The sequence below is a fragment of the Cupressus sempervirens genome, chromosome 6 (genome assembly GCF_028749045.1).
Source record: "Cupressus sempervirens isolate cs-2001-9-10 chromosome 6, ASM2874904v1, whole genome shotgun sequence".
Lineage (NCBI taxonomy): Eukaryota > Viridiplantae > Streptophyta > Pinopsida > Cupressales > Cupressaceae > Cupressus > Cupressus sempervirens.
The window spans coordinates 174,248,624-174,392,802 of NC_143123.1; the positions used below are offsets into that span (position 1 = coordinate 174,248,624).

Below are 144,179 nucleotides of genomic sequence, written 5' to 3' on the forward strand. Positions count from 1 at the left end.
CAGCATAATTTCCAAAGTAGCATCCCGATTGTCACAAGCTACCTTCATTGATTTGATTTGGATGGCCAACTCAGCAACAAGGTGTACCAAGCCTTCACGAGTAGAAAGATGTGGATCTTTCTTCATGAGTGTTTCAACAAAGGCTAGTTCCTTGTGTAATATCTCCATATGTGGAGTTAGGATAGACTAGATGCTAATCAATTTAGCCTTAATGTTTACTTCATCTGCATGTAGCACTTGTAATTGACTTTGGGAATTTAGGAGATTCCTGAAATGTTTTTCACTTTGGGCTAGAGAACTTGGTAGAGTTATACTATTTGACTGCATATGACTCTCCAAACTCATTATGTGGCTCTTTATTTCTTATGTGAAGAGTGTTGGATTGCAAAATTTGGTGTATAAAGAGAAAATTTTCTCTAGTACCTTCTTCACATTGTCAATTTTGGTTGCTGTACCTTCTTCACATTGTCAATTTTGGTTGCTAACTCAACTTGTGATAGTGTAATAACACTTGATATCTTTTCATTAACCTTATTTTGAAACTTTCTTTCAAACCATTCAAGTAATTTCACATTTGAATCTAGGTATGTGTCATTAACCTTCTCAACTAAGCTGGTTAGCTACTCTATGATAGGCTTGGTTTCTTCTGGTGCTAGTAGCTCAAATGCATCAAGAAAATTTTCTTTGATATCTAGAAAAGCTTGCTTCTACCTATGCTCCCTTTTGAGTAGTTCTTGTTCCTTTATCCTTGCAAGAGCATCTTACAATATGCCCATTTGTTCAATAGTGATGGTTCAAGATTAAAATTTGGTAAATCAATCACTTTATCCAAATTCACATCATCAAATGATGTAACTTCAGCTACCTTGGATGTGCCTAGATTTGGCCTAGATGATTGTAAAGGTATAGCTTCTATACTCCACCTATGAAGAGCTTGACTTGGAGGAGTAGCAAATTCTAGCAAAGTCACAAGTGTTTGTATTGCAAGTTGCTCCTTAGGTTTTGTAGTCAAATGTAGCTCTTCAATCCTATCCTGTGCTTTCTCTACATTCTTAGTTGCACCTTGATTTTGTGTTGTAGGTGCAGGAGTAGCATCTTATTTTGTTTGTGCTTCTGTTCCTTTATTCTCTTTTGTTTTATCATTTTTCTCTCCAATTGTCTCACCCTTGTTATTTTCTTTTTCCTTTTCATGTCTTGAGATTGGAGTACTTTTCACCAATGTATTGATAGTAGAAGTTGTTGTCTCCTTCCTTTGATATACCACAATAGGTAATGTAGTTTGTACCATAGTAAATTGAGGAGGGGTTGTAGATGTCTCTTTTTTTTGAATTTTCTCCCTTATAGATGTCTTGTCTACCTTCTCAATCTCATCAATACTTACTAGTATAGGATTTTTACAAAGTTTGCCCTGGGTAGTGGATTCTATCTTCTTCAAGTTTTCCTCTATAATGGGTTTGATGTTCTGAGTGATAGTATCATAAACATCCTTAATCTTTATAGTATCAATGTTTGTATTCAACTCATGTTGAGGACTAACACTCAGCACTAGTGTATCTAATACACTCTATTCTATCTGTTGCTCATCCTTAGCTAGTGCCTGTGTATCTTCATGTGTCTCAGTTCCTTCCTCATGTGCAACTATCTTAGTGTCAACTATGGTAACCTTAGTTACTTGTTGTTCATCTTTGTCCTCACTTGCCTAAATAGGTGTCTATATTATTGCCTTGGGTGTTGTCAAACCATATAATGGCTTCCATAATTGGGTGCTCTTTTGTACAACATCCTCAATATTATTTTGTAATATGCTAAATGCCTTGTATTTAAGTGCAAATTTCCCAATGTGCTTCTTTATTTCCTTTGCCATTGTTTCCTAATCTAATTTTAGCATCACTTGTGCAAGTGTAGTCTCTTTGATTTGTCTTTCTATATTGAGACTATAATGCGACTTTTGCTCAACTCTTTCATATAGATCTTTTGGTAATGAGTTGGCAATCTCAATTGGAGTTTGTTTGAATTTTGCCATCATGGCATATATTTACTCCTCTACTTGGTTCATCTCAATTTTTCCAAGTTTGTCAAACTTAATATGTGTAAGACCAGATAAATCAACATTATTCTTTATGTTCTCACATATACTATCTTAATCTAAGGAAGAATGGTGACTTACCACTTTGAATTGGCTATTGTCATTAGATTTTGTCCTCTCTTCATCAGATTCAACTGGAGCTATATACTTTCTCTTTGGTCTTTTCTTAGGCTCCTCTTCTTTACTAGTTGATCTAGCCCTCTTCTCTTTTGGCTTATCTGCATCTTGAACCTTTTTCGTAGTAGCTCTTATGCTGGTTCAAGTTGCTTGGACTGCAGGCTTAGGTTTTACAACCTTTCTTGGTTTGTTAACTCTGGGGGATTTAGCTTTCCACTTTTTTTTCCTCAGGTGCTTCATTAGCTTCTTCTCCCTCAACACCTTATTCAATTTCTACCTCTTCTACTTGATCTTCCCCTTGACCTTGAGTTCAGACTAGTGGTGCTTAAGCATGAATATCTTCTTCTTCTTCATTTTTCACTGCTCCACCAAATTTCTCCTTAAGCTTCTTAAATTTTTTTTTTTCTTTCTTATGACTGAGGCCATCTTTAAATCCATTATCATCTTAGATTTAACCACATCATAATTCCCAAAGGCAGTAGCCTTAGCATCTACATCTTCTACAAGTTATGTTGTAATTGCTGCAAAGGCTTCATCCACATTGATCTCATAGTCTAGTGGCCTTAGCCACCTTACCCTTGGAACAAAAAATTGAACATATGTAAAATCAGTGTCAACTAGAAAGAAAATATCATTGAAATGTTTCTCAACTAGTCAAACTGGTATCCCCAATATTTTCTTCATTGATTGCTTGAAATATTCAAAGTAGTTGGTCATTACAGATTCAAAATTTTTTTCAAGTTGCTCAATAAATTCACCTATTTGCACTGTAATAGATTTGTTTGTTTTCCATGCAACTTTACCAAATGTAGGGAATGTATTCTGTACATAAAAGAATATACATACAAGAATTGAACCAAATTTACACTGTGCACTCTTGGTCTTCCTTATTGCTCCCAAATTTTCTGACAACTATTGCATGTGCAACTTGGCAAGGTCATAGGTATGATTCTTCTTAACTATTTTGTAGCCCATGCCAACAACAATAAAAGGTACACTGTTGATCCTACTAGATTAATAGAATTTATGTGCTATAATCCTCATTTCAAAAGCAATTAGGGGATCTAAGATAGTGTCAATTGTCATTCCTCATTTATTCCTACCCATGTATTCTTCTCAATAACTTCTTTTTCTTCACTCCTCATGGTCTTAGGTCAGTCAAGAGTTGGATACCTTGTTACTCTATGTCCAATCTTCTTTCTAATTTTTACTAGTCCATTGTCCAACCATATAGAATTAGCATGAACTCTGCTCAAAACTATCTTTATCCATTTAGTTTTGAAGATGTCAGGGAAATCTAGGGCATGAGTTAACCCTTTTCTCTCTACAATTTTGAATTCATCTTTCAATGCTCCATTTTCACATGGTTTCCCATAGGTTTCTCTAATTTCCATGTCACCTATGCTACCCATCTTTTATGTGTAGCAACATCTCATGTCTTGAATCATTAAAACTTGTGGTAGTATCATCGATAATGCACCAGATAGATCTTTCTTGTAAGCAATATTAGGAATAAATCTAAAGTTTGGTTGTCTGATCTCATTAATTATCAATTGTACATTCAAAATTTCTTTACCCTCTTTAATATTAGGAGTTGAAGAATTAGACACCATTATGAAAAATTAGGGTTTGCAAAAATTCAAACTGCGTAGCTTGGCACATGATAAATACCTTTGTAAATCCTCTAAGATGATGTTGAGTAATTGTTAAATCCCATTTACAAATGCTTGGAATGATCTCTTCAATTTTCATTTTTCTCTTTGTGCTCCACTTCAAATTAGAATGATGTCAAATGAGTAGAAATTGAACATATAGACCTTTAAACCTCACATTTAATGCTTAATGCGTACACAACTGTAAGCTTGGCTTCAATAGAAATTTCAACTGAATTAGCTTCCATGAAGTTTCCTTTATGCTTAGCAACCACTATGTGCTTAGTTAACACTGTCACCTTTGATAGCTTGACATCAACTAACATTTCACTTGGCAACCAGAGTGAAACTTTTCATGCTCGGTAGTAACTTAAAAACTGACAAAACTTAAAGATTTGTTCTAGGTTATAATCAATACCTTGCATCTTTCTTCATGCATATGTAATATTTTTAGAACTAAATCCTTGGAACTGATGTATAGTATGTCTTTTAAATATCAGTCCCATACATACCTTTTGGTTGCTTAATTGGGGGTGGTGTGATCACCTAAACCATTGGGTGAAGTGATCACATTTGAACTTGATGTGCTACAATCTTCCTTCATGCATATGTAATATTCCTTGATGTGCTACAATCTTTCTTCATGCATATATAATATTTTTAGAACTAAATCCTTGGAACTGATGTATAGTATGTCTTTTAAATATCAGTCCCATACATACCTTTTGGTTGCTTAATTGGGGGTGGTGTGATCACCTAAACCATTGGGTGAAGTGATCACATTTGAACTTGATGTGCTACAATCTTCCTTTCTCTTCCATGTCTTGTTCATCTCATCTCTGACATTTTCAACATCTGCTTTTCCTTTGCCTTTGTTGAACTCACTACCTGGTGCCTTTGACCTTGTTGGACAATCCCTGATTATGTAATCAATCTTTAAACAACTAAAATATGTAGTTTGACTCAACCATCTTTTTTCGTCACTTCTAAAGTGAGTTCTTATGTAATTTTCAGCAACATGTCCATACTCTTGGCAATAGTGACAACTATACCTAGTATTATAATCCCAATTAAGAGTTGCCATTGTGCTTTACCTTTGTCTACTTGTTTCATGACCATTTAGGCTTGGATCTACACTCATATGCTCTATGTCCATACTTTTGACAATTATAGCAATATCCTTCAAATATTTGTGTGCTTATGGTTTTGGTTTAGCATTCATGTGCCTAATGTCCTTGTTTGTTGCATTTGTGGCAATGACCCATGAACTTCTACTTAGGATTCTGATTTTCAGTCTTGCTCCTATAAAAGTTGGCATTATGACCCATCTTACCACAATTATGACAATTAGGTTTGGAGTTCTTACCATTGTTACTTCTTTCTTCACCACTTTTGGATGATTCTCCTTCTTTAGTACTAGTGTAATCCAATCTAAAATTAACACTGTTGGATCTAGGAGATCTCATTAATTGCTCATAATACTTTATGGCTTCACTAGGTTTGTTGAAACTTTTAGTAAACTCTTTTTCTCTTTTCAGATCATTTCTTAGTTGTTCATTCTACAAATTCAGTGTGGTGATCTCAATATCCTTTGCATTTAGTTCATGATTTGTAATCATCATTTGACTCAATGTTTCCAATTTCATGTTAACAATATTATTTACCTCTAATATTTTCTCTTCCAGTCTATTCGTCAAAATCCTTTTGTCATCTTTAATCATGACTTTTTCCTCTTCAGCTTTATTTTTTTGCTTGTTCACCTCACATAGAAATACTGATTAGACTTCTTGTTCTCTCTTAATAATTCTAACCTCTTCAGTTAGGGTTCCATTCTTTTGCATTAGATCTGCAACTGTTGCATCGAATTCATTGGTGTTTCCATCTATAAACAATTTAGTAGCGTCAATCTCTTGGTAATGTGTGTCATTATCTTCAATAGCTAGTTCATTCCTTCTTTCCAATGATCACTTTAAATTATTCTTGCTTCATTTAGTTGATGTAGGGAAAGTTGTATTTCAATATTCTAGTTCTCAATAGTCTTTCCCAACTTGTAGACTTCCATCTCCAAGATCTTTCCTCAAAGCTGCAAAGCTTTAAAATTCTAGAGAACTTGACTTTGATACCAATTGTTGGAAATAAAATAGGGAAGTAAACTCTGGGGAGGGGGGGGGTGAATAAACATTTAAAACTTTCAACCTCAAAATCATTCACCACACATCCATCTCACACTCTATGCATATAAACTTAAATACCAAATTAAGCATATACATCCATAACATGAAAGTAAACCATTCAACACATTTATAACACAAGATATTTTGGTTACACAAAAATCCTCCAAGGAGAAGGTAAAACTGGGGTGGGGATGACACCCATAAATCTTCACTACTGCAATAATAAAGTGTATCTAATGAAGGTTGCAAGGTTTTGATCATGAAATATGATCTTCTTTGTGAAAGGTCTACCCTGTTAAAGGCTTACAAGAATATTAGATCTTACCCTTTTAAAATAAGTCAAAACCCTATTAGAAGTGTGTCTGGTAAAAGAACTTTAACTTACAATAAAGTAAGCATCCTGTTAAAGGATTTACAACAACCTATCAAGACTACTCTATTAAGAGATTTAACTAATTCACTTGTTAGAATATCTTAGCAATGATCTTTTGGTCAACACTTTGTTGCTTGATGATAGATCACCTCTTTCCTGATGTATACTTGATCCTTTCTAATCAGATGTATCTTTGATGTCTTCTAATTCCTTTCCTCTATTCTCCTCAAACTGATTCTACAATGTAACTCAAGTTATAACTCCTTAGTCACCATGAATGCTTTGTTAACACATGAAAAATTCTCTCCTTTCTCCTTACAAAATTCATAAAAAGTTTAGGGTTTTTCCTCCTTAAGAAGACCTAGGTGAATTAGGGTTAGGTATGAATCAACAATAGTGATTCACCCATATTGCCACTTAATCCTTCCCTTTTTTTGATTGGATCCATGCAATGCATAGGGATTCATAATTAAGGTTCATCCTTATCATTTGTGATTGTAAAACAATGCTTAAGTTGGCCCAAAAATGGTTTACATACAAGTTTTTGCCATTACAAACAACTATGTCAAAATTGTATTACTCAGTACTTGAAGTTCTCGATGTTCGACATCAACTACAAATTTAATGTTATAACTTGACCTTTGAATGACTTGACATCCATTGATCACTCGACATTTAAATAAATTGGTACATACTTATGAATCCCTAGCCCTATGCCTTTTTATACAAGTTGTTTACCACTTATAAAATTAGGGCTAGAATAAGTCATCTAATAGAAAAATAACAACTGATGCCTTTTACAATATAAGGTCATTTTTGGCTTTTGGGCCACTACCCTTGAAAACCCCCTTATGGGGGAATTACCCCTTGACCCCTCCTTGTATTGCAAGGAGAGAACTTAGGGTGTTGCCCCTTGACCCCATCTTGGGGGCATTACCTCCAAACTCCCATATAAATAATCTAGGGGGAAATCACATGGAATAAACCTCCAAGTCTGATTAGGCTCCACATCACAACAATCTCCAACTTGGAGATTGACCAAACTCCACAATAATAATGGACTTAACATAAATTAATAAACTTGACTTAATTTTTTTAATCATTTGTACTATAAATGGCCTTAAAAATTATTTATTTTGTCACACTTATTCTAAAGATTGACCTAAAAGTTTATGATTAAACATTGTTTCTATATATCTTAAAATGAAACCACCAAACCACCACACATTATAAAAGATCATATTATATTAAGGATGGTGAAATTTTATATTATTTAAAATTACAAATTGTATACTTTTGACTATATATTTTTCCTTATTAAATATAAATAGACTAATTAATAATTGCAAGAGTCTATAACACAATGGTAAATTATGAGCCTCTCATTTGAGAGGTCAATAATATCAACAAATAATAATATAATAAAAAATAATCTAGGCTTTAAGGGTGAGTGGATAGTTGAGTTGGTGTGGAGGCGAGTCATGAGGCGTAGTGTTAGCCTAATGATCCCAGTGCTACGTATCAACTCCAATTTGAGTCACACTGGTTACCACAAACCCTTTTAGGGGTTAGTGAATAGCTGAGTTGGTGTGAAGGCAATTTTTGAGGTGTAGTGTTAGGCTAATGATACTGGTGCTATGCATCAACTTTGAATTGAGTCGTATTGGTTACCACAAACCCTTTAGGGGATGATCCCACAACATGATGGTAAAGTCATGAGCCTTGTTTTTATGAGCTCTAGTGTTCAATTCTTGGTGGGGTGGCTATGTGTTGTGATTTGTAAGTGGGGCTATTAAGGCTAAGATTTTCCCTCCACCCTTGTGTGGTCGTTAGTGGCTTGGTGGTGATGCTTGTCCATGCATTGTATCTTTTAGGCATTAATGTGGAATCCAAAGGTTTACTACCACATGATGATGTGTTCCTTGTGCCTTGGTGTGGATGATAGTCCATAGTTTGGTCTACCCATGAATGAAGCCATAAGTAAAAATGGGGTTGGAGTGATAAGGAGACTTTTCATGTGTTTTTCGAGGGTCATTGTCAACTATTCGGGAGTTATAAGATATATAGTGATAGTCATTTTAGGAGTCATAAGGAGTGATTTGAATATTTTGGAGTGATGAGGTAACGGAGAAATAAAAGTAAAGTTGTATGGAGAGATAAGGAGGATAGAGTGATTTGGAGCCGGAGTGATAAGGGTTTAGGTGATATGAGGTTTATGGCATGGAGGGTAGAGGATGAGATGAATAGATTTTTGACAAAAATAAGGATGAGGTCCCTCAAGAATGTGGCCTCATTGGTTCAAAGCTCCAGTCAAAAGCGATTATATACCAAAAAATTAAAAATAAATAAATAAATAATCTAGGCTTTGGCCCATTACCTATAAAAAATAATTAATTAATAAAGTCGATCATATTAGTTTAGATTTGTTTCATAAAAAAATTCAATTTTTGAAACCTTTTCTAACATCAAAAACATTCTTTTAATTTAAAATCTAATACACCAAAAAAAAATCCTTTAATAATTATCCTTAACAAAATGTTTGACTTAATTTTTTAGAAAATATAATAACCATGAAAGGTGATGTTGTAATAAGTTGAAATCATATAACAACTTATCTAATTTAAAATATTTTTATAGGAATCCTTCAATCATAACCCAAAATAACCATAAACTTCCAAAATTACAAGTAATTGCATACACTCGCAAGTTGCAAAGTTAATTACAAAGTTAGAAATATCATATGTTTTTTCCAACAAAATTGCACTCTTATTTCCTTCTATTAACAAGGGTATTAAATTTGGTTTTGTTTTTGCAAAATAACAATTTGTGGCAAAGCTTGGAGAAAAAATTATTTCTTCCACATTTCCAGGATATACCGGGTATTGATGAGAAAAATAGACCAAAGTTTCATTTTCCAACATTCATATCATATGATATTATGTTAAGTGAAGTGGGGGCTGCACCTGTTGAGGAAATGGCTATGGTTTGCCTCATTAGCTACCTAAAAAGAATTGAAAAAATGTGTGAAGATAGATGGCCTAAAATGATCTTTAATAATACATTGTGCAAATGTAAAAAGACATGAATGCAACAAAACATCAAGTGGATGTGCAAATGGAATATTCATTTCAATATGTGTCCTGCTAATAATAAAGAAATAAAACTCTTTGTTATGGAGAAATTCTATAAGAAAATTTGGGGTAATGGAATTGGAAGGAAAAAAACTTATTATATCAGCGAGTTCAACCCCACATGTGATCAACTCCAAAAGGAATACATAGGGGCCAACATTTCTTGGAGTGCTAAAAGTCTCATTGTACATCCAGAACTAACTCTCATCAACTTTTATGTGAGACTGGTCAATGGAAGAGGCCAAAAGAGTCTTGGGAAGAGAGAATTTGCACGTTTTCAACTCTAGGAAGGTGGAAATGAAAAAAAAAAACTTTATGTTAGAATGTGATGTGTATAAGGACATCAAGCTCATATTTTTGGATATTATATTTGGAAGCTCTTGGCACAACTTATTCAATGAGGAGTGCAACGAGAGTTAGGGGGCTCATCCTTAGCTTGCAAAAAAATGATCTAAGTTACTAAAGTTGGTTTAGTTGGAAGGTTGTCCCATAGGCTATTCTTAGCCTTGTTGACATTAAAAATCTATCTATCTATCCATCCAGCCATATCGGGAAATTTAAAACATTCTGATGTCAATACTGTAAATATTATATAGATCAAATTGGTTGAGATTGAACTGAATTTTTTGACAAATAATTTACTAATTATAGAATAAATCTGATCTGATTTGTGTTCTTCTTTTTCAAGAATTGCTATTAAACTAACTAACTAACTAACTAACTAACTAACTATATATATAGATAATCCTATAATAGTGAATTGTGAAAGGAGATTTAATATAAATCTAATTTTGCAAACTGAGAATATTTATTTCCTTGATATTGATGATATCTCAGTCTTAGAATGATATATAAATATTAGAATGAAAAAGGCATTCCCATGTAGGGGCATGACCCCACATGGCTCATGCCACATAGAGTCATGACCCTACATGGTCATGTCTCTTAATCAAAAAATTGATCATACTAATCAGGTGAAAAATACAAATTAACTGCTGATACATAATATGATTGTCGATATATAATATTATTCAATGTTTTGCTTTGACCGATATACTACTTGATTTGTAAGAAACTAATATATAATGATGATCGGTGATTTTTTCATTTGATTTAATAAGATGTAAGTTGTTTAAATATATATGTATGTATATATATATATATGTGTATATATATATATATGTATATATGTGTATATATATATATATGTATATATGTGTATATATACATATACATATATACACACACATATATACATAGATACATATACATGTATGTATATATACATATATACATATGTGTGTGTGTGTGTGTGTGTGTGTGAGAGAGAGAGAGAGAGAGAGAGAGAGAGAGAGAGAGAGAGAGAGAGAGAGAGAGAGAGAGAGATCCTAAAGGTAAGAAATATTTTTCTTATTGGACTTGCAAAGAGTTTGGTCATTTTTCATATCAATGTCCTAGGAGAGAAAGAAAGACAAAACCCAAGAAGCCTTATAAGTCAAACATTACAAATATTGCTTCTTTTTTGATGAAGATGATGAATTTAATTTTAAAGATATGAATTTCCTAGAAAGTGATGATGAAGATGATGAATTTAACTTTAAAGATATGAATTTCCTAGAAAGTGATGATGAAGATGATAAAATTGGATTGTTTCTATTAAATAAGAAAGTCTTGAAAAAGATGTAAAAGAAGAGAAAAATCTAGTATCACATGTAGAAAAGAAAAATTTAGATTCGATTATAGGAAGTGGATGCTCTCATCATATGAATGGTGACATGAATAAATTTATTGAGTTTAATAGTTGTGATGGAGAAGTAGTTAGAGTTGGAAATAGTGCACCATGTCCTCTTAATGGGAAATGATCTATTACTCTTAATGGGAAAACTAACATTGACGATGTCTATTTTGTTTATGGATTGAAACAAGGGAGAAACTGAACTCCTCTTTAGCTTCAGTTGGTCTTCTTGATTGAATAGAATAAAAGAAAAACATAGTATAGGGCGGTTTGATATTCTAGTGGGAGCTACAAGTTTAGTAGTGCTATGATCAATCTCCAAGTGGGAGGTTATTGTTGTGGAGTCTGATTAGTTTCCAAGTGGGAGATTGTTGTGATGTGGAGCTAATCAGACTCAGAGGTTTATTCAACATAGTTTTATCCCCATATTTTTTATATAGGGGTTTGGGGGTAGTGCCCCTAGGATAGGGTCCTAGGGTTAGTGCCCTTGCGGGGTCTTGGGGCAGCATCCATGTCGGTTGCTATTTTTCCCATCAGACAACTTATTCTATCCCTAATTGTGTAACTAAAAAAAGCTTGTATAAAATGGCTTAGGGTTAGGGATTTCATTAGGTAATGGTGATATTGTAGCTTCTTGTAGTGGTATTAAGCTATAAGGGATTGTGGATTGTAATCACTGGATAATAATAATATTGGACTTGTTGTTGGTGGACATAGCCCAAGGATTGGGTGAACCATGTTAAGTCTTGGTGTCTTGTGTTCTCTTATGTGCGATCAATTATTTTCTAATATTAGTTATATTTGCATGTAACTATTATTTATGTTTGAGGTTAATCCCAACAAGTGGTATAAGAGCCAAATGGTCATCATTTTTTTATCTAGACCATTGTTTTTTTTTTTGAGCAATCCTCTATAGGAAGTCTCACGATTGAGTGGGAGAAATGGCATACAAAGGTAAGTTAAAGGTGGAGAAGTTTAATGGGTAGAACTTTTAGTTATGGAAGCTGCAAATGGAGGACTATCTTTATCAGAAGGACTTATGGAAGCTATTAGAAGGAAAAACTAAAAACCAAGGAACTATGACAAATGAAGAAGGAACGATTTTAGACAGAAAGGTACTTGGAAGAATTTAGTTATGCCTGGCACCATCGATGGAATTTAACATTATGAAAGAAAAGATGATAGAAGAGTTGATGGAAACCATAGAAAATTGTATGAAAATCGCTCTGCTTCAAACAAGGTATTTCTCATGAAGCATATATTTAATATGAAAATGATAGAAATTCGATCTATTACAAATAATTTAAATTAGTTTAATAATATTACTAGTTGAAGTTGATGAAATCCAACTCCACAGCTCACCAAGATCACTTGCATGCAAAATAACCTATCGAAGGGAAACCAAGAAGGAAGAGGTGGAGCTTGGAAAAACCCTAAACGGACATGAGAGAGAACATATTGCAAAACAATGAAAATGTATTTACAATGAAAATGAGTTGTGTTGAGAAAATACAATGAGAGAGCCCAAATATAAAGGCCTCATGGAAGCTTGTAGAACAAGCTGGAAAGAGGTAGAAGATAAGGTTGACAACTAAGCACACTTCCACAAAAAGGTGGAACATGCTAGAAGGGAACAAACTCCCGTGTTGTCAACAACTCATCACTATATGCATTAAATACTAAATATTAAATAAATGCATTAACCTAAGTAAGCTTAAGTAAATATAATAAATAATAAATAAATAAATAATTATTTACTCTAACACCCCCCCTTAAGTGCAACTTAGGGGAATGCCTTAAGCTCACAAAAAACTAAGATGAAATGCAAGACGGGTCTCGATAACGAGGCCATGTTAGGTACCCATGTACAATGCAAAGAGATGCAACCTCTAAAAATGAGGAAAGAGAGAAAACCTGATGGGAAAAACCCTCCCCCAAAAAGAGGTAAGAACCTAGTGAAGAATTGAAGAAGCCTCCAACTAGGGGAAAGTCCCCATAAAATAGGAACAAGGAGTGATCATGAAGAGCATCACTGAAGCATAAAGAAGCCGTAAAGTCTGCCATAAGAAGGAACTGCTAATCTGAAGAACCTCCATGGAAAAAGAAGGCATGAACTAAGCGTGTCTATATGGTAGATGACCGATCTCACCGAAATGCATAGGTAGCTAGCCACTACAATCACCTTGTATATACGATCAACCACTGAATACATAGCTCACACTATTGAGCCATCAAACCATGGATGCATTAGAAAAACAACATAACCCCCCTTAATGCAGATAGGGTGGGATGATAGGCAACTGAGAAGGTAGGCCAAAATCCTCTGTAGATAGAATCAAGAATGGCAAGAGAGGAAGAGGTACAGACAGCTATAAAGACATGGTCACACAGACATTGCATGGGGCTAATGTCATGAAAGGGACACTCACTTGACAAAGGGAGAAGGCCTAAAACAAAAAATAACTATCCCCCTATGGTGCTTTATAAAAAATAGTGCAAGTACAATTGTCTCAAAAAACAACGTTCATGAACCTGAAATGCAAGAGTGACACTTTATCTTAGTGCATACATAAAAATGCTTACAAATGATGTCTACAATGATCAAAATGGGAAAAAAGTTGACACAAAAGATAGGACAACCAAAAACAAAAGAAACCATGCCAGAAAAATGATCCTTAGACCAAAAACACCCAAGATATCTACCATATAGAAAAAATGCCAAAAACATGATATAAGGAGCATGGGCCAGAATTAAAGGAAAAAGACCACATTTTTGAAAATATGACGAAACCAACTTTCCAAAAGTATAACATTTTCAAAAAACTAACATGGGACGCAAAAGATATGCATGCTGGAGTCAAAAAAAAAACTTTAGACTTCAACTAAAAAAAAGGGCAACAAAACTGTATCAAAACCTGAAAATACCTACACAAAAGTCTCCATCTTGGAACCAGCTTTTCGACACTTCTTTAAGATTGGAAAAATACCTCCGTATGCTCAAGATATGGTCAAAAAATTGAAAGTAGGTCCAAAATGACCTTGGAGAGATGTGCAAGAGGTGGATGATGTAGTGTTGACATCATGCTAATGTCAGCATTCCACGACATAAAAATTGATGGCTTTGTAGCCATTGTAGCAAAAAAAAGGTGCCACGTAGTAGTCAATGTTACAGCCACATGGCACATGTTGACTGGGTAGGGTCCACATGGCACCTATGCTACGTGTCACCCACTATGTGGTGTTGACTGTTAAAAAACTACCAAGGTGGCTAAACAATTGGCGGGTGTAGTAGTGAGCGGCGAATAGGAGCTACCCGTTGGTGGCTATGGCTGGAACTGGAGGCACCATAGTAGAGAACAGAGGGGGCACCGCCAGGAGAGAGGTGCACTGGCCGCGGTCAGGGCTAAGCTACATTTGGGTGGCACTGCTATCCTGGCAGAGCATGGGAGGTGCGTTGGCGATGCAGGGGTGATTGCATGGTGGCTACTGGGCAGCGTGACATTTTTTATATTTTAAATTTTTTTTTGCTGAAAATGTTTGTATGACTGTATAGAAAGCCCTGCAACCAATTTTTTTTTGCCTCCCAGAGCTCTGTCTCCAAAGTCAATTTTTTTTATATGAATCCTAACTGCAATGGCCTTCTGGATCCAATGGCAACATCCATTTAGGCCCAAAGTGCTCCAAAAAATGCTTTTCCCCTGGATTGAAGAAAAATGCATAAACAAACTAGGGTTTGTGTCTTCAAATCGTGGCTTCAAAAAACCTTCAATGAATTAGCATCAAGGTGGCTTTGATACCATGTAAGAGTTGATGAAATCTAACTCTACAGCTCACCAAGATCATCTGCATGCAAAATAACCTGTCGAAGGGAAACCAAGAAGGAAGAGGTGGATCTTGAAAAAATTCTAAATGGACATGAGAGAGAACATATTGCAAAACAATGAAAATGTATTTACAATGAAAATGAGTTGTGTTGAGAAAATACAATGAGAGATCCTGAATATAAAGGCCTCATGGAAGCTTGTAGAACAAGCTGAAAAGAGGTAGAAGACAAGGTTGACAATTTAGCACACTTCCACAAAAAGGTGGAACATGCTAGAAGGGAACAAACTCCCATTTTGTCAACAACTCATCACTACATGCATTAAATACTAAATATTAAATAAATGCATTAACCTAAGTAAGCTTAAGTAAATAGAATAAATAATTAATAAATAATTAATTATTTACTCTAACACTAGTCAGTTATTTTCTGTGGGTATTAATTTTGATGAATAAATTAGGGCTCTCTTGATTTTGTGTTCTTTGCCTAAAACCTAGAATGACTTGGTAATGGCTGTGAGTAATTTTGTTTCTGGATCTAATACCCTAAAATTTGATGATGTGATCTAAGTGAGGAAACTTGTAGGAAAACCTCAAGTGGATCTACATTAGGAAGTGCTTTGAACGCACAAAGCAGAGGCAAAATGATTGAGAGAGGAAATAATTCTTGAAATCATGAATGACTGAGAGAGGAAATAATTCCAAAAATTATGGGAAATCAAGAGGAAAGTAGAAGGGATAGAGGTCTCAATCCAGAGGACTGGGAGATTTTTGGTACTATGGGAAACCAGGGCATAAGAAGAAATATTGTTGGACTCAAAAAAAAAAAAAAGGATATAAAACAGAAGGGAACAAGAAGACAAATGTGGTAAGTAACAAATTTGAAGAGGATGCTTTGCTTCTTTCAAGAATAATGAAGGAGATAAACCAGAAAGGAACAAGGAGGCAAGAGGATCCTTTGCTTCTTTCTTTAGAAAGTGTTGATGATTCATGGGTTTTAGATTCTGGTGCTTCATTTCATGCTACACCTCATAGAGATTATTTTATTGATTATGTCCAAGGGGATTTTGGGCTTGTTTATTTGGGGGATAATGAACCCTATCAGATTACATTGGAAAAGAAAAAGTTAATATTAAGTTGTAGAATGGAAATCATTATCTACTACATGAGGTAAGCCATGTTCCAAGGCTGAGTAGGAATTTAATTTCAGTAGGTAAACTTGGTGATGAGGGTTGTGTAGTTACTTTTAATGATAAAAATTGGAAGGTTTCAAAAGGTTCCCTTATAGTAGAAAAAGGTGTGAAAGTAGACACCTTGCATCTTTGTTTAGGTCATACTGTTCCTTCTACTTTGATTTTTTCAAAGAAAAATGAATGTTCAGGAACAATTGCTATAGTTAAGCAAGGAGAACAAACAATTGTTGTAGATTTTGATACAACACTATGGCACCAAAGACTTGGGCACATGAGTGAGAAAGGTATGAAAATACTTCATTCAAAGAAACTTTTACTAGGTCTAAAATGTGTTAATATGGATTTTTGTGAAAGTTGTGTGTATGAAAAACAAAAGAGAATGAGCTTTGTGAAGACTGGGAAGGAAATGAAAAGTGAGAGGTTGGAGCTTGTGCATACAGATGTATGGGGACCGACTTAGGTATTTTCCTTTGGTGTCTCTAATTATTACCTTATATTTATTGATGATGTAAGTAGAAAAGGATGGGTTTATTTCCTTGGACAAAAATATGATATATTTCAAAGTTTTAAGAAATGGAAATGCTTGGTTGAAAATGAGACTGGTAAGAAATTAAAATATCTCAAATCTAATAATGGTAGTGAGTACTGCAGTCATCAATTTGAAGATTATTACTCCACTAATGGAATTTGTAGATAGAAAATAGTTCCAAGGATTCCATCTAAACACATGAACAAGAAAATAATGGAGCGTGCAAGGAACATGAGCTTACATGCTGGGTTACCCCTAAACATGTCGGTAGAGGCCACCAATACTATTGTATATTTGATTAATAGAGGTCCCTCTACTCCTTTGGCCTATGGTATTCTAGAGGAAGCATGGAATGATAAGAAGGCGAGTTATTCTTTTCTCAAGACCTTCAATTGTGAAGCATTTGCTCATATAGATTTTGAAAAATAGAACCAAGCTAGAAGCTAAGTAAAAGAAATGTGTATTTGTTGGATATGACATTGGTGAATTTTTTTATAGGCTTTGGGATTTTGAAAATCATAAAATTGTAAGAAGCAGGGATGTATTATTCAATGAGAAAGTGTTGTACAAATATCTATTACAACAACATGAAAAGAAAGAAGATGATTATGTAGTGCTGAATGATACTCCAGAAGATGATATTCTATCAATTCCTCATGATGTGCAACAACTGCAACAACAAATACCACACACACCAATGAATGTTAGATGGTTAACAAGGCTAAGTAGACCTCCAAAAATATTTTCTCCTTCTTTGTATTCTATTTTACTTACTGATGCTGGTGAACCTAAATATTATGATGAAGTTGTGTAGGTGGATACTAAGATTCCATGGGAGTCTACAATGAAAGATGAAATGGATTCTTTGCTGAAAAATAAGACATGAGATTTATGCAAGTTACCTGCAGGTAAAAGGGCTCTACAAAATAAATGGGTTTATAGGTTTAAGGAAGAGGATGGAGGTGAGAAACAATTTAAAGCCAGGTTAGTGGTAAAAGGATTTGCACAGAAAAAAAAAAAGTATTAATTTTGATGAGATATTCTCTCCTATTGTAAAAATGACTTCTATTCGCACTATTTTAAGTATTGTGGCTACTGAAGGTCTGCATTTAGAGAAGCTTGATGTTAAAATAATCTTCCTTCATGGTGATTTGGATGAAGAGATATATATGGCATAATTATAGGGATTTAAGGTCAAAGGTAAGGAGAACTTAGTGTGTAGATTGAAGAAAAGTTTATATGGCTTGAAGCAAGCACCTCGACAATGGTATCTAAAATTTGACAGTTTTATGCATGAGCAGGGATATAGTGGGTGTCATTCAAATCAATGTGTTTATTTTAAGAGTTGATGATATGCTTGTACCTAGGTCTAACACAGATCACATTAAGGGTCTAAAATTCTAGTTAGCACATGCATTTGCTATGAAGGATTTGAGGGTAGCAAAACAAATCCTTGGTATGAAGATTTTCATAGATAGGAAGAATAGGAAATTGACATTATGTCAAGCTGATTATATTGTGAAGATGTTACAACATTTCTCTATAGAGAATGCTAAAGCTGTCAGCACACCTTTACCTAGTCATTTGAAGTTGACTAAGGAGATGTGTCCAAAGGCACAAGAAGAGGAGGAAAATATGTCTAAGGTACCTTATGCTTCATCTATAGGAAGCTTGATGTATGCTATGGTATGTACTAGGCCCAATATTGCACATGCAATAGGAGTTGTTAGTAGGTATATGAGTCATCCAAGAATTGAGCATTGGAATGCATTTAAATGGATTCTCAAATATTTGAGAGGAACATCCAATAACTGTTTACACTTTGGAGGCTCTACTACTAATTTATAGGGATATGTTGACTCAGATTTTGCAAGGTATATTGATACTAAGAGAAGTACTATAGGTTATGTATTTATTGTTGGTGGGGCAGTAGTGAGCTGGGTTTCTAGGTTATAGAAGGTTAATGCTTTATCTACTATAGAGGTAGAGTATATTTATGTTATAGAGGCATACAAGGAGATGATATGGCTTTAGTTCATCTTGGAAGAATTGGGACACCCTTAGAAGGATAATTATTTTTTTATAGATAGTCAAAGTTCCATTCATCTTGCGAAGAATTTAGCTCTGGAATCAAAGGAGAAACACATATAGTTACAGTACCATTTCATTCGATTAGTTATGGATGGGGAATAGTTAAAGCTAGAAAAGATACATACAAATACTAATTTAACAAATATGTTTACCAAGGTAGTAACAAGGGAGAAGTTGAACTCTTCTTCTGCTTCATTTAGTCTTCTCGACTAAACAAAATAAAGAATAACAGGGTCTAGGGTGGTTTGATATTCCATTGGGAGTTACAGGTTTAGTGGTGCTATGATCAGTCTCCAAGTGGGAGGTGATTGTTGTGGAGTCTGATTAATCTCCAAGTGGGAGATTGTTGTGATATGGAGCCTAATTAGACTCAGAGGTTTATTCAATGTGGTTTTCTCCCCATATTATTTCTACAGGTTTTTGGGGACAATGCCACCAAGATAGGTCAAGGGGTAGCACCCCTACGGGGTCTTGGGGTAGTGCCCACGTTGACTGTTATTTTTCCCATTGGACGACTTATTCTAGCCTTAATTGTGTAAGTGGAAAAATCTTGTAGAAAAAGACTTAGGATTAGGGATTTCATAAGGTAATGATGATATTGTAGCTTCTTGTGGTGATATTGAGCTATAAGGGATTGTGGATTGTAATCACTAGATAATAATAATATTGGACTTGCTATTGGTGGACGTAGCCCAAGAATTAGGTGAACCACATTAAATCTTGGTGTCTTGTGTTCTCTTCTGTGAGATCTATTATTTTTTGATATTGGTTATATTTGCATGTAATTGTTATTTCTATTTGAGGTTAATCCTAATGGAATAATGATAATCTTATTCTCAAGTAATCAATCATCCAAGAATTCAAGCTCTCAAGTGTTCAAGTTTTTAAGCCTCCAAGTCTTCAAGCATTCCCCAATTGAAGATCAAGGATTCAATCTTTCAATATATTGAAGGAGTTATCTTCAAGATCTTCTTTAATTTATTTAAGATCCTTTGTTACATCTTTCTCATCCATTCATCTTCATCTTCTTGGTCCAAATTAATTGGTGAAGTTAGCACTCAATTTGAGACATCTAACTATTGTAAGGTGAATTCATGCATTTACTTTACATTCATGTTATTTGAATTAAAGGTTAATTCCTAAACTAGGGGTTGACCAAGGAAAACCCCCCATCAACAATAAAACCCTTTGTTATTATAGGTTGTTGATAATGAATCAACGAATATGTTTTAGATCTGAGTATACTTTTTATCTTTCCTCAGAACTTCAAATTTAGAATTAGCATCACATAGTCAATCAGCAATGCATTGCTCATTTGATGCTCCATTTTCCCCCTTAGCATCCAATTTACCCATGATAGATCACCAAAATATTTTATGGTTATGTCTATTGCATAGTCTTAGACTTAGATCCAACAATTCCCATTCATTCTAATCATAATATCAAGCCTAAAATAGATTCAAAGGTGTGTTCTTCTACCTTCTTTATCTTTTTAGCACATTTATTTATATCTAGCTCTAGATTCTTACATTCATATAGGGTTTTAGGACTTAGATATCTTTTTCCCTATTCTTCCTAGATGTAGTTTGCATTAGTGATCCTTGCTTATTTGGTTAGCACTAATCTTTCTATACCTAGTTCTTTAGAATTGGGATTGAAAGAACTTATCTCCTCCTGATGAATTTAGGTCTCTTATCCTTGATTTACATGTCTTACACCACATTAATTGATGAACCCAACTTACAACATTTCCAGTTTTGATTTGGCATTATATTTCTTATTCAAAGTTAGATCTTTGCATTCTCTTCTATCTTTGAATGCTTTATATCTTTATTTACATTGAATTGGATTTCAATTAATATCATAAGGTTAGATTTCTTTATGTCTTCTTGCCTTTTTGGTGTATGAGATTTACTACTTTTAGTCCCACTTACATAATTCCTATTAGGAGAAGTCATAGACTCATGGATCTCTTTGATCCAAATTCCTCTTCTCCTTGTTTTAGAAACCTTAGTGACCCTATGGTTTCTCATGATTTAATTCTTCTGTAGAGCATGGATCTTCCTACTCATCTCATGACAAGGAAAAGGCTTTAAGATTTTCTCCTGAAAATTTTGACAAACTTGCTACTAAGATTGATAAAATGCATTATTGGCTTTTACAAGAAAATCACAATACTGAGACTATTACTTATTTTGATTCTCTTAACAAAGTGATCCATAATGATGAACATGGTTTTAATCTTTTGTGGCATCTTAGTCACCTTGTTCATACCCATGTTAAGCTTTTGACTCAAGTTTCTTCTGAAGTAGGGATGTATGCACCCTTTTCTACTCTTAAGCATATTTTACCTCTCTTTGTATCCATTGCTAGCATTTATACATATGTTTCTTATATTGTGACTACTTCTGTTGAGACATCTAATCCTCTTAATAGCCTTTTTATTCCTTCCTTTGATAGAGCATCTTACAAAAAAAACAATCATCTAAGATCTTGATGATCTAATATGCATTGAAATAATTGAAAAGAGGCAAATACTACTTGTTTGCTTCCTTTAACAAACAACTTCAATACTGTCCCAAGTTTTGTAATTTCTAAGAATTGAGTTATTTGACCCACTAAAACTCAAAACCAAAATTTTTGGAAACAATTAAATTTGTAGATAACTATAGTAATTATCACCTCACCAAATATTGAGGTCTGAGGACCCCATTTGATTCTTCAAACAATTATTATTTCATACTACAAATTCTAGTCCATATCCCTATCATAATTCAGAATTAAAACACCAAACCCTGCCTAGGGCATCCCATATCTTTATCAAAACAAACTAAAATGATATCAAACCAATTCAATGTGAAAAAAATATGAATCTAGTTTAAGAATATGTAAGCCATTTATTTTTTCCAATCATAAATAAATTTTCAAGCACAAATCACTGCCTGCAACTCCAACATAGATCTTTAAAAACCTATTTCCACTAAAATATGCATAACCTTCAAAAATCTGCATAAAAACAGCTCAAAAAAAAAGGAAATGAAAGATAATTCACATTTATTTCCAATGAATATTATTAGAGGTCTTGAGTCTCCAAAATATGTCTGTACTACATGCTGCAACATGACTATATTCAGGGAATCTCAAATCTGCAAATACCCACTTTCACCAAAATGCTCATAACTTATTCATTTCTTTATAGAATTGAACCAATAAAAAATAATTAGAAGGAGGATTCATCATTATATATATCCATTACTATATTACATGGTTTCCAGTCCATACACGGCTGTAAAAGGCCTATAAACAACACTAAAACTAAAAAACCAATCAAAACAATAAAAATAGAATGCACCAAAAATGTATCAAAATATTCCCTCTTCTCAAATATGATTTGATTCAACCATAAAATGGTATTTATATCAATTTTATAGTTAGAAACATTCCTAAATACTCCCAAGAGCAACCATATACCTTTTTACATTATTTTTGTAATGGTAGCAACTTTCTCAATGTTGCATTTTACAACTTTTTATGCAACTTTTACATTTTTGACAAAATGACTTCCAAACTTTGTCAAAAATCTCTATACATATCCAAATGGAATATTTAAGACCTTTTATAATTATTTTACCCTTACATGGGTCTTTTACACAAATTTTACCATGTAAACCTAAACATGACCTATACTTGAGCAATATTGTGCACATGCTTACATTTCTTGTCAACACCTTTATAAATAGATTCAAAATGAATCAAGACATCATATAATTGACTCTAAATGAGTAAAAAAAATTATGTATCTCATAGTGACATCTAGGATTAGGTTCTCTTACACCATTCTACTGGCCTTCAAAATTTTTCAAGTCTCTTGGAAAGGTGTGCCATAACCTGCAAAAAAATTATAACAAAATCTTCATCTTTACCTTCCTTTGACTTTTCCTCTTCATGAATTTATCACCATCATATTTTCCCTTAAGGACAAAAGACTATCCTCAAAATCCTCAAAATCATCTTCTCAAATACTCCTCTCAGTGGAGCATTAATGACTGCAACTCCACAGTGCCTTATCAATCAGAGATCCACATTTACCATGCCGCTTTAAACTCACCACAACAACTTACCCTTGTGCCTCACCTAGGAGTCCTCCTCTTTGCCTCTCTCCCTAGTACCTTGGTAATAAAATGGAACACTCCTTGGCCTTGGACCTTCTCTTAGCCCTTGACAAACTTTCAGTTTCTGTACACACAACCCAACCTTCACATGAAACAATATGGATGAGCACCTGCAACCAAAACTCATCAACAAAATAAATGCCAAATCTCCAAGGTCCTAGTGTGGATTGTCTCCTTTGGCACTCTACACACACACTCAAGATATTCAAGTTTTGATATCACTTTGATGCATAGCATTTTACAAACCAAATAATTTTCTAAGATCTTGATGATCTAATCTTCATTAAAATAGTTGAAAAGAGGCAAATGCTACTTTTTTGCTTCCTTTAACAAACAACTTCAACACTATCCCAAGTTTTGCAATTCCAAGAATTGAGTTATTTGACCCACCAAAACTCAAAACCAAAATTTTTGGAAATAATAAATTTTGTAGATAACTACAATAACTATCACCTCATCAAATATTGAGGTCTAAGGACCCCATTTTATTCCTCTAACAATTATTTTTCCAGAGTACAAATTTTGGTCCATATCCCTATCATAATTCAGAATCAAAACACCAAACCCTACCTAGGGCATCCCATATCTTTATCAAAATAAACCCAAATGATACCAAACCAATTCCACATGAAAAAATTATGAATCTAGTTTAATAATATTTAAGCAATTTATTTTTACCAATCATAAATAATGTTTCAAGCACAAATCACTACCTATAACTCCAACAGAGATCTTTAAAAACTAGTTTCCACTAAAATATGCATAACCTTCACAAATCTACATAAAACTAGTTCAAACCAAAAGGAAATGAAAGATAATTCATGTATATTTCCAATTAATATTATTAGATGTCCTGAGTCTCCAAAATGTGTTTTTACTACATGCTACAACATGGCTATATTCAAGGAATCTCAAATCTACAAATACCCACTTTCACCAAAATGCTCATAACTTATTAAGTTATTTATAAAATTGAACCAAAATAAAAGAATTAGAAGGAGAATTCATAATTATATCTATAAATTACAACATTACATGTTTTACAGGCTGTAGACGGCCATAAAAGGCCTAAAAATAACACTAAAACTAAAAAAACCAATCAAAACAACAACAATATAGTGCACCAAAAATGTATCAAAATATTCCCCCTTCTCAAATTTGATTTGGTTCAACCATACAATGGAATTTATATCAATTTTAAATTTATAACCCTTCCTAACTACCCCCAAGACCAACCATCTACCTTTTTACATCATTTTTGTAATGTTAGCAACTTTCTCAATGTTGCATTTTACAACTTCTTATGCAACTTTTACGTTTTTAAAAAAATGACTTCAAAATTTTGTCAAAAATATATATAAATATCCAAATGGAATATTTAAGACCTTTTATAATTCTTTTACCCTTCCATGAGTCTTTTACACAAATTTGACCATGTAAACCTAAACATGACCTATTTAACAACTTGAGCAATATTGTGCACATGCTTACATTTCTTGTCAACACCTTTACAAATGGATTAAAAATGATTCAATACATCATATAATTTAATTTAAATGAGTCAAAAACCTTATATATCTTATAGTGACCTCTAGGATTAGGTGCTCCTACACCATCTTTTCTTGTGAGTGTTCTACCTATTTTCTTGTCAACTTTACATCCTTTATATAATAGTGTTCCTTTCACTTATCCTACTCTTCCTAATGTGATTCCTAGTTTTTCACCCATAGTATCTTCTATTCCAACTAACTTTTACACCATTCCTAGAGTGTTGAATGTGGCTATGCCACCTATTTCTTTTAATGATTCTACTATCCTTAGTCTTACCTAGACTATGTCTTCTTTGCAACAACAATTTGTTTCCTTCACTCAATCTAAGTTTAAGGTTCCTACATGTGATATGAGTAGTCCTTTGTATTTGGAATTATCCATACTATTTCTCCTCAAAAAGATGATATGCCTTTCCTCAACATTGATAATGATAAAGGTGATCCTTTGACACATCTTAAGAGTTTTCAACTTCTATGTAAAGACTACACTCACAACCATAGGATTTAAGCTAAGTTATTTTCTCAGACCTGCCATGACAAAATTTTCAATGGTATTTCTCTTTTCCACCTTATTCTATTAATTCTTTTGATAAACTTGCTAATGCTTATATATAATAGTTTTAGACTAATATTGGTCCTTCTATTTCTTTGATTGTTTTGATGCATTGCAAACAAGGCCCTAAGGAGAAAGTGGCTAAGTTTATTGGTAGATTCATTTGAATGCTCAAATTTCTTGTCATGTGCCTAATCTTGATATTTAGCATATGCTTATTATGAATTTTAAAAAAAGACATTAGAGATAAGATTTTATTTACTAAGTTCACTTATTTTTCATAATATTGTGTTGCACTTCATCATTATCAATTACAAGTGAGTAAATTTGAGAGAAACACTCCAATGGATCTTGTACATGTTGATAGGAGTAATGCCACACCTAATCCTAACAAATTTCACAAATCTAACAACTACATCAAGATTAACAAAACTACAAATACAATAGATGATCAAGTAGGTAATGCATCTTGAGGTACCACTACTTCTTCCTCTATTTAATGGGATGAATTATAAGTTCACTCATATTTTTGATAATTTATATTATATTATGAGTAGGTTGGTTAGTTCTAATATTATAAAACCTCCTCTTGTTAAATTGCTTCTTCCTTCTTCCTAAATCTTTTTGTTAATTTCATTGTCAACCTAGACATGATACTGAGGCTTGCTATTCTTTGAAACATGATATTCAGGATTTGACTAATTCTAATGCATTATTTTTTGATGCAACAAGAATCTAATTGTACCCTTGTTGGACGTAATCTATATCCCTGCAAATAACCACACAATAGAAACAAAACAATAAAGCAAGATTTGATAGCAAATCATAGCTCTTTATTCATAGATATAACTTTTTACATGCAATATTCTCGATTGTAAGGCCATTCAGGTTAGGGCCAAATACAACAAAAATTACAAAACAATTCTGCAAGACCTCACAAGATCCAACTCACAATCCTAATCTCAGCTAGTCTAGATCCACACTCTAGAAGAAAGCCTTAAGGAAATCTCAACTTGTGCCTGCAAATCCACCAAGAAATCTCCTTTCTTTTCAAGCCATAACTACTGGTCCTTCAAAGTTCACTCCTACACTTCACCCTCTTCTCCAAGCTAGATGAATAATGACTAAAGACTCCACAAGTCCTCCCTATTTATACCCAACTAAGCCATAGGTTGGCCCAGTTCATTACAAAATAAAATTAAAACCCTTACATTAAATATATGTTGAGCCTTAAGTTGGTTATAGCACAAATTAAATACCCATACAAAAATTAAATTCCAAAAGTTAGCTCATAGAAAAATTGACACCTATAGGAACCAAGACTAGACTAAGTATCAGGGAAACTAAGCCAAGCATTAGCCAAACTACAAGTATTTCTGAGCTCCTAGTGCATGTCAAGAAACCAACACATGCCAAGCACTATAATGAATGCCAAGCAATCTGTATCTTTCAAGTTCCTTCAGCAACCGAGCCCCTTCAATGAGAAAGTTTCTTAGCCAAAACTATACCCATCAGTGACTGAGCACCACTATTTGGTGATCAAGTCAACAACTTCTAGCTAAAATACTTACAAATGCAAGATTACTAAAAACCCTAGGATGCTCCTACATCAAACACCCCAATTTTAAAAACATGTTCTCAATAGCTAGAGGAACATCTTTTGGGATTCAACACATAAATTCCAATTTGGTTCTTAACATACATATCCTCCAAGTCTTCAACTTGCATACTCTTTCCCTTGTTCATCTTTTGCTTCTTCACATCCATCCTTGATGTTCTATAGGTCTATTTTTCATGATGATCTCCAACCCTTTTAGAATCCTTTAACTCAACTCAACTACCAATACTTAGGTTCCTCCTACCAAGCTCTTTATTCTACAAAGGAATTAGGGACTGCTTCTTGCCACCTTTCACAATTGTAAACACATTCTTGACACAATCATACACAACCCTGCAATCATACTACCAAGGTCTACCAAGGAACACATGACAACTATTCATGTCCACAATATCACACAACACTTGATCCTTATACTACACAATCTAGAAATCAATAAGGCATTTCTTCCTCACCTCCAAGGCATGCTCACCTTGCAACCAACCAATCCTATAAGGATAAGGATGTCTCATTCTCTTCAAACCAAGTTTCTGAACCATCTCCTCAGTAACAAGGTTATTGTAGACACCCAAAAATTGGCAAAGACATAAATCACACAATTCTTATCAATCAACTCAAATTAAACAAAAAATCATCTATCAAATTAATAAGACCTAAATCAACTTCAAAAGAGGAGAGATGCAATTCAAAATCATAAAATGAAATTCAAAAAAAGAGAGGGAAAAGACAAATTTGTGAGAATAAATGAAACTTTTATTAAATCAATAAATTCATTTATTCTCACAAAATAAAAATCCTCCTTTTATATAAAGAATTAAAAGAAATCCAAATTTAGCCACAAATCATGACTTTTGGGCTCCTTCTCTTCTCTCTCATGAGACATTTTTGTTGAAAATAAAAGTCATATTTAGCCACAAATCATGACTTTTGGGCTCCTCCTTTTGTCTCTCATGAGACATTTTTGTTGAAAATAAAAGTCATATTTAGCCACAAATCATGACTTTTGGGCTCCTTCTCTTGTCTCTCATGAGACATTTTTGTTGAAAATAAAAGTCATATACTTTGTTGAAAATAAAAGTCATATTTAGCCACAACCCATGACTTTTGGGCTCCTTCTCTTGTCTCTCATGAGACATTTTTGTTGAAATAAAGCCTTATCTAGCCACAAATCATGACTTTTGAGATCCTTGTCTTGTCTCTCATGACAAATCATGACTTTTGGGCTCCTTCTCTTGTCTCTCATGAGACATTTTTGTTGAAATAAAGCCTTATCTAGTCACAAATCATTACTTTTGAGATCCTTCTCTTATCTCTCATGAGACATGTTTGTTGACATGAAAATCACATGGAGCCTCCAATCAAGACTTTTGAGCTCCTTTTCAATTTCACTTCCACCCACCAAGTGAAAAGGTAAAACTCAAATTCTTACCCCAACCCCTTCTAAAATCCTATAAATAGAAGGATAATTCAAGAGCAAAGGGACCCAAGTCTTAGGCATTTGCAGTATAGGCACATTTTGATTCATCATTTAGCATTCTTATTGTAGCATTTTCATAGCATTTTAGCATTATTTTGTGTTATTTAACATCATTTATCACTTGTTAGTTCATTGCATATTTATTTTTCAACATCCTTCCATTCTAGAACTATCACTAAGATGCTGGTCTAATTAGCAGTTGTAGTTAGGAAAACATAAGACACTCATAGAGATTACATTCTAATGATGATATCTTGGGTTTAGTTTAGTTTTTCGTCAGTCCATTTGCAGTCTACACTAAGGTTTCATTAATACACATTTACACCATGTACAAATTGGCACCCACCGTGGGGCTTTGTATTAAAGCCTCTTTATTCTTCAAGTTTTCTTGCTGATCTATTATTCTTCTTTTAGATCCATTATTATGTTGTTGTTATGTTGCAGGTTTGGAGAGTAATTTTTGAAGGAGTTTAAATACTAAAGCTTTTTGTGGAGAACTTCTATCTTCTTGTCTTCTTCTCTTATACATCAGTGGCTTCCATTATGGGTTTTCATCCTTGCATTTGCATATTAGCTTAGATCCATATTTGTTGTCATAGATTAGTATTGCATTGTTATTACATTTCCTTTCTTGCATTTTTTTGCATTGTTATCATTCAAATTAGTTTTCATCTCCATTTGCATGCATATTGGATCCTTGAATCTCTTGTTTTGTGGTGTACTTGAATCTGGTCTTTTGCAGGTTCTATAGCATGTGAGAAGCTTCATATTGAGATCAAAAAACTTTCAAAGGCATTTCCAAGCTCACAAATATTAGATCTATCAAAATCACAACCACAAGGCTACTAGAAATGTGTGACAAGAATGAAGACTCTCAAAAATGTGCCTAGCCCTTGCTAGCTTCGAATCAAGTAGGTGGACCACGACTCTTGTCAATTAAAAGTGTGGCATTTCTCAAATTTTCAAACATAGTTTAATAAGAATGTTTAATCTCACTGATTTGATAAAGGAGTAGGCCTATGCTCTCAACTCTTTGGAGTTGATCAGAATGCCCAACCATCTGTAAAGATCGGTTATAGTTGAACAAGGAAAATAACCCACACATAGTCTAATTAGGAGCCCCCCTGTCTTCAGTAGTATAAGGGCTAGTAATTAATCCTTTGTGTCTATTGTTTTTGGGGAACTAAAACAATAGGGATATGCTCTCACTCTTCTTGAGTGATCAGATTCTCAAACCTATTTGTGACTTCCATTTCTTGCTTTTCACAAGGTAGGATTATCTAGCCATAAAAGGGCTACCTCCTGAGTTGCCTTAGTACTGCCAATGAGAGGGATTGACCCCAATATTTTATTCCTAATTGAATGCAAGCCACCTATGTTTGAAAAATAGCCTTCCTCTAGTAGTCCCACAAAGGATTGCACCAAACCTCCCTGAAATTAGTGGGAAGCTCTCTATCATAGGAGAGGTAAATCTGAACATAGTTGGAACACTAAGACCCACTAGTCACTAGCCATTAGATAACCTTATCAGGAAGCCATTTTCTTCCATTTTCTAGGTGTGTGCAATTTTTATATCTTGCATTGGTTCTATTTCTATTGTGCTTGGAAGTGTTTTAAAACTTAATAACAAACACCAGTATGGATCATAAACCTTTTAGAAGGAAAAATCTCAAACCAGTATCAAGAAACCAAGTTCAAAACCAAGACATTGCTAAACTTACACTGCATAAAACAATTCTTTTGAACATTCCTGTAATGCTTTTGATCTCTATCATGATGCATATTCCCATAGAACAACACATTTGAGCCTTGAAACAACGCATTTGACCATCCCTGCGATGCATCTAAGTAATGAAATAGCACATTTGATCACTAAAATAGTGCATCTGACCATTCTTGTGATGCATTTGAACAAAAACATGAAACAAAGGCTATTTGAAAACATGACACTTGTGAACAAACAATAAATTTGGATACCCCTTTCCCGTGCTGGTATTTTACAAGGTTTGAAATTTTTTGTGTCTGATCGAAAACATCTTTTGAAAACAAGTGAAGCTACATCATCATCAACCCAACAATTACCATTACCTCACTTTGCACATCAAGCTAGGAACATTTGGAAACACACATCCATACCTGAATTCATAAAAGTGAACCTTATTCTATCAACATTGGCAAACGCCTTGTCCAATTTAGCTTGTTGCTACAAACAAATCATGGTCAACAAAAAATTTCATCTTTTGAAGAATTCCTAGATACTAAAACAATCCAATTTACCTTTGATGCCACCACACAAAACAAGTGTCCCAACAAAACCAAAAAAATCACCCATATGAGTGAGTGCTAGGATAGCAAGTAGAACCATCAAATGCACAGAACCTCTAAACCTCCTCAAATCTACTACAACAATAGATTTCTCGCCAAACACAGTTACTTATGAGTCACCCTTGTTTGATCAAAATTTGGAAACCTTAGTCGCAATGGGTTCATCTGATGCATGAGATGGCAGAAGTATCGAAACTAAAATTGAAGATTTTCAGCAAAATCCTGAACTTGTTGATATGATGGACAAGATTCTGGAAAAACACAAAGAATAATACATACTCACATTAGCACAAAAAGGTGCAAAATTCCCATCCGATTTTCATGTGACTAATCTAAAATGAGATGAAGAAGAGTCACCTTTAGATGTAGTCACACAAAAATTGCAAGAATTACAACTACAAATGGAAAAGATGAAAAGAAGAAAAACACAACCTGTAGAGTTTAGCCTCGAAAAGGTGTGTCCCCTGCCATTCGATAAAAACATTACCTTCACACCTTTTCCTCCAAATGTGCAAATACCAAAGTATGACAATTATTTTGGCATGATGGATCCACAAGATCACCTGAGGCAATTCTATATGCTAAGCATGGAGTTTTTCCATGACACAACATACTTAATGCATCTATTTCCTAGGAGCCTCGAAGGACAAGCCATGGAGTGGTTCTCCAAACTACCCTCCAATATCAAAAGATTCAATCAATTGGCCTCCATTTTTATCACCCAATATTCTTGCAACATTGAAAGAGAGGTTACAATGATTGATCTATGTAACACAAAATAACTCCCAGGTGAATCATTCAAGACCTTCTTACAATGGTGGAGGCACATGTTTTCTAAATATCGTAGAGACATACCAAATAAGGAGAAGATAGATATCTTCATCAATAGTCTCTCAAAATCGATGAATTATTGGCTCCAACTCCAAGGGCCTAAAGATTTTAAAACCACTTTAGAAAATGCGGCTAAAGTGGAAGAAACCTTGGTAAACAATGACATAATTAAATTATCTAAAGATGGTAAAGGTTTCTCCAAAAATTCCACACAAATGCATAATTCTTCTAATCGATCCACTGATAAACAAAAAGTGTGGTGGAGAAACAATAATAAAAACATCACAAATGATGGGGTAGTTGAAGCCAATCATGTCAAAATTCAAACTCAACCCCCTTTAAATCGACCAAGTCCTAATGTCACACCTCAACTAAATAATGTTTGCCTATTTTACCAATGTAACACAAAGACTCCTCCTATGTCTAACCAACAAGTGGCTTGTAATCAAGCTCCTCCACCATGAAGATATTAGTCTTCTAATATACCTAAGGAGTATACACCCATAGGGATGTCCTATGAGAGTGCTTTACAGAGACTCTTGGCCAATGACCTCATCGTGTTACTAGAGGCTAAACCATATGAACCCCAAGTCAAGCCGAAATGGTCTAATGACAAACACATTTGTGCCTATCATCACAATCGGGGGCATTTGACAAACAATTGTTTCACCTTGAAGGGGGTCATCCAAAAATTGATAAACAATGGAACCATTAAAGTAAACAATCTTAGTAATAATGAAGACCATACGACCTTCAAGAACCCCTTCATGAGTCATGAGAAGGGAGAGTTCTCCAAGGCCAATCAAAATGCACCTCTGCAAACCAAGGTTAATTAAATGCACCACTACGATAATACCATTGGCATGATTTTTGGATTTGATGACACTGTAAATGTCATCATAATTAAAGATAAAAATAAAAAATAGTCCTCAAATGCCATCACCTGGGGCCAAGCCTCCAAAATTATCCTACCAGGACCAGTGACAAATCTTGAACAAGAAACTCCAAGGTCCTCCATGCCCAAGTATAACCTAGTTAACTAATTACTTAAGACTCTAGCACACATCTCCATTTTTGAACTATTGAAAATCTCCTTGGAGCATAAAGAGATACTCACCAAAGCTTTAGTGCCAAATGATTTAGATGTGAATAGATTCCAAAACATGATCATCAATTTAGTTGCTCCTCATTGGATGTATTTTTTTGCCCAAGATGACATGTCTATCATACAGCTACAAAATTCTCCTTTACACATATAAGTATTCATCCATAGGAACCGAGTTAAGAGAGCATTGATCGATGGCAGGGCTGGTCTTAATATTTGCACTCTCAATTTAGTGAAATCCCTCAGGTACACAGAGGATGCTGTTGACCCAAGAATAAAGATTGTCATCAAAGCTTATGATGATGAAGAAAGATCCTCCAAAGGCATGGTCATATTACCAATCAGAGTAGGGCTGGTCATGAAAGAAACTGTCTGTCAGGTCTTAGACCTATAATTAACTTACAATATTCTATTGGGAAGACCATGGATTCATGACATGCAAGCCATTCCCTCCACCTACCACTAGTGCCTCAAATTTCCATACATGGGTCAAGAGATAACCATACCTAGAGATAAACACTTTGCCCAGTATTGTAACTTACTTGTTCCTCATAATAAAGAAGCTGATACACCAAAAAATGCTAGCAGACAATCCATAGTTGTAGGCACTTCACACTCCACTAACCAAATGAGTATCCACATATCAACATCAGCTAAGGGTAAAGAGAAAGTGGTTTGTTTGGGTCCTTCCGCTCCTCCACCGCCATCATCATCAAAAGATCATAAACAACTACACTATGAAGAAATGGATAAACTAATGAAAGAATTTGATAGCAAGTGTAAGTTGCACCATAAAGGGGTAGGTGAGTACTCAGTCTCCCTATTTGATCCCCCACTTTCTTCGAGGTCTCATGGAAAATCAACATCCACCAAACCATATCATGTGCATTTTATCAAAGCAAGTGGCACACCTCCAAACCCAGTGGAAGACATCAGTCACTAGAACATTGACATCTCCTCCCACCTACATGGGAAAGGATTTGACTTAATGAAAAAGATGGGATACATGGGAGATGGTCCCTTAGGAAAAAGGAAAGGAATCATCGAACCTTTGATGGCACAATTCAGGTCAAATAAATCTAAACTAGGGGTAGGGTATGATGGACAAGACAAGGTGCAAACCTCTTTTGAAGCTCGCCCAAAGCATAATGATTCTTCCTCATCTACCTTGGTATGGGTACCCAAGAAAAAGGGTAGTTATACCCCAGAAACAACTGATCTCCTAAATGCAAATTCATCCCTCTCAAGTTCACATTCCATGGAAGAACAACCCATAAATGCCTCCAATAATGAAGACGACGATGATTCTATTAAATGGGAATTTGAGTCTCTATCTGAAGAATCTCTCCATGATAAAGAATGTGATGTTGCCCACATACCCACCCCTGATAGTTTGGCTGTACAAAGAAAAAATCATAGTCCTAGATCGACTTCACCAAGAAATAGTGTACATTAGGATGGCTTAGAAGATGAATACATTGAAGCGTTTCAATTCCAAACCTTATTCCCTAGCTTCTTCCCAGTAGAAGTTGAAGATGATTACTACAAGCCCCTCACAAGCTCTAATTTCCCAGACACTCTAGAAGAAGTCCATGTCATAGATCTAATGGATACAACATATGAGCCATCTAATGAAGTTATGTCTTTGAGCCCCATTGAACCTTTCCCATATTATGAATCGCTTTCCCTAGTCCATCTTGAACTCATTAACTGGGATATAATCGAGCCTCATCACCTCCCTCATTTTGACACTGACTGTGAAGTTTTCATCTACCTTAACATAGTTGAACCATCTCGTCAATAAAGGATGAAAGAAGAGAATATAGTTGGGTTAGGTATCAATCACTTTAGTCACACTAGAGCAAGGCAAGCATCCCATAAGCTTATTAACCACTACCAAGTTGTGGCTAATCTTGATAAACAAATGGAAACAAAAAAAAAAGACATATCCCAAGGTGAAAACCCAATTATGGCACCCACGGATGAGGTAATTGATACCTTACCTGAACATTTCAAGGAGCGATCTTCTATTTTGATTGAGCCAAAAGAACTAGTCAACCTCGACACAGTACAAGAACCAAAGGTCATTTATTTGACATAGTCCTTGAGCCCAAAAGAAAGGAAGGCATTTATTGAGTTCTTCAAAGAAAGACAAATAAACTTTGCATGGTCTTATGTGGACATGCTTGGCTTAGACCCGATCTTAATCCTCCACCATCTTAAAATCTCTCAAGAGGTCAAGCCAGTGAAATAAAAACTCAGAAAGATGCATCCTCATATAGCCCTGTTAGTGAAAGTAGAATTGGAAAAATTAATCAATACCAATTTCATTCAGCCTCTAGTGTATGCATCATGGATCTCCAACATTGTCTCCATATCAAAGAAGAATGGAAACATACACATCTGCATCGACTTTCAAGATTTAAACAAAGCATGCCCTAAAGATGACTTTCCCCTCCCTAACATTGACACCATTGTTGATCTTACCATAGGTCATTCCATGTTTTCACTCATGGATGGGTTTTTTGGTTACAATCAAATCAGAATAGCACCAGAAGATCAAGAGAAAATAACTTTTACTTGTGCATGGGGCACATTTTGTTGGAATGTAATGCCTTTTGGGTTAAAGAACACTGGGGCTACCTATCAACGAGCCATGAACACTATCTTTCATGATATGATGCATAGCTTCATGGAAGATTATGTGGATGGAATTCTTACCAAATCCCATAGTCGAGAAGAACATCTTCCCATATTGGCAAAAATATTCACCCACTTAGAAGCATTTAAGGTCAGGCTTAATCGTAAGAAATGTGCTTTTGGTGTCAAATCAGGCAAGCTCCTAAGATACATTATCTTAGCCAAAGGGATAGAATTTGACCCCAAGAAGGTACAAGCCATAATTAGTATGCAACCTCCAAAGAACCTAAATTATTTATGTTCTCTTCAAGGTAGGCTTCAATTAGTTTGCCGGTTCATTTCTTAGTTGGCAGAAAAGTGTATACCTTTCACACACTTGCTAAATAAAGACATACATTTTAAGTGGGATGATCAATGTCAGAAGGCTTTTGACATACTTAAAACCTATTTGATGAATCCACCTGTGTTGGTAGCTCTGGTATCACACAAACCATTACTATTGTATATTTCTGTAATTAATAAGTCAATTGGAGCCCTCCTAGCACAAGAAAATGACCAAAGAAAAGAACAAGCCATTTACTACATCAGTCACACCTTGGTCAACTATGAACTTAATTACTCTTTCATTGAAAAGGCTTGCCTAGCCATAGTTTTTGCTTCCCAAAAAAGATGTCATTATCTTTTAACACACAAAGTCAAGCTCATCGCCAACATTGATCCTCTCAAATACCTTCTCAGCAAGACAACATTAATGGGTAGACTAGCCAAATGGGTGATGATCCTAAGTGAATTTGATATTGAGTATGTAGATAGGAAGGCAATAAAAGGATAGGCCATTGCTGATTAATTGGTAGATGTGCCTATAGAAAGTTCCAATCCTATCTTAGTTGACTTCCTTGATATGCACATCCTTTAAACAGAGCTAGTAACATGGAAATTTTATTTTGATGGTTCCTACACACACCATGGGTTGGGCGCTAGCATTTTGTTCATCACAACACTTGGTGTTACCATCCCTAAATCTTACAAACTACTCTTCCCTTGCACCAACAACATGGCCGAATATGAAGCTTTGGTCTTGGGTCTCAAGTTGGCTTTGGAATGGAAACTAACAGCCCTAGAAATTTATGGAGACTCCCAGTTAATCATCAATCAAGTTACTGATACTTATCAGACAAAAGATGAAAAATTGTTGCCTTATAAACATATAGTCGATACACTCAAGGCATGTTTGTTTCACATTACTTTTGAACAAATTCCTAGAGAAAGGAATAGAGCAGCAGATGCTATGGCCACCTTGGCCTCCTTACTTTAGCTCTTAAAACAACACGAGCGGTATGAGTTCCTAGTGGAAGAGGTGCTTCAACTTGCGTTTACTCAACCTAATTCCCTTATTGTTTGCCATCTAAACACCCCTAATTCCCTTTGGTACAGTCCTGTTATCACTTACCTCTGTGATAACATCATTCCATCTGACCTCTCATGTAACCAAAAGAAAAATTTCATTCGCCAAGCCTCCCATTATAGCTTGGTGGCTGATATGCTGTATAGGAAAGTTCTTGAAAATACTTTATTTAGGTGTCTTGAAAAGGATGAGTCTAGAGTCACTCTACAAGAATTCCATGTAGGGATTTGCGGGTCACACTCTAGTGGTTTCACATTAGCAAAGAAGATTCTTAGAATGGGCTATTTTTGGCCAACCATAGAAAGGGATTCTATTGATTTTGTCAAGACCTGCAAAAAATGTCAAATCCATGGTAACCTTGTTTGCGCACTAGCCCAAGAGCTAAATCCTTTGGCCACACCATGACCCTTTTATCAATGGGATTTTGATTTGATTGGAGCCATCCATCCACCCTCCTTCGGTGGGCATAAATGGATTATTAACACCACCAAATACTTCACTAAGTGGGTCGAAGAGGTGCCACTTGCTGACTCTACAAGAAAACAGATCTCCTCTTTCATTCTCAACCATATCATTTGTCAGTTTGGCATACCTCATGCAATCCTCACGGATAATGCCTTGTATTTTAAAAACCTATTAATTGATGAATTATGTGAAAAATTTCACATTATACACCATTCTCCGTCAATTTATTATCCCCAAGGCAATGGCCAAGCAGAGGCTACCAAAAAAACCATCATCAAAATCCTCAAAAGAACTGTCAATGATATTGGTAGGGATTGGCATTTATAGTTGAACCCAACCCTTTGGGCCTATAGGATGAGTGTTACGATGCCTACAAGCACAACACCCTTCTCTTTGGTTTATGGCTGTGAAGCCATTCTCCCTTTGGAGGTTGAGATCCCATCCTTGAGAGTTACTCTTCAAGACATCCTATCAAATGAGGATTACAGAGTGGCCCATCTAGAATAGCTAGAGTTGTTGGAAGAACATCAACGTATAGCACATAAACATCTCAAAGTGTATTAGAATAGATTATCAAGGCATTATAACAAAAAGGTCAAACCTCATGTCTTTCAGACTGGTGACCTAGAGCTTAGAGAAAATCCTAAGAACCAAGTAGCAAAAGAAAAGAAAGGAAAATGGGAGGCCAACTAGATCAGTCCTTACTTTATCATAGAATCCTTTGGGACTAGTACTTACTGAATTTCAGATTGTGATGGTACAGAATTAGCAGAACCTATCAATAGCATCCATCTCAAACAGTTTTATGTCTAAAAGCTTTTAGAAAAACATCAAAAATACCACAAAAAAATAAAAAAACATCAAAAATACACAATAAAATAAAATAAAATAAAATTTAAAAAAAAGGTACAAAAGAAGTGAGAACGCCACTTTTAGTTTGAAAAGGGGCGAGAGATAGCACTTTTGGACTTCCCTAAACAACACAAGGCCTTCAATGCTGAAAAGTTTCTATAGTTGAATGGTTGATTTTCCATCTCTGAGACAAATTTTGGTTCTTTGTGGCTTTCTATTATAATTAGTTGGAGATAGGAATATGAGAAAGAGATGGCATTTACAGTTGAATTATGTGGAGGTATTTGGAAGTACATTATTTGTTTGTTTGGGGTTGAGAAGCTTATAGCCTAGGCTAGAGTAGTCTGTCAGGCTACTATTTGATCTAGAATTAATTTCACACATACCCAATTGAGAAACATTTGTGGATTATAGTTCTAGAGTCTTTTGGCATCAGATGTGGATTCATAGCAACAAAAATAACCAGTATGGCAGCAACAGTAAATCAAGGGTAACAAAGCTTGTAATGGCAATAATAATAACAATAACAATAGCAAATCAAAGCCCTTTTCCTTGATGGAATGTACACAGCAGTGGAAACAACTAGCATGATAGCAAAACTAGGGAGCACAACAAATTCAACAACACATGGAGTCTGATTATGCATTGAGATACCATAAACATGAATTGCAAGAAAATCAATGCACATCTGCGCCATTCACCTTGCCCAATAATCTCCAATATTTATTTTAGCCCTCAGTTAACCCATTTGGCATCATAAACTCCTTCATTTCCTCTTTAGGTACCTTACATGGTCTTAGTTACCCCCGTATTCCACCAAATCTAGCTCATATCCTTCGTTTCACCCCCCAAACCCAAAACTCATCCAAAAAATATCAAAAAAATTCAAAAATTGTCCAAAAATATCAAAAAAATCCAAAAATTGTCCAAAAATATCAAAAAAAAAAAAAAAAATCCAACAATGCCAAAAAATTAAAAAATAGCTCAAAACTATCAAAAAAAATTCAAAAATCATCCAAAAGTATCCAAAAAATAAATTCAAAAATCATCTAAAAATAGCAAAAAAGAAAAAAAGAAAAAAAGAAAAAAAAAATTCACAAGCCAAAGGCATTCAAAACGGGGGCAATTCCTGTCAACAACACCCCAAAATTCCTGTCAATTTCTCAATTTGGCTATCCAACAAGACATTAGCTCCCCACCCACCTAGTTAATATTAAGAAGCATGGTAATGTCCTGAAACATGTCGTAGGACTTTGGGAAAATTCGACACAATGTGGATAGCGCAAGAGGTGCTTTGTTTCCCTCCTCTTGTCAAGAGCAACAATTCCCCACGAATCATTAGTCTTATTTAAGTTGTAGTGGCCACGATTAGTCTATACCCCCCTTCAACAAATATGTCAATGCTCTCTTGAAAGCCCAGATATCCGTCAGACTCTTTCATCCTCATACAACTGGGGGCATAGAATAAGTAGGCATAAGCGTGAGAGCTTGGCTCTCCTTTTTAGCACCTTTTTAGGCCTTAAATAGTTTTAAAAGGCCCCATTGTCCTTTTTAGACCCCTCAAGTGCCTTTTTAGGCCAAAGCACCTTTTTAGGCCCCTCAAATACCTTTTTCAAGGTACAAGCGCCTTTTTAGGCCCCTATAGCGCCTTTTTCAAGGCTCAAATTGTCCTTTTGGACACCAAAGTGCCTTTTTAGGCCAAAGCACCTTTTTAGGCCCCTCAAATACCTTTTTTAAGGTACAAGCGCCTTTTTAGGCCCCTATATTGCCTTTTTCAAGGCCCAAATTGTCCTTTTGGACCCCAAAGTGCCTTTTTAGGCCAAAACGCCTTTTTAGGCACCTCAAATACCTTTTTCTAGGTACAAGCACCTTTTAGGTCCCTATAGCACCTTTTTCAAGACCCAAATTGTTCTTTTGGACACCAAAGTGCCTTTTTAGGCCCCTATAGTGCCTTTTTCAAGGCCCAAAGTATCCTTTTGAACCCCACAGTGCCTTTTTTGGCCAAAGTGCTTTTTAGGACCCTCTAGTGCCTTTTTCAAGGCCCATGCATCCTTTTTGAACCCCTCTGACGCCTTTTTAGGTCCAAAGCACCTTTTTTAGGCCCCTCTAGCATTTTTTTCAAGGCCCACACGTCCTTTTTGGACCCCTCTAGTGCCTTTTTAGGCCCATAGTTCCTTTTTAGACCCTTTCAAATGACTTTTTCGGCCCAAACACCTTTTTCATAAGCCTTGAGAATGTCCATTTCATCACACACCTAGAAAAACATCCCCACATTGGCTTTATTCTTATCTATAATGGTTCTAGATATGCACATAGGCATTCTCGCCTACCAATCACGGTTATCCTCACTCTACGTATTGTATTGTTCCCACCTTTACAAGAGCCAAGCCATTCCAACATTTATCGCTAAAACACAAAAACATTCAAATATTTGCCAAAAATCCCAAAAATATTTAAATATTTGATAAAACCACAAAAACATTCAAATATGTGCCAAAAATCCCAAAAACATTTAAATATTCGATAAAAACACAAAAACATCCAAAATATATTTCACAAATACCAAAAAGACACATGACAATGCTTTCCAATCAACATCAGTTGCTCCCTAGCAGAACTAAACAAAACTCGATACTATTTCACACAACTAGAAATACGACTGGTCTACAAATAATGATTTCCTATGCTATCATGTGCTTTTAGTGCCTCGATGATGTACTTGACTAGAGGTACTAGGATAAAGTCATGATCTTTTATTGGTTTTTCACTATTTTATTTCAGTGATCTTGTGGTTTTACACATTATTGGTGTCCACTTATAAATGCCTTCTCTCATATGGAATGCCATGTGTACCTTGACCAATTTTGTGCGATATCTTAAGTGAGATCTTTTAACTAACATGTGACTATTTGCATGCCTATTTTTATCATTCTGCAACTATAGCTTCTGGTTCTTAATGGTTGCCATGTTTTCTTGTATATTGTTCATCTTTGCTAGTACTTCTTGGTGTGACATAGTATTCATATCACTATAGTTGAGCTTCACAATATCCACACTAGCATTACACTTCATGCATTCACCTTCTCATTTCACTCATTGCATTATATGGATTTCGCCTCTCAAACAATTCTAGTTGTTATCAAATTGCCCAACATCATCCATTGCCTTGTGTGGCTTTCACATCTCAAATAATCTTGTTTCACCACATTCCATCTCCTTTGATTTGCTGCATCATCTTTTCCCATTCTCCATCTCCTTTCCTTTTCACATTCTATCTTACCACATTTCATGTCATGTCATATTACCAACTCACATTTTCATTACATCAGTAGTAACATACCATCTATTCTACCTCATTATTCATCTACATTAATCATCCACATATATATACACATCTACATCCACTGCTACCATAACCATCATGTCAGACCATCACATGCATACATAAGTCCATGATATCTCAAGTGCACAAGTCTGAACATCAAAAAAGCTCAAATGTCTCATATATCAAAAAAATTGAATCATCAACATCAACAGGTCTCACCAAAAAAGGGTCCTCATCATAAATGACATACATGATAGCCAATAAAATGAAGCTCCACAAATCAACCATGTGTCACACCACCTACCTCATCTGTTTGTGTCTGATCTGAAGATCCCTTGTCACTAGGGGCACTCACGTCATCTTGAACAATCGAACACCAAACAATGACATCAATTTTTCATCACAAGTGATCATCCTACATCAATCAAATCTCAACATCTAGCTATTCAGCTAATGGTTCTATCTTGAACCAGTTATTTGTCCTACTCTATATCCTGAGATGGACATGTTGGTTTTCCCTACTCTGTATCCTGAGGGGGGCACTTTTTCTATGTATCAACATTACTTGATTGATTCTACCCATCACTTTGTGACTAAACATTCCCTACCAATTGTTCTCATCAACATTTTCAAAAATAAAATTGGAACATCCCTATTTCGCACATTCATTTTTTCAATTTTATTTCTAAGGGGGCAGTATATCCACATTCAAACTAGGGCATCAAAAAAAAAAAAAATCAAACTGGGGCATCAATTTTTTTTGAAATGTCAAAAACATCCTACCCCAGCCAAAATTTTTCAAACATCAAGCCTACCAAAACTAGGGCATCCAAACAAAACTATGGCAACACCAAATCAACATTGCAATCAAATCATCAAATCAACGATAATCCAATCACCAAATCAATGGCAATCAAAACATCAAGTCAACAACAATCAAATCATCAAATCGTCAACAATCAGACATCAAAGAATAGACATCCAATCATCAAAATTTGACCTAAAATCAAAAAATCAAGATAGTCTTTGAACTAATATGCTTCACATATTAGCTCAAAGAGGGGCATTTGTAGACACCCAAAAGTTGGCAAAGACATAAATCATGCAATTATGATCAATCAGTGCAAATTAAACAAAAAATCACTTATCAAATTAACAATACTTAAATCGACTTCAAAAGAGGAGAGAAGCAATTGAAAATCATAAAATGAAATTCAAAAAAAGAGAGGGAAAAGACAAATTTTTGAGAATAAATGAAACTTTTATTAAATCAATAAATATATTTATTCTCACAAAATAAAAATCCTCCTTTTATATAAAGAATTAAAAGAAATCCAAATTTAGCCACAAATCATGACTTTTGGGCTCCTTCTCTTGTCTCTCATGAGACATTTTTGTTGAAAATAAAAGTCATATTTAGCCACAAATCATGACTTTTGGGCTCCTCCTTTTGTCTCTCATGAGACATTTTTGTTGAAAATAAAAGTCATATTTAGCCACAAATCATGACTTTTGGGCTCCTTCTCTTGTCTCTCACGAGACATTTTTGTTGAAAATAAAAGTCATATACTTTGTTGAAAATAAAAGTCATATTTAGCCACAAATCATAACTTTTGGGCTCCTTCTCTTGTCTCTCATGAGACATTTTTGTTGAAATAAAGCCTTATCTAGCCACAACTCATGACTTTTGAGATCCTTCTCTTGTCTCTCATGAAAAATCATGACTTTTGGGCTCCTTCTCTTATCTCTCATGAGACATTTTTGTTGAAATAAAGCCTTATCTAGCCACAAATCATGACTTTTGAGATCCTTCTCTTGTCTCTCATGAGACATTTTTGTTGACATGAAAATCACATGGAGCCTCCAATCAAGACTTTTGAGCTCCTTTTCAATTTCACTTCCACCCACCAAGTGAAAAGGTAAAACTCAAATTCTTACCCCAACCCCTTCTAAAATCCTATAAATAGAAAGAGAATTCAAGAGAAAAGGGACCCAATTCTTAGGCATTTGCACTATAGGCACATTTTGATTCATCATCTAGCATTCTTATTTTAGCATTTTCATAGCATTTTAGCATTATTTTGTGTTATTTAGCATCATTTATCACTTGTTAGTTCATTGCATATTTATTTTTTAGCATTCTCCCATTCTAGAATTGTCACTAAGATGCTGGTCTATGAGCTATTTTAGTAGTTGTAGTTAGGGAAACATGAGACGCTTGTAGAGATTACATTCTAATGATGATATCTTGGGTTTAGTTTAGTTTTTCGTCAATCCATTTGCATTCTACACTAAGGTTTCATGAATACACATTTATACTGTGTACAGTTATTAGTACTACCACCATCCATAATCATATTGTAAACTTTACCACCACACTTACAACAAGTCCTAAACAAACTAGTCCATTGTTAAGAATCTAGTGTCCTCTGACTAATCAATACTCACCAAGCTAGTAAACTTTCTCCTTACTCTAGTTGATTATCTTGGATTTCAACCTCATTCACAATAATATAAGCTCTCCTACCACGAGGACATTCAAAAGAACTATTCCCTTCTTCACCACATCTAAAGAAATTACCTTTGAACTCACTTCCACTTGTCCTTCTCTTATGATCAATAGGTTTTGGTTCACCTTCTACACTTAGTTTAGATTTTTTTGAGCTAGCCTACTTCTCCTTTCCTCTAGCTTTACCTTGAATTTTCCTCTTCAACTTATCTTGTTCCTTCAAAGTATAGTGATAAGCATCCTCAACCAAATCAACCTTCAACATGCCAACCTCATTTTGGATATTAAATCTCAAACCATTAATATACCAAGCTACCTTTTCCTTTGACAATTCTCTATGTCTAGACCGAATAGTCAACTTGTAGAACTCCTTAGTATAATCTTTCATAGTCATACCCTTCTACTTCAGATTCTATAATCTCTTAAAAAACTCAAATTCATGATAAGTAGGAATGGACTTAGCCTTCAGTTTATTCACCGTCAATCTCCATCTAGTGATCTTCATTTCACCTTCCTCTTCTCTGTATCTTTGCAATTCTTTCCACCAAAGAGTAGCATGTCCTTTCACCTTAGTTTGTGCCAACCTTACTCTGAGTGGATTCCCAATATCCTCTAGCTCAAAGTAGTCTTCTAATTCAAAAATCCAATCAATCAAGTCTTTAGGAGTCAATGTACTTGAGAAATTGGAAACATCCATCTTATACTTTAGCTTCAACTAAGATCCAGGTCTAGCAAACTGACCAACCCTAGTTCCAATATATCTCTCCACATGATCAATTCTATCCTCACCACTTGATCCAAAAATTTCAAAGTCTTCAACAAACTCCTTATAACCATCTTCAATGCCCACATGCCTAGGTACATCACCTAAAGCTCTCAAAATTTCAACAATCATGTCACTCTCCATCAACACTATCTCAGATCTGAAAGTGGCTTTAACCTCCTCCATTTCATATCTAAAATCTTCTTTAACCTTCTTTAAGATCCCTTCTTCTAAAGCATCACTAAGATCACAATTGCCTTAGGGTCCAATCTTCTTGGAGGCATCTTCCAAGATTTTTGTAAATCCAAAGTGATAGATCCACAAATCTAGAAGATCAATCAACTCCACTAGATCAACCTTCTCTTGCAGCCATCACCCAAGTCATAGTGCAAATTGCCTCAACTTCAGTGATCTTTCTACACACTCAGGAACACCTTAACTTTGATACCACCTAATGTAGTGAGAATCTAAGGGTACCCCTATTGGAGGTAATATGGATCCTTGCAAATAACCACATAGTGGAAACACAACAACAAAGCAAGATTTGATACCAAATCACAACTCTTTATTCATAGATATAACTCTTTACATTCAATATGCCTGACTATTGGCCTTCTAGGTGAGGGCCAAATACAACAACAATTACAAAATGGTTCTACAAGATCCCACAAGATTCAACTCACAATCTTAATCTTAGCTAATCCAAATACACACTCTAGAAGAAAATCCCAAGGAAATCTCAACCTGTGCTTGTAAACCCACCAAGAAATCTCCATTATTTTCAAGCCATAGCTACTAGCCCTTCAAAGTTTTCTCCTAAATTTCATCCTCTTCTCCAAGATGGATGAATAATGACTAAAGACTCCACAAAACCCCCCTATTTATACCAAACTAAGCCACAGGCCAGTCTACTTCATTACAAAATGAAATTAAAACCCTTACATTAAATATATGGTGAGCCAAAAGTTGGCTACAACATGAATAAAATACCCATAAAAAAATCAAATGCCAAAATTTAGTTCACAGACAACTTGTCACTTATAAGAACTAAGACTAGATCGAGTGTCAGGGAAACCAAGCTAAGCATCAGCCAAACCACAAGCATTTCTGAGTTCCCAGTGCATGCCAAGCAACCAACACATGCCAAGAATTATAGTGAATGCCAAGAAATTTGCATATATCAAGCTTCTTTAGTGACCAAGCCCCTTCAATGATCGAGCTCCTTGGCCAAAACTATACCCATCAATGACTGAGCACCACTGTGTGGTGACTGAGTCCACAACTCCTAGCTAAAATACCTCCAACATGCAAGATTGGTAAAAAAAAATAGGATGCTTCTACATCATTTATTGATAGTCATAATAATGGGAATAATTTTTTTGCACCTCCTAATCAAAATATTTAAATCTACACTAATCTTTACCTCAACATACTACTACTAATATTATTCAACATCATTCTTCTTCTTCTCCTTCTGAAGTGAATGTTGCATATGATACCTTATGATGAGAGAATAATAATATTGTTAATGTTATAGAATATGTAATTCAACTTCTACCTCCACCTAAGGATGATATTCCCTCTACATATAATGATCTACCTAAACCTAAAATAAATCAAAAGTGTTCTAGAGACCTTAGTATCTTAGTTCAAAGACATAATTTGTGATGGGGCACCACCAACATTACCTCCTAAGAGAGACATAAGCCATCAAATTGACTTCATAGTAGGAGCATCACTGCCAAATAAAGTTACATACAATATGACTCTAGAGCAGAACAAGAAGATTGCAAGGCAAGTTCAAGAGTTGCTTGATCAAGGGCTGATTACAAAGAGCATCAACCCATGTGCCATACTAGTTTTTCTAGAACCTAAAAAGGGAGGTAACTGGAGAATGTGATATGATTCTAGAGCAACTAATATAATAATAATTAGGTACAAATTTCCTATTCCTAGGATAGAGGATTTAATGGACTGTCTAGGTGGAGCTAGTTACTTTTCTAAAATTGATCTTAAAAGTGGATATTATTAAATTAGGATGAAAGAAGGGGATGAATGGAAGTTTTAAATTAAGACTACTAAGGGTCTCTATGAGTGGTTGGTAATGCCATTTGGCCTTCCAATGCACCCAGTACCTTCATGAGAGTCATGAATGAAGTCTTGAAAGACTACATAGGACTATTTGTTTTTGTATAATTAGATGACATCCCCATCTTTAGTAAGACAAAGGAGGAACATATGAAGCACCTAGAGTTGGTGTTGAGGAAACTCCAAGAGGAAAAGTTGATAGTAAATCTAGAGAAGAGTGAGTTCATGAAAGAGGAGCTAGTGTATTTGGCATGTGTAGTATCCCAAGGGAATATGAAGATGGACAAGGACAAGGTGGAGGAAATATTGAGTTGGCCTACTCTGAGATTTGCTACTAAGGTCAGAATTTTCCATGGCCTAGAATAGTTCTATAGGAAGTTTGTGAGGAGATTCAGTGAAATTTGTGTACCAATGAATGACACCATAAAGGGGGGAATGAAGACCAAGTTTACATGGACTAAGGCAATCAATGAAATTTTTGAGAGATTGAATAAAGAAGTGGCAACACAACCAATTTTGGTTTTTCCTAGTTTTGAGAAGCCATTTGTGGTAGAACGTGATGCTAATGACATAACAGTTGGGGTAGTTTCAAGTCAAGATGACAAACCAATAGCATTTTTTAGTGAAAGGATTAATGAAAATAAGACAAGGTATTGAACATATGACCTAGAGCTCCATGCCCTTGTCCCAGCCCTCAAGAAGTAGAAGTATTACTTGTTGCCTAAGGATTTTGTGGTCTTCAAAGATAACCAAGCCCTAAGCTTTAACAACTCATAAGAGAAGCTAAGTATGATGAACATCAAGTGGATGGAGTGTTTACAGTCCTACACTTTCACTATCAAGCATAAAAAGGGTACAAATAATAAGGTGGTAGATGCTTTGACTAGGAGGTTGCTAACAATATAGGAGGTCAAGTTGCAGAGCATAGGCTTGGAAGGATTCAAAGACCTATATGAGAAAGACACTAATTTTGCAGAGGCCTACAAGTTATGTACTAATTTTGCTAATCATTTTCATAGTAACTTTGTTGAATACACATTGCAGAATGGGTTATTGTTCAAGGGACAATAGTTGTGCATACCAAGGGGATCTATGAGAGAAAATCTCATACAAGAGAAGAACAATGGGAGCAGGAGTGGGAGCTTTGGTCTTAATAAGGCTTTAGACCTGGTGGATAGGTTCTATTACTAGCCTAAGATGAAAAGAGATGTCAAGAGGTATGTGGAGAAATGTGGCATATGTCAGAAGGAAAAGGGAACTTCGTCCAATGCAGAGCTCTACCAACCTCCACCCATTCCAAATAGGCATTGGGAATGCATCAACATGGGCTTCATAGTGGGCTTTCTAAGGAATAGAACAAGGATAGATAATGTCTTTGTGGTAGTAGATAGGTTCAACAAGATGAGCCATTTCATACCATGCAAGAAAATCCATGATGCAAGTAATATTGCCAATCTATTCTTCAGGGAGGTGGTTAGGATACATGGCTTACCAAGGAGCATAGTTGCTGATAGAGATATCCATTTTATGGGGAACTTTTGTAAGACCCTATGGAAGATACGTGGAAAAAACCTAGCACATAGTTCTACCTACTATCCTCAAATAGATGGGAAAATGGAGGTCATCAACAAGGTCTTAGGAAACCTATTAAGGTGTATTACCAAAGAGTATGGGAAAGTTGGGAGCAAGTCATTCCCCAAGTTGATTTTTCATACAATGATAGCAAGAATAGGGAAAAAGTGTTAAATAATTTTCAAGTAATGTATGCCACTCACCCAAGAGGCATAATGGAGATAAGGGACTTACCTTCACTTGAAAAATCAGTGGGGCTGATGACTTTGTTTAGTCAATGAAGGAGGTGCATGATCAAGCAAAACAAACCTTGATGGAGGCAAATTAGAAATTGAAGGAGAAGTAAGATGAGGGAAGAAGAAGTTGTAGTTTCAAATGGGATAATTGGTGATGGTGTATTTTAACAAGGCTAGCTTACAAAAGGGAATCCCTAGCAAGTTATAGATGAAGAGGATTAAGCAATGCAAAGTACTTGAGAAGTATGAATGCAATGCCTACAAGGTGGACTTACCCAAGGATATGGATATCTCTCCCATATTTAATGTTAAAGACCTAGTACCTTATAAAGGTACTAATATGGATGAAATAGAGTATAAAGTAGAGCTCAACAAGGATTTCTTAGACCGCCCAATACCTGAAAAGAAACAACCACAAGTAGAGCATATTTTGGATTCTAGGGTGAAGAAGAGTAAAAGAAACAAAGCTTACAAAGAGAATTTGGTGAAATGGGTGGATTTACATGAGGATGAGGTAACTTTTATTGTTGAGAGTGATTTAAAGAAACATGGCATCAACAAGAAGCTCTTATCTCCAGCAGTACCTTAGTTCTCTTCTTGTAGGGGGAGAATGGTGCAGGAGCAACAAGGGGTAAAGATGAAACATAATGCATTTTTGGTTTGTGAATGGTCTAACCAACCATTGAGGAAATAAGGACTAAGAATAAAGTCCCAAGATTTGGATATGAGGTTTTATAAGGTAGGATTTGGAATGTAAGTCAAGTTTTGTCAATTAGGCCCTGTTAGGCAAAATTGCTTGGAAATTGCTTAAAGAGGAAGAATGTGGAAAAATTCATTAAAAATGGGTAAATATGCATGTAAGAGTGGTCCTTAGGTTTACTAATTTCATTTTATAAGGTTTGGAAACAAATTGGCCAAGTTTGGAGGTCCAATGTGCAAAATTGCAAAAGTTGTCAAAAAGTTACATTGATAACTTTGCAATTTTTACAAACTTGTTTAGCAAATTTTGTGCAATTTTGGAAGAAAAAAATACTTGGGTAGTTATGGTTTGAACTAAAGGTTATAATTGAGGAGGGAGTCTATTTAAACCTTCTTGAACTCATTTCTTGGGGTTGGATAGTTACTTGTATGGACAATACCTGTAGTGGAGCAATTTTGTGAACAAAAATGTGGTTTTGAGTAATTAAATAGAGAAAGTGGATTGAATAACCTAATATTATGGATGAAATAGAGTCTTGGAATCATTTTTTGAATCTTTGCATACTTATTTTGGTTTCAAGCTTTCATTTTATAGGGTTTAGAAAATTCATTAGTTTTGGTGTTCCTCTTGTCTAGTTTTGTATTGCCAACATTAAAATGGCTATGGCTTGAGTTTCCTTGGTAAAACACCATGGATATTGGAAATAAAGAAGTAGCCTCTATAAATAGTGTATATATTTATTTTTTGGATTTTTACAAGACAAGAAGCTAATTTTCCAAGCGAGCCCTAGGCAAGCAATGTAAGCTTGGCAAGGTGCAATGAAAGCTTGAATTGAAGTTTTGAGAAGAACAATGGATTGGAACATGCCACTTTTGATTAAGAAATGAAGGAGTATATTATTAAGGGTTCATAACTTAGAGGAGGAGGTTGGAAGTGGATTTTGATACCATTGGTGAAGGATTCATGATCATTTCATTTGAAACCCTTAAAATGAGGGTTTTCTAAAACTATATTGTACGGTTATCCTAGGGGCCTAATACCTAAAAAATATTCAAGTTTAGGTCATAGGGAATAAGAGTTATAAATACAACAAGTGACCTTGTTAAGGGTTTTTTGGAGTTTTAGCTTGTTCCTTGTTTTTAGGAGGGCTAATAGGGGCTTATAGGGCTACAAGGCCAAACTGAGTAATTTGGAGTTGTGGGAGTGTAAAACTCACAAGAATGAATCAAAATGGTAGGAAATGGGTCAAGAACCTCATAATTATGGTTATTTTGGCCTTTTATGTGCACTTGGTGAAGTTTTGAAATTCTAGGTCAAAAAGTGTATAGTTGGTGAACTAGAGGAATAAGATTGAAACTTGAATTGCTGGGAGAGTTTCTTAGGGAAAGGGGATTGAGAAAAGGTCCTCTAGTTTAGGGTTAGGAGTAGTAACCATAAGTGACTAGGAGTATCCTAGGAAGAGCAAGAAAGCTCTAAAGTGAAGAAGCTCCCCATCATCTACTATATTGGATATAGCTCCTCTTGTAAGTTCTCTAAGTTCTCTTATTACTATTGGATGAGATAGGGAGGAGGGAAACATGTTTGAAGTGAGTGCTCTAGAATAGTATATTTTTGTGTGTTTTCTTGTTGTTATGTGCTTCCCCTATCTCATATTTACTTAATGCTTATTTAAATGACCCTTATTTCTATGTTGGTACAAGGTGATAAAGGAATCACAACATTGTATCATTCTTCTATTTGTATCTTACTTCTTTGATCTATCATTATATGTTATGTTGTAAATGTGCTATTGTTTGTACTTGTATCCTTGTGTTGTCTTCTTGGATTTCTGACATGGTAGAACCATTTCTTTTTGACAATTCTACTGCCTTTGGGGGATGATATTTCATACTTGATATAATATTTAAATATTATTACATGATCATACCGACCCCATAGTTAGTAGATCCTTTTGCTCTCTTGCATGCTATTTTCTCATTTTGCTTGATTTCTCTTCTACTAAGGGGTATCTCATAGTGGAAATTTCTTTCAATGATTGTATGTATACTTTTTAAAACTCATTTCTCCCAGTAAAGTGTTAACAATGACTTTAATATGGGGGCATATACTCTACTCATTTTGCATTAGAGTCATGGGGCAATGAATATGGATTCTGAGAATAACATGGAGCACTTTAGCCTTAGATGCTTAATATGCTTCCTAAGTTATCCTCAAATATATGTATTACTACTTCATCCTCTTTTTCAATGCACAATCCTAAAGAATGGAATCCCTATGGAGACATTCAATACATGAATTGAGCATCCTTGACATTGGGTCTCTCTTTCCTTCACATGCATATATGATAAATCTCATCTATGGGTAACACATAACAATCTTCTAAACCATATACATGGATAATACAGTTTTATTGGACCTTACCATGGTGATACAAAGAAAATTGATCTATGGGTGGGCCTTCTAATGGGTTGAGTAGTAGGTTGCTACCCCATTAGACTATTTCATGCCATATTTTGTAATATATTTTTTAGTGATTCATAGTAGGGTGGGCACTCTACTACATGAGATAATTACTCCTTTCTTCTTTCTTTCCAATTAGCGATTTCTCTCTTATTATGATTTAGGAGTTAGGAAAGTCTCAATCCCTTGGGAGCTTCATGAATTCTTTGTCTCCATGATTTTAATGAGAGTGTCTTATGCTATGTGCTCTACTTTACCAAGAGTTTGGATTGATTCCATACTCTTGCTAAAGTGGAGGCTAAATTTACCATATTAAATTGGATGCACTCCAATTCAATGAAGGTTTAGAACATATTTAATGTGAGATCATCAATATCCTTGCACCTTTCATTCATTCTTCCCTTTTCTATCCTTCCTCTTGTCTAGAATTAGGGTAAAACCTGATATATCCTCTTTAAAGCTCCTATTTTCATGGCATTAAGCTTGAGGTAGGATCTATTCTCCTAGGTCCTCCTTTTTCTTCACCTATCCACTTGGAATCTTCTCCTTGTGCATTGTAATGACTATATCTAATATTCTACACCTAATTATGGAGATCCATGTCCTATTTTGGGATCCCAAAGCGACCCTAGAGGTTTTAGGACCTGGTTGTTAGGGGTGTAGTGCACCCTTTGATTGGGACCTATTTTGGGTCTCCTTTTTGGGTCCCATGTCTAGGAATGTTTGGGGTATTAATTCCTATGTAGGTAAGCCTATAGGAGTTAGTCAATTTTGAGTTCTATAAAAACCCTTCCATTTTCTCTATTTCTCATCCACAAGAATACAAGCATAACAATCATCTTATTCTCAAGTATTCAAGCATCCAAAAATTCAAGCTCTCAACTGTTCAAGTTTTTAAGGCCCCAAGTCTTCAAGCATTCATTCAAGAATACCTCCATTGAAGATCAAGGATTCAATCATTCAAGAAATTGAAGTCCAATTTATCTCCAAGGTCTTCTTCAATCTATTTAAGATCCTTAGTTGCATCTTTCACATCCATTCATCTTCATCTTCTTGGTCCAAATCAATTAGCAAAGTTACATATTGCATTTGATTTGATAGATTTGACTATTGTAAGGTGAATTCATGCATTTAATTTACACTCATTATATTTCAATTTTTTCAATACAAAGTTAATTCCTAAATTAAGGTTTGACTGAGAGAAACCCCCAATCAACAACAAAAACCCCTTTTTATTGTAGGTTGCAGATATTGAATTCACAAAGAGGCTATAGATTTGAATACCCTTTTTGGCTTTCTTCGGAACCAAAAAATAAAATTAAGTGTAACACACAATCAATCAAGGGTGCATTGAACCCTAATGCTCCATTTTGTTGCTGAAGGTCCAATTTGCCCCTAACAGTCTGGCAAAAGATTTTTGGGTTTTTCTCATTGTGCAATGTTTGGCTCAAACTCGATAATTTCCATTCATTATGATCAAAACAACAAGCTTCAAATAGATTCAAAGGTTCTTTCTTCTACCTTCTTTTTCTTTTGAGTATATTTAGTTATATCTACCTTCTTACATTCATCTAGGGTTTTCAAGAATGTGGATATTTTTAAGTAACATGAACCTTTTCTCCAAATGTAATAATAGGACCTTTGCGATTGATATGTTCCAAATGCAAATTTGGATCTCATATAAATGTGAGAGGAGGAGACATGTCTCATGACATGTCTCCAAGGTTCAATCACCATTATATATATATATATATATATATATATATATATATATATATATATATATATATATATATATATATATATATATATATATATATATATATATATATATATATATATCTCATAATAATAATTAGTATAATATATATGTATATCTATGTATGTATGTATATACATATATATATACAAATATATAAGCATATGTATATGTCTAATATATAATTATAATTATAATTATATATATATATATATATGTTGGTGTAAATAGGTATTCACTATTTACACTTACTTAAGTTTACTTAGGTTAATGCATTATTTTAATATTTATTTACTAGTCACCTAGGAGTATGTGCACTCTTGTGAGTTTCCATGTTGACAATATAGGAATTCACACCTCTTTTATGCACATGGTGTCTAAAACATAGGAGTTAGCACACTAATTAAGCACATGGTGTCTACAACATCTTCACTTGAGATACACCTCATCATTCTTATCCTATCATCTAGAATGATGGATAAGACGTGTGCTTAGTTGTCATGCTTATCTTATCTTCTGGCTCTTTCTAGAGACATTCCAGGTGCTTCCTAAGAGGCCTTTATATACAAGCACTCCTAGTGTGTTTGTACATACAATACAAAGCAATGTATGAGGATATACTCTGATATATTGATCATACTCCTTTTTGGTCTATAGTTGTGTTTGTGTTCGAGTTCTATGATCTTGGGTGAATATTGCCCTAAGGCAAATTCTTACATGGTATTAGAGCTCTTCGAGAATCTCTCTTCACATAGCCATTCGAGACCATCTTCTTGCTTTGTCACCTCAACTCGAATCTAGAGTATCACTGTCATTGGGACCATCTAGAGCTAGATCTGACCTCACCATTGTGTTTGAATTATCAATTTAGTGAAAATTGTCTATAAAGTTTCCTACCCTAGGACAAAGCCAATTGTGAGGTAATTTTTTTGCAAATTGGCACCCAGAGGCCCTGATTTGCAAGTTCGGGTATGATCTTTTAGATTTGCAATCTAATTTTTAGATCTGGTATTTTGTTTTTCTCTATTATTTTTGGATAGCTTTTTCAAATTTTTTTCCCGTCAGTTGCCCCTACAGAGAAATTTTTTTTTGTAGGAATCAGCCAGTTACACCCCAACTCCCATAGGGAATATTCATAGTTATCAAAATATTCCTAATTAATTGGTGGGCTCATCTATCTCTAGAAAATCTAGCATTGGACCTTGTAAATTTTGGCAAGCATACTGGAACACAACTTTATCGACAGACCATGACAAGCCCAACAAATCGGTGGACTGAGTTCACATTGATTGGAGCAAAAAGCCGGATGTCTCTTTTTTATTATCCTTTCCGACAGATTTCTATTTCAAAGCCTTTATGTGCAATCCCTCCACAAATGTGGGATTAAAGTGTTGAAAAACCTGGCCTACCTTTCCAATTTTTGGCCACAAAAAAGGTCCTTCCAAAACTCATAAAGTTGATTCAGCCCTGGCGGCATTGCAAACCATTTTTTGGTGATTGTGTTAAGTTCTAGCCTGCAAGAACCTTTCTCTGACACATGAACCTTTCTCCATGATTGCTACTTATTTTTTGGAAAATACATACGTCACTAACCCTCCATGTCTCTATACACGTAGCAATATAGACCACTACTAGTTTTCCACGTGACACTTGTCAACCAGGCCACATGGACCTTCAATTTGCCAATTGTTATCAACATCAACCGCAGGAACCTCAAACTCGTTGACATGTGTATAGACTGTGCCTCAACATGTGTCATCCCACCTATCATCTATACTTGTCTATACACCACCACATGGACTACCGTAAAATAGCCATACCTTGCCACATGTACTGACCGTACTACCATGTCACTAGGAGGGCTTTTTTGCTGATGTCATCATTTCATGGGAAAAATTTGACGACCGTTTGACCATCATTTCTAGGTTTTTTCTAACTACTATGATGGCTGTTTGACCATCAAATTTAAGTACACAATTTTATTTCCAGACCCCTCTTCATATTGCTTTTTGATTTGGTAGCCTGACTTTACGAGCCCATTACTTGATCATACAAACTCCAAATTAGGTGCAATTTTTTTTTTGATTTTGGGTAAAATTTCTTGAATTCTTCATTGGTGCTACTTTACTCTAGTTTTGGTGCAAGGAATTGTTAGAATTTGTATCTTTTGGCGACTGTCCTTGTCCAATCCTACATTTTGCAAATTGAAACGTTTTGTATGGGCTCATCTGGACTCCTTTTGAGGTTCCATTTTTTTGAAAGTGCATTATTTTTTTCTACTTTCTAGATTTGCATTTAGATAATAGGGTTGTGTGGACATAAATATCACTTTCAACATTAGGGCCATTTTTGCATTGTATTGGTTTCATTTCTTTTCAAAATTGTTGAATATCTGAGCTACAATGCTTAGTTCTAGATTTAGGCTTCAAAAGGTAGTTGTAATAGTCAAAATTAGAATTCCATCTTGTGTATTTTGACAAGTGGCCTATTGTACACACACCACCTATAAAGCATTAAATCTCACATTGGGGGGGTTCTTTGATTCTTTGGGGGTTCATTGATTGATCTCATGGAGTTTTGTCAGATATGTTAGTTTGGTATTAGCCTATAGTTGATAACAAGGAACTATAAAAAATGGAGTGCTTTGATACTTGATCATCTAAGAGACCATCAAGAATTGCTTCCTTATCTCTATTCATTTCCACCACATTTTAATTGGACATATCTTGTGCACCTTCGTCACTTTTTGTATAATAGTACGAGTAAAGAATCTTTTGCTTCACTTAGAATGGCAAGCTTTCCTCATGATATTTGGATGTCTATTTGGGATGCATATGGAGTTCCATGTGTTCCTCCATCTCCAAAGGACATTCTACATCCAGTCATTCTAGCTATGATTTCTTCAACTCCAAATGAGATCACTCCTCTAGATGCTCTTGTTGCTCCTACTGATCCTGTTCCAACAATAGATGCTTCAGATTCAATGCAGCAGGACCCTCTATGTCTTCTTACTTTACCTTCATACGATGACTTGCTTCTCGCCATTATAGGTCTATTTATGGAGTCTCATATTGAAGATGTGGGAGACATCCTAGATGATATTCATCTTCTCTTTGAGATGAATTCTTCATCCATTGCTACAATGATATATTCATGTACTTCAGCATAGCAGGGTACACTTTGTCTTCTAGGTGATGACTTCTTGCCAGATATTTTAGCTCTGTTCATGGAGTCACATACAATAAATTTGGAGGACTTGTTTGATGATCTATCACTTCTCTTTGCTGAGGATGATCCTTCTACAATTGTTCAAAGGGCCCACTTTGACCCTCATGTCCATTCTCTACATGATCAGTCTTTACAGGCTGATGTGATTATGGATACTTATATACAACAATTATCAGAGGTCTCCTTGTTATTTGAGAAGACTATTGGTTTCTTTAAATAGGTTCTACAAAAATCCTTGCTAGATTTGCACTTATTCTTAGCAATTTTGGAAGGAGCCACCATCAGTATCGACATAGGGATAGTTGAGTAGGTTTCAGAGACATCGTTCATCATTGAGATTCTTTCCATGCATAGTGGAACCGTCTCAGTAGTACCTTTGCCACTATTTCTTCCAAAGGGGAAGAACATCATTCAATGGTCATGGATCAACTTCTACATTGGAGCATTTCTCATTGGTCGACGCACCACTTTTAGCATTGGGGGGGGGGGGGGGGGAGTTTTGTCCTTCTCATTCTCTCTTGTATATACTAGATGTATGTCATAATGGGGGGGTCTTGATTACTCCATCCATCCATGCATCCTATTTTCATCTCTCTTTTTGGGGGAGGGTTTTTCCCATGAGGTTCTCTCTCTTTCTTTTCTTTATGAGAGACTACATTTCATTATGTACATGGGTACCTAACATGTTCTAGTAGCTAGGACCCATTATGTATTTCATCCTAGTTTTTGTGAGCTTAAGTGCATTCCCCTAAGTTGCACTTAAGGGGGGGTGTTGGTGTAAATAGGTATTCACTATTTACACTTACTTAAGTTTACTTAGGTTAATGCATTATTTTAATATTTATTTACTAGTCACCTAGGAGTATGTGCACTCTTGTGAGTTTTTATGTTGACAACATAGGAGTTCACACCTCTTTTATGCACATGGTATCTACAACACAGGAGTTAGCACACTAATTAAGCACATGGTGTCTACAACATCTCCACTTGAGATACACCTCATCATTCTTATCCTATCATCTAGAATGATGGATAAGACATGTGCTTAATTGTCACGCTTATCTCCTGGCTCTTTCTAGAGACATTCTAGGTGCTTCTTGAGAGGCCTTTATATACTTTCACTCCTAATGTGTTTTTACATACAGTATAGAGAAATGTATGAAGACATACTCTGATATATTGATCATACTCCTTTTTGGTCTATAGTTGTGCTTGTGTTTGAGTTCTATGATCTTGGGTGAATATTGCCCTAAGGAAAATTCTTACAATATATAATATACTATAATCTACATACTAATATATATTATTGTTACATAAATAAATATATATAGAAAATGATGATTTATCAATAACAACAATGAATCTCAGATTGAATTAATCCATCTAAAGCTAGAACTTTTACACTTCTCTTAGTTAGGGAGGATTTGTAGAACACCTTGTGCTTTCAAGTATATGAAGAGATATTGACTTAGTATGATATTCTTGGAATGCCACATATAAGAATATTAACATAAATTGATCAACATGCATGCATATATTAACATATATTACATATAGAATTTGCTTCAATTCACCATGAGGCTAAATTTCTCAACACTCCCTCTTTAGCAAGGAGAGAATTTCATCAATTATAATATAAGATTTCAATAAAACCTTAAGTGTGGTCTATGATAGATTTAAGTCATGGTGTCCAACAAGATCCAACCTGAAGAACCATAAAAAATTATTTTTCATGGTGTTCATAGAAATTCGGCCCAAAGAACCATGATGAGTTGATTATCATGGTGTTGGACAAAAACTAGCCTAAAGAACCATGATAAGTTGGTTAGCAAGGTGTTTACCAAAATCTAGGCTAAAGAACCATGATAATACTTGTTCCAATACATTTTGGTGTTAGGAGATAGGTCAACTATTGATAGGGTTGTCACCTTACAATGGTTACCTTATGGTTGATACGTTCATTATCATGACTTCCGACACTCTAGGAAAAGAACTTAATGAAGTCTATCATGATAAGAAATTTATCATTTATACAATCATCACCTTACAATGGTCACCTTCTATTTATATATGTCAATGAAAGATCATCACCTCTCATTACATATCATATGTGAAATAGTAACCACCACGAACCCAGTCAGAGGGTGATACAAGGGCTTTCATCTCAATTCTCCGTCACTAAGAAGAATGTATTAGAAAGAATTTAACTTAGAACTTTCACCTCATAGAGAATATATCATTTATAAAGGGTCGCACCTCAAAATTGTCCCTTTGAACATTGATCTTAGGAAGTTAGATCCTTTGGTTACTTCCTTAGAAGCTCTCTTTGCCCAAGGATGCCTTTCAAACTCCCTTTGAATCTGATATCAATCTTCCAAATTTTTGGTGATAAATCATTACTTCCACATTATATACATAGAAGTAGGCCCATCAAAATCATGGAGTTACACCATGTATTTTTAGACTCCCCCTAAGTATCAATCTTCTAAGCTCCTTCATTTCTTTAGAAGAAGTGTCATACTCTCTCTTAATGTAGAAGAATCTTATAATCTCAATCATCAAAGATGTTTTCTTTAAGAGCCTCATTTAATCCATCTTGATCATCATGGTCTTTAGAGATACTATCATTAGATTGAGCCTGCACAATATTAGGTGGCATATGTAAAGTACCAACCTTCTTTTCCTATAAGAATATCCTCAAACATAAAGGAAAATATCAAGGCAAATAACCCTTATAGTATGTATATAATTAAAAATAAGAGAGAGCCTACAAAGAGTAGATAAATGTAAATGATAAGAATACTTATCTGCACATGAAGATTCAAAAATTGTCTTTTTAGTTATTTGAGAATGGAACATCAAGTGGGAATGGAACATTGACTATTATTCCCCCCACAATGTAATATTTACTCTTATTCTTATATTGTTGAACAATTTTGTATCAATTATGACAACTTTCTAAGTTTGAACTTTCTCTTTTCACCCATTGAAGGTCCAAACATTCATTTACCTTAACAGTAGAAGCAAACATGTCCTTCCATTTTCTCAAACCTGTCCACAATACGCCAATATCTTGATTGCGTATGATTGTGCCACATGTATGAATCTAAAACTTATACGTCGAGTTTGATTCATTAAATTGAGACTCTTAGATGGTTCAAATGAATTCTTAAAAAAATCATTAACGTCTCACAATATCTCAAATTTCCTTTTTTTATGCAAAGGTATTTGTTTGATCTTTTTTTTTACACACATCTTGCAATCTTTGAGGAAGTGGCATACTCTCTCCATATCTGATAGTAATCCTCATTTTCTTGCAATCACATTCTCAAAGGAAAAGATCAAGGCACATAGCTCTTATGCTACATATAGACATACAAATAAGAAAGATAATAACCCAAGAATAACAATACTATTATGTATAATCAATTATTCGTAATGAAATCATAATAGTACAACATTTTTCCTTTCCTTAGGATAACATAATTACTCTACTAAAAATGACATTCTTATCCATTTCTAATTTTATTCAATATTTATAATTTTGTTTCATATTTAAATCTATTCCATGGTCTTTAATAAATTAGAGACTCACTCATTTTATCATATTTATATGTACATTACTATGAGGCCCACCTCATTGATGACATATGAGATCTTGAATTAGTTGGTGTCACTTCTATACAACCATTCACCTCAATTTGAAATAGTTACCTTTATTTGTTACATTTCATGGCCCCTCACTAATACACATTTCTTCCCATATTGAACATTATTCATTTATTTTATTTGTAATACTATATCCTTTCCTATCCATCAAATCACACATAGCAGGGGTTCACATTTTTTTAATATATATTTTTCTCTTATCTTTGAATTTGATCTCTAACATCTTGTGCTTCATCCCTAATTACGTGGCACTTGGTGATACCTAATTGGGATAGGTTCTTATGGTACATTGGTTTGTGTCTTTATTTGACTAGGTCTCCTTACCCTATTGTCTCCATAATTCCTTGCATGAGATGGCTCAAAGATGTCACTCATTAAGGACCTTCCCACCAACTCTATCATCCTTATCCTAAAAGTCCAATTATTCCTCCATTGTAATTTTTTTTGGTTTGTGTTCTATTCCCATTCTTCATGAAAGTTGTATGTTTTTTTTGTCCAAAATGAAACACATCCTGCATACATGGCACATGAATGAACTAATAAATTTTTTGTGTAGGATATCAGGTGCATGAAATGATATTATAGTATCCTTCATAATATATTTAGATCACCTTCTTTATTCATTCAATACTAATCATGAGTATGATAATTTATGAGTGGTCATCTACATATATATATATATATATATATATATATATATATATATATATATATATATATATATATATATATATATATATATATATATATATATATATATATATATATAATAAATGCTATGTGAATGTTGAGTTATGAATTGGTAGTTTGATTAAACAAATCTCTGTATTCCATTCTCTAATTATGACGTGTTCCCTACAAACTATATTTTTCATCTCCTTTCATAGTCTTGTTTGGAACAACCATTATTAAGGTTGTAAGAGATTGTTTTCCAGCAGGTCAGAGGATAAATGACACCACTTAGTTAGGTTTTGGTTCTTGATTTCAATATTTTAATAGAGGCTTCCATTCCATTGAGAATATCAAAAGTGCCATTTCTCTTCTAAATGGGAGCTTCTACACACTTTCTCTCCATAGAGCAGATATGACTCTTCACTTATTATAATCAATTTTATGGGCTCTCATAAAACTCTCCACCTAACTTTCTAGATTACTACTCTAGATAGAGGGGCATAGGTCAAGACTCATGTACCATCTTTGAATATAGACATATCTTATTCCTCTTTATGTTTTGTTTATATATATATATCAGTTTTCTAAAGATTATAATTTTTTTTTGCCCTTTCCTTGGCAACAAGGTTTTTAGTTGATTCATATGGTTAATACCATGCAAAGTGGAGAGCACATGAAGGGATTTTAAATGCTTAAATTTTCATTTCTTATATCCTTTATCCTTGGCCATTACAAATGTAGAAAAGTAAATAATTTGGCTTTGATACCATGTTAAGTAACATGGATATTTTCTGCAAATGTAGTAATATGACCATTCTAATTGATACGTTCCAAATGTAGATTTGGATCTCATATAAATATGAGAGGAGACATGTCTCATGAAGAGACATGTCTCCAAGGTTTAATCATCATTTAATTAATATATATTTCATAATAATAATTAGTATAATATATATTAATATATTAATATATGTATACGTATAAAATATATGTATTATATACTATTATATACTATATGATATATAATCAATATATTATATACTATAATATATATTATTATTACATGAATACAGATATATAAATAAAATGACGATTTATGAATAACAACAATGAATCTCAGATTGAACTTGTCCAACTGAAGCAACAAATTTAACATTCCCTCTTAGCTAGGGAGGATTTGTAGAACACCTTGTGCTTTCAAGTATATGAAGAGATATAGACTCAATATGATATTCCTGGAATGACATATATAAGTATATTAACATAAATCCATCAACACACATACATATATTAACATATATTACATATGGAATTTTCTTCAATTTTCTATGAGGCTAAATTTCTCAACATATATCTTTTCCCCTATTCTTCTTAGACATATTTTGCATTAGTGCTCCTTTTTTATTTGGTTAGCACTAATCTCTCTTCACCTAGATCTTTAGAATTGAGATTTAAAGGACTCATCTACTCAACTTTTCTCCTTCTATTATTCATATGTATATGTATGTGTAAGTTAGGTGATGAACTTAGGTCTCTTATTGTTGATTCACAATTACTACACCACAATAACATATTATTAGAAGTACAAATAAAGGAGATTTGACAAGAAATTAGGTAAGAGATGAAATTTGTTTGATATCACAATTTGAACCTAAGATTGTAGATGAACTGTGTAAATATAAATTTTGGATAAAGGCTATGAAATATTGAAAAGAGAAAGACATGGGAATTGGTACCTAAACCTAAAGATAAGAACATTATTGGCACTAAGTGGGTATTTAGAAACAAGATGAATGAACAAGGAGAATGTTGGAAGTCTAATTAGGAAGCAAGATACTAAGAGGGGGGGTATGTGTTGGATACAATCATTCGATTGTATGTTGTCTTTGATGTTACAAAAATGTCTCAATGTTAAGCAAGTGCAAAGTTAGTATATATTGAGATCACTTGATCTCCTAAGGAAAGTCTATGTGGAACCATGTTAACTGAGCTCACTTAGTTACCAAAGAAAAGTTGGCATGAAACGAGTGTTAATTGAGCTCACTTAGTTACCAAAGGAAGTCTGAAGGAAAGTCATTTCTAAGTTAGTGTTAACTGAGTTGGGTCAAATAATGAAAGATTTTCCTATATAAATATATTTGATGTAACATTTTTGTTGGTTAGCTCTAGCCAACACATGGGATGAATTTCATTTGTTTGAAGTGTCATTTCTAGATTGAAGTGTCTAAAGACCTTTAACAAGGTGGCATTTATAGATCAAAGTGTCTAAAGACCTCTAACAAGGCAACTCCTAATAGGGTAAACTAAATCATTGAGTAGGGTCATACCTAACAATGTGTTTTGTAACCTTTAACAGGGTTGGTTCCTAATGGGGCTCACTTTAGAAGAGTGAAAAATAGTAACTAGTTGCAATTGGTGGTTTTTCCCAAATTGGGTTTCCATTTTAAATCTTGGTGTCTCTTGTATTCATGTTATTTATTTATGAATATGAAACTAGGTTAATTAAGGTTAATAAAACTAAACATCTTAAGAAGAAATTATTTTAATGTTTGCTGAGTGACAGTAATTCTTAGTGTTAATCGAGTGTTCTTGTGTTAATCGAGTTACAACAACATTTCAATTTCAACAGAGTATTAGTTTTGAATTGTATTAACATCTTAGGGGATCTCAGATTTGTTTTTGTAGTAACTAATTCAACCCTCCCCTCTTAGTTACTTCTCTTATATTTCCAACAATTGGTATTAGAGCTTTTGGTGCTTGTAGAGAAGGTTTCAAGGACCTAAGCTAAAGATCTAGATGTCTTACAGAAGGGAGATTCCTAAGATGAATACAAAAGGCAAAGAAGAAAAGAAGCATGACAAATAAAAAGGAAAAAAGGCTTTAAAAAGATACAAAAACTACAAGGACAAAGGTAAGAAATCTTGTTACATGGCTAAAGATTCTGATAGTAGTGAAGAAGATGAAATGGTTTACATTGATGTTAAGGATGAATCAGATGATGAGAATGATAAGATGGCTCTCATTTATCATGTTAGTAAGAATGGTACATGGATTATTGATAGTGGTTGTTCTCACCACATGATTGGTGATAAATCTAAATTTGAGCACTTAAAACACTATGATAGTTGGGAGTGTCAGATTGGAAATGATGAACCTTGTTATGTGAAGGGAAAAGGTTGTATTGCACTAACCAATGACCTTAGATGTGACAATGCTTATTGGGTTGAAATAATGAAGCATAATCTTCTTAGTGTGGCACAATTGAATAACATTGGATTCAAGATAGAATTCATGGATAGGAAAGCAAGCTGCTGGATGGAAATGGAAATCTAGTTGGGATTGGCAATTAAACAAGAGTTAATCAATTCTACCTAGATCTAGCTGTAAATTCATGTTTCTTAGCTCAAGTAGAAGAAATCTAGTTATGGAATAAAAGGTTATGTCATGTGAATTTTGATAACTTGGTCAACATAAGCAAGAATAAAAGGGTTAGAGGCATTCCAAGCGTAAAGAAACCTGATATGGACAAGTGCAAGAATTGTCAAATTGGAAATATGGAAAAGACAAATTTTAAGAGAAAGAACTATCATTATGAAGAAGTCTTGGAGCTGGTTCATATAGAACTTTGTGGACCTATTGGCATACAAAGCTACTCTAAAGATAAGTACTTTATTTTGTTTGTTGATGATTATTCTAGGATGATGACAATGTTGGATACAATCATTCAATTATATGTTGTGTTTGATGTTACACAAATACCAAGTATATAATAAGAAATTAATGTATGTTGAGCTCACTCAAGAGTCAAAGCAAGTTGTAGTGTATGATGAGCATTTCAATGTTAACCAAGTTCAGTGCCAGTGTTAACCAAGCTCAGTCGGCTACCAAAGGGAGTTTGTAGGAAGATAGTGTCTACTGAGCTCACTTGGTTATCAAAGAAAAGTTGGCATGGAACAAGTGTTAACTAAGATCACTTGGCTAGCAAAGGAAGTTTGAATGAAAATCATTTCTGAGTTAGTGTTAACCGAGTTGGGTCAGTTAGCGAAGGATTTTCTGTATTAGTTTTGTTGGTTAGTCCTAGCCAACTCATGGGATGAATTTCATTTGTTTGAAATTGTATCCAAGCCAACTTGGCAAGGTAAAAAATATAAGTATTGTTGGAAATATGTCCAATCAATCAAATAAGGTCAGTAACATGGTTGTCATTTATGGAAACATATTTTTTTTGTAGATTAGTCATGTTCATTTATGAAGGAAAATTGTCTAAGTATCAGACAACATCACAACAACATGATAGATTTGATGATAGTAGAATATTCCCTTGGAATATTCTCTTGTGTAGTTGACCAAGGATGCATGACATCATACTGATGACATATACCAATTTACATGTCCATATGATCAACCAAGTCCAAGTTATGAAGGAATTAGTAATGCAGTAATGACACAACGCAAACTAGAGCATATCAATAGAATGTGTTAAATGACTTGATTTATTGTTTTGAATTACCATTACTTGATGAGCTAACTCTAAGGATGTTATGTGAGATGACTATGGAAGAATTTACCAATATGTTTGGTATAAGTAAGAAACTTCATTTGCGAAGTTAGACACAAGTGAAGAAAAAGTGTAATTAGTGATTGCGAACTTGATATGATCTTGTGAAATGAGAGTAACAAGTGAATGTGATATTATGAAATATGATGCAAAGAATTTTTATGCAAGATATGATATAGATGGATATGTGTGCAGTCACTCTTGTATGAATAATTTTTAGTTAGAAGATTTGTGAAGCACAACAAGTATCTCAGTATTGTATTTATACTTATTTCTTGAAGATCTTAATCTATAGTTGCATGTTAGGGTAGTGGGCTCTTCTTGCACACATTTGTATATGATCTACCAAATCATAATAGGGTTGAGGCTTCTAACAAGGATTAGTCTCCTAACAGGGACTCAAGAAAGTATACGTGTTTCATAGAATCCTAATAGGGTCAATATCCTTAACTGGATCCTTTATATAGTGAATCATCTTGTGGGTTTCATACCCACTAAGGTTTTCCCTTAGCCAGGGTTTCCCTAGTTAATTAAACATGGTGTTATGAGTTCTCTTCTTGTATGTTGATTATTTTTTTCAGGACTATTGGTATTCTCTTTCATGTATGTGGTAAAGTAATTAACAAAATTCAGTTGTGGATAAAAGGATTGAAAATACTGATTCACCCCACCTTAGTATTATTTGTTTCTAACAATTGGTATTAGAACTTGATTATTTAGAATAGGCTTAACAACTTGAATAAGATCCTTATGGATATGGAACAATTGAAAATGAATCTTGAAGAAGCACTTGAATAGATTGATCTCCTTACCAATGAAAGAGATGGTCTTAAAGATCGATATAAGGATGCAAAAGCCTACATTGGTGAATTAAAGGACAAAATAGATGACCTAAAGAAAAAAGAATCTAGTAAGAAAACTAGTGATGATGATATTGAAGATCTAAATAAAGAAAATGAGATCCTAAAACATGAGTTAAAGGTAGTTGAACTTAAGTTGAGTCTTAAGAAAAATGGAGGAAAGAATGACTCTAAAATTAAAAGTTGAAAATGCAGATTTGAGATCCTAGTTAAGCAAGGTAACATCTGAATTGGAATCTATTAAGTTAGAGCATGTAGAATTAGAGAAATAAAAAAATACTGTGAAAGGTGAGTTGGTACAAACCAAACAACAACTTGGGAAATTATATACCAACAGTGATAAGATTGAAGAATAAATATGTGCACAAAGACCCAGTTATGATAAAACTAGAATTGGATTCTTTCTTGGTCAATCTACTAAGAAATCTATTGAGAGAAAAGAATCTGATACTCTTGAAGTCAATAAGGATCTAAGCAAGACATATGATACATCTAAGGACAAAGAGAATGTTACTCATTTTGAGAAAGATAAAAAATCTAATCATGGTATGGACAACAAAAGAAAGGAATCTTATGCCTGGTGTGATGAACCTGAAAACATTGAAGTCAATTGCAAAGATAAGTCCTTCAAACCTATTTCAAAGTTTTACTTCATAATTGTCATGGATATGGTCATTATGCAGTAGATTGTAAGAAACCTAAATTTGATAGTAATAATGCAAATGGTAGGATATATAGGAACACTAACCATGCTAGAAATATAAGAAGATCTCATAGTAATGAAAGTGGAGAAAGAAGACAAATTGTTTGCTACAGATGCAAAAATCTTGGACACATTGCAAGGAATTATAGAGCACTTGAAGACTAGTAGAATGAACAGAAAAGAAATGTACCTGTATGTCAATTAGGCAATAACTTTGGGCACATAAAAAAGTTTTGAAAAATGGATAGAAGAGACCTAAATAGGAATCAAAATTAAAAAAGGAACAATAGAACAAATGATATGAAGGAGCAGAAAAATGAATTAAAGGAATCATTTATAAAGGAAAAGGAACTAGGAAGCTCTCATATAGTTATAGAAGATGTACCTGACAAGACAATGAAGTCACTTATTGTTTGTGACTCCTCTTACCAAATTTAAGCATTCTTAGTGAAATAGAGTATCAGATATTGATAACTGATGTTATAGAAAGTATCAAAGGTTGCACAATTAATAGTTTGTAGTAGACATTGAGAGAAGTTTACAGTGAAGTGAACATTGCCTAATAAGATCAACATAAGGATATGAAAGAAGAATAACCTCTCTATTGTATAGAGAGAGTACATTGAACTAGTGGCAGACATGAATTTAATGCAAAGTATAGATTGCAAATGATTTAAAGGATGCAAATTGATTTGCATACATAATTTTTTTGTGCAAAGTCTGAGTGTGAGATCGAAGCAAGATTTGAAGAATTAAAGAGGCCTACAGTTACATGAAGTCATTGAAAACCCTAATACATAAAGTTTAGGTATTTTCTGAATTGTTGAACATAATCTTTCAAAAATGGAAAGACAAGAAGTTTTTAATGTGAGCAATAGACCTAGATACAATTTCAAGAAACACCCATTTGTTTCTTTGATTGATGACCCTATTGGAGCATTTTCATAAGTTTCAAAAAATGTCCTTCATGTCAAGGATATAAGAAGTTATATCCATTGCAAGATTGAAAGCATGGGTGACATAAAAATGCATAAGGAATTAGAGAAGCTGTGCAAAAATGATTTGTCATTGAAACCTATATATGGTTATCTAGAAAAACTTAACCTAATTAAGCATTTGTTCTACATAGACTTCGACAATTATGAAAGGAAACATATAATTCCAAGCAGAATACATGATGATCTTTTATGGTTGGGAGACTATATCATATGTATTGATAATGACCTAATTCACAAGGTCATAGGTCTAATAAATGAAGGAAGTAATCTAGTAAATATCAAGAATGTGTGCAAGATAGTTGAGACAAATCTCAACACATGTTTTGATGACAAAAACATGAAGGTAAATAGCATTCAAGATGAAGGTGTAAGATTGATTTGCAAAATCTTGGGATACAAATTTAATCATGTATCTAGGATAGATTCAATCCCTGCAAGATTTCTTCATGCAACATTCCTGGCAGTAAGAGGTGAAGATGTTAATTCATATGACATTATCCAAACACAATTATTGGATAATATATCAAGAATCAATAAATCCAAGTTTGCAGTCTTTAGGTTTGAATCTCTATTGAATCACATATTCTTCTATGCATCTAAGAAGTTTCCTAGAATCATGAATTAAGATGGAAGTGAGTGCACACTGTAGTTAATCACTTACGTATATAGATCAAGACCTGAAGCAGTCAGAGACAATGAAATTGATAGAAAAATGAAGTCTTTCCAAGTAGAAATGAAGCAAAGATATAGGATACCTCCTGTACTAGTAGAAAAATACACAGATGAATTATGTTTTATGGTTGAAATAGATTTCACTTGTATGGAAGTTGTAGTTCCTCAATTCAAGTTCATTGAACCTATGGGTTATGAGATGAGTGAGGAATTTATTGAAGGGTATGCACAAATAATCCTTCACTCAAAAGTTCATTCAAAACTAGTCAAATAATAAAGGACTATAAGAAAAAGGTGATTGATTCTATATTGAAAGAATTAGGAATGACAAGAAAAGAATTTGATGAGGTGAAAGGGATAGCTATGGAAATGAAGGCTAATGGTCAAAATGAACTATTGAACCCTACACACATTGTAGTGGTAGGACCTACTAAAGAAGTCCCAATTTCCAAAACAAGTGCACAAGCACCCACTATGCCATATGCAGTAGTTGTGCAACAACAACCACAAAGAAATCTAGTAAAAACTGAGGAAACACCTGCATCCAACAAATCTACAAGACTTGAAAGGACTGGAACCCCTCCTAAGAAGAAAGTCAAGTAGACTACAAGTGGTCCAAGCAAGAAGAGAAGAACCTTGTAGATTAGTTCTTCTGAATCTAAGGAAGAAACTAGTGATAAACTAGTAGAGCTAGTTGATCAAGAAGCAAAGACATCAACAAGGCACAAAGCATGGAAACCTAAGGTAGAGAATCTAAACATGCAAATTATTAGTGATAAAATTTTTATGCAACTAAATAAATATTATGATTTGTACAATAATATGGATAGAAGACAACTAGAGAATGTTGTAGTTAGAAATATGATTCTTAAGGTTAAGAGATTTGATAATATAAGAGGTCAGATACCTGAAGATTTGTATAATAGATTAAGAAATAGAAAAAGTAGAGTATTAGAGGAAGACAAGGAAATAAGAATTAATATGTTGAGAAAGCTATACATTGTAAGTAATGAGGAAGAAATATCAAAAATTCTGAAAGGCATAACATCATTGTTGAGACACAAAAAGAGATCCATTCTCCTCATGGGAGGAAATTATGAAGAAGTGAACATGGAAACTGAAAAGGCTATAGTCTCATACATATCCACTATGCCTAAGAAGAGTGCATAGCTAGAAAAGGCAAGCCCAATGATAGGAAAAGAGTGCATAGCCAGAGAAGGAAAGCACTATGACAAAGAAAAGTATGTAGATAGAAAAATGGCAAACCCTGTGCCTAAAGAATTTGAGGAATATGTGTAGACATAGGAAGCTAGTCCTATGACATGTAGTCCTCCTCAAAGCTTTGAACAACCATTAGCAATTCCAAGTTCAAGTGATTCACCACATATAACCATTGGTAGTGAATCTATGCAAGTAAATAACACCAATGTGATAGTTGACAGAACTGAGGACCCATTCAAAGAGTTTGGTGCTAGCATTGTTGGCAATATTGTGGACTATAGTAGCTCTAATGAAGAAATAGATTAGGAGCCTAAGAAAGAAGATGCACATTCTGAGAAGAAAATTGAGCCTAGCATTGAAGTAGCTACCTCAAGTTTACCCTTGACAGTAGTAGTAGTAACACCTTCCACACTAGCTACCCAAGAAAAAATAGTAGTAGTTCAATTAGATGAAGAAGATGAAGCAAAGAATCTCATATCTTCTTTAAATAAAATTCTTGAGAAAAAGAAATTAGTCAAGTCCTTTGAGAAGACTTTGACTTCAATTTTGGATAGAATGAAGAAGGTAGTAAGCCCTGTTGACACCCTTGAAGATATTCAACAATGCGTAACAATTTTGTGCAAAGATTTTGGTAATGAATTCACAACACTTTCTAATGTGGCTTCAATTCAAGCACAAATAGAGCATGATGGTAAACTTCCTAATACCATGTGCACTAATATGAGGAATGCCATAGAAAATTTGAATATATGTATTAAGGCATTGAGACAGTGTTTAGAGGAAGGAAAATAGGCATATGCTAAGTGCAACCTGGCATACATTCATCTCCAATAATTTGATGATCAAATCAAAGAAAATGTAACTGAGCTTCAGACGCTCACTGACAACTTTCTAAAGTAGAATTAGAAGACAAATAACATGGAGCACATAATGTAGAAACTTCATGATAATATATGGAATATGCAAGCAAAAAAAGAGAAAGCTCTAAAGAGATTCACTCTCCTAAGAGAACACTTGTTCCCATAAGTAACATTGCTAGAGAATTAGCTGGAGGAATGCTTGTCAGAAAAATCTTCATATGAAAAGTTTGTGGCTATAGACTTGAACACAATAGAGTTAGCCGCATATGCTTTATGTGCGCTAATCAGTGTATCTGATGCACTAAAAAAAAGTTGGAAGAAACAATTTGTGTAGTTAAAAACCAACTTCAGTGATTGCTTTTCCAATTTTTGATGCAACTATCAAATTTTGACAGTCTTTTATTTTTGTGATACCTTTGTCATTGATGTCAAAGGGGGAGATATATGGAAAATTGTAATTAATTGTAAAGGGAAAAATAAGGAAAATGTATATATATAGTATTAAGCTTTTATTGTAATTTGTAAGGGGGAGAAATAAGTTGTAATCAGAGTTATAAGGGATACAATCCTCTTAAAAAATGAATACAATGTTTTTAATATGTTATGATTATTTGTTTTGTTTGGTGTGACAACATGTTTGGGACTTAGCCAATTTTCCCAAAATGTTGCCATCAATGCCAAAGGGGGAGATTGTTGGAAATATGTCCAATCAATCAAATAAGGTAAGTAACATGGTTGTCATTTATGGAAACATATTTGTTTTGCATATTATTCATGTTCATTTGTGAAGGAAAATTGTCTAAGTATCATACAACATCACAACATCATGAAAAATTTGATGATAGCAGAATATTCCCTTGGAATATTATCTTGTGTAGTTAACTAGGGATGCATGATATCATACTGATGACATATACGAGTCTGCATGTCTGTACAATCAACCAAGTCCAAGTTATGAAGGAATTAGTAATGTAGTAATGACACAATGCAAAATAGAGCATATCAATAGAATGTGTTAAATGACTTGATTTATTGTTTTGAATTACCATTACTTAATGAGCCAACTCTAAGGATGTTATGTGAGCTGACTAAGGAAGAATTTACCAATATGTTTGGTATAAGTAAAAAAATTCATTTGTGAAGTTAGACACAAGTGAAGAAAAAGTGTAATCAGTGATTGCAAACTTGATATGATCTTGTGAAATGAGAGTAACAAGTGAATGTGATATTATGACATATGATGCAAAGCATTGTCATGAAAGATATGATGTAGATTGATATGTGCACAATCACTCTTGTATGAAGAATTATTAGTAAAAATATTTGCAAAGCATAAGAAGTATCTCAATATTGTATGTATACTTATTCTTGAAGATCTTATTGTATAGTTGCATGTTAGGGAAGTAGGCTCCCCTTGCACACATTTATATATGATATTCCAACTCCTAACATGGTTGAGGCTTCTAACAAGGCCTAGTCTCCTAAAAGGGACTTGAGACACTATACATGCTTCATATACTCCTAGTAGGGTCAATATCCTTAACCAGATCCTTTATATAGTGAATCATCTTGCGGGTTTCATCCCCATTGGGGTTTTCCCTTAGCCAAGGTTTCCCTAGTTAACAAAACATGGTGTTATGAGTTCTCTTCTTGTATGGTTGATTATTTTTTTTAGCACTATTGGTATTCTCTTTCATGTATGTGGTAAAGTAATTAAAAAAATCCATTTATGGATAAAAGGATTGAAAATACTGATCACCCCCCCTCAATATTATCTATTTATAACAAGTATAAGGTCAAGTTGAGGATTGAAGAAGAAGAACCATGGGATTAAAAAGATAAATCAAGGAATCAAATTAGGAGTTGACCAAGCTACAAAGAACATTGTGTTCAAGAAGGATCAAGCATTCAAGCCAAAACAAAGATTTGCAATCAGAAAATATAGTTGCATAAGCAATCAAGTCATATTATTGTTAGTCTCTAATAATTGTAGCACTAAATCAAATCTCCTAATAGAGTTATTTTAACAACTATTTTTCAAATCCTCTAACAAGGTGGCATTTCTAGATTGAAATGTCTAAAGACCTCTAACAAGGCCACTCCTAATAGGGTGAACTAAATCCTTTAACAAAGTCACACCTAATAGAACATTTTGTAACTTTTAATAGGGTTGGCTCCTAATAGGGCTCACTTCAGAAGAGCAAAGAATAGTAACTAGTTGTAATTGGTAGTTTTTCCCAAATTACATTTCCACATTAAATCTTGGTGTCTCTTGTGTTCATATTATTTTCTTTATGATTCTACAACTAAGTTAATTAAGATTAATCACACTTAATATCATAAGATCTGCATGTTCAATATTAACAAAGTAACAATGCATATATTCAATATTAACCAAGTGTTTACCGAGTGACAATCACTCTTAGTGTAAATTGAGTTACTATGTTAATCGAGTGTTTCATTACTAATTGAGTTAAAATAGTATTTTAGTTTCAATAGAGTTTGGTTTTGTTTTTCATTGACATCTTAAGGGTTCTAGGATTTTTTTTCATGGTAACTAATTTACCCTTCCCCTCTCAGTTGCTCCTCTTACATTTCCAAAAATTGGTATTTGAGCTTTTGGCGCTTGTAGAGAAGGTTTCAAGAATGTAAGCTAAAGATCAAGATGTCTTACAGAAGAAAGATCCCTAAGCTAAACATAGATAACTTCCAAGCATGAAAAGAACTCATGAAGTTGCATTTGGAAATAATTGCAGACTTAGGCCTAAAATATATGAACACCAAGTATGTGGGCACCTACTGGAACTATTACTATGGAAGAAATTATAGAAAAGAAGAATCATAAAATTATGATGATTGACATTGCTTCCACTCTCAACTATGCTGAATTTGATGAGGTAAAAGATTTTGGTACTACTTATGAGATGTGGATCATGCTAAAAGCTATCTATGGAGGTGATGATAATGTAAGGAGAGATAAGGTAGAAATTCTTAGAGGTCAATTTGATTAGATGAAGATGAGAATATTACATAATACAATGAAATAATCAAAGCAAGTGTTTATACAATCAGAGCTTAAGGTGGGAAAATTGATGATGTAACAGTGGTAAGCAAGGTACTAATAACCCTTCTTCCTATTTATGCAATCAAATTATTAGCTATTTAAGAAATGGGATGTGATCCTAAGAATGATATTACCTTGGATGCGCTAGTGGAAAGGTTGACTGCATTTGAGTTAGATATTCCTAACTTCAGTAACCTTGAGTCTACATTCCAAGCCAATATATAACTCAAGAAGAAAGATGCAAAGTCTAAAAGCAAGAAGTTTGACAGTGATGATGAAGATGGTTTTGATGATGATCTTGAAGTCATTGATGCATTTCTTGCAAGAAGATTTCCCAAAGACAAAGGAAAGTACAAATGTAAAATTCCTTTGATTTGCTTTTCTTGTGAAGAAGTTTGCCACATTGCTGCAAGGTGTCCAAATAGAGAAGGTAGAGAAGAAAAGAAGCATGAAAAATAAAAAGGCAAGAAGGATTTCAAAAGCTACAAGGACAAAGGTAAGAAATATTTTTACATGGCCAAAGATTCTAATAATAGTGAAGAAGACTAAATGGCTTATATTGCTATTAAGGATGACTCAGATGATGAGAATGATAAGATGGACCTCATTTTTCATGTTAGTAAGAACGATACATGGATTATTGATAGTGGTTTTTATCACCATATGATTGGTGATAAATCTAAATTTGAGAACTTGGAACACTATGATAGTGGGAGTGTCAGACTTGGAAATGATGGACCTTGTTATGTGAAAGGAAAAGGTTGTATTGCACTAACCAATTATATTAGATGTGACAATGCTTATTGGGTTGAAGGATTGAAGCATAATCTACTTAGTGTGGCACAATTAAATAACATTAGGTTTAAGGTAGAATTCATGAATAGGAAAGTGAATCTATTGGATGGAAATGGAAATCTAATTGGGATTGGTAATCAAATAAGAGGTAATCTATTCTACCCAGATCTAACTATAAATTTATGTTTCATAGCTCAAGTAGAAGAAAGTTGGTTATGGCATAAAATGTTATCTTATGTGAATTTTGAAAACCTCGTCAACATAAACAAGAACAAAAGGGTTAGAGGAATTCCAAGCCTAAAGAAACTTGATATGGGCATGTGCGAGAATTGCTAAACTGGAAAAATGGGAAAGACATGTTTTAAAAGAAAAAAACTATCATTTTGAAAAAGTCTTGGAGCTGGTTCATATAGACATTTTTGGACCTATTGGAATACAAAGCTACACTAAAGATAGGTATATTATTTTGTTTGTTGATGATTATTATAGGATGATGAAAATAATTTATTTAAAGGATAAATTAAAAGCTTTTCAAAAGTTCAAATGGTATCTGGCTAGAGTTGAGAAGGAAATAGAAAAGAAACTGAAATGTTTAAAGATCAGATAGAGGAGATGAGTTCATGTCAAATGAATTCAATGAATTTTGCAATGAAAGAGGAATCAAAAGACAGGTATTTGCACCTTGCACCTAGTACACCTCAATAGAATGACATTACTGAGAGAATGAGCAGATAAATGATGGATTGTGCAAGGACACTAATGATAGAGAAGAATGTTGCTATCAAATACTGGAAGGAAGTAATCAACATTGATGTTCATACCTTGAACCAAGTTTAGTTCAAGAAGGATTTAAATCAAACACCTTTTGAATTATGGTATGGCTATAAACCTATTGTGTGTTATTTCAAAGTATTTGGAAACAAATGTTATATTTTGAAGGAGTCAAGAAAAGGAAAATTTGATGTCAAACGTGATGAAGGCATATTCTTGGGATACTCCAATAAGAGTAAAGCATACAAATGTTTGAATCTATCTACTCACAAAGTTATGGAAAGTGCACATGCAAAGATTGATGAATTTGCAAAAGATTCCAAAGAAAAAAGTAGGAAAGAACCTAAAGACTACAAAAAATTTGTTTACTATGAGCTTGATACCTTACTTGAATTTCAAGCAAATGGCAGTCGACAGTCTTCACCACTTGAGTCCCTGAAATCCCTAGTTGAATCAGAGTTGCACTTAGTGCAACCTAAGTCACAATCAAAAGGACCTGCGTTGTAGTCAGAAGGACTTGAGTTGTAACAAGTGGAAACTGAGTCATTTGATGGACCCGAGTCATAGACAGTGGAACCTAAACATGATTCAGAAAATCATGGTGAACCTAGTGAATTCAAAAGGAGCCCATACTTTCTAGATATTTTAGAAGGCATTATGCACCTGAGAAAATCATTGGAGATTTGTTAAATGGTACAATAATAAGGAATAAATTAAAAGGTACATGTTTTTGTACTGAGTTTTGACCTAGAATTGTCAAAGATGCATTAGAAAATGGAAGTTGGATAGAAGCAATGAATGAAGAGATTGATCAAATTGAAAGGAATAAAACTTGGACTCTTGTTCCTAGACCCAAGGAAAAGAATGTAATTGGCACAAAATGGGTGTTCAGAAATAAGCTGAGTGAGAATGGAGAAGTTTCAAGAAATAAGGAAAGATTAGTTTTCAAGGGTTATTCTCAAGAAGAAGGTATTGACTATGGAGAAACATTTTCTCATGTTACTGGACTAGAAGGTGTTAGAAAACTCCTTATAGATGCATCACACAAAGAATTCAAAGTATATTAGATGGATGTGAAATCCACATTCTTGAATGAAATTTTAGAAGAAGAAGTCTACATTGAGCAACCCAAAAGTTTCATTGATCCTAGAAAAAGGGACATGGTTTGCAAATTACACAAAGCTTTGTATGGTCTCAAACAAGCCCCTATAGTTTGGTATGAAAGGTTACATAATTATCTCATAAAGATTTTATTTAAAAGAACTAATGATAACAATAGCCTATACACCAAAGAAGAAATAGATAAGAAGATTGTCTTGGTAGAAATCTTTGTGGATGATACATTATTTACTGGAAATGATGATTTGTGCAATTTTTTTTTTGTGTGGAAATGAGTAAGGAATTTGAAATGTCAATGTTTGGAGAGATCAAATTCTTTTTTGGCTTAAAAATTCAATAGATGAAGGATGGTATTTATATTACTCATCAAAGTACATAAGGGAGATACTGAAGAAATTTGGAATGGAGGATATTAGACCAGTTGGAACACCTATGTCTACTAGATATAAGCTTTCCAAAGATAATGATTCCAAATAGGTAGATTAGACTACATATAGATCAATGATTGGAAAATTTCAGTATGGAGTATACACAAGACATGATATAGCAATAAAAGAAAGCATTGAATGAGGCACTTCTTAGTTGGGTGGGTGGCCCCTATTATTCTATTATTGTAGAATTCCTTGACTACCCAGTCCCTCACCCCTACCCTACCCCACTATTTTAAGTGGAAGGGGAGGGGACCCTACTATTCGACTTCAAAGGTTAGCCCAACCTTTTCAGTGGGTGAACATAGTGAGAGGAAGGTAATAATAGGGACGTGAAAGTTACGGTGCATGTAGGGGGCCCCTATTATTCTATTGGCATGTAGGCCCTATTCTTCTATTCTTCATGTTACCCCACCCTATAATTTAGTGGATATAGGGAATCACACCCTACTATTCTAAATGCATATAGGAGGCCTAGCGACACATGCCCCATATCTATAAAATTTTAGGCTAGGGGGCTAGCCCATACAATAATCTATTTAAGGGGCCCATAAAATGATAGGCTAGGCTAGGGAAATAATCTCCCAAACCATACCTAAAAGTTTGTATTGTGGCTAGATTCTCTACTAATCCTAAAGAAAATCATATGATGGCAATCAAAAGAATCATGAGGTATGTGAAAGGTATTAAAGATTATGGTTTATGGTATAAGAAAGGAGGAAACTTTGATTTGAAGGCATTCACTAATGCATATTGGGATGGAAGTGTTGATGACAAAAAGAGCACTAGTGATGGAGCACTTTTTCTTGGAAACAAGCTAGTATCTTGGGTAAGCAAGAAGTAGAACTATATCTCTCAGTCTACAACAGAAGAAAAATATGTTGTTATAGTATTCAATTCTTCCAACATTGTGTGGTTCAAGCAACTATTGTTAGGTATGAAGGAGGAGATCAAGGACCTAGTTATTATCTTTTGTGATATCACTAGTGCAATCAACATATCCAAGAATCTAGTGATTCATACCAAGACCAAACACATTGCAATAACATATCATTTCTTGAGAGAATTGGTGCAAGACAAAGAGGTGAAATTAGAATATGTGAATACAAAAGAATAGATTGTAGACATATTCACCAAGTCATTGCCTAAGGATGCATTTTTGCATCTAAGAGGTAAGTTAGGGGTCATTCCCTTATCTAAAGCTCACTAATAAGATTTTAGTGATGCATCAACCAAGCATGTTGAACATTAGACAAGTTGATGGAATATTGTTAGAGTAGATTTCATATGAATCTATACAGCAAGGTATATAAAAAATACATTGATTTTTGTCTTTGGCATAAGATGTCAAAGAGGGAGAATGAAATTGAGTTGATATCAAAGAGGGAGAGTTTGATATTCCAGTCATTACAATAATAGATTGATGATAGAGGGAGTTCACATTGATAGAGGGAGTTCTCATGGATGATAATTAGAATGAAACTAAGGATATTATCCTTATTTCTATTTTGTTCTAAAATTTCTTTATATTATGACATGTTGTGTTTCCATCAATGCTAAAGAGGGAGATTGTTGGATACAATCATTCAATTTTATGTTTTCTTTGATGTTACAAAGATGTTGAGTATATACTGAGAAATCAATGTATGCCAAGCTCACTTAGGAGTCAAAGGAAGTTGCAGTGTATGATAAACATTTCAATGTTAACCAAGTTTAGTGCCAATGTTAACCGAACCCACTCAACTACCAAAGGGATTTTATAGGAAGATAGTGTCTACTAAGCTCACTCGGTTACCAAAGCAAACTTGGCATGGAACAAATGTTAACCAAGCTCACTTGGTTACCAAAGGAAGTGTGAATGAAAATCATTTCTAAGTTATTATTGATTGAGTTGGGTTAGCTATCAAAGGATTTTTCTATATTAGTTCTGTTGGTTAGTTCTAGCCAACTTGTGGAATTAAAAAGATAAATCAAGGAAGCAAATTAAGAGTTGAGCAAGCTGCAAAGAACATTATGATCAAGAAGGATCAAGTATTCAAGCTAGATCAGAGATCTAAAATTAGAAAATGTAGTTGCATCAAAAATCATGTCATATCATTATTACTATCTAATAATTGTAGTAGTGAATCAAATCTCCTAATAAAATTAGCTTAACAACTATTTGCCAAATCCTCTAACAAGGTTTCATTTCTGGATTGAAGTGTCTAAAGACCTCTAACAAGGCCACTCCTAAGAGGGTGAACTAAATCCTTTAACAGGGTCACACTTATAGTGTGTTTTGTAACCTTTAATAGGGTTGGCTCTTAATAGGGCTCACTTCAGAAGAGTAAAAAATAGTAACTAGTTATAATTGATGTTTTTTCCCAAATTGGGTTTCCACGTTAAATCATGGTGTCTCTTGTGTTCATGTTATCTTCTTTATGATTCTATAACTAAGTTAATTTAAGATTAATCACACTTAATATCATAAGATCTACATGTTTAGTGTTAACAAAGTAACAATGCATATATTCAGTAGTAGCTAGGTGTTTACCAAGTGATAGTCACTCTTAGTGTAAATTGAGTTATTGTGTTAATTTTAGTACTAATCAAGTTACAACATTATTTCAATTTCAGTAGAATTTGGTTTTTTTATATATTGACATCTTAAGGGATCTGGGATTTGTTTTTATTGTAACTGATTCACCCCTCTCGTCTTAGTTACTCCGATTACATTTCCAATATATAGCTATGTATTTAAAGGATAAACCATAAGCTTTTCAAATGCTCAAATGGTATCTAGCAAGAGTTGAGAAAGAAACAAGAAAAAAACTAAAGTGTCTAACATCAAACAGAGGAGGTGAATTCATCTCAAATGATTTCAATGAATTCTACAATGAAAGAGGAATCAAAAGGCATGTATTTGCACCTAGTAAACCTCAGTAGAATGGAGTAGCCAAGAGAAGAAATAGATCAATCATGGATTGTGAAAGGACAATGATGATAGAGAAGAATGTTACTATCAAATACTGGAAGGAAGCAATCAACGCTATAGTTCATACCTTGAATTGAGTTTAGTTGAAGAAGGACTCAAATCAAACACCTTTTGAATTATGGTATGGCTATAAACCTAATGTTTTTTTATTTCATAGTATTTGGAAGCAAATGTTATATTTTGAAGGAGTCAAGAAAAAGGAAAATTTGATGTAAAATGTGATGAAGGCATATTCTTGGGATACTCCAATAATAGAAAGCATACAAATATTTGAATCTATCTACCCACAAAGTTATAGAAACTGCACATGTCAAGATTGATGAATTTGTAGAAGAGTCTAAAGAACAAAGCAGAAAAGAACCTAAAAACTACAAAATTTTTGTTTACTATGTGCTTGATATTTTACCCGGAGTTCAAGAAAATGGCAGTTAATAATCTTCACCACTCAAGTCCCCAAAATCTCAAGTTCAACTTGAGTTGCATCTATTGAAACCTGAGTCATAGTCTAAAGGACCTGAGTTACAGTTAGAAGGACCTGAGTTTTAGCTAGTGCAAACCAAGTCATAGATAGTGGGACCCAAGCATGATTCAGAAGATCACAGTGAACCTAGTGAATTTAGAAAGGAGCCCAGATTGGATATGTTAGAAGGAATCATGCACTTGAGAAAATCATTAGAGATTAGTTAGAAGGCACAATGACAAGAAATAAATTAAAAGCTACATGTTTACTTACTGAGTTTGAAACTAGAACTGTCAAAGATGTATTAGAGAATGAAAGTTGGATTGAGGTAATGAATGAAGAGATTTATCAGATTGAAAGGAACAAAACTTGAACTCTTTTTCCTAGACTCAAGGACAAGAATGCAATTGGTACAAAAATGGGTATTAGGAAATAAGTTGAATTAGAATGGAGAAGTTTCAAAATAAGGAAAGGTTAGTTTGCAAGGGTTATGCTCAAGACAAAGACATTGATTATGGAGAGACTTTTTCTCTTGTTGCTAGACTAGAAGGTGTTAGAACACTCCTTGCATATGAAGCACAAAAAAGATTCAAAGTATATTAGATGGATGTGAAATCAAAATTCTTGAATGGGATCCTAAAAGAGGATGTCTACATTGAGCAATCCAAAGGTTTCATTGATCCTACAAAAAGGGACATGGTTTGCAAACTACACAAAGCTTTGTATGATCTCAAACAAGCCCCTAGCGATTGGTATGAAAGGTTACATAATCATCTCATAATGATTGGTTTTCAAAGACCTAATGATAACAACAACCTATAAGAAGGACCAACTAAGAAGATTGTGTTGGTAGAAATATTTGTGGATGATACATTATTTATTGGAAATGATGATTTGTGCAAATATTTTCTGTGGAAATGAGTAAGGAATTTTAAATCCCAATGTTTGGAGAGATTAAATTCTTTTTTGTCTTACAAATTCAATAGTTAAGGATGGTATCTACATTACTCAATCAAAATACATCAAGGAGATACTAAAGAATTTTAGAATGGAGGATTCTAGACCAGTTGGAACACCTATGTCTATTTGACATAATCTTTCCATAAATGATGATTCCACGAAGGTAGACCAGACTACATATAGATCAATGATTGGAAAAATTCATTATGTGGTACACACAAGACCTGATATAGGATTAGAAGTTTGCATGGTGGTGTAATCACCTAAAAATGGTCATCTAGACTATTAGCCCCCTTCTCAACATTTTGGCTAAATTAATTTAATCATTTACTTAGATCGAATTGCTAATAATCAATTTATTTGATTATAACCTATAGTTTGACTATGCTATCCTAAGTTCATTATTTGATTAAAAGAACATGTCCCCTTTTAATTAAATAAAACATCTCATTCTTCTAACCCACTTAAAGTGCACACATAAAGTCCTTTTTCTATTTTGCAATTAAAAGAAAAGGCTTTGTGACTTTTGTCTTATATGACAAGTCAACTTATATTCTATTGGTTGACTTGTGTGTGCACGTGGATCACTCCTCTTTTTGAATTCCACCGTTGATCATCCACCATCTTCATCTTGATCTCTACCGTCCATACATCTTTAAAAGGGAGAGAACTTTCCCCCTCAATCCGATCCTCATTTTGAATATTGTTATGCTGTAGGTTTTCTAACAGGTTTCTTTGGAGCTTTGTGGAGAACTTCTATTTCTTGTCTACATTCTCTCATACCATGGCATTTTATCTTAGATTCATGTTGCATGTTAGTTTAGCTTCTATTTTGCAATAATCTATCTCACATAGCTTAATATTTGGATTGTAACACTCTCATCCATTCTTAGAATAGCTGCACTTTTCATATTCATTCTAGCTTAATCTTTAGTTGCATTGCATTCTTGAGGAACTCCTTGAGACATTTGCATTCTTGCATCTTGTCTTTGGAACGTCCCATTGCATGGTTTACTAGCAAGAAGAGTATCTCTAAGGCTCATCTGAGAGCTTTCTTATTGTTGAAATATACTCTCTTGCACTCCATGGATAGGGAGCTCTAAGCCGGCATCCGAACATTCCAACTCATGGAATCGTTTGAATAGAATGGTTTAGAGTGTGACACTTTTGAGTGTACATTTTTGGCGCCCACCGTGGATAGAAGTTCTCCACAAAGCTCCAAAGAAATCTGTTAGAAAACCTACAACATAACAATATTCAAAATGAGGATCGGATTGAGGGGGAAAGCTCTCTCCCTTTTAAAGATGTATGGATGGTAGAGATCAAGATGAAGATGGTGGATGATCAACGATGGAATTCAAAAAGAGGAGTGATCCATGTGCACACACAAGTCAACCAATAGAATATAAGTTGACTTGTCATATAAGACAAAAGTCACAAAGCCTTTTCTTTTAATTGCAAAATAGAAAAAGGACTTTACGTGTGCACTTTAAGTGGGTTAGAAGAATGGGGTGTTTTATTTAATTAAAAGGGGACATGTTCTTTTAATCAAATAATGAACTTAGGATAGCATAGTCAAACTATAGGTTATAATCAAATAAATTGATTATTAGCAATTCGGTCTAAGTAAATGATTAAATTAATTTAGCCAAAATGTTGAGAAGGGGGCTAATAGTCTAGATGACCATTTTTAGGTGATTACATTTGCCCCTCTTTGACTAATGCATGATTGATCTAGGAACACATTATGTCAAAGAAAATAGAAAGCCAAGTAGGCGGTGATAGATATAGATATCTAATTTCAAAGAATGGAATGTAGAAATAGAATGCAAGTCTTGAATGCACAGCCTAATAGTGGTAGTACTGAACACTAGGAAGATGATGTTAGGATCCAAAAATAATTCTAACACCTAGCAAAGTGAATAGATCGAGAGCAAGTGATAAGGTCAAACAAATGCTCCTAAGAAATAAATAGCTGTAACAATCAGCAATAGAGTATTTCTGCCCCCTCGGGATCGAAATCAAAATGAGGTAAGAGGAAGCAGAAACTAGCTAGATATGAGAAAATTGGGATATAGAAATGTCTGATATGACAAATAAATGATTAGAACCCAAGAATGACTATAAGAAATTGATAAAATGCCCTAGTTTGACTAGAGTTGACCTTGAAGGATATAGCATAAAGATTAGGTCAAATCTAGTAGAGAGATGATTTAGATGTGAAAAGGTGACTAGAAGTAGATATGAAGTATGGAAATGATGAAGACATGAAGAAATGAAGATGCCCTAGTGATGATTCAGAGATTAGACCTCAAAAGGTCAGCTAACTGCTCAAAAGAAAGTAGAATTTTAAAAGACAATTTTGACCATCAAGATGAACTCGAATTTGGATTTCAATCTCGAAAATGAATCTAGGATGTTGAAATTATTTAAGAGGTCAAAACTTTATATAATGTGATGATAAGATAGAAAAGAGATGAAGTGAAAGATTAAGAAGGAGAAAAGACATGAACAAGAAGAAAGTAAAGAAATATATGAAAGGAGTTAGCTGATATGTCCACAAAAAAGATGAAGAGAGAGCTCTCCCCATATGCAAGAATGCAAGACTAATCTAGAAAATGAACCTAAAATGCAAGCTAATATGCAAAGTGGTTTACTAGCAAGAAGTGCATAACATTTAGACTCTTAATTTCATCATTGAGCATTTATTAGGGACATCATAAGTTCATACAACCATCACTAGTATAACTATGAGGATATGAATATGATCGATATTAGATAGGTATGTGGAAATCCAATCTAAGCATCAGAGACATGTAAGTCAAGATAACTACATGATTAGATTCTCTAAGTTTAATTTAGCAAGATTACACCTATATCAAGGCATAAGCACCAGGATAAACCCTGAGTGCGGTCTTGCAAAACAGTCAAGGATGATACATTTGTAAGTCAACGTGTTGAATAGGACCAGCATAAATGCTTACAACACTATAGAAAAAAAAAGTATACCCACAAGCAGAAATCAAGAGAATATGTCCCATGCCCCCAGTCTTCTAGTCAATGACATCCTTGAAAGACTATTAGGGAGGGAACACCTGGCAAAGAAATCATCATAGAAAGCACACAAAGTAGATAAAGATCAACATAGCTCTGTCGTTTAAGTGTTAAAGTGTGTGTGTGCAAGTCACTTGGCCATTTCTTCAAGACTTGATCCTGATAGTGAGAAATATCGTGACATCGGAGACCGTAGGTAAACTATTTGTAAAGTGTTGAAAAACACTTGATGTCAAAGTGGGTAGGGGTAGTGTTGAGAAACACTATTTTGTGAGTTGTCAAAGAAACCCTAATTCACAAGAATACCTCAATAGGCTAAGTGGCTATGCCCATGAGATGAGGACAAGAAACAATTCCAAGCCAGGAAGTGTGTAGCGAAGTAGGTGATTGAGACTGATAGACAGAGGTGCGAGGGTTTCAAGTAGCACCTATTTCCAGGTTTTCACCACTTGACAGATTTTTGCAGGACTTTTTTCATTTTTTTTTTGTATTTTTTGTATTTTTGGTGATACATCAAAGTGCCTATTGCTAGGTTTTCACTAAGAAGATCTTTTTTTCAGGACATTTTCTAATTTTTAGGATTTTTTTCAGGATCATACATCATTTTCTCCCAATGTCTAGCAAGGTATAGGATATGATGGAGCAAAGAGCCAGTGGATAAGCAAAGATGGATGAAAAAAGAGTATGAAGCAAGTAAAAGTGATCCTCAAGAGTACCCAAGCTAGGGAAAGAGGTGAAATAGTCATATGAAGCATGTTTTGGATAAGCAATGGAAGTAATGAGAAAGATAGCATGTAGGATAAGCAATGAAGCCAGCAAGTGAGATAGCATGAAGTGTGTAGTCCAAAAGAGTAGCCATGTCAAGAGACCTATGAGAACCATGTTTCGTTTATTATGATCAAGACCAAGGGGTTAACTAGATAGTATAGCAATGGGATAGAGCAATAAGAATAAAGCTCAAGATAGAGGCTATGAGTGAATGGGAGAGTACAATAGAAAATCTGGTGGATAAGATAGCCAATATGCAAAGATAGCTCAACATTGTCAAGATCAAAGAGAGAAGAAGGGATAGATGGATGATGGAAGAATTACGCATGATGCCTGTTTGCCAGGTTTTCATCATGGTACTTATCCAAGGTGCCACAAGAAGTAGTTTTCACCATAGGATAAATTTATTTCTCTTTAATTTTGCTACCAAAGTGCCACAAGAAGTGGTTTTCACCAAGGCACATTTTCATTTTTTCATTTTTTTTTTGAATTTTTTTTAAATTTTAAATTTTATTTTTTTTGAATTTTTAGAAAGAGCTCAAGATGTTTGAATGTAGATAGCGCTCCTATAGAAAAGATAAGTCATGATAAGCCAAGACCATAGAAAGTTATGCTCAAAGATGTTGATAGGGTGATGAAAGAGAAATGGTAGTAGGAAGAGTATATGGAGGATAATAGTTCAGGTATAGAAAGTAAGTGTAAGCTTTAGAGGATTTCATGAGGGTAGCTAAAATATTGGACAAGATCAACGTTGACACACACCTTGAAGGGTATTGGAATGATGGAGGAATCATGGATGAAGTAGCTTGAGGTTTAGATGTATGAGGTGGTAGAAGAGATTTGGAAAAAAGTGGAGTGGAAGGCTTTGGAATATTTTTAGAAAGATTTTTGGAAGAAGATGGAATGGAAGCCTTTGGAAGCTTGAATGTCAACTTTGAAGTATTTTGAATATTCAAGTCTTTTAAAAGAGACTTGGGAATCCATATAGCTTTAGATTTTCCTTTGGATAGTTCAAAGCACATTTCTTCAAATGGGTTTAGGAACCCATATTTTCTTTGATTTAGCTTTTTTAATAGTAGACCTTTGTAGTCTCTTTTGTGCATTTTCCTTCTTAGAATTCACATGTCGATTAGATGGGACATAGTGATCTTCATTTTTCAATGGATTCTTATGTTTATTCTCACTTCCAAAGGAATTGAGATTTATGGATGAATAAGGATGATATGACAGGTTTAGATGTATAGATGGGTGAAAAGTCATCAAGGATGAGTGTCTTTGTTGATCTTGAGGTATTATAGGAGAGCTAGGGAATGAGCTAGGAGTGAATGTAGGAGATGGAGGAACATAAGACCCCAATATGGATGGAAGGTTTGAATGCTTTAGCTTAGATGGATATGGACCAATGATAGATTTAGAAGATGTAGAGGGATAGTGGAAAGGGATATCAACATCTTTAGAGTGAGCAACATGGTCAAAGCCATCAATAGACTCATGAGTACCTTTGATAGGAACAACATTTTTAATAGAAGCACTTGAAGCTCGAGCACAATTTTGAAGTGGATGTGGAGAAGTAGAACATGAGGGGATGCTTTGATCTTGACAAGTAGCTTTGGATAGCATATGAAGAGAACTTTTCTCGTAATTTTCAGTAAGCTCAAGGGAGATAATGGAAGTGGTATCTTCATCATACTTGGGGGGTGGACAAGATATAGGATATGGAGGGGAAAAATCTTGAAAGAGATGAAAGGGTGCTTGATCTTGATCTTTCTTGAAATTTATAGCTTTTTCTTTTTGAGAGTCCTCTTGACATGGAGCCACTTCTAAGGACAAAGGATAATGAAGAGTGAATGGAGTAGTGCTTGGATTAGGTATAGTAGTGCATGAAGGTTGAGGATGTTTAAGTTTAGTACCATGGAAAAGGTTTGCAGCCAAGTGAAGGTTAGCTTGAGTTTCTTTTAGAGATAGCCCTTGAGGATACACATAGTCAATGTGGAAAGCATTAGGTTCTTTATTTTTTGGAGGCAAGTTGGAAAGATTTGAAGTGTTGGGAGATGCATGAGTGTTGGACGAAGTGGAAGATGTAATAGAGCTGCTACTAGACATAGGTTCATTAATGTAATCTTGCTCAAGAAAAGTATCCTCATCGCATGAATCATTGGAGGTATCAATAATTCCATTATCAATAAGATCTTGGATTTTATGTTTTAGCTCAATGCAATCTGAAGTACTATGCTCATTATGTTGATGAAAAGCACAATAGATATCCAAGAATGGGTTTCCATATGAGCTAGACTTAGGTAACATGATGATCTTATTGCCAAGAAGTTTTTGCAAAGTGTCATCATAAGAATCTTCCAAGGGAGCAAAAGTTCTATCAAAAGTATGTCTAGGATCTTCTTGTTGTTTCTCAAGTGAATAGAATGCATTCATTTCTTCATCATTATCTTGGTCAAAGATAGGTCCATCATGAAATTTTGGCATAGGCTCAAAGAAGGTATCACTTGCTTGTTCTCTAAAGAGGTCTTTAGATCTAGAAGATGAAGATATTTGATGTCTTGAAGTACATCATGTAGACCTAGAAGAAGAGGATGACCTCAAAGAAGGTGACTCACATGCATGTAAAGACCTTAAGGAAGATTCATGTAATGATGCAATCTTCTCCTCTAACCTTTTCTCAAGTTTAGACTTCATTTCTATCATGCACTTAGAGAGATGAAGGTAAGAAAGATCATTTGTCTCTTCTAGTTCTTTGTATTGCGCATATAGATCTTGAAACTCTTTAGTGACATGGAGGATATCATGATCATCTAGATTTGGTTGAAGTTTTGTAGCACAAGGTTTAGATCCCATAATTTTAGATGCAAAGCCAAGCATAAAAGAGCCTAGAAGATAACTTAATGTTGAAACTATAGGAGGTAGAGTGTTCACTTGCCAAGATAGTAGAGAGAGATTAAAGCAACTTGTCAAACAATATGTCCAAGAAACTTACGACATGAATGACTCAAGTCAATAGCTAGGAAAGATGCCCAAATAGCCAAATAGATAGAGCAAGCAGGGTGACAAGTGAACAACTCTCCAACCCAAGAGTGTAGTCAAGAAATCAAGGCAACCATTTCAGCAAAAAGATAACTAGCAAGTGGACATTGACCATGAATATAGAAAGACCAAGAGCACCAAGACCAAAGAGTTACTTTAAGCACGTTCAAGAACTAGAGACATAAAAAATAAAAATCAAATTATGAGACTCCCCTTAGCAAGCAACACAAGAAAATGTTTGCATTTGATGTTTTGACTTGGTTGACAAAGTTTGACAATAGTTGATAGCATAGCAAGTTTGATGTTCAAAAACAATTTCTTTCCAAGCAAGATAGTGACACATGGAGTATTCTTCAAAAAATCAAGCAAGGGACAAAGCAATCTTGCATGATACAAGCATATGTGACGTCTCAAAAGAATTCTTTAGAATTATCATCATGTGTATGTTCAAAAGATTTTCACAGGTATACCACATTCGAGAACACATCAAGCAATATCTACCTAAAGGACATGGTTCATTACTCAACAACTTGGCCCACTCTTGATGCTCCTTTGCCTCATACCAAGTGGTTTCCCACAAGAGATATTGGCTTTGTCATGGAAGTGCCATAAGCACAACCAAGGGAACACATATGGTAAGTGTAAAATCTTGGGGTGATCCGGGTAGTCCACTAGGATCGATCCTTGCACCAAGAAGTTGAGCGGCTAAAAAAGGGTAGTTACTAACTTAGGGTGTTTAGATAGGGCTTCCGTTCATAGTGTTCCTCTTGCTCCCAATTACGGGACACCTCACCTTGCGATGAGTAACCAATCTCACGACCACAAGAGTACCTTAAGCATTCTTGCCTAGTGATCTCCCTATGGTCAAAATCCCATAAGCGATCACACTAGGCGAAGATAAACACTACGTCTACCAAAGTTTTGTGTCCTTGATAATTTTGAGTTTATAGTAGGTTGGAAGAGCCAGGTAATCTGTTTGTCCCCACTTGGGTCGTTCCTCTCAGGTTGTCCGAGAGCAGGCCCTCTAAAGGATTCTAACTAGACAAAGTGGATCAACTTTTGGAAGTCAAGATTTCTGGTTCACCACAAGGGTGAAGAGCATACTCTCCTATTCCAATCATTTTCTCCCAAACACGCCAAGAAGATTTAGTTACCCCTTGCTTTTGAAACCAAATGGCAAGTCAAGATTTTTGATTCACCACAAGGGTGAAGAGCATACTCTCCTATTACCAAAAGACCCCAATCACAAGTTTTATGTGCCTATGAAAAATGAAAAATTAGTCAATTCCACACATGAAAACAAAAAAGCAAGAAATTTTGAGTTTTTATGCTTTGGGCAGCCCTGCAAACAATGTTAGTAGCCCTTGCGCATTTGAAGCTTTGATATGCGTTCTTTTTATGCAATGTTTTAATTTTTTTCATAAGGATGGCAACCTGTAATCACAACTTGTTAGCACCAAAATTTAGTGTGAAATAAAATAAAAATATGCAATAAAAATTGGTGAGTTGCCTCAAAAATCCAATTTATCTTCCAACCAAGTGCATGCAAGTTAATCACAAATGCTCTCATTTTTACTCTTTGATTTTGACCTAGTCAACAAGATTGGACTTGTTTGCCATGATTTCGTATTCAAAAATAAAAATGAAAAGAAGGGACCCCAATTAAAAATCAGAGAGCTTTCCAAAAATGCAAGAAATTTAAAAAAATCTCTTCATATGCGCTCTAGAGATCGATTTTGTCAAAATAGGCCAAATTTATCAAATTGAGTTTTTGATCCTTAATATGACCTCAAAATTCAAAACACAAAGAAAGAACCCCCATTAGAATTGAAAACACTTTCTGAAAATATAAGTTTTTTTAAAAAAAATTGCTGATTTGCGATCAAAAATGGATTTTTATGAAAAACAAAGAAAAACTCATAACTCTCGAAAATCACGTCAAAATGCTCTAAAATCGGACTGAGACATTTTGAGCCAACTTGTAACAAAAATTTCAGAACCAAACTCCAAGCGGTTTAAAAGATATGATCTAATCTTTAAACCAACTAAGTTTTTGGCCTTCAAACCAATCTACTTATGGGTTGGTCTTAAAACCAAAATGATAATTCTACAAAAGAATTTGATTAGATCCAATATGCTGCTGTAAAAAAATAGAGATGAAAAATAAAAGCAAATGGAGCTAGAAACTTGATTCAAGCCCCACGGTGGGTGCTAAAAATGTACACTCGAAAGTGTCACACTCTAAACCATTCTATCCAAACGATTCCATGAGTTGGAATGTTCGAATGCTGGCTTAGAGCTCCCTATCCATGGAGTGCAAGAGAGTATATTTCAAGAATAAGAAAGCTCTTAGATGAGCCTTAGAGATACTCTTCTTGCTAGTAAACCATGCAATGAGAGGTTCCAAAGACAAGATGCAAGAATGCAAATGTCTCAAGGAGTTCGTCAAGAATGCAATGCAACTAAAGATTAAGCTAGAATGAATATGAAAAGTGTAGCTATTCTAAGAATGGATGAGAGTGTTACAATTCAAATATTAAGCTATGTGAGATAGATTATTGCAAAATAGAAGCTAAACTAACATGCAACATGAATCTAAGCTAAAATGCCATGGTATGAGAGAATGTAGACAAGAAATAGAAGTTCTCCACAAAGCTCCAAAGAAACCTGTTAGAAAACCTACAGCATAACAATATTCAAAATGAGGATCGGATTGAGGGGGAAAGCTCTCTCCCTTTTAAAGATGTATGGATGGTAGAGATCAAGATGAAGATGGTGGATGATCAACGGTGGAATTCAAAAAGAGGAGTGATCCATGTGCACACACAAGTCAACCAATAGAATATAAGTTGACTTGTCATATAAGACAAAAGTCACAAAGCCTTTTCTTTTAATTGCAAAATAGAAAAAGGACTTTATGTGTGCACTTTAAGTGGGTTAGAAGAATGGGGTGTTTTATTTAATTAAAAGGGGACATGTTCTTTTAATCAAATAATGAACTTAGGATAGCATAGTCAAACTATAGGTTATAATCAAATAAATTGATTATTAGCAATTCGGTCTAAGTAAATGATTAAATTAATTTAGCCAGAATGTTGAGAAGGGGGCTAATAGTCTAGATGACCATTTTTAGGTGATTACATTTGCCCCTCTTTGACTAATGCATGATCGATCTAGGAACACATTATGTCAAAGAAAATAGAAAGCCAAGTAGGCAGTGATAGATATAGATATTTGATTTCAAAGAATGGAATGCAAAAATAGATGGCAAGTCTTGAATGCACAACCTAATAGCATTAGTACTGAACACTAGGAAGATGATGTTAGGATCCAAAAATAATTCTAACACCTAGCAAAGCGAATAGATCGAGAGCAAGTGATAAGGTCAAACAAATGCTCCTAATAAATAGATAGCTATAACAATCAGCAACAGAGGGGGCAGAAATACTCTATTGTTGATTGTTACAGCTATCTATTTCTTAGGAGAATTTGTTTGACCTTATCACTTGCTCTCGATCTATTTGCTTTGCTAGGTGTTAGAATTATTTTCGGATCCTAACATCATCTTCCTAGTGTTCAGTACTACCGCTATTAGGCTATGCATTCAAGACTTGCCATCTATTTTTGCATTCCATTATTTGAAATCAGATATCTATATCTATCACCGCCTACTTGGCTTTCTATTTTCTTTGACATAATGTGTTCCTAGATTGATCATGCATTAGTCAAAGAGGGGCAAATGTAATCACCTAAAAATGGTCATCTAGACTATTAGCCCCCTTCTCAACATTTTGGCTAAATTAATTTAATCATTTACTTAGACCGAATTGCTAATAATCAATTTATTTGATTATAACCTATAGTTTGACTATGCTATCCTAAGTTCATTATTTGATTAAAAGAACATGTCCCCTTTTAATTAAATAAAACACCCCATTCTTCTAACCCACTTAAAGTGCACACATAAAGTCCTTTTTCTATTTTGCAATTTAAAAAAAAGGCTTTGTGACTTTTGTCTTATATGACAAGTCAACTTATATTCTATTGGTTGACTTGTATGTGCACATGGATCACTCCTCTTTTTGAATTCCACCGTTGATCATCCACCATCTTCATCTTGATCTCTACCGTCCATACATCTTTAAAAGGGAGAGAGCTTTCCCCCTCAATTCGATCCTCATTTTGAATATTGTTATGCTGTAGGTTTTCTAAAAAGTTTCTTTGGAGCTTTGTGGAGAACTTCTATTTCTTGTCTACATTCTCTCATACCATGGAATTTTAGCTTAGATTCATGTTGCATGTTAGTTTAGCTTCTATTTTGCAATAATCTATCTCACATAGCTTAATATTTGGATTGTAACACTCTCATCCATTCTTAGAATAGCTACACTTTTCATATTCATTCTAGCTTAATCTTTAGTTGCATTGCATTCTTGAGGAACTCCTTGAGACATTTGCATTCTTGCATCTTGTCTTTGGAACCTCCCATTGCATGGTTTAATAGCAAGAAGAGTATCTCTAAGGCTCATCTGAGAGCTTTTTTATTGTTGAAATATACTCTCTTGCACTCCATGGATAGGGAGCTCTAAGCCGGCATCCGAACATTCCAACTCATGGAATCATTTGGATAGAATGGTTTAGAGTGTGACACTTTCGAGTGTACAGGTGGCTAGATTCTCTGTTAATCCTAAAGAAAATCATATGATGGAAATCAAAAGAATCACGAGGCATTTGAAAGGTATTGAAAATTATGGTTTGTGGTATAAGAAAGGAGACAAATTTGAATTGAAGGAATTCATTGATGCTTAATTGGGTAGGAAGTGTTGATGATAGGAAGAGCACTAGTTATGGAGCGTTTTTTCTTTGAAAGAGGCTAGTATCTTAGACAAGCAAAAAGCACAACTGTATCTCTCAATCTACAAAAAAAGAATAATATGTTGCTACATTAGTCAAATTTTCCAACATTGTGTGGTTCAAATAACTATTTTCAGGTATGACGGAGGAGATCAAGGACCCAATTGCTATCTTCTGTGATAACACCAAGACAATCAACATATCCAAAAAATATAGTGATGCATACCAAAAAAATATCATTTCTTGAGAGAATTGGTGCAAGAGGAGGAGGTGAGATTGGAATATGTGAATAAAAAATAATTTATCAAAGACATATTCACCAAGCCATTACCTAAGAATGCATTTTTTTATCTAAGAGGTAAGCTAGGAGTCATTTCCTTGTCCGAATCTCACTAATCAAAGTTTAGTGATGCATTAACCAAGCATGTTGAACATCAGTCATGTTGATGCAGCATTTTAAGAGTAGATTACATATAAATCTATACACCAGGCACATAGAAACTACATTGATTGTTGTCTTCAACATATGATGTCAAAGAGGGAGAGTTTCCTATGATAAATTGAAGAAATTTTTGTGAATGTTTGAAATGTATGTTTGAGATGTCAAAGAGGGAGAATTTGCTATCAAAAGGAGATATTGAAATTAGATATTGATGATAGAGGGAGTTCACATTGATAGAGGAATTTATCATGGATGAGAATCAAAATGAAACCAAGGATATTATTCTCACTTCTATTTTTCTCTAAAATTTCTATGTATCATGACATGTTGTGTTGCCATCAATGCCAAAGAGTGAGATTGTTAGATATAATCATTCAATTGTGTATTTTTTTGATGTTACAAAAATTTCAAATATATGTCAAGAAATCAATGTATGCTGAGCTCACTCAGGAGTTAAAGGAAGTTCCAGTGTATGATGAGAATATCAATGTTAACCATGCTCATATTCAGTGTCTATCGAGCTCACTCAATCACCTAAGGAAAGTCTGCATGGAACCAATGTTAATTGAGCTCACTTAGTTACCAAAGAAAATTTGGCATGAAATGAGTGTTAAATGAGTTGACTTGGTTACCAAATGAAGTCTGAAGGAAATTCATTTCTAAGTTAGGTTGGCTAACGATGGATTTTCCTGTATTTATAAATTTGATCTAACATTTTTGTTGGTTAGCTCTAGCTAACTCATTGGATGAATTTCATTTTTTTGAAATTGTATTCAAGAAAACCTAACAAGATAAAACATATAAATATAAGGTAAAGTTGAGGATTGAATTGGAGAAGAAGCATGAGATTGAAAAGATAAATCAAGGAAGTGAATTAGAAGGATAACAAAGTATCTGAATTGATCGAGCTGCAAAGAACATACTGATCAAGGAGGATCATGTATTCAAAATAGAATAGAGATTTGGAATTAGAAAATATAATTACATAAGAAATTATTTCATATCATTGTTAATCTCTAATAATTGTAGTAGTGAATCAAATCTCCTAATAGAGTTATCTTAACAACTATTTGCCAAATCCTCTAACAAGGTGAAATTTCTAGATTGAAGTGTCTACATACCTCTAAAAAGGTGACTCCTAATAGGGTGAACTAAATAATTTAACAAGGTCGCACCTAGCAATGTGTTTTGTAACCTTTAATAGGGTTGGTTCCTAATAGGGCTCACTTCAAAAGAGTGAAAAACAATAACTAGTCACAATTGGTTTGTTTTTCCCAAATTGGGTTTCCACATTAAATCTTGGTGTCTCTTGTGTTCATTTATTTTCTTTATGATTATGCAACTAAGTTAATTAAGGTTAATCATACTAAACATCTTAAGAAGTAGTTATTTCAGTGTTTGTCGAGTGATAGTAATTCTTAGTGTTAATCGAGTGTTCCTGTGTTAACTAAGTTACAACAACATTTTAGTTTTAGCAAAGTATTGGTTTTCAATTTTATTGAGATCTTAAGGGACCTTGGATTTTTTTTTGTGGTAACTAATTCATCCCTCCTCTCTTAGTTACCCCTCTTATATTTCTGACAGGGTAAATTAGGATCTATGCAACTTTAAACTCCTTGAAAAAAATAATAAATTAACTACATTCACTCCTAATCCATCTCATTTCTTGGATCATACACCATGTTATAATAAAATAAAATAAATCTAACTATGCATCACATCCATCAATATGAAAATAAATGTAATAAACACATAATACAAAGATTTTGGTTACTCAAAAATTCTCCAAGGTGAAGGTAAAACTGGGGTGGGGATGACCCCCACAAATATCCACTACTGGAGTAATAAATCTCACCTATTAGGGCTACAATGTTGATATTTTCTGATGATCTACCCCATGAGGGGTCTGCTCTATTAAAATATTTACAAGATTGTTAAATCTACCTGGATTAAAAGATTTAATCTTATAATGAATTAAATTGTCTATTAGGAGATTTAACTAGGTTTTTTAAAATAACTCTATTATGAGATTTTCCCTGATACACTGATTATAATGTCTCAGTGCCTAATCCTTTAGTTTTTTATTATGAAGTTGATTAAGGGTATTTTCTTTACCTAGTCTAAATCTAATCTCCTTATCTCCTTATCTTTGTTCTTCCCTTCATTGCTAGGTTGCTCTATTTGATCACTTTATCAAATTTAGCCTTCTTTTCTTTGTCCTAACCCTTTTCATGCATTCATGATCTTCCTTCACACACACACACACACACACACACACACACACACAGACTTTTGAATTTAGGGTTTGGACCCTTCTTAAATAAATAATTGTGGAAGGTTCTAGATCATAATCAATGATCTAGAATTCATCCTTTTGCCACTAAGTCCTTCTAATTTTTTGATGGGTTACTCTTCCTTCTTAAGGATTGATGTCTTCTACCAAAATGTGTAATTAGATCCTTAACCATCTCTACGATCAATAAATATCACATAGAAGTCAGTCAAAATGATTTAGATAAGTGTTTGTTCCATTACAAATACTATGCCAAAGCTGGTTTACTTGACAATTGAATATCTTGACACTCAGTCATAACTAACATTCATGCTGTCCCATGGATTTTATATGCTTGGCTGATACTAACCCACTCAACATAAAATATCTTCACATTACTTGACTTCCTTATCTTTTATTTAGTGTATATTGTGACTCGGTCTACACTAGGGTGCTCGACAACCTTTGACTTGCTCGACATGTAATGAAAATATAAGCCAGTCTATGTAACTTAGCCTTCATTGATGGCTCGGTCAAAGTGATGACTGACCAATGCTACCTAAAAAATGACTAAGTGTTGGACACTAATAGGAAACAAGGCTTAAAGATAAAAAATCTTTCTCTTTGACATTAGTGGTGAAAATTAGTGGTCCATTCAAAATTTTAAAATAACACTCCCCCTTAGACTATGATTTGGTTTCCAAAAAATTAACTTTTCTAATGTACATGTCTCATCGTACCCATGATATGTGATCTTTAATATTTATTCATTTTATTTCTCCTTTTTATTTTTGGGTTTTGATTTCCCTATTTCATGAATAAAATATTCCTTTTTGTTGTGTCAGTTTGATTTCCCCCTTATTTTTGACACTTATGGCTTGGGGTTTGCAGGGGTCAACAATTACTTGTCTAAAAATGTCTTGTGAATTGATAAAATCACCTCTCATCCATGATTCTATTTTGATTTAGCTGATTCTAGTACCTAAATATGAATTTCTAGTTGGGCAACTAGATCAACTAAACTATCTGCAATCGAGAGATGCAAATCTCTCCTTACTAATTATTTTACAATAGATTGTTCCTTTTGTATTACCTCCATATGAGGTAGCAATATGGTTTGAATTGAATTCAATTTAGTTTTGATGTTGCTATCTTTAGCCATCAATTCAGCTAATCTCCCTTGACTAAATATCAATTTATTGAATGAATGGGAGCTTGAACTTGCATTCTTACTCAAAAAATTAGCATATTCCTTCAAATATACTCATAATTGATCAATGGACCATTGATTCTCCATGGTGAAGAAATCAACATAAAAAATTCTTATATATAATGAATGAATAATCTAAAAAAGTCCTTCTAGAATTGTTGAAGGGTTAGAAAGCTCAACCTGTCTTATTGTAAGTTCTGTTGAGACTTTCTCTCCAACACTATGCTCAAACTTTTTCTCAGACGATCTCATCATTTTTTTATTGGTCTCTATGTCTTCATTAACTTTAGGTGTAGGAGGTGTAACTATTTTCTTTACATTCTTCTTTAGATCATTCTTCACCTTAGGATCAACAATTCTAATTTTTTTTTAGTTGGTTGCCTTGGGCTTGGTAACACCTATCCCTTTACCATTATATTCTTCACCATCTTCTTCTTCATCATATATTCTCTACCTTCACCCTTTCCCTCTAATTTTTGAAGTGGTCCTTCACCAAATTGTTTGTGAAGATCTGCTATCATCTTTTTATGTTTCCTATCCATCTTGGGCACTTTGGTTTACATTACCATTCTGATCTTGGCTGACTCATAGTTTCTGAAGGGCTAGACATTCTTGTCTATTTATTTAGATAATAATGGAGTGATTACTATAGTGATTTCATCCACATTTACTTAATATTTCATTGGTCTTAACCATGCAACCCTTGGTAACACTGCCTATCAGGGTAAACTTTAAGAAAGTTGCCTGCAAAAAAAGATATAAAATATTGGTGAATCTTTCATTATTTTGAAAAAAAAAAATTATTTATATTTTCAAATCTCTCAATTTTTTATTCTAAATATGATTAATATTGCTGATTATTTTTGAAACATAATTTTTTTGTATAAAATATTGACTAATCTCAATAATAATAGGAATTTCATTAATCACCATGGAATATTACAAATCAAAATTGAACATTTGTTTACCTCATGGAATATTACGAGGATTGTTACATATACTTAAATCAATAGTGAAAACTAAATATTGGTGATATATCCCTAAAGTAACTAATAATTATGATAATTATTGGTTAGTTCAATTTAATTTCTCCAATAATATATTATATTTAGGTGACTTAAATCTAATCATGTAACGATATTGTGGCAAATATTTGATTTTAAATTTTTCAATAAAATAAATAATTGAGTGATTTTAAATATTTTAGAACTAAATTATATAAAACTATGTCGATTTAGGTTGTCTCAAATCTTAAATTATTAGCCAAATTACTAGCCAAAACTTATAAAATTAGCTAATTTGCGAATATTAGGTACTAAAAAATACCTCGCTGCCTATGCATAGGTGAAATTTGTATCTACCATGAAACAAATATCTTCATAATAATGATCTACCATTTATTGTGGGATCCTCATCCTGTTCTTCGTTTTACCCTTAAATTCCTCAAAATAATTATCCATTACAGTCTTAAAAATTTCACCCAATTTTTCAATCAAAACATTGATTTTCTCGGTGAAAAGTGTTGTTTTATCCCATACAATAGTGTCTACTATAGGAAATGAATTTTGTAAATAGAGAAATATTCAAACTAGCAAAGATCCAAACTTACAATATGTATTCTTGGCTTTCCAAATTGCTCCAAGATTTTTTGATAGCTATTGTAGTTCCATCTCGCCCGATCATAGATGTTGTCTTTCTTTACAATTTTATAACCTAGGTCGACTACAATGCACAAAACACTATTCAGTCAGCTTGACTAATATAGCTTGTGTACAATTTTGCACACTAAAAATTCAATAATAGAGTTTTCAATTCCATCAATAGATGCCATGGTCATTCTATTTGGCCTTTATCTAATCCTTAATGACATTCTTCATTATACATGTCATTGTCTTTACCCTATCCAAGGTTGGATCAGTTAATAATTACTTTGTTAATCTTGATTGGTCCACCTTCTAACCACAATTTTATATCATGTACTTGACTTAGTATGATCTTTATCCATTCCACTTTGAATAATTTAGGAAATGCTAGGGTATGAGTAAGACCTTTCTTAAAAACAATCTTGTTCTCATCTTTGAAAAATCCATTATCACATAGCTTATCATAAGTAGCTTGCAACTCATAATCTTGAATCTTTGTAGCCTTACACATGTAAAATAATCAAACCTTGTGAAGCATCAAAAATCTACATGGAATCAATGAAATAGCACCAGATGCATCTTTGATCATCGCAATGTTATGATAAGCCTTGAATTTAGGTGGAGGACATTGATTATTCCTCACAATTTGTGCGTTGCTTTCCTTTAAACTTTCTTTTCTAGATGCAGACACAAAAAATGCCATTTCAAAAATAGGGTTTTGAAACTTAACTTCAATTTTTTTGAAAATAACTTAACTCGACACTTCAAATATTACTTACTTTGTTCTACAATCTTGCCGATGACACACTGAGATACACTCACACTTTCCTTGAAATCGCCTTTGAATCGCCTTTGAATTGCCTGAGTGCTCTAAATCACTTGGTAAATTATAATGAACTTAAAAAATTTAATATAAACCTTCAATCTATTGAATTAGGTCTACAATAAATGTGTTGTACTATTATTTAGTGTATTACAATTGTGTAAACCTTCACATAAAATTGTGTTTTCACTTATTTTCTTCCATCACTTGGTTACCATTGTCTAGCTCAGTCAATGTATCATCTTTGTTCTGTATGAATGCTTAGCTCATATGACATTACTCTATCTCTATATCCAATAACACTGATACTCAACATCTATTATGCATATAGATTATTTTGCTCAATTCTTTTCTCAGATCTATCCTAGTGAATCTTCATTTATGCATATATGGATTTTTAATCATAACTTCTATTAGGAACTGATATGTAGTTTGTCATTCAATTGTATAATTTCTAGAGATAGCTTTAAGAAAACCCCCTTTGGAAAAAGTATCAAAATTTGGCGAATCAAACTTTAGTTGATTGGAAAAAAATTATTTTCTATTAGCAAATTTTTTCTTTATAGTAGGAAACTTTTTAATTTTATTGGTGATTTTTTTCGATCTTATTAAAATTCTATAAAATCTTGGTGATACTTTTATTATTGAAGAAAATCGCAAGCATAAGTACACATACCTAGAAACCATGATTTTATTATTATTATATAGAGCCTAATTAATTATCAACGTTGAAGATTAAATTTAATCCACTTTTATCAATTACAATTTCCCTCCAAATTATTAAATGGTGGTTTGTGGGAAACACCCCTATTATTTATAATCACTGGATGATCCTTAATCGATGGCCTACATCCTATTTTGGGTCAAACATTTAAAAGGACACCAAGTTTTAAAGAAAGTATCCAAAATAAAGACACATTTCCTAGATCAAATCTATTTTGGGCCAAAGTAAGAAAGGATAATAAGCTTCATGTAAAGTCTATCAAATAGAGACACATGTCAAACCTATTACTTAACCTATAATGTAACTTGAATTCTTACCAAATATTGGCGACTATGACCATCACTTAAGACAAGCCTTGGAAATTTTAAGAAAGAATATTTAATTTACTACATGAAAAAAAAAAATTCTATTGGTGAAGTCATCACTAAAATACAAATACTTATGTGTTGTTATTGGCAATCAACCTAAACATGGGATCCAATTTTTGTAAAGTGTAGGCGATGTGGCTACCTTAAAAGTGAAAAAAATATAGCCAACTTTGGGGTACCTGATGAGTGAGATTAGCCAATTGGAAAATATTAGCCACTAAAGCTATCCTTGAAAATTCCTCACATACCATCTTTTCTTAGTTGTATGTGTTGTGATCACTTGATCCATCGAATTGCGTGATCTCAGCTTCACTTGATCCACTACTTCCAACTTCTACTTTCTTTTTCCTAGTTTGACTCATCTCTTTATTTATTTTTCTAAGTCAACTTCTCCATTTCCTTGGATGTGTTCATTTATTGGTGTTGGTGTTTGATTCTTGCAATTCTTACTAACATGTCCAACCTTGTGATAACTGAAGAAGATTAAGCTTCCATTTAACCATTTCTTGTAATTTTCCTTGAAATGTGTCCTAATGATATATTCTAGAATGTGAGCATAATCTCCACAATAATGATAATTATACCATGTTTTATAATCCCACTTGTAAGAATTACCTTACTTAGGTGCATGTGCATTCTTCTTAGATGTCTAGTTGGATTTTTCTCTACATTCTTGAGCTCTATGTCCATATTTCTGACAGATGTAGAAACATCCTTCAAATCTAGGAACAATAGGTGTATCACTTTCCTTTGACCTGCATTCATATTCTTGGTGTCCCTATTTATTGAAGTTAAAATAGTTACCAATAAACTTAGGTTTAGGATTCTACTTACCATTCTTGCTTCTACAAATGTTTGTTGTGCATCCCATCTTACTGCAATGATGATATGTAGGTTTGGAATTAGGTTTCACATTTCTTTTCTCTCCACTCTTAGATGATTCTCCTTCTTTAGTAGATGATTAGAGCTTGACTAGTCCTAATCCAAAGGTGTCACTGGATGACCTTTGTGATCTCATCAGTTCTTCAATGTATCATATGGATTCATTAGGTTTATTTATCTTTTCTAGTAGTTCCTTCTCAAGTCTTAACTCATTTCTTAGTTGGTCACTTTGTGATATCATATTTTCAATCTCAATATCTTTTCTATTCAACTCATGATTTGCATGTAATAATTGACTCATCATGTCTAGCTAATTTTTTATAAGTTTCTACACATAAGATGACCTTTCTTCAAGTCTAGCAACTATTTATCTCTTGTTTTCTTCAATCATGGATTTTTCTTCTTCAAATTTCTTTTTCTATTTAGTTACTTCACATAGTCTTACTAATTAGATTTCAGGTTCTCTCTTCCATCCTCTAACTTCTTCATTCAAAATGTTGTTCTTTTTCAATAGGTATACTTGTGCTACACCACTTTCACTCGAATTCCCACTCTCAAATAGTCCTTTGGTGTCTACTTGGAAAAGTGTATTATTTTGTTGCATGACCATATCTTTCCTTTTCTTTAAGGATTTCCTTAACTCATCTCTTGCTACTTTAAGTTACTACAGTATGATCTAGATGTCAATCATATGATTCTCAATAGTCTTTCCCAATTTGTAAGGCTTCATCTCCAAGATCTAAACTCTCAAGCTGTTAGACTTTTTCTAAGAGAACTATGCTCTGATACTAATTTTTGGAAGTCTAATTGGGAAGTAAGATAATGAGAGGGGGTGAATCAAGATCAATGTAACTTTTAACTCCTTGAACAAAATAATAGATTAACTACATTCACTCCTATCCATCTCATATCTTAGATCAATATCATACACCATGTAATCATAAAATCAAACAAATCTAAATATGCATCACATCCATCAATGTGAAAATAAATGTAAGCACATAAAACAAAGATTTTGGATACCTAGAAACCCTCCAAGGTGAAGGTAAAATTGGGGTGGGGATGATAGCCAAAAATCTCCAATACTACAATAATAAAGTCTACTTGTTAGGGCTACAATGTTTATCACTTCTAATGATATACCCTATGAGGGTTATGCTCTGTTAAAATATTTATAAGATTGTTATGTCTACCTTGATTAAAGGAATTAAACTTACAATGAACTAAGCACTCTATTAGGGGATTTAACTAGGTCTATTAAAACCACTCTATTAAGAAATTTATCTTGATACACCATTTATAATGTCTCAATACCCAATCATTTGGTTTTCTCTTATGAAGCTGATTACAAATCTTCTCTCTGTCTTGTCTAAATTTGATCTCCTTGCTTGATTCTTTTTGTTTCCCCTTTACTATTAGGTTTCTCTATTTGACCACTTCATCAAACTTAGCCTTCCTTGCTCCGTCCTTATCCTTTTCATGCATTCACGATCTTCACACACACACACACACACACACACACACACACACACACACACACACGCACGCACACGCACACGCACACACACACGCACACGCACACGCACACGCACACGCACACGCACACGCACACGCACACGTACACGCACACGCACATGCACACGCACACGCACACACACATGCACGTACGCACGCACACACACACACGCACACGCACATGCACACGCACACGCACACGCACACGCACACGCACACGTACACGCACACGCAGACACACACACACACACACACAATTTTAGGGTTTGAATCCTTCTTAAATAAATAGTTGTGGAAGGTTCTAGATCATGATTAATGATCCAAAATTCATCATTTTTCCTTTGTTTCGTCAAATTTTTTGATTGATTAGACTGCCTTCCTAGGGATTGATGTCCTCTAAAAAAATGTGTAATTATATCTTTAAGTATCTCTACAATCCATTCGTATCACATAGATGTCAGCCAAAATGATTTAAATAAGTGTTTGTGTCAATACAAACACATATGACAAAATTGGTTTACTCGACAAATGAATATCATGATGCTCGGTCATAACCAACATTTATGTTGTCCCCAGGCTTCTATATGATTGGCATATACTAACTTACTTAACATAAACTATCTTCACATTACTCAACTTCCTTATCTTTTACTCAACATATATTGTGACTCGATCTACACTAGGTGCTTGACAACCTTTGACTTGCTTGACATGTAGTAAAAATATTAAAAAGTCCATGTAACTTGACCTTCATTAGGTGGCTTGGCCATAGTGATGACTGACCAATGCTCCTAGAAAATGACTTGTTGGAAACTAATAGGAAACAAGGCTTGGGGATCAATAATCTCCCCTTTGACATTAGTGACAAAAACATTTTGTCATGACTTAGCAATCCATTCAAAACTTTAAAATAACACCCCCTTAGAATGTGATTCAATTTCCAAAAAATTAACTTCACTATACACAATATATGGACATGTCTCTTCATACGTACAATCTATGATCTCTAATGCTAATTCATCTAATTTCCCCTTGTTATTTTGGGTTTTTCTTTCCTTGTGTCATGAGTAACATATTCCTTTTGTTGTGTTAGTTTGATTGCCCCCTTGTTTTTGACACTTATGATTTAGGGTTTGCAAGGGTCAATCTCTACTTGTTTATAAATGTCTTATGATATGATAAAATCACCTCTAATCCATGATTCAATTTGGATTTATTTGATTCTAGTACCCAAACTAAATTTCTAGCTAGGTAGCTAGATCAACTAAACTATCTACAATTGAGAGATGCAAATCTCTCTTTAGCAATAGATAGTTCCTTTTTTATTAACTCCATATGAGGTAGCAACATGGTTTGAATTGAAATCAATTTAGTTTTTATATTCCTATCTTTATCCATCAATTTTGCTAATGTCCCTTGACCAAATATCAATTTTTTGAATGAATGGGAGCTTGAACTTGCGTTCTTTCTCAAAGAATTAGAACACACCTTCAAATCTACTTGTAATAGATCAATGAAGAAATGATTCTCTCCATGATGAAGAAATCAATATCAAAAAGTTTTATATACAATGAATGAATAATCTTCTAAATTCCTTGAAAACTAGTTACAAGGTTAGAAAGCTCAACTTATCTTTTTGCAAAGTTCTATTGAGACTTTCTCCAAAACTTTGTGCTTAAAATTTTTCTTAGACCATATCATCATTGTTCCATTGGTCTCTATATCTTCATTACTTAGTTTTTTAACTGTATGAACTAATTGTTCCAAAATTAGTTTTTCCTTATTGACATCATGAATATCAAACACATCTACAAAATATCTTTAATGTCATGGAGTACCTACTTCTACTCAAACTGTCTCTTTAGTTGTTCTTGCTTTGTCTTATGACTCAACATTTAACTTTTTTATTTTGCATTTGTTCCAATGTCATAGTATTATGGTCACACTTAGGTAATGTGATGAACTCATCTAGACTCAGTGGAGTCTCTATTATTTTAAACTTCTACTCCATTATTTATGATCGTGGGGTGCTATCACTCAGCAATGATATTTGTAATTATTTCCCCTTAGCACTTGGCCCAAGTATTTTTTGTTTCACCTATGTCCTCGAAATTGCTTGGTAAATGAAAATGAACTTCAAAAATTTGATATAAGCCTTCAATTTGAAGAATCAGGTCTGCAATAAATGCATTGTATTTTAATTTGGTGCATTACAACTGTCTCAACCTTCACATAAAATTGTGTTCACACTTATTTCCTTCCATCAATCAATCTCCATTGCCGATCTCGGTCAACATATCATCTTGGTTCCAAATGAATGCTTGGCTCATATGACATTAGTTGGTTACTATAGATAGTAACGTTGATACTCAACATCTATTATGCATATGAATTGTTTTTCTCAATTCTTTTCTTAGATCTATCCTAGTGCATCTTGATTTATGCATATATGGACTTTTAATCATAACTTCTGTTAAGAATTGATTGTAGTTTTTCATTCAAGTGCACAGTTCCTAGTGATAACTTTAAGAAACCCCCTTTTGAAAAAAGTGTAGAAATTTGGCAAATTGAACTTTAGTTGACAGGAAAAAAAATATTTTCTATTGGAAATTTTTTTCTTTAAAGTAGGAAACTTTTTAATTTTATTGGTGATTTTTTTCAATCTTATTAAAATTCTATAAAATCTTGGTGATTCTTTTATTATTGAAGAAAATCAAGCGCATAAGTACACATACCTAGAAACCCTAATTTTATTATTATTATTATTATTTGGAGCCTAATTAATTATCAATGTCGAAGGTTGAATTTAGCCCACTTTTACAATTACGGTTTCCCTCCAAATTATTGAATGGTGGTTTGAGGACAGCACCCCTATTATTTATAATCATTAGATGATCCTAAATCAATGGCCTACATCTTATTTTGGGTCAAACATTTAAAATGACACCAAGTTTTAAAGAAAGTCTCTGAAATAAAGACATGTGTCCCCAATCAAATCTATTTTTGGAAAAAGTGAGAAAGGTTAATAAGTTTGAAGTAAAGTCTATGGAATATAGACACATGCCAAATCTATTACTTAACCTATAATGCAACTTGAATTCTTATCAAATATTGGTGAATATGACCATCGCTTAAGATAAGCCTTGAAAATTATAGGTAGAATTATTTAAGTTACCACATAAAATAATAAATTTCATTGGAAAAGTCATCACTAAAATACTAATACTTATGCATTATTGGCGATCGACCTAAGCATGGGATCCAATTTTTGTAAAGTGTAGGTGATGTGGCTACTCCAAGAGTGCAAAAAATATAACCAATTTTGGGGTACTTAAAGAATGAAATTAGCCAATTGGTGAATATCACCCACTAAAATTATCCTTGATAGTTACTTACATACCTTCTTCCCTTAGTTGGATGTGTTGTGATCACCTGATCCATTGGATTGGGTGATCTCAACTTCATTTGATCCATTGCTTCTAGCTTCTACTTTCTTTTTCTAGGTTTGACTCATCTCTTTCTTTGTTTGATAGAAGTAAAGTTTTCCTTTTCCTTTGATGTCTTCATTTCTTGGTTCTAGTGCTCAGGTCTTACAGTTCTAATTGACATGTCTAATCTTGTGACAACTAGAACATACTAAGATTCCCTTTAACCATTTCTTGTAATTGTCCCTGAAATGTGTCCTAATTCAATTTTCTAGAATGTGACCATACTCTCCACAATTATAACAATTATACACTATGTTATAATCCTACTTGTAAGAATTACCTTGCTTAGATGCATATGCTTGCTTCTTAGATGTTCAGTTGGATATTTCTCTATATTCTTAAGCTCTATGGCCATATTTTTGATAGATATAGAAATGTTCTTCAAATCTAGGTACAATAGGTGTACCACTTTCCTTTGACTTGCATTAATGTGCTTGGCATCTCTATTTCTTGAAGTTAAAACAATTATTAGTAAACTTAGGTTTGGGATTCTATATAGTATTCGTGCTTCTACAAATGTTTGTTTTTGTGTCCCATCTCGTGACAATGATGACATGTAGGTTTGGCTTTAGGTTTTCTATTTATTTTCTCTCCACTCTTGGATGATTCTCCTTCTTTAATAGATGAGTAGTGCTTGATATGTCCTAATCCAAAGGTGTCATTGGATGACCTTGGTGATTGACTCATCAGTTCTTCAAAGTATCTTATGGCTTTACTAGGTTTATTAATCCTTTCCAATAGTTCCTTCTTGGGTCTTAACTCATTCGTAATTTGGTCACTTTGTGATCTCAGATTTGCAATCTCAATGTATTTTTAGTTTAGATCATAATTTGCAAGTAAAAATTGATTCATCATGCGGAGTTGATTGTTTGTAAGTTTTTGCACATTAGATGAGCTTTCGTCAAGTCTAGTAGCCATTTGTCTCTTGTCTTTTTTATTCATGGCTTTGTCTTCTTCAACTATTTTTTTTTGTTTTGCTACTTCACATAGTCTTACTAATTGGATTTCATGTTCTCTCTTTTATCCTTTGACTTCTTCATTCAGAATGATGAATTCCCACTCTCAAATAGTCCTTTGGTGTCTACTTCTTGGTAAAGTGTATCATTTTGTTGAATGCCCATATATGTCATTTTCTTTAAGGATTTCCTTAACTCCTCTCTTAGTACTTCAAGTTGCTGCAGTATGATCTAGATGTAAATCATTTGATTCTAAATAGTCTTTCCCAATTTGTAAGCTTCCATCTCCAACTTCTAATGTCTCAAGATGTTAGACTAATTCTAAGAGAACTACGCTTTGATACCAATTGTTGGAAGTATAATTGGGAAGCAAGATACTGGCTGGGGGGGGGGGGGTGGTGAATCAAGATCTATGTAACTTTTAACTCCTTGAACAAAATAATAGATTAGCTACATTTACTCCTAATCCATCTCATATCCTGGATCATACACCATGTACTCATAAACTAAAATAAATATAAGTATGCATCACATCCATCAACATAGAAAAAATGTAAACACATAACACAAAGATTTTGGTTACCAAGAAACCCTCCAAGGTGAAGGTAAAACTAGGGTGGGGATGACACCTCCAAATCTCCACTACTATAGTATTAAAGTTCACTTTTTAGTGTTGCAATGTTCACCATTTATGATTATCTACCCTGTAAGGGGTCTGCTCTATTAAAATATTTAAAAGACTTTAAAGTCTATCTTGATTAAAGGATTTAAAATTACAATAAATTAAGCACTCTATTAGGAGATTTAACTAGGTTTGTTAAAACCACTATGTTAAGAGATTTTCCCTAATACACTGGTTATAACGTCTTAGTACTTGATCCTTCAATTTTATTTTATGAATTTGATTATAGATCTTTTCTCTACCTTGTTTCTCTAAATTTCTAGGTTTCTTTATTTTATCACTTTATCAAACTTAGCCTTCCTCACTTTGTCCATAGCCTTTTTACATATTCACGATCTTCCTTCACACACACACACACACACACACACAGACTCACTCACTCACTCACTCACTCACTCACAAAAACTCACACACACACACACACACACACACACACACACACACACACACACACACACACACACACACACTTGAATTTAGGGTTTGGACCCTTTTAAATAAATAATTATGGAAGGTTCTACATCATAATCAATGATCTAGAATTCATCCTTTTTGCCTCTTAGTCCTTTTGATTTTCTAATTGGTTACTCTACCTTCCTAGGGATTGATGTCCTCTAAAAATGTGTAATTATCTCATTAAATTTATATACAATCCATAAATCTCCCATAGAAGTTAGCCAAAATGATTTACATAAGTGTTTGCTCCATTACAAACAAATATGCCAAAATTAGTTTACCTGACAATTGAATATCTTGACGGTCATCCATAACTAACATTCATGCTATCCCTTGACTTGTATATGCTTGGAAGATACTGAATCACTCAACATAACCTATCTTCACATGACTCAACTTCCTTATCTTTATTTGGTGTATATTGTGACTCATTCTACACTGGGGTGCTCATAAAACTTTGACTTGCTTAACATATAGTTAAAATATTAACAAGTCCATGTATCTCAACATTCATTAAGTGGCTTGATTATCTTAGAGATCAATAAGAGAAGTGGTAAGAAAAAAAGCCAGGTTAGTATGCAAAGGTTATTAATAACAAGAAGCAATTGATTTTGAGGAAAATTTTACTCCTTTTGTTAGACTTGAATAAGTAAGAATGTTTTTGGCATATGCATCTAACAATAATTTCAAGGTATATTAGATGGATGTCAAGTAAGATTTTCTAATTGGAGAAATTGAGGAAGAGGTTTACATTGAAAAACCTATGGCTTTTCATTGATTGAAGATAAAGATATAGTTTGCACATTAAGAAAGGCTTTATACATATTAAAGTAAGAACCTAGAGCTTGGTATACAAGACTGGATAAATGTTTGTAAAATTTGGGGTTTAAGAAAAGTAATGTAGACAATAACATGTACTTAAGCACAAATTTAGAAGGTTTATTGATTACTATTTGTTGATGATATCATCTTTGGAGGAAATGATGAAGCTAGTTAGAAATTTATAGAAGAGATGAAGAATGAATTTGAGATGAGTATGATTGGTAAGATGAAATACTTCTTTGGATTGAAAAATAATATAGAACAAGGATGTTATTTTAATATCATAAAATAGATATCTTAAGGATTTGTTGACAAGGTTTGGATTAGAAAATTATAAGCCAGTTGGAACACTTATGGCTACAACATGAAAATTATCAAGCAAAGATGAGTGTTTTGATAAAATACAAACAAGGTGCAAATCGATGATAGAATGATTTCATTATTTGACACATATAAGACCAGATATAACTAATGCAGTTGGAAATGTGGCAAGATTCAAAGATCCTAAAGAGGTACACCTAGCAGTAGTAAAGATAATTTTTAGATATTTGAAGGGAACATCAGATTATGGATTCTTGTATGATATATGATATGGTTTTACCTTATGTGCATACACTAATACAGATTGGGCAAGAAATGTAGATGAAAAGAAGAGTACAAGTGGAGGAACATTTTTATTGGAAGGAAGATTGGTTTCATAGGTAAGAAAGAAACAAGATTGTATATAACATTCTACAACATAAGAAGAGTATGTAGCAACAAAAAATACTATAATTAGATCATTTCGATGAAACAAATGTTGAAAGATATAGGTATTGAGTTTCCAAAACCTATTATCGTACATTGGGATAACACAAGTACAATTATCATGTAGATTGGAGTATCTTAGCACAAAGGAATATATAAAAAACATATTTACTAAACCTTTGGCTAAGGACACTTTAAGTATCTTAGAGGTATGCTTGGGTTTATTCCATAAACTTCTTCAGAGTAGTTGATACAAGAGTGTATTAGTGTAGTATGTTTAGAGCATATTCTTACATCTAGACTACATCTTTGGTAGAGTAGTCACTTTTTTAGTAGAGTTATTGATAAATATTTGGTAATGTATATGATAATAGTGTCTTTTGGCACTTGGATTTTGAACATATTTATTTGGAGATGATTGAACTTCAAGAATTGGCATAATGACACCTTTGTCATTAATGTCAATGGAGGACAGTAATACATGAAAAACCTTACATTATTGTGTGTGGGAGAGTAGTTGAGGAAGAGTAGAAATATGATAGGGAGTAATGCATATATTAATATATGGGGAGACTATTATGTATCTATTAATGTCAATAAAAATCTTATTTATGTCAACAAGAGAGCATTTCTAATTTGGTATTTTTGGCATATTTTTATTCATCATATGTTGCCATCAATGCCAAAGATGGATATTTTTAGCATGAATGCTGATAGTATTCCTTTGGGGGAGTTTGTTAGCATGTTTGGAGTGATGATGGAGTGCTCATATGTTGAATTCATGGTTTGGCTTGTCATTGATATTAACATATAAGCTTTTTGGTTATGACAGTTAGAGTTATAGTGAGATGTTTGGTTAGTGAGGTTAGAGGTTTTAGAGTTATATTCTATGAGCTTGTATTTATGTTATTTGATATGTATTAATGATTTACTTTCATCAGTGGAATGGAATTCAAAATTTTGTGTGAGTTATGGAAGATTTGTTGAGACTTATTAGAATACAGATTATAGGGAACAATTTATTGGTAATTGGATTTTATCTATTTGGTGAGGTGAAATATGGTTGAGCAGGCTTGGATATTAGTTGAAGACACATTTACTATGGTATGTTCATGGTAGTAGATACTAGCGATAATTTTATGAATATTTCTAAAGGATAATGTGTGGTTTATTCCCTAGAATCCAACTTTTGATTATATTCTTTTGGGAAGTTGTAATTGTAATCTAATGTGTAATGTAATATCTTTAAGAAGTCTTATATTATTCATTGTACATTAGAGAAGTGTCAAAGGATAAATCAATTATTTTTTTAGGACCTTGTGTAAAGGAAATACATTTTCTTTTGTTGCAAGTGTGAATGTGTGTTGAAATAATAAGATCATTATCTTATGCGAGCTTCATATACAAATTTGATGAGATCAGAGCATATGATGATATGTTAAGAAATTAAACTGAATAATATTGGAAAATAAGTTTCTTTATCAGTCAATTCACTATTGGATATGTTCTCCTAAGAATTATTTTTTCAAGACAGTTCTAAATTCTTTTGGTTAATGGGTTTAGTTGACTTCCAATGAGCTCCTAATAGGGTTGGAATATTCTAATAGGGATTCAAATAATCCTAACAAGGACTACATGTACTAATTATATATAATTTTCTCCTAACAAGGTCTTACCCTTTCACAAGTAAAATTTATATTAGTACACCATTTTGTGGGCATCATTCCCACTAGGGTTTCCTCTCTGATCAAGTGTTTCCCTACTTAAAAAATTCTTGTGTTATTGTGCATGTTTTTTATCTCTTGGTTGTTGAATCCATTTGTTGTATATTTTAGATTTGATAAAGTTACTCTAAGTTTCTCAAGCACACAACTATTTCCCCCTAGTTGTGTTGGTGGACTTTAGTTTCTAACATGTTCTGCTCCTCTTTCTATAAAATTCTTGTTTCATATTCCCATATAATTTTGATAGTAATTCCTCTTGAGTCTCTATGTTGTTTTGTGGATCTTAATTAGACTTAGAGGTTAAAAATTTCCCTATTTCATTCGACATGGTTTTCCCCTATAATTTTTCTATGGGGGTTTGGGGGAATCACCCCCATGATAGGGTCAACGGGAATCACCCCTTATGGGGTCCTAGGGAAGAGCCCCAGGTTCTCAAATAAATTTTAATTGTAAAAGGTGCCAAGACTTAATTTTCTATTAGATGACTTATTCTAGCCTTTCATTTGCGAGAAAAAAGAAGCTTGTATAAAATCTCTTAGGGTTAGGGATTTTATGATGCATGATGTGATAGTAGCTTCTTGAAGCGATATTGAGCTACATGGGATTGTATATTGTAATCATGTCGTAATCACTAGATAATAAGAATATTGGGCTATTTATTTGGTGGATGTAGCCTAGGTATTGGGTGAATCACATTAAATATTTGTGTCTCGTGTTCTCTTCTATGTGGTTTATTATTTTCTTATATTGGTTATATTTGTATGTAATTATTATTTATGTCTTAATCCTAACAAGTGGTATCAGAGTGAGGTTTTTTCAATTATCCTCTATAGAGAGGTCTCATAGTTGAGTGGGATTCTCATAATTAAGTGGGAGTGATGGTAGATGAGGGTAAGTTGAAGGTTGAGAAGTCTCATGGGAAAAAAATTCAACTATAGAAAATGCAAATGGAGGCTATATTTGTTAGAAGGATTTATGATGGTCATTAGAAGGAGAATCCAAGAAGGATCAAATAAGTCAAGTGAGGACTAGGAAATTTTAGATAGAAAGGCACTTGGAAGTATTCATTTGTGCTTGGCACAATCAGTGACATTTAATATTATGAAAGAAAAGATGATGAAAGAGTTGATGCAAACCCTAGAAAAGTCATATACAAAGCCTTCTTCTTCAAAAAAGGTATTTCTAATGAAGAGTTTATTTAATATGAAGATAATAGAAGGTGGATTTGTTGTTGATCATTTAAATGGTTTTAATTTAGTTAGCTGTTGTAAATATTAGTTTTGATGATAAAATTAGGGCTCTCTTGCTTCTATTTTTTTTGCCTAAAAGATGGAATGGCTTGGTAATGGCTGTGAGTAACTTTATTTCTATTCTAATTTAAAATTTGATGATGTTGTTGATGTCATTTTGAGTGAGGAAATTCATAGAAAAGCTCAGGTGGATCTACATTAGGGCTATCTTGAATGCACAAAGAAGACCTGTATAATGAATGAGAGAGGAAATAATTCTAAAAATTGTGGGAAATCAAGAGAAAAATTAAAGAGAAAGAGGTCTTAATCTAGAGGACCAAGAGATTCTTGGTACTGTGAAAAATCATGGCATAAAAAGAAAGATTTCTGATCTCATAAGAACAATGAAGGAGACAAACAAGAAGGAAATCAGGAGGAAAATATGGGAAGTAATAAATCTAAAGAGGATGCTTTTCTTCTTTCCTTAAAAAATGTTGATGATTCATGGGTTTTAGATTTAGGGGCTTCATTTCATGCTACTCTCCATAGAGGTTGCATAGTTACCTTTAATGATAAAAATTGGAAGGTTTTAAAAGGTTCCTTAGTAGTAGAAATATGTGTGAAAGTAGGCACCTTATATCTTTGTAATTTCATTTTTTTCTTTTTACTTTAATTACTTTAGAGAATAATCAGTGTTTAGGAACAAATATTGCAGTAGAGTAGGAAGGACATCAAATAGATGTTGGAGATTATAAAATAGAGCTATGACACAATAGACTTGGGCACATGAGTGAGAAAGGTATGAAATAAATTCATTCAAAGAAAGTTTTACCAAGTATGAAATGTGTTAGTATAGATTTTTGTGAAAGTTGTGTGTATGGAAAACAAAAGAGAGTTAGTTTTGTGAAGATTGGGAAGGAAAAGAAAAATGAAAAATAAGAGCTTGTGCATACATATGTATGAGGACCAACTCATATATCTTCACTTGGTGGTACTCACTATTAAGTTGCATTCATTGCTAATGCAACTAGAAGAGTATGGGTTTATTTTCTTAGACATAAATTTTATGCATTTCAAAATTTTAAGAAATGGAAATGTTTGGTTGAGAATGGGAATTGTAAAAGATTAATATGTCTCATATCTAATAATGGTGGTGAATATTGTAGCAAAGAATTTGAATATTATTGTTTCTCTAATGGTATTCATAGGCATAAAATTGATCCAAGGACTCCACAGGAAAATGGAGTGGCTAAGTGCATGTACATGACAATAATGGAGCATGCAAGGAGTATCAGATTGCATATTGGGTTACCCTTAAATATATCATTAGAGGCTGTTAATACTACTTTATATTTATTCAATAGAGGTCCCTCTACTTCTTTGGGTTGTGGTATTCCAGAGGAAGCATAGACTAGTGAGAATGTGAGTTAATCTTATCTCAAAATATTTGGTTGTGAAGCATTTGCACATATATATTCTGAAAAAAGAACCAATTAGATATAAGAAAAATATATTTTTTGGATATGACATTGATGAATTTTGTTATAGCCTTTGGAATTTTGAAAATCATAAAATTGTAAGAAGTAGAAATGTCTTTTCAATGAGAAAGTGTTGTACAAAGATATGTTGCAGCAGCAAGAGAAGAAGGAAAATGATTATGTAGTGCTAGATGATACTCAAATAGATGATATTTCAGTAGTCCCTCATGCTCTGCAAAAATAGAGAGAAAAAAAACCACACACCACACTAAATGTTAGATGGTCAACAAGGCTAAGTAGACCTTTTGGAAGATTTTCTCCCTCTTTTTACTCTATTTAATTAACTGATGTTCATAAACTTGAAGGATATGATGAATTTGTGTAGGTGGATACAAAGGTTTAGTAGAAGTTTGCAATGATAGAATAAATGGACTCCTTGTTGAAAAATTAGACTTGGGATTTATGTAAGTTTCCTACATGTAAAAATAATTTACATAATAATTGTATTTACAAGGTTAAAGAAGATGATGGAGGTAAGAAAACATTTAAATCTAGGTTAGTTGTAAAAGAGTTTTCATAAAAAAAGGGCATTGGTTTTGATGAGATATTTTCTCTAGTTGTTCAAATAACTTCTATTCACACTATTTAAGGTTTTGTGGCTAGTGAAGATTTTCATTTGGAGAAGCTTGATGTTAAAACAACTTTTATTCAATGTGATTTGGATGAAGAAATATATGGAACAATCAAAACGATTTATGGTCAAAGGTAAGGAAAACTTAGTGTGTAGACTGAAGAAAAGTTTATATGGCTTAAAGCAAGCACCTCATCAATTGTTTATTAAATTTGATAGTTTTATGAATGAGCATGTATACACTCGGTGTAATTTAGACCATTTTATTTATTTTAAGAGGCTGGGTGACAACAATTATATTATTTTATGTTTATCTGTTGATGATATGCTTGTAGTTGAGTCTAATGTGGATCACATTAAGGGGTAAAAAAAATAGTTACCACATTCTTTTTCTATGAAGGATTTAGGGGAAACAAAAAAAATCCTTGGTATGGAAATTTGCAGAGATAGGAAAAAAGGAAATGGACTTTATCTCAGTCTAATTATATTGAGAAGGTGTTGCAACATTTCTCTATGGAGAATGCTAAATATATCATCACACCTTTGCCTAGTCATTTAATTTTGACCAAGGGAATGTGTCCAAAGAAATAGGATGAGGAGTATAAAGGTATCTTATGCTTCAATTATAGGGAGCTTAATGTATTCCATGGTGTGTACTAAGCCAAATATTGCACATGCAGTGGGAGTTTTTAGTAGGTATATGATTCATCTTGAGATTAAGCATTGGAGTGAAGTCAAGTGTATTCTCAGTTATTTGATAGGAACATCCAATAAATGTTTACATTTTTGGGGCTCTACTACTAATTTACATGGATATGTTGACTTAGATTTAGTAGGGTATCTAGATACCAAGTGGAGTACTATAGGTTATGTATTTACTATTGGTGGAACAATGATAAGTTGAATTTCTTGGTTACAAAAGGTAAAATATTTATCCACTATAGAGGTAGAGTATATTGCTGCTATAGAGGCAAATAAGGAGACAATATGGCTTCAATTCTCCATGGAAGAATTAGGACACCCAAAAAGGGATACTTATTTATTTATAGATAGCCAGAGTTCCATTCATCTTGAAAAGAAAATTTCTCTACACTCAGACAAAAAACATATAGTTGTAGTACCATTTCATTTGATCAGTTTTGGATGATGGGCAATGAAAGATGGAAAAAATATATAAAGCTAATAATCTAACATATATGTTTACAAAGGCAATGACAAGGGATAAATTTGAACTCCTTTTCAACTTTGGTTGGTCTTATACACTAAACAAATAAAAAAAAAATAGAGTCAAGGGTGCTTTTATATTCCAACGGGAGCTACAAGTTTAGTAGAGCTATGATCGGTCTCCAAGTGGGAGGTTATTTTTGTGGATTCTAATTAGTCTTCAAGTGGGAGATTGTTATTTTGTGGATCCTAATCAGAATTAGAGGTTAAAAGTTTCCCTACTTCATTCAGAATAGTTTTCCCCTAGAATTTATCTATGAGGGTTTGGGGGTAGCATCCCAAGCAAGGTCTTGGGGTAGAGCCCCAAGTGTGCTCCCTGACGCACTACATGGCAAGCTTGAGGTCAATGCCCCTATAGGGTTATTGGGGGTAGCACCCTTGAAAACTCAAATGATGATTTATTGTAAAAGGCATCATGACTTATTTTTCTATTGGATGACTTATTCTAGCCCTAATTTTGTAAGCGACAACAAAAACTTGTGTAAAATCGCTTAGGGTTATAAATTTTATGATGTATGATGAGTTAGTAGCTTCTTGTGGTGTAGCATTAACTTGCAAGAGATTTCAAATTGTACTCAATTTGTAATCATTGAATAATAAGAATGTTGGACTCGTTGTTTGGTGGACGTAGCCTAAGGATTGGGTGAACCATTTTAAATCTTTGTGCCTCATATTATCTTCTACATGGTTTATTATTTTTTGATATTGGTTATATTTTCATGTAATGGTTATTTTTTTCCCTCCAATCCTAACACTCTCTTCTACCCCTAGTGCCAACTGAAAATATATATCCATTGTATTAGGGTGTAATAATACAAACTCATCTTGGATGCTATACTTGAGCCCATTCAAGTATCTAGCAACCTTTTCCTTTCATTTTGTCTAGTCTTCAGACTGAACCTATGTAATTACCCTATATATGTATTAAAATCCATGACTTTTGGACTTAAATTCTGCCTCTTTCTATTCAATTGGATATCAAAATCATCAAGAAGAAATATTTAATTGATCTTATGAAGCATAAAGTTCCATGTATAGATAAGTTCATCTCCATTACTTATTCTTTCATCTTGCACAACATTCCACCAAGTTAGGGATGATCCTCTCAACTTGGATTCGGTAATCTTTAGTTTATAATTGGGAGGGACTTCTTTGCATTCAAAATGACTATTTAGGGCCTCTATCAAGTCCATGACTACACTTTGATTCCACAATCCATTAAACACATGGATATCTTCAATGCTATTAGATGCCTTTCTTTTGATAAAGACAATCTCAAAATGGGTTCCAATGAACTCTTCACCAAGGCCACCTTTAGGCCTCCTAGATTTCTTCTCTCTCTAGCCCTAAACTCTTGGGAATAACCAATCTTTGTTCTTCTTACTCTCTAGAGTCTCACTACTAATTCAAATAGGCTTGCTTCTTTAAACTCACTAGGGTCAGTTCACTTCCTCACTAACATGTTCAATCACCATTATCTTGCAGGATTATTGAGGTTATAAAATTACTAATTCAATCATTATTGGTGTCAATTTACATGATCTAGGCACTCCCTTCCTACCAATTCCAAGATTCCCCAATTTAAGGGCTAGTAGCCTTTTAGTCCTAATTAGGTCTCCTAACTAAGTTTTTGGCCAATAACTCACAAACTCCATAAAGGAACCCAACCAAAAATTAACATTTTAGATACCCTTTGGGTAGCACTCAATATTTTTTAGGGTTTAGGGTTCCCAAACCATTTGTACAATGCCTTTTCCAAACTGGATCAATTTACAGAAGAGAAGAGTTGGTTCCATTACTTTAATAAAAAATCTTGGTCAAATGGATTCAACCAAACTTTTCTTCCTTAGGATCCACAAAACTCCTCTAAAATCTTGGATTGCATTCACAAATCCTCTCCTACAAGATCCATAACTTTGTTACCACTTTTCTCTTAGTTGAACTATCTCTGTGCTTGCCTAGAGTATGGTATTAAAAATAGAAAACTTCACTATCTAAGTCTATATAAAAGATAAATATATGTACATTGGCTCTATTTTCAATCCTCCAAGGGCCATTAGAATCCCATGGTTAGATTTCAAGAAAGAGCCATTTCATTTTCTCAAACCTTGGAACTAGTAGTGAACAAGCCAACATAGTTTGGATTTTAATTAATGAACCAAAACTTTACAAAATTTCAAAATAAAGCACAAAAAACTAGGAAATTAACTATTGTAACTATTACAAGGAATATAAAGCTCATTCAAACCATTAAGATGTAAATGCTAAGGAATTTTTATAAGATGTCATAGAGTTCATAGTGAACAATTAGCTTTTTGATATTCAAGCTTCTTGTCAAAGAATTCAATCTTCATATAGTGGCTTGGGAGGCATTAAATATGTCTCCATTACATGTTTCAATCATTGGTTAGGACCCAAAAGTGATTCTTTATGAGATGCTTATTTTGGGAAAAAATGTTGTCATGTAACTTTTGAAAGTTGTTAATGTTGTCATGACAATATTTTGCATTTATGACAATCTTTCATTTCCTCTCAACACCTATATCTCAAATTGGTCTAGAATCATCCAATTTTTTTTAAAGCCTATCTAACACCATTCTACCTAAATTTTCACAATATGCAGTCATTTTTCCCATCATGCCACCTTTTTCCTAAGTAGAAACTTTTCCCCCATGAATTAACAATTTTTTCCTAAGATTGGAAACTACCCACACAAATAAACTTATCACTCACAAAGACACACCTAAGATACCTACAAGCGAGATCCTTATTAACCACATGACTTGGCTAAGGTCATTACAAACAAAAATTTCAATGGTTCATCCATCAAACCTTAGGTGCTCCTACACCATTCTCCCCCTATAGAGAAGAGACCAAGTCTCATCAAGAGATAGTAAACTAACATAAATTCCATTCTTTTGAAGTCACTCTCAATAACCCATGTAGCCTCTTCTTTGAGAAAAGCCATCAACTTAATCAAATGTTCCATATAGTTACCACATCTAGTCTTTTTCTTTACTCTCAAGTCTAATATCTTTTCTACCTATGGTTTGGCTTTGGGAGGCAAGGTCATATCAATGACTTCCTTTGTAACTTTTTAAACTTTCTTATCCTCCTTTGTAATAGGGCTTTTATACTTGATCAAAAATGACACATTAAAAATAGGAGAAAGTGTAAAATCTTCTAGTAAATCTACCTTCTTATGCATACATACCATACTTGGCTATTATTTTGCAAGTATCTACCTTTCTCATTTGGACCTTACTAGGCACCCCCTTCCATATTATTTCCTTATTTAAGTGAACCATCACCATGTCTCCAAAAAAAAATTGAAAATCCTTCTTGGAATTTTCTTTCTCTTTGATCTTTTTAGTGCTCTCTGTTCATGTTACCTAACTTGCTCATGTACCTCCTTCATTAATTAGGAAAATTATTATGCATGCCCACTTCTACCTTTCATGATTCTAATATCCCTAAACTCACATAAAACTCTAGGATGCATACCATATACAACCTCAAATTGATCTTACTTGTAGTCCTACTTACACTATCATTATAACAAAACTCTGGTTGATGAAGTAATTTGTCCCATACCTATCCATATTCTTTAGTCAAACACCTCAAAAGGTTTTATAAAAACCTATATATTTCCCATAAGTCTAAGGATAGTAGGAAGATCTAAAGGGAAGGTTTGTGCCCAATCTCTTCCAAAGATTTTTCCAAAAGTACCCCATGAATTTGGTATCTCTGCTTGATACAATGTAAATAGGTAATCCATGTATTCTAACCAATTCCTTGAAGAATAGGTGAGAAATATAAACGGAATCATGTGTCACTAAATACAAGGAATGAAATAACTCATCATTCTAATCTTGTCAACAACTACATATATTCTATCAAAACCAATTCTAGTCTTTGACAAACTAGCTATGAAGTCCATGCTCACATAGTCCCAAGGTCTATTGGGAATTGGCAATAGTTGATAAAGGCCAACATTGGATGTAGTTCCTTTAGCCTTTTGATACACAATACATAGCTCTACGTACATCATAACATATTTATGCATTCTATGCCAGTAATAGAGCCTTTAGACTAACTCCAATGTCTTGTTTAAACCAAAATGTCAACTTAGATTACCATTATAAATTTCTTGTATTAAATTCCCCCTCATAGATCCTCTAGGGATACATAACTAACATCCTTAAAAAAATCCATCTTGAAAAGTATATTCTACATAATCACTATGAAAATTATTGTTTAACTCTTGAAATACCTTGTAGATACCTGCAAAATATTCATCTTCTTCTAGAGGTCTTTAAAGCTCTCAACTCCTATACTGTTATCTCCACCTCATGGAATATAAATAGTATCCTTCTTAAATCATCAACAAACTTATTAAATTTCTCCTTTTTGTGCTTTATAGTCAAGGTGTAAGATTGTAAAAAATCTACCCATTTGGTATGCCTATGATGTATCTTATCTTGTGGTTTAATGAAACTCAATGCTTGGTTATATGTAAACAAAACAAATTCCTTGGGTAAAATGTAGTTTATCCTCTACCTAACTACTTGGACTAATGCATAGAGCTCCAAATCATAAGAAAATAATCTCTTTTTGGCTTCATTCATTTTTTCACTATAAAATGCCATGTCTATTTTCTTGACTTAGGAGAGCTTCTTCTTCTATATTACTTGCATCAAATTCCAATGTAAAAAGATTCTCAAAACTAGGAAACACCAAAATAAGTTGTGTAGCTACTTTTTCTTTAACAAATCAAATCCCTTACCTTCTTCTTTTGTATATTTAAACTTCACTTTCATACCTCCCTTGATTGTATCAAGGACGAGAGAAAAAAATTCACTAAAGTTTCTAATGAATTTTCTAGAAAATTGTGTAAGTCCATGTAAACTCCTCACCTCATTTTCTTCTTTCAGAGTAGGCCAATTAAGAATAGCTTCAACCTTGGACATGTCCATCTTTATATTTCCTTTAGATACAAGAAATCCCAAGTATACAAGTTAATGCTTCATGAAATCACACTTCTCCAAGTTTATGGTTAGTCGTTCATCCTGTAATTTCCTAAGCACAATCACTAGATGCCTAATATTCTCTTCTTTAGTTTTATTAAAAATAATGATGTCATCAAGATAAACAACACATTTACCAATATAGTCATTGAGGACTTCATTCATAAGCATCATGAATGTGCTAGGGACATTGGTAAGCCCAAATGACATAATAATCCACTCATATTGAACTTCTATGGTCTTGAAAGTTGTTTGCCACACATCTCTCTCCTTTAGTATGATTTGATGGTAACCACTCTTCAAGTCTATTTTGGTGAAATATTGAGCTCTTCCTAGACAATCCATTAGGTCTTCAATTCTTGGGATTGGGAGCCTATACATGATTTTTATCCTATTTATTACCTTTTAATTAGTGCATAATCTCTATTTTCCTCCTTTATTAGGTGCTAACGCCACTCAAACTACACAAGGAATGATACTTTTCTATACCAACCCATTGTCAAGTAATTCATGCACTTGCTTGGCTATTTCTTTTTTTTGTTCAAGGGTCATCTTATTAGCTACCTTATTTGGCAAGGATTCTCCAAGAATGAATTCAATTTGATGACAAGCTGATCTTTGAGGTGGAAAATTGGTAGGGGTTCCATCACACACAATATCTTTTAATATCCCCATGAGAGTTTGTTGCTCTCCAGAAAAGTTTCCTTTCTTAGATTTCTCATCTTTTTTAGGCTTCACCAAAATGAAAAAACTATTTCTATCTTCCTCCTTTAGATTATTTGAAAAATCTTTTTCCCCAATCATTAAAACATTAGGTCATGCTTTCTTGTTATTTGCTTCATTAGCCAAGGAATGTATCTTATATATTATCTCATCTTTTTGAAAGAAATAAGAGTTCTTCTCTCCATTGTGTATGGCCTTTCTATACAATTTCCATGGTCTACCTAGCAGAAAATGACATGAATCCATATGCAACACATCACATAAAATCCTATTATTTTAGCCTCCTATGGTAAAATCCACCCATTATTTCTCATTTACTAATACATGCTATCCCTTATTCAACCATGTAACCCTATAAATGATGCAGGATCATCGATCTTGATTTTTGAGGACCCCATGATCCACAAGATTGGGATTATGTTTAGGGCCTATCTATGAATTGTTCCCTATGTTCACATAATGTTAGTGTTGATCTTATTTGAGTTAGAAATATTTTCATGGATACTGAAAGTGCATTCTTCATTTTTCAGACAAACATTAGATATTGTTTATGTGATCTTTGATCTATGGGAGTTATTTTGTAAGACCTCAGATTTGAATCTTTGGATGACATGTGGGCCTATGTCTAAGGTTGCATGGTTTTATTTTATCATATGGTTTAGTTGTGTTAGTAAACTTGGGGCCTCTCCCAAGTGTTTATTGAATATAATTTGTCAGGTCAACTTGTGGCCTGAGTGTTTATTTAATATAATTTTCCAAGATGACTTGTGGCTTGTTTGGTATAAGTATAGAGTCTTGTGATGTCTAGAGGGGTAAGTTATTATTACGGAGTAGCTAGGAGCATCTTGAGGGATGATAGCTCTAATATAGGAGGTGGATGTTTGCATATGGAACTTGAGTTGTATTCTTCTTTTTATTGACTGTAACTAGGAAGGCCTTACAATTTGACATGTTGGATGTAAATCTTATGATTATATTATGAGAATATATGTTGTTTTGAATCTAAATATCTATTTTTAGTGTTATCTTCTATTTTGTGGCTTCTTTTTAGGGGATAGGTCACCTCCAAAGGGGCACACTTATCCTTGCACTACATTAAATGGTATCAGAGAAGATTTTAATCCTATGTTAGTTTTGTGGTGGATTGATCAACTATGGATCACTAGATATATTTTTTGGGAGGTGGAAAATTATGTTTCTAGCTCATAATTACAAAGGACTTGCAGATGGATCCTTTTGGTTTTGAAAACTTGATGTGTGAGATGAAGTTTTCCTTGGGTGAATAGATTTCTGAACTAAGATAGGTTGTAAATATGGATAACATATCGCCGAGTGTGAGGAAGTTAGACTCTTGTAATTAGATTGTTGCTATAAGGAAATTGCAATTTGAGAGGAATTTGATGGATAAGTTAGATCAATTTTGGAATAAATTTAATAAGAGGATTGAAGGGATGAGGCAGTCTTGTTTGAGTTGGAATTTACTGATCAGAGAGATAGTTGCCTAGCTAGTTAGAAGGATTGTGCAAGGAAGAAGAAAGATTGTGAAAGTGCATAATGACTTCATTAAAGTTGATGAGGTATATATTGGTTTTCATGAGAAGTTGGATGGATTTGACATGGGAATTGCAGAGTATATTATTGTGGATAATGATATTGTTGAGAGTTTCATTTGTGTACTTGATAATTTACACGCTGTTTCTAATGTGGATATGGATGTTACTATTGTTGTGGATTTGGATTTACATATTGCCAATGTGGATTTAGATGTTGTTGATATGTTGAGGATTTACATGTTGATACAATTGTGGATTTGGTTTTGAATGTTGTGGCTTGTTTGGTATGTATATATTCTTGTGATCTCTAAAGGGGTAAGTTGTTAGCATAGAGTAGCTAGGATGATCTTTAGAGATGATAGCTAGGAGGTGGATATTCACATATGGAACTTGAATTGTATTCTTCTTGGTATTGATCATAACTAGGAAGGCCTTACAACCTGACATGTTGGATGTAAATCTAATGATTATATTATGGGAATTGTTGGTCTCAGAATGGTTTTGAAAATTGAGTGTCAACACACTTAACCAATTTTCATATAGAAGTTGAGTACACTATATATGCCAAGCCATAGTATGTGCCAAGTAAGAATTCCAATAGGTGCCAAGTGATCTTTAGGTCCCGAGTGAAAATCAAGTGCCAAGCATGATACAGGTGCCGAGTGAAACATATGAGCCAAGTGATATATAGGTGCCGAGTCATAGTTGATGCCAAGAAAACTAGAATCATATATGTGTTGAGCACCAATAATCTAGTATGTGCCAAGTAACATAGAATCAACATATGAGTTTATGCCTTCACAAACTCAGATGTAAACCAATTTTTGGGCCAACACAGATGAATCTTGAAGGATATTAAAGATAAGAACTAATCTTGTATATTTCCTATGAAATCAACATGCAACCAATAAGAAAAATGGAGAAGGCATGCAACCAATAAGAAAAGTGCAAGGAATGAGTAGGAAATAAAGATTCAATATGGATTGTAGATCCATACCTAACCCTAAGTCTTTGATATCTTTAAAAGGAGGAAGAAAACCCATTGTATGCATGGATGAAAGCAATGTATGGGTAAACAATATCAAAATTCAGAGAAGAATGTGAAAATACTTTGAGGAACAGAGCAACATTGCAGTATCTAGTTGGTTAGAACAGAACAAAGACATCAAATAGATATTAGATCTTAGAGGATCATGATTAGAAAGAGTAGATCAAGTGCCTGAATTCAGTAATCAAGGATTGTAAGCTATTAGGTTTATTAGTCTAATACTCCCTAGCAATTGTATTAGAAGGAAAATCCTATGTTGATATGTTAGCTTAACAACTAGGTTGTAGATCCTTTAAAGATGTGATAAAATCCTTTAACAGTGTGGCACTTCATGTAAAGTGTTTGTAAATCCTTTAAATAGGTCACTACTGATATAGTGTAAAGCCTTTAATAGGGCAGACCATTAGAAGTGGTCAAACATTATTGTTGCAGTAATTTTGTGGGTATCATCCCCACCCCAATTTTACCTTCTCATTTTGGAGGGTTTCTGGGTTATCAAAATTTGGTGTTATGTGTTGTGATGCATGTGTTTACTTTATGGTTTTGTGATATGTTTACATGCATGCAATTTATTTTTAGTTAAATGTTTTAAGGTTAAAAATGTGATACTTTTGATTCACCCCCCTCTCCCCCCCCCTTTAGAATATACTTCCCATTTGATTATTCCAACAATTGGTATCAGAGCTTAGTTCTCACAAGGAGAAGCCTAATAGCTTAGATAAAAGATCTAAAGATGGAAGTCTTCATACTTGGGAAGATTATAGAGAATCAGGTGATTGATGTGCACCTCACTCTACACAACTTGGAGGAAGCCAGAGAAGAATTGAGGAAATCCTTGAAAAGAAGGAAGGATATAGCTATAGTTGAAAATGACATACACTACAAGGAGATTGATACCGCAAAAGTGTTTTCCAATGGATATTAAAAAGAGTTTGATGCAACAATAGTAGAATTGATGGAAAAGAATAGAGCTCAAGCAAAAGAAATCAGAATACTCAAGCTTGAACAAGAATCACAAGCCATAATGCTTTGTGAGGTGACTGAACAAAAGAAAAGAGCCATTGAAGAAAAGGCTATGCTAGAAGATGACAAGAGAAACCTTACCAATAGATTGGAGGAAAATACAATTGAGTTTGAAAGAATCTCAAACATGCAACTAGATACCTTAAGCCAGATGATGCATGCACATCATGAGCTAAATATGAAAGACATTGAGATATCTACACTGAAGATACATAATGAAAAATTGCAAAATGACCTGAAAAGAGAGAAGGAAGTTGCAGAAAGTTTCAACAAAACCAATGAGGCTATCAAGTACTTTGAGCAGCTATTGAAGTCACCAAGGGCTAGTAATGATACTTTAGGACTTGGTTACACTAGCACTAAACAAGGAGAATCATCCAAGACTGCAGAAGAAAGGGGTAACAAAGGTAAGAACACTAAACCTACTTGTCATTTCTATGGTAAAAAGAGACACACTGCTAATGTATGTAGGAGTAAGAAGACCAATCAACATGATAAACCTAAGAATGCAAGCTACTATCACAAGTGCAAAAAGCAATGACATCAAGCACATGAATGTAGGACCAGGACTATTAGAACACCAAATTTGAAGGTCATTGCTACAATTGCAAGAAGTATGGACATAGAGCTTTTGAGTGTAGATCAAAGCCTATGTGGACACCAAATCAGGCAACAAGAGAAGGTAACCATGGTCATCATCACAATTGGGACTATAACACCAAGTCTAACTATCATTACTATCAAGAATATGGACACATTCATAAAAATTTCATAAGGACACATTTCAAAGGGAACTATAGTAGATGGTTAAGTCAAATCACATATTTCAGTTGCTTGAAGATTGGTCATATCAGTAGAAATTTCCCAACAAAGTCAAAAGCACCCAAGTTAGAAGTCAACAAAGGAAAAGAGAAGGTTGATGTTGAACATATTAGAGGACACATGAACAAGACTTGGAAGAAGAAAGATGAATGTAGCTTATTAAATGAAGGTATCACTTCACCTAATAGGTCAAGTGATCACACCTCATCCAACTAAGAATGAAAAGGTGTATGAGACTGATATACAAAGCTATATCAAACATCAGTCTCAAGACAAACAAGAACTACAAAGAAGAAAACAACATGAGAAAAGATGCAAAGCTAAAACTTAAAATTTTCACTAGTGTTGCTGAGTTGTCCTTAGATGCCGAGTAAATGTTAGTGAATGCCAAGTAGTTAGTTGCAACCAAGTTGATAGTTGATGTTGAGTTGAAAAATTTCTATGGAAGTTGAGTGAAGAACAAATCTAGTTGGAGCCGAGTGAAGGAAAACCAATGGAAGCTGAGTTATGTTGAAATCTTCAAGAGCTGAGCATACAGTTGTATATGCACTAAGCATTTAATGCTAGGATTAGAAAGGATATAAGGTCAAAATCTTGATCATTTCTCATCATTTGAATGCAGAGAAAGAATGAGAAGAGCACATAAGCAATTGATTAACAACATTGAAGCCTTTTGCATGGATTTTGACAAGAGTCAACATTATTTTCGTTGATCTAAGGTATTCTTCAAGTGTTGAGTTGCACAGTTTTAAAGTTTAAAATCTTTTGAAACCCTAGTTTTACAAAATGACATCTAGTTCCAAAAACCTTAAGGAAAAGGAAGGTTTCAAGGTCCAGTTGGTTAGCAATGAAATCAAACAACTAGAGTTTAGGCCAATTCTAGAGGTAGCCTATAAAAATGACCCTACCAGTGCACTCTCCATTATTCCACCCAAATTCATAATGGTGTAGGATGTGAGGAAGTGTTACAACTATAAGATAGGTGCAATAGGAGACCTTGAGATATTTCAAGCGTATGATAAACTCTATGAAAATTGAGTGCTCAAGGATGAATTTTAAATAGTTGAGAAAAAGGGTTTAACCCATGCCATTTTTTTTCCCACTGTCTTCAAAACTAAGTGGATAAGAATTTTTTTGAGTAGGATACACAATGGTTGTTTGTGATTAGAAGGAGGACCCATGACGATAACAAAGAGGATAGTGCATAGGGTTATAGGTTTTCCAACCCTAGATTGGTAGACCCTATGTAATGATTCAAAGGAAGCCATTAAAAAGAACACAAGGGAAAAATGCAATAAAAGGGGCATGAGCATTGACACAATCACATATCACCTTCTGGACTTTGCTGTGAGAATCATTTCTCACAAGTTCTATCAATCTAGTAGATTGAATTGCATACCATGTATTACTATGGATGTTGCATATAAACTTGTCAAGAAAGATCCTAAATATGATCTAGCAGAGTTGTTGTTACAACAAATTATGGAGAATTTGGGAGCAATTAGAATATCTAAAGGTGCTAAGTGTAAGTTTGAATTAGTCCTTGTCTACATATTTTTCTATGTTTTGGAAGAGTTTCCTTCTTTTGGTAAAGTCAACTAGAAATTAGATAAGTCATCCATTACTCAAATTAATGAGTATATTGAGCAAATGGGAGACAACTTTGACTCTCTTATGACAAGCTATTTTGAGGATTTTAAGAAATTCATGAAACAACGACTTAGGATACCAATTTTCCTTATGGAACAACACATCAATGATATTTTCTTCTTAGTTGATATTGATTACACTTATATCCAAGCATTAGTTCCAAGGGTTAGATGCCTAAGACCATTTGGGTATGAGATAAATATTGATGAAGCATCAACAACAATCATACCATTGCTTGCAGAAGAAATTGATAAGGAGGCACCTCACTTTGGAACATATGATGTGCGTTCCAAGGTAGATATGGAACTGACAATTGCTTCAACCTTGAAGAAGAAAGATAAACTGGTAAGGAAACTAAAGAAGAAATTTGGAGAAGGAATAGAAGGGGCAGCAGGTGTAGAGGATGTAGATGAGGAAGAAGATGATGATGAAGATGATGAATAGGGGAAAGGCCCATAGGAAATAACTCAAGGCTTAGGTGAGGATGAAGAAGAGGAAGAAGGTACAAAGGAAGAAGAAGCCAAGGAAGTACTAGCTCAAGCTGAGCCCAAAAAGAGAAAGCCAAAGCTCAGCCTATAGCCCAACCCAAAGCAAAGAATACTATAGAGTCAACCCAAGCCAAGCCAACACTAGTGACAAGAGCCACAACAAGGGCCTCAAATCAAAAGGACAAGAAGCAAGTAAAAGAGAAGAAGAAGGCTATTGAGGAGACTAGTCCAGTGCAAAAGAAGCAAAGGAGGAAATATGTAGCACAACCAGAGTCTGATGAGGAAAGGATATAATTAGAGAACATCAACCAGTTTAGAGTAGTAAGTCATCCTCCCAAGTCACATATTGATAAAATTTATGAAAATGTTAAGAATATAGGCTTCTCTAATTTGAAAAGTGTTGATTTCAATAAAATAAGTAGAGAAGACCAGGATAAGATAGAAGAATCACTCTATGCCATGATGGCAGAATTCAAGAATACACCTCTTGAATTAGACAATACTATGCCCAAGGAACTATATGAAATTATTGAAAATAAGTGACATTATTGTTTGAAAATGGAAAAGGAGATAAGAGAATCCACTTTGGCACAAGTGATGCCAAAATTGACTAGAGGTCAAATTGCTAAGGCTAATACGAAACAAGGGGGAAAATTTGCACCAAAGTATAGAGCCTTTAGCATTTTACAAATAAAATTGAAGAAGTTGTCCAGAAATCAATAAGATTATGGAAATCAATATATAACTTGACAGGTGACTAGGATGGAGAAGGAGAGAAGGATGCATAAGAAAATAAGGCTAATGCTAGTGAGAAGGAGAAGGAAAAGAAACAAAAAGAGGGATAGGAAAAAAAGAAGAGAGAAAAAGAGAAGAGAGAAAAAGAGAAGAAATAATAAGAGAAGAAAGAGGAAAAGAAGAAAGAGGAAGAGAAGAAAGAAAAAGGTGAAGAGGAGGAGATAGAGAAACAAGATGACATGGAAATAGCTAATTAGCAGCAAACAAATTAGAGTGTGCAAGACATACAATTGCCACCTCCTAGCCCTCCTCATGTCATAACCGCATCTGCAGATGCTGTAACTATGAAGGGTGTTACTGACAAATTTTGTCAGAATATCAATCCACTAACTATAGAGGATCTCAAGAAGATCCTTCAACAATCAACACTACAGGCACAATTATGCACAAATCCTGTATTGGTGAGTGTGGATGAGTTGAAAAAGACTATAGCAGAACTAATTAGAGACAAGGTGAAACCACAAGAACCACCTTCTACCATCTCTATAGCTACTAGTGGTCAACTCCTAATGTTTTCACCACCATTTCCAATAGTTGACACATCTATAAGAGGTGAGACCATATAGCAGAAGCTAAGTGGAGTAGTAGATAAAGGAACACCAACAGGGCAAACATGATAGATTGCTACATCTAATCCTATAGTACAGATGTCAGGTACACCACAAGTAGTTGCAATTGATTTAGGGAGATTAGGTGAAGAAAAAGACACATCAAAAGAAGAGGAGCAGGCCGCCATACAGACATTGGTTAATCTACCAATGACTGGCACTCCTACACAAGTCATTCATAAGTTGAGCACTGATGCTATGCCATTGCAAATATCTACACTAGGCTCGAGCTCAAAAAAAGTGACAAGGGTACTTCACGATGGAGACCCTAAGCTAGATGAAGAGATAGTCATACCTAGTTATGAATAAAAAACAATTAGCATTGAACAAATTACTATGATGCAGGAAGCCTTGAATAGGAGAAAAAGGCAAGAAATACTCAGGAAGGAGTATAAACAAAAGAAAGCATTACATGAGATCAAGGACATCTTTTTGGATGCCTTCAGCTTGCAAACACCTGATGATACCAAGCCAATAATGGAATAATTATTAGATATTGTCAAATAGGTGACCAATGAAGATCGGGACACCAATGTAAAGCTTATAGAATGGTTTGAGAAGAAATTCCAAGGGAAAGTCAATGAGAAAATAGCTAGTGAAATAACACTATCTCAAGTTGAATTGGAAAAGAAAATTGATAAAGTGAAAAAGATACTTGAGAATATATTCTCATTGCATAAAAAGTTGTGTGATTTTTCATACTTCACACAAGAGACAAGCCAAAGAATCCTAACCTTGGAAAGAAACTTAAAAATTTCTAGCACTTGACTCCCAAAGGATCTATTTTAGAGTGAGAAGCATTTTGCTCAAACGCTTCACACACAGAAGGAACTAGCTGCACTAACAACTAAAGAGGCCAATATCAAGGCCAAACTAATGTAGATACAATTTTTGATTACCCCACATTTGGAAGGACTTCATAAAGAACAAGCCTATGCTGAGACTGTTCTAAAGAAAGATCCTAATCTTTCTACTATGGAAGGGTTTGTACATCTTGCTGTAGAGACTACCATCCAAAACAAGTCATTAGAAATTACTTTGGAAAATTGGGATGCAACTCTTAAAATGATTATGGAGGTTAATAAAACATTTTTGGAAAAATATGGTCTTAACCGTTAATACCCTTTGACATAAGTGTCAAAAAAGGGGGAGATATAATAAAGGGGGAGATATGAAATAAAGGGAAGATTACTAAGTAATTACATTCTTTCATTCTTTTGGAGAATAAAGGGGGAAAGATTGCATATATCCCATGGTAGCAAAAAAGGGAGATATGAATAAAAATTTGCAAGTATAGAACACGTGAAAATAGAATAGACAGAAAAGCTCAGCAAGCAAACATGAAAATAAAAATAGGGCAAAGGCAAAGAGTGTCAGATACATCAGCATGAGACAATTTCAGCACAAAATTTTGGTTATAGGAATAGAAATGGTACATAAACTCAAGGGGAGTCATAAGAATTTTGAGGTATATTGTTCCTTACAAAATTTTGAACAAGTTTTTGAAATTTTATATATATGTTGAACAAGTTGGATAATGTACTCATAAGATCAAGCATAATGCTTAGTTAAGTGTTTTTCACACTCATGTCAAAGGGTGAGATTGTTGGTCTCAGAATGGTTTTGACAATTGAGTGTCAACACACTTAACCAATTTTCATATAGAAGCTGAGTACACTATATATGCCGAGCCATAGTATGTGTTGAGTCAAAATTCCAATAGGTGCTGAGTGATCTTCAAGTGTCGAGTGAAGATCAAGTGCTGAGCATGATACAAGTGTCGAGTGAAACATATGAGCAGAGTAATATATGGGTGCCAAGTCATCGTTGATGCCGAGAAAACTAGAATCATATATGTGCTGAGCACCAGTAATCTAGTATGTGCTAAGTAACATATAATCAACATATGAGTTTGTGCCTTCGAAAACTCAGATGCAAACCAATTTGTGGGCTGACATAGATGAATCTTGAAGAATATTAAAGATAAGAATGAATCTTTTATATTTCCTATGAAATTATCATCTAGCCAATAAGAACAATGGAGAAGGCATGCAACCAATAAGAAAAGTGCAAAGAATGTGTGGGAAATAAAGATTCAATATGGATCGTAGATCCATACCTAACCCTAAGTCTTTGATATCTTTAAAAAGAGGATAAAAACCCATTGTATGCATGGATGAAAGCAGTGTATGGGTAAACTATAGCAAAATTTAGAGAAGAGTGTGAAAAGACTTAGAGGAATAGAGCAACATTGCAGTATCTAGTTGGTCAGAATAGAAAAAAGACATCAAATAGATATCAGACCTTAGAGGATCAAGATCAGAAAGAGCAGATCAAGTGCCTAAATTCAACAATCAAGGATTGTAAGCTATCAAGTTTATTAGTCTAATACTCTCTAGCAATTGTATAAGAAGGAAAATCCTATGTTGATAGGTTAGCTTAATATCTAGGTTGTAGATCATTTAAAGCAGTGATAAAATCCTTTAACAGGGTGGAACTTCATGTAAAGTGTTTGTAAGTTCTTTAAACAGGTCACTATTGATACAGTGTAAAGCCTTTAATAGGGCAAGCCATCATAAGTGGTCAAACATTATTGCTATAGTGATTTTGTGGGTATAATCCCCACCCTAGTTTTACCTTCTCATTTTGGAAGGTTTTTGGGTTACCAAAATCTGGTGTTATGTGTTGTGATGCATGTGTTTACTTTATGGTTGTGTGATATGTTTACATGCATGCAATTTATTTTTAGTTAAAAGTTTTAAGGTTAAAAGTGTGATACTTCTGATTCACCCCTCCCCCCCCCCCCCCAAAAAAAAAGAAGAAGAAGTGTACTTCCCATTTGATTATTCCAACAGAGAATATGTATTTGTTTTTGATATGAATCTTTGCGTTTATTGTTATCTTCTATTGTATGGTTGATTTTTGGGGGCTAGGTCAGCTCCAAGGGGGTACACTTAGCCTTGTACTGCATCAAATGGTATCAGAGCATATTTTGATCCTGTGTTAGTTTTGTGGTGGATTGATCGACTATAGAGCCCTAGATATCCTTTTTGTGAAGTGGAAAATTGTGTTTCTCACTCATAGTTGTAGAGGACTCGTAGATGGATCCATTTGGCTATGAAAATAATATGAGAGATAAAGTTTTCCTTGGGTGAATAGCTTGCTAAGTTAAGGTAGGTTGTAAAGATGGATATTAGATCATTAAATGTGAGGCATTGGAGTCTTTGTAATTAGATTGCTGATGTGAGGTAGTTGTAATTTGAGACTTAATCTGATGGATAAATTAGACCAATTTTGCAATAAATTTAATAAGAGAATTGAAGGTATGATGCAGTCTTGTTTGAGTTGGCATAGATAGTTGTCTAGATAGTTAGAAGGGTTGTGCAAGGAAGAAGACAAATTATGAAAGTGTATGATGAATTTTTTGAAGTTGATGAGGTATGTGTTGGTTTTTGTGAGAAGATGGATGGATTTGACATGAGAATTGTTAAGTATCTTATTGTGGATAATGAAATTGTTGAGAGTTACATTTGTGTTGATAATTTACATGTTGCTGGTGATGTAGATATGGATGTTACTACTGTTGTGGATTTGGATTTATATATTACTGATGTGGATAGGTTTTTGTTGATATGGTTGAGGATTTACATGTTGCTACTATTATGGATTTGGGTTTGCATGATGTGTCTTGTTTGGTATGGATAGAGTCTTGTGATGTCTAAAGGGTGAAGTTATTAGCATAGAGTAGCTAGGAGCATCTTGAGGGATAATAGCTAGGAGGTGAAAGTTTGTATGTAAAACTTGAGTTGTATTCTTTCTCATATTAACCATAACTGGGAAGCCTTGAAACATAAAATGTTGGACGTAAATATTATGATTATATTATGACAAGATGTGTTTTTTAGATCTAAATATTTGTGTTTATTGTTATCTTCAGCTGTGTAGTTATTTGTTGGGGACTAGGTCACCTCCAAGGGGGGTACAACTAACCTTGCACTACATCAATATGGATGACTATGAGGTATTCTTGTCAATCCTATCTTATTTAATACTTCCTCTAAGATAATGTTTTTAGTGGAACCTGAATCCATTATAAATCTAGTGCATCTAATCTTGAAGAGTGATCTCCTTTGCTTAGGTTCCTCTTTGACTTCTTCTTTAATTAAGACCCTTCTATTAATCAGATTATCACTTTTGAGTTCAAATTTACCTTAGGGGACTTGACACTTGTAATGTCATCATGCACATAATTGATCTTCATGCACATAGTTAATCCTACTATCTCTTTGGGAAGAAGAACCCTTGTTAGGAAACCTATAAGAAGGATGCCCCAATTGATTGCAATTATAGAGCTTCATATTGGTCAAATATGATCCACTACTAGACCCACTTGATTTTTCTCTACTACTATTGTTATTGAATCCTCTTCCTTTGCTATAACCATCTCAATGACTAGATTATCCACCTTTCTCTATCATCTTGGACTCATGTTGTGGTTTTTGTTCACTACCTCTTCCACCATAACCTCCTTTGTGAGCTCTATTATCTCTGCCTCTTCCCTCACCTCTACGACTTGTCTCATGTTTCTTATTTATCTTTTCTTCCACTTTGAGACAAAGTTGATAGCATTTATGGACTATGGTAGGACTCAACATAATTATCTCTTCCTAAATACTCCATCTTATCCCATTTAAATATTATTGGCTATTCCCCCTCCCACCCATTTAGCCTGACATTGATAACTGATCTGAGAGATCTTTAGCGGGATGAATTCCTTGTAGAGGGATAACATTGTGTTAAAGATGGTGGCTAAAAATTCATGTTAGCTCAGCCCCTTCACATTCTTAACCAAGATGTAGTTTCTTCATTGACTCAGTGAACTTGGTTTATTCTTGGTTAGGTTTACCCACATAGATGAGATTAGATAGATCTCGTATTTTTGCAAGCTATCTTCTCATCTTCCTAAAAGTGCGAGATGCTGCCATGCATTTCCATTCTGACATTTCTTCATGTTATAGAGTCCTCACAAGGCTCCAAGGTCTAGAATTATAACACATATGCTAAGCACTCCAAACAAGTTGGCTCTGGTGGGTTGACGAGTGATAGAGTCTTGGCATCCATGATTGGTCCATGTACTTCCATATTAGCAGTTGGTAAAGTTTAGAGTTCATATGCATGTAGATGAGATGCTACCACACATCGCCATTTTAACATTTCTTCATGCTACATCACTTTTGCAAGGCTATGAAATATGAAATTGTGCCACATGGTAGAGGGTCCCATCTTTGACACTCAATTTAGCCCAATATGAATGTGCCCAAATTGAAAATGGAGATTCAACAGAAGATTAAAATATTATTGTCCATTCTATCAAACAACAAAACATATTGATGGATCTCACATTTTCATGATACATCTACCCATCCTCCTAGAAGTACGAGATGTTGTCTTGTGTTTCCATTTTGGCATTTCTTCATACTACAGAGTCTTTGCAAGGCTTTGAATCTTAAAATTGCATGACAACCATTGGATCCATCACATCTTGAGGGTCTCCTCGCTACATCTCAACTGTCTGCTAGATATAAAAGGAAAATCTACATCAATGACCCATGTGCTTTCATGAGATGGCTTTCTCATTTTGTGAAAATATGAGATGCCATCATGTGTCTACATTCAAGAGTTTCTTCATGTTGTAATGCTTCTTTGATGCTCCAAAATTTGGAATTGTGCCATGTGGTAGAGAGGATTTGCATTGATGATGGTGTTTTAATCCTTCGCTGGGAAGATTTCCCATGACATTTGGGCTATCTATTTTGAGAAGAAGACATTTATCAATGGTCAATATTCATTTTTGGGAAGTCAAATTCCCCTCGAAATCAATCCTACATGTTGTGTTAGAAAACACATCCTATTATCCCTCACATTTTTTGCCAATGGCATGAATCATCTTCTTGCAGCCATTTCATGCCATCAACACCTATTCTTCAATGTTGAGCAACTTCTTGGGACTTGTTTCCATGACATCAATACCCTCTATGACTCTTTAATGCAAAATATGATCAAATTTTAGTAATTTGATCTCTTGCAACTGGGTGCAGTTTTTTGGTCTCATCCTATCACGTCTAGTGGGCAATGGAACTTCATGATCAAATTTTAATTTTAATTCTCAATTATTTCTCTCCTCTATAACTCAACTCCACCTGGTTGGGGTTTAAACTCAATGTAGACATTGGAGTTATGCCTAAAATCTATAAAAGTAGTTGTAAATATGTTCTTCAGGGTTCTTCTCTGCTTGTATTTTGTAGCAGCATTATGCTCTACAATGTTTTCCTCCCATTAATGAAATAGCTCTATTTCTTACCTATTCTTGCAATTAATTATTTATGTGTGCATTTTTCCTTGTTTTGAATGCTTCTTTCCTACTTCTTAGAGTTATATGTTATGTTTAATCTGTTGATGATTGTTGCACCATGAAGATGTCTTTCCTTTCAACATTTTATTAATTGTAAACCTACATTTGAGTTTTGAGAGGGTAGAATAGAGTCAAGATCTGTATATTTGGGTATTTCATTCAGGTGTTGTAGAGTCATAAGAATAGTCATGACCACATTCTATCTTGGTGTATCACCTCCCTTTCCCTCTCTACAATTTCTTTCTATTCTCCTTCTCCCTTTTTCTCTTAGGAAGTACTTTAGGTGTACCTTGATAGTAAGGAAGCCGAACTTCTCTAAATATTTGGCCTCATAGTAAAAGTTTCACACTTGGAAGTCCTTTCCATGTTAAAAAAGGTTGCTTGAGGTTCATACCTTAAGAAAGGGTGCAGATTTTTGTGTCAACAATTTTTGGCATGTCCGTTGGGACAATCATTTAAAGATTCAAATCAGTTTCCAAAACCTCCACCTTTCATACCAACACTTTTCGACACGTCCAGTAGGAAATAGATTTCAGCTCCATAACTCCACTAGCTAGCCAATTGAGATCTATTCATTGAGAAATTGGGTATTTTTCTTAGTGCAATTAGCTTTTAGAGGCACTCATATAACAACATGGTGACTCTATGCATCTACTAGTTCAATATACCAAGTGCTGGTATGATTTTCAAGTTTTTTTGCTTCTTTAGGATTTCTATGAAGTTGCTTGTTTAAATTCTTTATCATGGACCCACTTCATAGAGATTCCTCCCACTTTTCCCTGTATCATGATGAGGCTAGTTTTACCCCAAATCTTTGTATTATTTTTGGTCATGAACGTGTTGAGATTTTCCCTTGCAAGTTCATACTAGTACAAGAGTTTCAAGAGCAACAAGAGAGGAAGAAAAAATTAGGCCCATACATTAATCCCTCCTTAGGTCTGGTCTCCCTTGAAACATCAAATGAACAACCTACTGAGTCTTCCATGAAACCCTATAATGATCCTAAGGCCAAGGTAGGAGAGCTTTATGATCACATAAATAATTTGGGCCCTGGATTTGATAACATAGATAAGATTTTTGAATATGTTCATAATCCTTATTAGGATACATACTATGAAGATTCTACTTATGTTACACTCATTATGACTTCTTAGCTTATTGATTTACTTACTGAGAAGGAGATGTGGAAGAATGATCCTCACATTGTCAACATGGTGTTTAAGGTGTGCTAACAACTTGAGCATTATCCATAGAGAAATGTTGCAACACCTTCTCAACATAATCAGCTTGAGATAGTGTCAATTTCTTGTTCTTGCTATCTCTAGAAATCCTCATACCAAGGATTTATTTTTCTAACCCCAAATCCTTCATAGAAAATGCATGTGCTAACTGGCATTTTAGCCCCTTAATATGATCCATTTTAGACCTAGCTACAAGCATATCATCAACATATAAACATAAAATAATGTAGCTATCATTATCCAACCTCTTAAAGTAAACATAATGATCTGAATGCCACCTATTGTATCCATGCTTATACATAAACCTGTTAAATTTTAGATGCCATTGCTAAGGTGCTTGCTTCAAGCCATATAAACTTTTCTTCAATCTGCACACTAAGTTCTCCTTACCTTTGACCTCAAAACCTTGTGACTAAGCCATATATATCTCTTCATCCAAATCACCATGAATGAAGGATTTTTTAATATTAAGTTGCTCCAAATGCAAATCTTCAGTAGTCACAATACTTAGAATAGTGCGAATAAAAGTCATTTCACTAGTAAATTTGAACTCAATTTTCAAAAAATTTTGGTCAAAATTTCGATGTAGGTTGGTCAAAATTTTGACAAGGCAGTTTGTGGTAATTTTCTCATCAAAATTTTGACCAATACATTCATTGAAAAATTTTAATTTTTGCTAGCTTTGATTTGTCATCATTGGTCAAAATTTCTACCAATGTTTGGTCAATTTTTTTAAAGATTTGGTGGAAATTTCAACCAATTCTTGGTTGAAATTTCCACCCATGTTTGGTCAAATTTTTTTATAATTGGTGGCAATTTTGACCAAGTCTTGGTAGAAAACTATCAAGAATTGGTCAAAATTTCCACCAATGTTTGGTCAATTTTTTTTTATGCTATATCAAGCAATTGTTTCTTATCCAAGCCATTTAATTTGCAACCTTTTAAATCTCTACAAAGATAAAGCTGGAGTAGGAGAATTTTTCTTCTCAAATGTGTCCTCTGATTGTAAAGCGTGCAGACACTTTACTATCAGAGGACACCTTTAAGAAGAAAAATTCTCCTTCTCCAGCTTTATCTTTTCAGAGATTTAAAAGGTTGCAAATTAAATGGCTTGGATAAGAAAAAATTGCTTGATACAACATGGAACAAAGAAGAACATAAACATATAGCATGGACATGTATTCTTTGAAATGAAAGCATCCAAGAATGTAAGAAAAAGTAGAACTATTGAGGTATAACATGCCTCATTATGCACTCTTGATATTGCCAAAGTTGATAGAAATTTTTTCAACTGTGAATAATGATATATTATATAATGAAAGTAACAAAGAAATTTCATATTCATGACAGTCAATTTTCAAAGTACAATACAATACAATACATAAGTTGAAGAAGAAAAGTATCCTAAATTGAACACCACTATATGAAAATTATGCATTTTATCCCACAAGAACTTCAACACTAGAACAACTACTTTTGAATTTTAGTTGTGCAATCATTTTGCTCTTTTTTAGAATTTAATGACTGAAGAGTACTTTAGTTTCTTTAAATTATCATGTAAAGCATAGTTGCACTTGTCCAATGTATCCTTTGTTTGCTCCTTAAGAAATGCTCTCTATGAACTCCTTTACATCAAACACAAAAGTTGGATCCTTCTTTGTAATGATGCCCTATTTTACACAACATATTTTAAATATTATACACCACAATATATATCATGGTTGCACTTGCACAATGTATGAAATAAAGAAAACCAATTTTGAGATCAATTTTTTTTCTTCAAAATGATAGTTTATTCACAAAAGAGTAGATATGACAATGCACCTTTTTAGTTATAATGGCTGAGATAAGATTTGTAGGGGTAATATCAAAAGTAAGATTTCAAACAAAAATCTTAGATGGAGCTACTTGTTGACCTTGGCCACCAAGAGCATGAGTTAGTTCTTTTGGTGACCTCTCTTCAATTATTATATACTCACTAGAGGAAATTGAGAGATCCACTAAGGTCAGAGGAGAAACTACATAAAATGGGATATGATGGTGGAAAGCTGAGAGTGCCAGATTATATGTCCCTATTTTATTTGTTGTGTCACCTATGAAAATATAATACCAACTTAGCAAGCCTTAACATACAAGAACAAATGTTGATGGAAAAATTCTGTTGGCCAATCATCTAATGAGATTTAATTTGATGAACATCAATTTCAAATATCATAGCAAAGAAATTGCACCATATTAATAGTAATTCTACATACTATTTGCTGCAATCCTATCTACTCCTACAACTATAACATCTACATGACCTGACTTCTACACTACCATTGCTGTAGAATTTTCTATAAGGACTGTAGGTATGTGATCATGGACAAATTCATATGCGATGAGACTTGATCCCTAAAAGAAATGAAACAAATCTTCAATTCAATATAAATCTTGATATTGAAATCATACACGATAAATTTGTTTAGATATGGAATTTTAATGAAATGCAAAGTTGGATCAAAATGTTCAACACTTTTCATGTTTCATCAACTTTGAGGGATATAATAGGGAAGTTTCTTGGGAAAAATGCTAATAAAAAACTTATGTTGCTTTTGAAAACCAGAAATAGTAGCACAAGCAAGACTAGCTGAAATAAAATATTGTCAAAATTTCTACCTAATCTCTTCAATAATCAGTAAGCCTATCAAGTTGCCAACCATCAATACACTCTCTATGTTTAAAGAGGACCCTTGATCAAATAATAACTAGAATAGTCTCTTGACATCAAAAGAACAATTAGTTGGTAGGTGGAAATCACTACATATACTAAAGTAGATGACTTTTTAAATTGAAATAATCTATGATAACTTTTCGAGTCAAAATTGTTTACGATAATTTTTCAAGTCACATTAATTATTAAAATCTAGATACAAACAATAGTGAACAATTTTCTTGAAGATTTTTGACATGAAGTGAATTCTTATAGACTAAAATATAGAGTTTGGTCACATAAATTAACAAAGAACCATCCATAGTACCTAGTTTAATGGTCTCATCTTTGTGCAAAAAGAAGTCTCTAATAGTCTCTCAGAATGAAGTGCATGAATCACACCAAGAGTTGTACCATATCTAGTAGTTGAAAAACTGGCCAAACACATCACTAAGTTATGTTAGAATCATGCAGAGTTCACAAAGAAGTGGATACATCAAACATATTATTGAAGTTCTATCACACCTTCCAGTGTTACAATGAGTCAAAACATTAAGGTTCTAAGTTTTTTGGGTCTGGCATAGAATAAATTTAGCCCCATGTAAACTGATTGCTTTGTTAGAATTGACATCATCTATCGACATTCCTTCAACAGCTTCAGTATAGGCCTGTACTCAAGAAATTTAAAAATGCCATTAGAAATTTAGAAGTATATATATACAAAATGATTTGACCTAAGTATACATAGATGATTAGACCTCAACAATACTTCACATCATTACTAACTCAAAGTGCCTTCTTCATATTCCCCACCAAGTCCTCTATTGATCTATCATAGCCATTAGTTTGTACATTAAAAATAAACTAGTTACTAGTTCCCTCTTTGATCAATGAAGATGGATTTTATACCAACGAATTATACAGATTCATGTGAGGAAATCACCCCTACCAGCCATCAATGTACAAAATTAGGAAAACAAGACTAGCAGATGTATTATAGGGTACTAGATATAAAACAAAGTGAAACAAAAGATAAAACCTAAATGCCATGTGGGTCCTTTCAGAGTTGGAAACAAATTCTCCAAACAAAAATGAAGTTTAAAAAGAATGAAAAAGTCACATTAAATTTAACAATCTAGAGAGCTAGAATGTGATTTCAAAATTGCAACACAAAAAAAAAGAATCTCTTTCCTATAATTCACACACAACAAATACTAAGATTGTTGCCAAGTTGAAAATTAACATCATGTAGATTAATAAGTTCCTTCTAGAACATATGACCAAAGAAAATGAAAAAAACCATGAATTTCCTAACATGAAAGGTGATGCTCAGGAAATACAAACACAAGGTGTACACTCATTAGAATATCATCTTTACAATAAAATTTTGGTAATTTCACTTGTTAAGAATCAACTGCTTTAGCGTTGCTATTTATAAAAGCAGTCTTGAAAAACTCTGATGTGAGGGCATCACTCCAAAGCTACAAATTAAAGGGATGTTATATCCATATTGCACAATAACTTATAAATGCTACTGTTAGAATATAGCTTCTCCAGTTCCTTCTACCATATTAATTTCTAGTAATGGTAGTTTAGTACATGATTGGGGGTAGGATAGAATTGGAAGCCATTATAGTAGAGGGTGTGCAGTCAACTTTGTCTCATTATCAGCAGTCAAATGCATCAAATGTAATTGAAGAGTTGCAAAACGAGATAAGGATCTTGCATACTTATTATGGAGATGCTAAAACTTTAGTTTGCTTGCATGTTCATCACCATTGAGGACATCTATAAATTAGATGTGATTACATCATGCCATTTTCTCTGGCCCTTCCATCCATAGATCAAGATGCTGAAGGGAGACATGTTATAGTGCATGTTTCAAATCTCTGATAGGGAATTGAAGGGGAAGGTCAGTCAATCAAATCTATTACACAAAAAACTTAATTTAACAAATGGCCCAACATACCTCACTTATAAAACTATTCTAAAAAGCTAGGTAGATTTGGTTAGATTAAAAATAATGATCCTAACTATAATGCTAACTAATGATTAATTAAATAACTCAATGATACAAGATGGTAAAGATATTTAGGGTATAGAAATGGAAAGAGAAAACATCTAAGACCAACTAGTAGGCTAAGTGAGCTCTTTATCCAAGACACCTACATGACTCAAAGGACTACAATGCATATTTAGGGTGAAAATTCAGCACATGTCTATCTTGTATGGATAGCCTATAGATGGTTGTATGAGAAGGTACAATAAGGTCATCTAAGATGGTTGTACAAGTTGTTCAAATATATTTAGTTAAATAAGATGATGCTTGTAGGCTGAATGTGTAGGGTCATTAAAAAATTTGAAAGTGCAAGGAAACAAATCAGGCATTAGGAATTAGATTATTGTGGACGGTCTATCATGACAAAGATAAGTTGTGAAGCCAAGTCATATAGACTAAGTAGTTGAGGAACAATGCCGACAATTTGTTCACTTGTAAGCTGCTTGGAGGTTCAAGTATTTGAATTTTTTTGTGAAACTATTGCAATTTCTTGAGTCTAGATATGAACTGGAGATGGGGCAGAGGTGACAAGACTAAATTTTGGAGGACAAATGGATGGAAGATAGGGCTTTCAAAGAGCACCAATGTTTTGTTCCCCTGATGACACATTTTGAGGAAGTTGAGGGGACTTGGGTTGAGGACTCCATTGTAAGGCTCCCTCTAAACAGGTATTGGAAAAGGCTAAAAGTAACTATTACTGAGTTATAATTTGCATGTGATGAGGTTTAAGAGAGATTGGTCAAGTGGCCTCTGGTGGGGGAGGTGAATGAGGACAGTGGTATGGAGATGATCAAGGACACTTTATCAAATATTTCTCTAATGCTAGCTCCAAAGGAATTCCAATGATCTTGAAAAAGTTCCGCAAAACCAATATAAAGAGTGTTGCTACTTTGTAATCATAATTGTAGCATTCAAGTTAGCATTCAATTAGGGTAAAAATCACCACACTAGCTGTGCAAAGGGAAATATGTGTGAAGCTTCCTCCTTCCAAAGAGGGACCATGACCTATTGGAGAATAAGAAAAGGCTACTATATATTCAATGAATTCACTAACAAAAATGACTCACCGCAAAAGTATAGAATCAACATGTTTTGAATGTGAAAAACCCTTGCATGTTACTACAAACCATTGCATGTTGTTAGTAGGAGGGAATTCTTAATTAAAAAAATGATCGTGGGCATTAGATTGTTAAAGCATGGATGAGAGAAAATTAGAGGAAATTTTCACCATAAATTGAGGGTGATATGGCTTTAAAAAGTTTATTGTTGATCATAGTCCCCAATGCTTAATCAACTGGTCAAGATGAAAAGTTGGATTTATGGTGAAATACCTTTTTAATTCAATAGATCCAATAATAACATGAATTTTCCCACTAATGGGAAAAATATAAATAAACTATGAATGTTGTTACATGTGTTTCATCAAGTGTTTAATTGCTTAATGCACTAATATTGATGGTTGTTTGAAGCATCCAATGTATAGCTTTTCTTTCATGTCAGTTTTCTAATGATAATCTCAAAACAAAAACCTATAAGAGTTGAAAAGAAAAGAAACAATATAAAAAAGAATTGTAATGTTAGTAAGAAAAATATCAAGAAAAACTATGATGTGACTTGGATTGTTCTTTGCTTCAATAAAGAACATATAGCACCTACCACGAGCTGTTCGAGTAAAAATAATTGCATCCAC

The 144,179-nt window shown here is 34.0% G+C and overlaps 2 pseudogenes; both read right to left on the reverse strand.

Annotated features, from left to right (window-relative positions):
• Window positions 1-139,339: 139,339 nt before the first annotated feature.
• LOC149551813 (methylthioribose-1-phosphate isomerase-like) lies at window positions 139,340-141,360 on the reverse strand (annotated as a pseudogene).
• Window positions 141,361-143,980: 2,620 nt separating this feature from the next.
• Window positions 143,981-144,179, reverse strand: part of LOC149551814 (uncharacterized) — a 3,492-nt pseudogene continuing 3,293 nt past the window's right edge.